Below are 115,759 nucleotides of genomic sequence, written 5' to 3'. Positions count from 1 at the left end.
CACACAACATCCAAATATGTAACTGCATGCCAGGTTTGGTTTACCTAAGTTTTACGGTGCAAAATTTATGAGCCAACGATAATTGAATAAGGAATTTCTATAATAGGGATCATGGAACTTGTATGAAATATTTGAAACTCTGAAAAAATGCTTACTTTTGATTGTATCAAATACTGTAATTGGTGGAATACAATGATTCAATTCAAAATGCATTTTTTTTCTGAATAGCCATATTACTGTCTTTTGATATAATGCTTTCTACAAAATTCCATTTCATTCTTGCATTTATTTCAATATGCATATGATAGAAAATCCTTAGCACCTGTCACAATTGTTTATTTCATAGCCGGTAATGGTTAAATCAAAAGTCAATAAAAAATTACTTATATTTATTTATTATGCTCTAGTCACTTCAATGTTTGTTGAAATACCAGGAAAATCTCATTCATAGGATCGCATCTTTAGTATTTTTTCAAATGAATGGTCCTTTCCAGAAAATCTGTATCTAGCTGAAATTTGGTCACTCTGACCTGTTTTTCATTCAATATCAAATTACATCAACCTTTATAATGCAATTAAATAATTCCAAGAGTTTAGATGGTAAACTATTTACTGCTTTAATTCCATGATTGATTTAATGTTCAAAGTCCCAATGGTAAAGATTTTACTGCAAGTGTCATAAACTTAATAACATTATCCAAGACTGATGACAAAAAAAAAAAGGTCAGATAAACCCTGCAAGGCAAACATTTACACCTAACATTCATTCCATACACCACATATGGTTGACCTATTGCTTATAGTATCCAAGTAACAACCCATATCATTAAAATTCAACATTGACCAATGCACCATGAAAGTTATGTCAAGTTTCTTGATAGAGGGTTGCTGCTCACAAGGAAGCTATTAAAGGGGCACTAGCTACGATATAAAAAACTCAAGTAAGATGTGTTTTGTTCAATCAATAATGAAAGTGAAATAGTGAAATAATAATTCGCTTTTAGCAGCCAAAGTGGTTCAATTTTGTCAAATTAAGCGAAGAAACATTGATAATTACTCATTCACTTGCAAGTGAACAAGTCGACCTCATTAAATCCATATTCATGTGAACTTCAATTTAACCCCTTGCTAGAGATTGACAACGCATGCATTGTACGTGTACTGGTTATTTAAAGTAAAAGAATGTCAACAATGAAAGTGAAACTACGGTAAATCATTTGATTACTGATTCGATCCATATAAAATCATTCTTATACGGTTAAAATCAATGAGAAACATATATTTTTAATCTATAAAATGAACTCAAACAGACCTAAAAAAAATCCAATTGCACTTGTTGGTTTAATCTATTCATATCTTTATTCATGTTAACAACGCTTATATGGTCATCTGAGGTTAAATCGATGGTTAATTAGATGGCGTCTGGACTAAAATACACACCAAACGAACCTACATATTATCCACCCCATGCTCTGTAAACTTTTATTTTAGACTTTTGGTAGTTTGGAGAAATGTTTTACATCATTATAAATCAAATACAAGAATTTGAGTCAAATCCGTGACCATGAATTTGACAGCTAGTGCCCCTTTAAAGCAAAAGTTCCAAATGGTGAAGTTGAAATCATCCCTTTGTAAATTTTACGGACGCCATCATGAGTTGGTTGACCGTTATGGAATAACTGTTTCACAAATGATATCAGATATGTTCTTTATGTAGTAACTACAATCCACTTCCCTTTCATGAATGTGACCTACGGAAAAAAGTAAAATCACAAAAATTTTGAACTTAAGAGGATAATCAATTCGGAAAGTCCATAATCACATGGCGAAATCAAATAACAAAACGCATCAAAAACGAATGGACAAGAACTGTCATATTCCTGACTTGGTACAGGCATTTTCAAATGTAGTATATGGTGGACTAAACCTGGTTTTATAGCGCTAACCCTCTCACTTTAATGACAGTCTCATCAAATTCAGTTATATTTACATTGTTGGTTAAATCAACAGACACAATAAATAAAATGGTCAAAATATGGGTACATCAGTCATCATCGTATAACAATTTTAAAAGGAACAATTTAACCGAACACAAAAGCATCTACTATCTACAAACAAATTCATTGATTTGGGTGTCTGACGTCAGAAAATTTTATACATCACATATATTTGTTGTTCAATGTGCATACAAACAATTTTAAAATTTACATAGGCAATGTTAGCATACAGGGTTAAAAAATCAAAAGTATGCAAGAATAAATTTCAGTAATAGACTGAGATTTAAACTAGTCCAAAAGTTATATATAGAATTTATTAGAATAACAAATTAACAAATAGTTTATTCCACTACAGAATTGAATGATTTTGATGTTTGTGGTTCAACAGAATTAGGATATTTACCAGATTTGTTATCACATAAGCAACACAACAGGAGCCACATGGGAGCAGGATCTGCTTACCTTTCCAGAGCACCTGAGATAACCCCTAGTTTTTGGTGGGGTTCGTTTGCTTATTCTTTAGTTTTCTATATTGTGTCATGTGTACTATTGTTTGTCTGTTTGTCTTTTTCATTTTTAGCCATGGCGTTGTCAGTTTATTTTTGATTTAAGAGTTTGATTGTCCCTTGAGTATCTTTCGTCCCTCTTTTACAGTAATTCCATGCACCATATAACATATTGCTTACAGTATCTGAGAATCAGACCTAGCCATAAGACTTTTATTTTTGTGGATTGAGAAAAAATGTCTGCATGTATGGCTATACAAAATTTGTACTTAAGTTTTATTACATTTAAATTCATGGCTCACTTAATACCCTCTGAATAAACATAAACTGGTATCCAACAAATAATGAATCCACAGCAATTTTAGTTTATATATAGCCTGGCATGTAAAAATTCTTTATTGAGTTGGTTATTATCCTGGTAGACCTATGTCAGCTCAGCTCACTTTACCATGCTCACTTGCTCAGGAGCCTGTTGTTCAGTGGCTGGCATCTTTTGGTTTGATTCATAGGTGTTTCTCGTTTCTTGTTTTTTATAAAGATTAGACAGTTTGTTTCCTGATTGATTTTTTTACACTAGTTATGTTGGTGCTCTTTATAGCTTACTGTTTGGTGTGAGCCAAAGCTCTGTGTCGAAGGCCATACTTTGACACTTTATAATAATTTTTTACTTATAATACGACCGCAAAAAAAATTTGGGATCGTATAATGGTATGATGTTGTCATTGTCTGTGATGCCATCGGAAGACACATTGGTTTCCAGGCAAAAGCCTAAGTGCATGAATCTCTATGATTTTTTTTTAAGAAGGTTCAATACCACAAAAGGAAGGTTGGGATTGATTTTGGGGATGATGGTCCCAACTGTTTAGGCAATAAGGTGTCCAATAGGGGCCAAACACAAGCATTTTTCCAGTTTCAGGGTAGTAACTTGTGTATACCGGTAAGTATTTTGATTGGTCTGAAATTGTACCACAATGTTTCATATCACAAAGGAAAGTAGAAGGTTGGAATTGAGTTTTGGGATGGAATTAACAGGACACAAAAGGGCAAAAAACAAGCAATTTTTAGTTTTCAGACAATACAACTTGTGTTTAAGGTCAAGGAACAGTAAATGGGCTATGTCGCAGATTTTGCTAAAAAATTGCATACAACCTTAGCTTGTTGATCTACAACTGAAAATTGAAAAAATAATACATTTATCTCTTTTATTATCTGAAAAATTGCAGATTGATTTCTTTTAATATGGGTGAATATTTGCATAGAAAGCACAAAAATCGGCGAAAAACCTTCTAAAATTTGTCTTAAAATCGCCAAATCTCTTATTCTACTCCATAGATATTTCTTAAAAAACTATATATTGTTGACGCATAAATTTCTGTTTTTATGATATAAAATATTCATAGGGTCACCGACTTCGTTTTTGGTCTAATAATCAATTTGTTACCTTGTTGGTAGTGAAAAACGTCAAAAACTAACGTTTTACGGCCTGCAACGCGATAATGTTACGATTATTTCGACGTTTTGTTGGATTTTTTCCCAAAGAACGCAACTTTGAATGATGTATACCGTTAAAACGAAGTCGGTGACCCTATCTTTATTTTGCATCATTATAACGGAAATTTATGTATCAACAACATATAGTTTTTTAAGAAAAATCTATGGAGTAGAATTAGAGATTTGACGATTTTAAGACAAATTTTAGAAGGGTTTTCGCTGATTTTATGTGCTTTCTATACAAATGTTCACCCATTTTGTAAGAATTCAATCAGTAATATTTCAAAGGATAATTGAGATAAATGCATTATTATTTCGATTTTCAGTTGAAGTTCATCGAGCCAGAGTTGTATGCCAAATTTTACTGAAATCTAAGACATAGCCCATTTACTGTAACTTGACCTTAAGTATATGGATCTCTCTGAAATTGTGCTACAAGGGAAGCATGGGAATGCGTCTTGGGCTAATTTTTCCAAGAGGGGGAGGGATTTTTCTTCCAATTTTATTGAGAAATTCATATTTTTGTTCAAAATTTTTCAAATTTGAAAAGGTTAAAGAAATCTTTAATTGTGCAGTATTGCCAAATAGATTTGTAAGATCTTTGACCATTTTTATTTTGTGTCAGAAACCTTTACTATGTCAAAAATTTGACCACAATCAAAATTCAGACAGTATCAAGTTTTGTATCCAAATTTGCCCCAACTGTTCAGGGTACAACCACTGCAATCATAACAGGCTGCGCTTAGCGAAGCATTTTATTATACATTGTGACTAATGGATGGAGAGTATTCTTATTGGCACTCATACCACATCTTCTTATTTATATTAATCGTTATTTACATCTGTAATTCTTAAACTTAATTGAAGCATCATCTTAAAACTAGCAAAGACTGAGTTAATAATAGATTGTATAGTTAGATCAAAAACCTTGCAAAAGTACCAAAAGTTTAGTCTTTTCCCATTTAAATACTGTTATATAAATCAAACCTAACTGAGGAAGTTACATATATATGTTAGCGGCAATAAGTGAAATTAGGCATTAAGCTTAAATCCTAGGCAATAAGCTAACGCCTAGACATTAAGTTATTGCCTGAAATTTTCAGGCATTAAGCTTATTACCTGAAATCTGATGATGATTATTCAGCCTATTGCCGAACAAAGTTTTAGGCAATAAGTGAACTCTGGAATTTATGTTTTATATCTAATGACTTATTCTTCATATAAAGCGGTTTCTTAATTTTACTCGTAATATTATAAGTATAACTATACATACGTTTGACAGTTTTTCAATTTTATTTATTAATTTAAGAAATTAAAAAACAGACTTAAGGTTGTATTTTTCTGACGTTTCACTCTCGTTAAAATCTCGTTCTGGAATTATTTCCAAAACATGTAATACTTGTGGTAAATATCAATAATTTAAAAAAAATGTTATAATCAAACTTCATTCAGTAAAAAAAAATGTATATATAATAAGACGTTTTTAAATTTTATTATCAAAATTCTTAAGTTAAATTTTTTCAAATTCACAAAATTCACTTCATCTTCATTAAAACGACGAAAAAAATATTGTTGGATAGTGATTTTTTTACGATAATAGCCCAAAAATATGTAAAACTTGATAAAAATTTGAAAATAATCTGAATTTGGTACTTTCAAAGGGCCGTAGCAAAAAAAAAGAAGTGCACCACCATAAGAGATCATATTAAAGATTTTTCTTCACCAATTATTGTCTACAGGCATATAAACCAAAATCCGGTTAAGAAAAAAAAATTAATTCTAGAAATGTTTGGCTCCTCAGTGGTGCATATTCTTACCTCATACTTTTTTTGTGATCAAAAGTAGACACAATTTAGATATGATCTTTTGCTTACACCATTTTTCTTTTCTTCTAATTGAATAAGTAAACTTTCTTTGTTAACAGTTCTACAACTTGTGATAACAAATTATTTTCACACAAATTTCTATCTAGTTTTCATATTTTCTCAAGTATAAATTGATAAGGTTTTTTTTGTATATCTAAATAATATATTTTAAAAGTGATTTTATTTCCGGTAGACGAGATTTTAAAATTCAGTTCTTATAATGTTGTTATGAAACAAATGTATTTTTATTTAAATGAATAAATGTCTTGCATTTTTATTTTAGGCATTAAGCTTAATGCCTGCACACAATTTTCCGGATTTAAGCTTAAATCCTAGGATTTAAGACTAATGCCTAACATTATTTAGGCAATAGACTTACTGCCTAGTCGTTAGCTTATTGCCTAGGATTTAAGCTTAATGCCTTATTTCACTTATTGCCGCTAACATATACATATGTGATTAAATCTTGCATATAAAGGTGATCAGTGCCAAAATGCAAAATATTCCACACCATAAACTCTTTTAAGTATAGAAATCCTCAAATGGATACATAAAGACAAGAAAATATCTTAGATTTTTATTTGTTTCAGTTTCATAAAAATGCCAGTTCAATACAAAACAACCATATATATCAGCCATAAAACTCTCATACTCACAAATAAGCAATCTTTAACATGGTTGGTCTACATAAATATATAATCACAGCTTCTATATCAACACGGTTAAAAATATAACAATGAATAAGTTACTGAATTCTGAAAGAAATGCCCCCAAAAATATAAAGGGACATTTAAAAAAATATTAATACATTATTTTTCCTTTAGACTCGGTTTTAAATCAATACTTTTGATAGAACCAAAAAACATACCGGTATTTTTTTTGATTTTAAATTACTTTTATAAATTATGGAATTTTATCAGAAACTACCAGTGCAAATAACGATTTTTTCCCAACAACTTCATAGACTTTTTCTTTTAATTCTTAATATTATTTTATGTACAGACTGAAGGGTATTAGGAGAAAGAAAAAAAATCTTCCTTTTAAATCCTCTGCCCTGAAAGAAATCAAACAAAAATTATACCCATATAAAGCTGTATCTAAATTCCAATCAATTCTACTTTAAAACTATCTACTTTCTTCTATCTTTGGGTTGGTCACATTTCCTAATCAGAAATCCATCAATCTCTCAAACCTGAATGTTGTTCACTATATATATAGCTATCAAAAAGCACATTTATGTTTCCATCAGAAACTCACCATTAATATTTAAGTCATATTTACATGTATGTACACATAATAAATACTAAAACAAATTGAAAACTGTAAATAAAAGCAACAACAACAATGATAGATTAACTTCACAACACATGTGTATGTGATATACTATACTTAGGAATGTTATATATATGTGACAAGTCATCAATATTCATGAAGACTTATTTCAAATAAATTAATGCTGATTAAAAAATTAAAATCAATAAATTCTGATTATAAGAGTTCAAATTCAACTTTGATTTACAAAAAAAGTATATCTAATATGTACAATGATGAGTGAGCTTGAACATTTGCCATCCAATATTCAAAGTAAAATCAACACTGTTATAATACACAAAATAGAAAACACTACAAATGACCAAAAGGTATCAGATTAATTATCAAGACAGTATAGATTACCAAAATAAGGTCATTTTCAAAATTCTCAACAGATACAGAACTGTCATCAAGTACATGACCCTGATCTATAGGACTAACTGAGAAATTAGAGATCACTTCTGTCCTGACCTTTGGCACAACCCTTATCTTATTATATATTCATTAATAATGTAAGGTTGTTTGCAATAATATATTTATACAGTTAGTAAAAAACTTTAAGAACAAAAAGGAGGCATTACTTACACCCATTCAAAACACATCAAACCAAAATAACAAATATCTCAATAGCACTTTATAATAGATCACACCATATTGTTGCAATAAAGATACCTTTAAATACAAAAGAATTGATTTTCAAGATGAAATGGAAAATACTACAAAAGAAGCATGTATGTGGTTTGTGTGCTAATGAATCTATAATTTTGGCATCCTAGCAGGAAGTGCTTGATGTTCTCTACTTGTCAATAACCAGTTATAAAACAAAAAAGAAAACATTAAACACTTTGTAAGTTACATTGTACAACATATTGTTTTCTAAATTTTTCCATATGGTAAGATCCATGAGGGTATTAGTAAATGCATAGTATTGACAACAACTGCTACTACCTAATAATAGTATTAGCCTAAAATTAAATATTGCACTTGATCTTTGGAAAAATGGAAGATGATCAACTTTAATTTACAGCAGCATCTTTCATGAATTGAAACAAAATTTAAAATTGTATACAAAACAAGAATGTGTCCAAAGTACATGGATGCCCCACTTGCACTATCATTTTCCATGTTCAATTTACCATGAAATTGGATAAAAAATATAAATAGGCATTAAAATTAGAAAGATGATATCATAAGGAACATGTGTACTAAGTTTCAAGTTGATTGGACTTCAACTTCATCAAAAACTACCTTGACCAAAAACTTTAACCTGAAACATGCACTTTCATTTTCTATGTTCAGTGGACCGTGAAATTTGGGTCAAAAGTTTAATTTGGTTTAAAAATTAGAAAGATCATATAATAAGGAACATGTGTATTAAGTTTCAAGTTGATTGGACTTCAACTTCATCAAAAACTATCTTGACCAAAAACTTTAACCTGAAGCGGGACAGACAGACGGACGAACGGACGCACAAACCAGAAAACATAATGCCCCTCTACTATCTTAGGTGGGGCATAAAAATAGAATTATGGTAAATCTTTATTCCAAACTGTTCAAGACTAAATGCATTTAATAAATAAGTCAAATTATTTTTTTTTGTCACTGAAACCACTATCAAATTATCAATATCTACTATAAGATTCACAAATTATCATACTCAATGTGTTTCTATATACGATATCACAGATGAAAAACATAATCATTTTTGTTTAGACTGGTTGGTGGGACAAGAAAATAATAAAGTAGTGTGTGAGTATGTTAAACAAATGATTAGAATTGAGCATATTTTGGAAAAACTGATAAAAAAAAAATCTTTTCACAGATGATTACATAAGCAAACATAATTCATATATCTTCTCACAGATTATTTACATTGAATAAATAAATTCAACATTACTTTTTTAATTAAATATTCAATTAACATGATTATAAAGTTTAACCAGTTTTAGATGAGAAAAAAAGAAACATAAGAGATTGACAGGAATCAACAAACTGATCATATTATTTTTGAGAACAAGAGAGTAAACAAACAACTCTAACTTTTTCTGAATCTTCTCATTGATCCCCAAGAAACAAGAAGTTGACTAAATCAAAGTAGTTCAATCTAATGCTAAAACCAGATGCTCCACAGAGCATCTTTATAAGACTGAAGAGTTTGAACCCTGAACAACTGGGGCAAGTATGGACACAACATTCAAGCTGGATTCAGCTCTAAATTTGGATTGTGATTAAACAGTTGACACAGTATAAGTTTCTGAAACAGAATGAATTGTGGTCTAATGAACTTAAAATTTCACATCACCCTTTCCCTTATTCCAAAACTGATCTCAATTCAAATTTCTTATGGAGGTTGCAACAATAACTACTCATTTAAATACATCATAAAATATTAAAATGTAAAAAAAATGAATGTCAAAGATTGTTTTAATTTATCAGTTGGTAGTAAAAGTGAATATACATTGTATAAAACAATGATTTAAGTTGATTCAACTACTATCCTGGACAAAGAAAGATAACTCCAATTGAAATTTTTTTGCTATTGCGCAATATTGTGTGATTAGATATTTCTTGCTTTTGCGCAATACTGTGCAATTGAAAATTTCTTGCTATTGCACAATACTGTGCAATTGAAGATTTCTTGCTATTGCTGAATACTGTGCAATTGAAAATTTCTTACTTATTGCACAATACTAAATATAATAATTTTGGATCCTGATTTGGACCATCTTGAAAACTGGGCCAATAATAAAAAATCTAAGTACATATTTAGATTCAGCATATCAAAGAACCCCATGAATTCAATTTTTGTTAAAATCAAACTAAGTTTAATTTTGGACCCTTTGGACCTTAATGTAGACCAATTTGAAAACGGGACCAAAAATTAAGAATCTACATACACAGTTAGATTTGGCATATCAAAGAACCCCAATTATTCAATTTTTGATGAAATCAAACAAAGTTTAATTTTAGACCCTTTGGGTCCCTTATTCCTAAACTTTTGGGACCAAAACTCCCAATATCAATCCCAACCTTCCTTTTATGGTCATAAACCTTGTGTTTAAATTTCATAGATTTCTATTTACTTATACTAAAATTATGGTGCGAAAACCAAGAAAAATGCTTATTTGGGCCCCTTTTTTCCTAACTGTTGGTACCTCAACTCCCAAAATCAATCCCAACTTTCCTTTTGTGGTCAAAAACCTTGTGTTAAAATTTCATAGATTTCTATTCACTTGTACTAAAGTTATAGTGCGAAAACCAAATGTCTTAGGACAACGATGTCAACGTGATACCAATATATGACCAAAAAAAAAATCAATTTTTGCAGTCGTATAAAAACAATGACTTATACTTTTACTACGCCGACAAAAGATTCATCAGAGAAGCCAAGATACCGTAAGTACAAAGCTGAAGAGCATTGAGAACTGCAATTTGTGAAAGGTTTTGAGCAAATATACCTACATTTGAATCAAGTGTTAAAAATTTATTGTCCGGGTTTGACTTTATTTTTTGTCCTTTTTTGGTATTATCAGATAATCAACATTTGTATAAGGCTTTGGATTTCCAATATTTATAGTCTTGAGCATCACTGGAGAGACATTTCTCGAAATGTGTGTATAGTACAATTAAGTCAATATTGTTAGTATTATCATAATTATTGCGAATCCAATGAAAGTTTACCATAGATTCACCTGATTGTTACCTGTTCATTTAAACTTTTGGCAGTTCTATTGTCTTATCTAACAAATACAACAGGTATTGTTCTCTGTGTAGTTTATTCACTGGGACTTTTAAATTTCTTCTAAGAAAAATCTATCACTCATTGATTAATCTAGTTAAGTAAAAAATAATTCTGCTAAATTGATAGAAATAACATGTTTACCATTAAAAGTGCATGTGATTTCGTGTTTATTCAATATTAGTAAAAAAAAATCAATCTGTTCAAAATAAACACTAATTTTATCATAAAAAGTTGATTTTTTAAAAACTTAAGCATTGTTTCTATTGAAATTTTCATTTTTCATTTTTTGTTAAGTTAAATAATACTTTTAAGAAGGCCTTAATATAAATATCATCATTTTTAGGGTTTTTATGTCAAATGTTTGTTTGAAATCTAGGAATCATGTTGATTTCCCTCAGTCCTCCTTTATTCAGAACCCAGAACTGGCAGTTTACACAGTAAAGTTTGCCTTTTCTGAAACAGATCTTCTTCTTACTGCTGCTGCATGGGTACTTCCCAATTTAATGTATGTAGTAGCTTGCAACTTCACATTATTGTCCAAAAACACAAACATTGAAGTTTAAAATGCATAAAATAGTTTTAAATTATAATTCCTGTGGAATGATTCTGCTCCATTACTGGTACGTCTTGTGGTAGACAATTTCAGCCCAAACGGATGGTTTGAACAAAGCACTGTGTCATCAACATATGTGGATAAACATAATCACTAAAAGTTCTATTTTCCTCTCTTTTGGCATATCTTGTATTATTGTGAACCCTATGATAGTTTTCCATAGATTCACCTGCAAGTTACCTTTGGATTTTAACTTTTGGCAGTTCTATTGTCCCATCTAACAAATACAACAGGTATTGTTCACTGTGTAGTTTATTCACCAGGACCTTTAAATTTCTTCTAGGAGAAATCTTTCACTCATTGATTAATTTACCTGGAAAGGACTCACAAAACTGCATGTGGTGTTGTATTTAGGGAGCTACCATTTGATTATTATGGGGGGGGGCTAGGATGAAATTTGAAAAAAATAGGCAGGACAGGAGTTTTGAGTTAAAAAAAAAGGCAGGATGAGACACTTGCAAAAAAAAAAGTCAGGATGACAATTATTGTAAAAAAAGTCAGGATAAACTAAAAAAAACAAAACAGGACCGGATAAAAAGGCAGGACAGAGATTACAACTAAAAAAAAATGCAGGACAAATTTTTCATCCTAGCCCCCCCATAAAAATCAAATGGTAGCTCCCTTATTCAATACCAATAACTCGTTTTTAATGTGTTCAATATTAATACTGATTCAAAAATTAAAAGTTGATTTCTGATTAAATATTTAATATTTTTGTGTGTTAATTTAAAAATAATAATATTCAAATTTTTATTTATTAAAATAAAAATTTGAATATTATTATTTTTAAATTAAGGTCTTCATAAACATAAGTCTATAAATGAACAACAACAAAAACATGCAAATTCATTGGAAATACTAAAAAATGTGTCTGAAATAAACTTTTTATTATTAAACCAGATTTTATATTGAACAGATTGAAAATATATTAATGATATATTGAATAAATACAATATTGCATACAGTTTATGTGAGTTTATAGAAGTATTTCAATAAAAAAGAAGATAAGTTTTTGTTCAGGTAAATTAATCAATGAGTGATATATTTCTCTTGGAAGAAATTTAAAGATCCTGGTGAATAAACTACACAGTGAACAATACCTGTTGTATTTGTTAGATGGGACAATAGAACTTACAAAAGTTTAAATCGACAGGTAACTTGCAGGTGAAATTTTTGGAAATCTATCATAGGATTCGCAACAAATATTCAGCAAAGCAATAAACTTTATTCTCTCTATATACATTGACTGTCTTATGCATTTTAAGTCATTTCTCTGCAGATGCTCATCTTCATATCTCCAAACATATGATACTTTTTAAGCCAAAAATAAGAATAAATATATATTAATCATGAATATTTATGATAGATATGTGTACTGGTAAATTGGCACAAGTGAGTTCCGAATATTGGCGCAATTGATACATTTGGAAAACAAAATTTGGCAAAATGATACCCCTGAAAAACAGTAATTGGGCAAAAGGACTGCTGCCAAACTTTCATAGGGTTCGCAATAACAGTTCCCATGCAATGTTTTTTGCATATAAATATTTGCTGACTGCCAAGGTTGGCAAATTATAAAATCAAATATAAAGGTAACTTTTAAAATAGTCAAAGCGTACAATGCTTTACAAAAGTTGATCAAAATACAAAGAATATAAAAAAATGTTTTCCCATAGAGTTACTAAAGAATGTTTGAAACTTGTTTTTCCAGCTGTGTATAGTTACAATAAAAATAGTACTATATGCCAGAGATAGTTACTGTAATCTCACTTCATTCTGAATTTCTTTTTATCACAGTTCGTTATATTTTAAGTTACAGTATAATTATTTATTAAACAAAACAGACTAGACACAAAAATCAATTACAAAGAGGTATGTAGTTTGCTGAAAAGATAAAATATTTGATATTTGAAAAAAAAAATGACACCATTACATAATAGTGCACTCTTTTCATCCTTCTAGATTGCAGTTAGTCTATACAAGTAAAGCTTTAAAGTTACATGTGATGTTAATCTTAATTCATAAGTCAAAACCTATCAACAGATTTGTTACCAACTTGATGAAATTCCTTTAAAACTTTTTCTGAATCCATCTGCCAATATTAATCCTAAAGACACTGACTGTAGCAGTGATTTTCTAATGGGATATTCATATACTTAATCAACTAGTCTGAAAGTAGGTAGGTCTAATTTTAAAAACAAGACTAGAACAACCATAAACTTTCAATTGAAAGCCCATCTGAAAAGCAAGTTAATTTCAAAACAATCAGTTATAAAAGTTATTGACAGCGGTGTCACAAGTGTCTGACAATATCTCAATACTACTGTCATTGTTTGGTGTACTGACAGCTGTCCCACTCCCTGAACTTGGATTACTGTGGCCATTTGTCTGAATACTTGAAAGACGTGCAGATAATTCTAGTTTTGGCACTATTGGGGGGAACACTGGGGTACTTGCTGGAGTTGTTTTGACTGGACTTGCACTCTGAACTACTTCAGGGAACACAGGGGTACTTGATGGTGTTGTTTTGTTAGAACTTGATGCAGAATTATCAGGTGACACTTCAAATCCGAGGATTTCTTTCAGATGGTTAGGTAACTTTTTACTCTCCTTTAATTGTAGAAAGATAGACTCTGCCTTCTTCAGTGTTTCTTCTAAATGTATTGCACCTGTCATATCATTTATATGCTGAAATACAGGAAAAGTATGTATTTGTTTTTAAAGTTAAAATCATCAGGAATCAAAATTCCACCATTCAGCATACTGTAGATTCATTATTATTTGTCAGTATAGATGGACCATAAATTAAAAGTGATAAATGCAAATTTTTAAAACACTTTGTGCTCAATTAGTTAAATTATAAAAAAATATAAATTAAATTTCTTCTCCATATAAACATGATTAATGAAAATAATAAATGAATCCACAGTTACATATATCATAGTAATTTTTTGTTAATGTTAACAGTTTTAGTTTCACCAATTAATAAAAGATTGACAAGAGTGCTCTAACTTTGTTTTTCTGCGGCATGAAACAATCATCTGGTGTTTTTTTACCAATAATATCTGGTGTAAAAGGATAGATTTTTGTCAAGAAAATGGACTTGTAGCCGGGTTGATATATATCAGAGTTTAAGATTTATGAATCAACCATGTTGACCTATACAGGTCTTTAATTATTTATTACTTTAAATTTTAGGGTTGATATACATCAGAGTTTAAGATTTATGAATCAACCATGTTGACCTATACAGGTCTTTAATTATTTATTACTTTAAATTTTAGGGTTGATATACATCAGAGTTTAAGATTTATGAATCAACCATGTTGACATATACAGGTCTTTAATTATTTATTACTTGTAGGGTTGATATACATCAGAGTTTATGATTTATAACCCCCATGTTGACCTATTCATGTCTTTAATTATTTGTATCTTTGGGTCATTGGCTCAATATTCTTTTTATCAATGTCATAAAAGTGTTTTATAAAAACAAATTTCAGTACGAGCTTTTATAAAAAACATTAATTTTTATGCTCCTACTACAATAGTAGAGGGGAATTATTTTTTCTGGTCTGATTGTCTATTTGTTTGGCCGTCTGTCCCGCCTCAGGTAAAAATTTTGGTCAAGGTATTTTTTTATGAAGTTGAAGTCCAAGCAACTTAAAACTTAGTACATATGTTCCCTATGATATGAACTTTCTGATATTAATGCCAAATTAGAGATTTGACCCCAATTTCACAGTCATACCTGCCAACTGTCACTTATTGCGGGGGATTTCCCCCATGGAGGCTCCAAAATTGAAATTTTGAATGAGCAATTTTGTCCACAATTTTCAACAAAACAATTAAGTTTAAAATGACATGAGGCTTATAAAAGTATGAAAAAGCCATAAAACAACAGTAAAATGTATTTTAAGGCCCCCTTGAAGGTTTTTAAGGACTATGACAGCCATCTTGCACACAAAACCCCGATGGGCATTTTGAAAAGTTGGCAGGTATGCACAGTCTACTGAACATAAAAAAAGAAAGTGCAAGTGGGGCATCCATGTCAATGGAGGCATTCTTCTTCTGAATCTTCAATGGTCTTACTTGGAAAAATGTTTTTTATTGATTCATAAGTAAACATACCTTTAAAATTTCAGTAAAACCAAATTTGTTTTCTATGAGTGTAGATTTTTCTGTATCAAGTATGGCTAAGCAAATAATAAGATGAAAATTCTGGCAAGGTCTGTCTGTCCAAAGAACCTGAAAAAAAATTATCCATTTTATTGAAAATTTCACCAATAACACCTCAAAACATTCTAAAAGAATAATATAAGAATACAACTTATTTTAACAATACAATTGTGTCATAGTCTTTCAATTCTTATTGTTTTTAAGGATGTCACTATTTAACCAACAACATGTTGTTACAAACAATACTGTAGGAATATGAGGCCTCCTTAATATTAAAAGATTTTACAATTATATCTATAACAAGAGGCTGTCACAATGACAGCAAACCGGATTTATTAGCATTTATTTGTGTCCTGGCAATATCACAAGAACCATTACTGATGATTGGTGAAAGTGAAAATCGTCAATATCAAAGGAGTAGGTCCAGTAAGACCCCTTTTTGGCCCCAAAATATAGCAGTTTTACAAAATTGTTAAAATGTAAACTTTTAGTTATTCATTGGACAGTAGAATGCTTCTGCTACATAAATGTTGGGCTGATTTTGACAAAACAATGCACATATATAGGGTACTAGCACCATTAAGTCATGCTAAATTACTGAAATCTTCAAAATTCTAGCATTTCAGTTAAATTTTAGCCGGATATATATCAGAGTTTAAGATTTATGAATCAACCATGTTGACCTATACAGGTCTTTAATTATTTATTACTTTAAATTTAAGGGTTGATATACATCAGAGTTTAAGATTTATGAATCAACCATGTTGACATATACAGGTCTTTAATTATTTATTACTTTAAATTTTAGGGTTGATATACATCAGAGTTTAAGATTTATGAATCAACCATGTTGACATATACAGGTCTTTAATTATTTATTACTTTAAATTTAAGGGTTGATATACATCAGAGTTTATGATTTATGAATCAACCATGTTGACATATACAGGTCTTTAATTATTTATTACTTTAAATTTAAGGGTTGATATACATCAGAGTTTAAGATTTATGAATCAACCATGTTGACATATACAGGTCTTTAATTATTTATTACTTTAAATTTAAGGGTTGATATACATCAGAGTTTAAGATTTATGAATCAACCATGTTGACATATACAGGTCTTTAATTATTTATTACTTTAAATTTAAGGGTTGATATACATCAGAGTTTAAGATTTATGAATCAACCATGTTGACATATACAGGTCTTTAATTATTTATTACTTTAAATTTAAGGGTTGATATACATCAGAGTTTATGATTTATGAATCAACCATGTTGACATATACAGGTCTTTAATTATTTATTACTTTAAATTTTAGGGTTGATATACATCAGAGTTTAAGATTTATGAATCAACCATGTTGACATATACAGGTCTTTAATTATTTATTACTTTAAATTTAAGGGTTGATATACATCAGAGTTTAAGATTTATGAATCAACCATGTTGACATATACAGGTCTTTAATTATTTATTACTTTAAATTTTAGGGTTGATATACATCAGAGTTTAAGATTTATGAATCAACCATGTTGACATATACAGGTCTTTAATTATTTATTACTTTAAATTTAAGGGTTGATATACATCAGAGTTTAAGATTTATGAATCAACCATGTTGACATATACAGGTCTTTAATTATTTATTACTTTAAATTTAAGGGTTGATATACATCAGAGTTTATGATTTATGAATCAACCATGTTGACATATACAGGTCTTTAATTATTTATTACTTGTAGGGTTGATATACATCAGAGTTTATGATTTATAACCCCCATGTTGACCTATTCATGTCTTTAATTATTTGTATCTTTGGGTCATTGGCTCAATATTCTTTTTATCAATGTCATAAAAGTGTTTTATAAAAACAAATTTCAGTACGAAAACTTTTATAAAAAACATTAATTTTTATGCTCCTACTACAATAGTAGAGGGGAATTATTTTTTCTGGTCTGTGTTTCTATTTGTTTGGCCGTCTGTCCTGCCTCAGGTAAAAGTTTTTGGTCAAGGTATTTTTTTTGTTGTTACATACAATACTGTAGGAATATGAGGCCTCCTTAATATTAAAAGATTTTACAATTATATCTATAACAAGAGGCTGTCACAATGACAGCAAACCGGATTTATTAGCATTTATTTGTGTCCTGGCAATATCACAAGAACCATTACTGATGATTGGTGAAAGTGAAAATCGTCAATATCAAAGGAGTAGGTCCAGTAAGACCCCTTTTTGGCCCCAAAATATAGCAGTTTTACAAAATTGTTAAAATGTAAACTTTTAGTTATTCATTGGACAGTAGAATGCTTCTGCTACATAAATGTTGGGCTGATTTTGACAAAACAATGCACATATATAGGGTACTAGCACCATTAAGTCATGCTAAATTACTGAAATCTTCAAAATTCTAGCATTTCAGTTAAATTTTAGCCGGATATATATCAGAGTTTAAGATTTATGAATCAACCATGTTGACCTATACAGGTCTTTAATTATTTATTACTTTAAATTTAAGGGTTGATATACATCAGAGTTTAAGATTTATGAATCAACCATGTTGACATATACAGGTCTTTAATTATTTATTACTTTAAATTTTAGGGTTGATATACATCAGAGTTTAAGATTTATGAATCAACCATGTTGACATATACAGGTCTTTAATTATTTATTACTTTAAATTTTAGGGTTGATATACATCAGAGTTTAAGATTTATGAATCAACCATGTTGACATATACAGGTCTTTAATTATTTATTACTTTAAATTTAAGGGTTGATATACATCAGAGTTTAAGATTTATGAATCAACCATGTTGACATATACAGGTCTTTAATTATTTATTACTTTAAATTTAAGGGTTGATATACATCAGAGTTTAAGATTTATGAATCAACCATGTTGACATATACAGGTCTTTAATTATTTATTACTTTAAATTTAAGGGTTGATATACATCAGAGTTTAAGATTTATGAATCAACCATGTTGACATATACAGGTCTTTAATTATTTATTACTTTAAATTTTAGGGTTGATATACATCAGAGTTTAAGATTTATGAATCAACCATGTTGACATATACAGGTCTTTAATTATTTATTACTTTAAATTTTAGGGTTGATATACATCAGAGTTTAAGATTTATGAATCAACCATGTTGACATATACAGGTCTTTAATTATTTATTACTTGTAGGGTTGATATACATCAGAGTTTATGATTTATAACCCCCATGTTGACCTATTCATGTCTTTAATTATTTGTATCTTTGGGTCATTGGCTCAATATTCTTTTTATCAATGTCATAAAAGTGTTTTATAAAAACAAATTTCAGTACGAAAACTTTTATAAAAAACATTAATTTTTATGCTCCTACTACAATAGTAGAGGGGAATTATTTTTTCTGGTCTGTGTTTCTATTTGTTTGGCCGTCTGTCCTGCCTCAGGTAAAAGTTTTTGGTCAAGGTATTTTTTTTGTTGTTACATACAATACTGTAGGAATATGAGGCCTCCTTAATATTAAAAGATTTTACAATTATATCTATAACAAGAGGCTGTCACAATGACAGCAAACCGGATTTATTAGCATTTATTTGTGTCCTGGCAATATCACAAGAACCATTACTGATGATTGGTGAAAGTGAAAATCGTCAATATCAAAGGAGTAGGTCCAGTAAGACCCCTTTTTGGCCCCAAAATATAGCAGCTTTACAAAATTGTTAAAATGTAAACTTTTAGTTATTCATTGGACAGTAGAATGCTTCTGCTACATAAATGTTGGGCTGATTTTGACAAAACAATGCACATATATAGGGTACTAGCACCATTAAGTCATGCTAAATTACTGAAATCTTCAAAATTCTAGCATTTCAGTTAAATTTTAGACGGTTTTCGTGTAAAACGAAAGTGGCCGCATTCGTGTTCATCCTTAATATTGAAATGTAAGTTGTATTTTATGATAATACATAACATATAAAATGGTTGAGGATGAACACAGATGTGGCCACTTTCATTTTTGACAAAAACCATCTGAAAAATGACATTTTTTCGGCATATTTGGTAGATTTTTCATATTTCAGCTTGAAACAATGCGTTTTTTATAACTAAATACGTTAAATTCTTTTACATAAAGTAATTGGTTCAAATAAAATAGACACTTTAGTGTTTAAAAAGTGGTCTAAATCTTTTGCCAGATGAACATGAAATTTGAGGCCAAAACCGGTCCTTACCGGACCTACTCCTTTGACCTCTATTTTGTCATCAGTATCAAAATATTAAAATTTGAAAAGCTTAGATTGAATGGTTCGTGAGGTAATGCAACAACGTGAATGGAAACACCATTTTACGATCTTTCAAGAACCATAACTCCTGAACAGTACCAGTCAAAATCGTCCTTATTGAAGTTGACCTCTATTTTGTCATCAGTAACAACATATTAAAATTTGAAAAGCTTTGGTTGAATTGTTCATGAGAAAATGCACGGACACGACTGGAAACGCCATTTTACGATCTTTCAAGAACAATAACTACTGAACTGTAAAAGTCAAAATCATCATTATTGAACCTAACCTCTATTTTGTCATCAGTAACAACATATTAGAATTTGAAAAGCTTTGGTTGAATGGTTCATGAGAAAATGCACGGACACGACTTGAAACACCATTTTTCAATCTTTCAAGAACCATAACTCCTGAACGGTAAAAGTCAAAATCGTCATTATTGAACTTGACCTCCATTTTGTCACCAGTAACAACATATTAAAATTTGGGAAGCTTTGGTAGAACAGTTCATGGGTAAATGCAAGGACACAACTGGAAACGCCATTTTTCAATCTTTCAAGAACCATAACTCCTGAATGGTAAAAGTCAAAATCGCCATTATTGAACTTGACCTTCATTTAGTTGTCAGTAACAACATATAACAATTTTAAAAGCTTTGGTTGAACGGTTCATGAGTTGATGCACAGACCTCATTTGATTGCTGCCCGCCCGAACGCCCGTCCGCCTGCCCGCCGAGCATCCCTAAATCAATTACCGACATTCTCACAAAAATCTGGTTAAAAATTATTGAAACAAGAGTGCATGGGATTTTTCTGAGTAATGTCCCTTAGTCTACCTGATATTTTGTAATTACTCTTAATTATTGCGAACCTTATGATAGTTTTCCATAGATTCACCTGCAAGTTACCTGTCGATTTAAACTTTTGGCAGTTCTATTGTCCCATCTAACAATTACAACAGGTATTGTTCTCTGTGTAGTTTATTCACTGGGACCTTTAAATTTCTTCCAAGAGAAATATATCACTCATTCTAACATGACATCCTTCAAACACTTTGAGTACACACCCGTGGTAAAATATGAATATATTGCATTGGCTGTTCCGATTGTACTCCCAAGTCATATGTTTTTTTTATGAATGAAGTATCCGACGTCATAGAATGATGACGTTATAATTAAAGCATTTTACAGGAAAATACACGCTTCTGATACCGAAAATCATCACAACAAGGAAACGTTAACAAACGATGCTTAAATGTGGTATAAGTCCATTTTTTGTATACATAGAAGACATATAAGTAAATTATCATTAAAATTCATCTAAATACGTTATTGTAAATAGTTTGAGCATGTCGTATGCACTTATTCTGTTTGCTCATTTGTTTAAGTCAATCTAAAAGTGCGTTAATTTATGGGAATGGCAAATATTTGCCTCCACATAGAGCGCTTCGATCCAAACAAATTGCTGTATTTGTCCTATTAGAATCGAAATAATTCATGGGGGCTTGAATATATCTAGATTTTACCACAGATTGTCCCTTTATGCCGATACTTTACCCCTCGCTATCGCTCAGGGTAAAATATTTGTCATAAAGGGCCAACCCTAGTAAAATCGCGATATATTCAAGCCCCCATGAATTATTTCTTAATTGATTAATTTACCTGAACAAAAAATTGAACTGTCAATGATGAAAAAATACTTATACCAATCCTAAGTAAGGTGTTGTATTTTTTCAATACCAATAACTCGTTTTTAATGTGTTCAATATTAATACTGATTCAAAAATTAAAAGTTGATTTCTGATCAAATATTCAATATTTTTGTGTGTTTGATAAATAAAAATTTGAGTGTTATTATTTTTAAATTAAGGTCTTCATAAACATAAGTCTATAAATAAACAACAAAAAAAACATGCAAATTTTTGGGAAAATACTAAAAAATGTGTCTGAAATAAACTTTATATTATTAAACCAGATTGAATAAATAAAATATTGCATACAGTTTATGTGAGTTTATAGAAGTATTTCAATAAAAAAGAAGATAATTTTTTGGTCAGGTAAATTAATCAATGAGTGATATATTTCTCCTAGAAGAAATTTAAAGGTCCCATCAAATTAACTAAACAGAGAACAATAGCTGTTGTAATTGTTAGATGGGACAATAGAACTTACAAAAGTTTAAATCAACAGGTAACTTGCAGGTGAATCTATGGAAAACTATCATAGGTTCGCAATAACAGTGGTTGTATATGTAGCAAGGTCCAGCTGTGTGTTGTAAGTATTTTCTAATGATTTTTTTTGGTTTGTAGATATTTCCAGTCACAAAGTTTTGACAGGCGGATGAATTTGTCTAAAAATTAATTTTGTCTTACTGTGCCTATCCAATAAGCTTTGTGGTAGTGAATTACCTATTGCCTGACCAGTTTAAAAAATTGTCAATACAATTTGTCCATTTAAATTGTACAATAGGTATTGTGAGAGCTATTATCAACAGATGGTTATTTAACTACCTGTAGATTTATTTACCTGGATAGATATAGGAAGATGTGGTGTGAGTGCCAATGAGACAACTCTCCATCCAAATAACAATTTAAAAATTAAACCATTATAGGTTAAAGTACGGCCTTCAATACGGAGCCTTGGCTCACACCAAACAACAAGCTATAAAGGGCCCCAAAATTACTAGTGTAAAACCATTCAAACGGGAAAACCAACGGTCTAATCTATATAAAACTTGGTTTGTTTTTGACAGAGCTAATTTAAATGAATGATACATGTAGCTAGCTTGCTTTCCTCATGTTTAATGTCCTGAATGAACTATTCTATTTAGGTATTGGACATTTTACATTAAATACAATATTTGTTCTTTTTAATAAAGATATTTATTGTAAATTTATTCAATTTTGCTTACAATCACAAATAAATCATTGCTGGTATATCCCACTTTCATAATGAAGAATAAAGCATTGAAATTTCTATTCACTAAGCCATTTGTACTTTTTTTTATATATTGGAAATAAATGTCTAACAGTAATTCCAATTGAAGTAGATTCTGAATATTAAATGAAACTCAGCATCACTACTATTCCATTTCAGGAATCTTAATATAACATGAAAATATATCCCATTAGAAAACACTACGCCACACATAATTCATCTTGTAGAATTATTCACAAATAGATGGGCTTATTATATCCAAAAAATTCCATTTCACAAACACTTTAATTCCATTCAGGAATCAAAACTTAAAATACATCCCACATTAAAAACACCATGAAGCAAACATATATCTCCTTTTTTATAAACTAAATCCACTGATTGAAATTTCCATCTTGACTATTTAGAGACACAAAAAGAAATGGCTTAAAATGTCCCATTTCTAAATAGAATAGTCTATTCAGGACTTTGGTCATGATGCATGAGGAAAGCAAGCTAGCTATCGGTCATATAAATTTTACCTTTTAGAAATAGTGAAGATTTACTGGGTAGTTAAATGACCACCTGTTGATGAGCTCTCACAATACCTATTGTACAATTTAAATGGACAAATTGTGTTGACAATTTTTTATTCTGGTCAGGCAATAGGTATTTAAATACCTCAAAGGTGATGGGATAATGACAGTAAAACTGATATAGTTCTTACCTCCCATAATCTCTGAACATCAGGAAAAGAAAATTCTCGTTTAAATAATATCAATATCCACCGAAAACAGAAATAAAAGTTACCAGAATCATGGCTCTCTGAAAATAATAAAAGATTCATATATGAACAAAAAGAGATAGTTTGTTTAATAAGAAAGTAAAACACAATTGACCTTTTTCACATTACCGATTTTTTACTCTAATTTTTCTACAGGTTACCTAATCTGTGGTTAGACATCCTGACACTTGGTTAGAACAACTAAAAAGAAGTAAAATCAAACATAAAATCTGTGCATTTTGAAAGCAAAGTTTACTGTTTCCATTTATTTTGTCATATAATGGAAAGATAAAACAGTTTATTTCCTTAAAAAAATATTCCGATTAAACATTTGAGTTGACTTCTTTGTGGTGCTCTTGATTGACAGAGTACCAGTACCAGAGAGAAGGTTACCTGTTGAAAACATATAAAATCTTGGAGTCAAAAATCAGTAATATGAAAAAAGTCTATTTGATAACGAAGCACATCTTTATAAATACTAATACTGAAATCACATTTTTTTTGGAAACTGGTACTTCATCACTTCTTAAAAGAAAATTAATATTCATATAGAACTATAGGTAAAACCAAAAGACATTTATCTAATTAATGTATTAATAAATTCATGTTAATCATAATAAATACTTAAGATTTCAGTGAAAGATAATTTGTTTGCTTGCAACTAATCCCCATCAGTAGTGTTTATTACTTCATCTAAATGTAATTTATCTCTTATACCATCCTCTAAAAAATATTCAATAAATTTCTCAATTTAAACAATACTGTATATTCAAATAAAAGCAACCGTGTTCAATATTATTGTAAATATAGTACCTTACCTAGAGAACTACATAATTCTGGGTCTGTATGCTGCATCAGTTTGTGTATTTATTTTCAGGTGTCATTATTTATATACTATACCTTACCTAGATAACTACATAATTCTGGGTCTGTATTCTGCATCAGTTTGTGTATTTGTTTTGTGATGTCATTATTTGTATACTATACCTTACCTAGATAGCTACATAATTCTGGGTCTGTATGCTGCATCAGTTCGTGTATTTGTTTTGTGATGTCATTATTTGTATACTATACCTTACCTAGAGAACTACATAATTCTGGGTCTGTATTCTGCATCAGTGTGTGTATTTGTTTTGTGGTGTCATTATTTGTATACTATACCTTACCTAGAGAACTACATAATTCTGGGTCTGTATTCTGCATCAGTTTGTGTATTTGTTTTGTGATGTCATTATTTGTATACTATAACTTACCTGGATAACTACATAATTCTGGGTCTGTATTCTGCATCAGTTTGTGTATTTGTTTTGTGATGTCATTATTTGTATACTATACCTTACCTAGAGAACTACATAATTCTGGGTCTGTATTCTGCATCAGTTTGTGTATTTGTTTTGTGGTGTCATTATTTGTATACTATACCTTACCTAGAGAACTACATAATTCTGGGTCTGTATGCTGCATCAGTTTGTGTATTTGTTTTGTGATGTCATTATTTATATACTATACCTTACCTAGATAACTACATAATTCTGGGTCTGTATTCTGCATCAGTTTGTGTATTTGTTTTGTGATGTCATTATTTGTATACTATACCTTACCTAGAGAACTACATAATTCTGGGTCTGTATTCTGCATCAGTTTGTGTATTTGTTTTGTGATGTCATTATTTGTATACTATACCTTACCTAGAGAACTACATAATTCTGGGTCTGTATTCTGCATCAGTTTGTGTATTTGTTTTGTGATGTCATTATTTATATACTATACCTTACCTAGAGAACTACATAATTCTGGGTCTGTATTCTGCATCAGTTTGTGTATTTGTTTTGTGGTGTCATTATTTGTATACTATAACTTACCTGGATAACTACATAATTCTGGGTCTGTATTCTGCATCAGTTTGTGTATTAGTTTTGTGGTGTCATTATTTATATACTATAACTTACCTGGATAACTACATAATTCTGGGTCTGTATTCTGCATCAGTTTGTGTATTTGTTTTGTGATGTCATTATTTGTATACTATAACTTACCTGGATAACTACATAATTCTGGGTCTGTATTCTGCATCAGTTTGTGTATTTGTTTTGTGGTGTCATTATTTATATACTATAACTTACCTGGATAACTACATAATTCTGGGTCTGTATGCTGCATCAGTTTGTGTATTTGTTTTGTGATGTCATTATTTGTATACTATACCTTACCTAGAGAACTACATAATTCTGGGTCTGTATTCTGCATCAGTTTGTGTATTTGTTTTGTGGTGTCATTATTTATATACTATAACTTACCTGGATAACTACATAATTCTGGGTCTGTATTCTGCATCAGTTTGTGTATTTGTTTTGTGATGTCATTATTTGTATACTATACCTTACCTAGAGAACTACATAATTCTGGGTCTGTATGCTGCATCAGTTTGTGTATTTGTTTTGTGGTGTCATTATTTATATACTATAACTTACCTGGATAACTACATAATTCTGGGTCTGTATTCTGCATCAGTTTGTGTATTTGTTTTGTGATGTCATTATTTGTATACTATAACTTACCTGGATAACAACATAATTCTGGGTCTGTTTGCTGCATCAGATGGTGTATTTGTTTTGTGATGTCATTATTTGTATACTATACCTTACCTAGAGAACTACATAATTCTGGGTCTGTATTCTGCATCAGTTTGTGTATTTGTTTTGTGATGTCATTATTTGTATACTATACCTTACCTAGAGAACTACATAATTCTGGGTCTGTATGCTGCATCAGTTTGTGTATTTGTTTTGTGGTGTCATTATTTATATACTATAACTTACCTGGATAACTACATAATTCTGGGTCTGTATTCTGCATCAGTTTGTGTATTTGTTTTGTGATGTCATTATTTGTATACTATACCTTACCTAGAGAACTACATAATTCTGGGTCTGTATGCTGCATCAGTTTGTGTATTTGTTTTGTGGTGTCATTATTTATATACTATAACTTACCTGGATAACTACATAATTCTGGGTCTGTATTCTGCATCAGTTTGTGTATTTGTTTTGTGATGTCATTATTTGTATACTATACCTTACCTAGATAACTACATAATTCTGGGTCTGTATTCTGCATCAGTTTGTGTATTTGTTTTGTGATGTCATTATTTGTATACTATACCTTACCTAGATAACTACATAATTCTGGGTCTGTATTCTGCATCAGTTTGTGTATTTGTTTTGTGATGTCATTATTTGTATACTATACCTTACCTAGATAGCTACATAATTCTGGGTCTGTTTGCTGCATCAGTTTGTGTATTTGTTTTGTGATGTCATTATTTGTATACTATACCTTACCTAGATAACTACATAATTCTGGGTCTGTATTCTGCATCAGTTTGTGTATTTGTTTTGTGATGTCATTATTTGTATACTATGCCTTACCTAAATAACTACATAATTCTGGGTCTGTATGCTGCATCAGTTTGTGTTTTTGTTTTGTGGTGTCATTATTTGTATACTATGCCTTACCTAGATAACTACATAATTCTGGGTCTGTATGCTGCATCAGTTTGTGTATTTGAGCCAGCTGATGCTTCATTCCACCTTGGTCCATTTCAAAATTGTTACACTGTATTAATATAATAACCTTAATGTGAAAATATATTCTATTGATCATAATTGTCAGTTACCTTCTGTCTATTATGGTGGAATATTCTTTTTCTATAAGCTGTATTTATGTAATCTTGAAGGTTTGGTTTTAATAAAATCATTTTACATTGTACTGATTTCCCTGAAACATTTCTGAAATAACCTTTATGAGTGACAACAAGTTTTTATTTCACATTACATATGAAAAGACAAAACAATGTATCATACCCATTTCCATGCACATGACATGTATTTCATGAGGTAGGCTGAATGTAGCTGATAAATATATGTGTTCGCTATCAAAAATTAGATATCATAAGTTTTTGACAATGAAAACCAAAAAAGTTGCCCACAGAGATGTTCAAACTTTGATGAGATATTCATACATACCACTCGTTCCATTAATCCAGCAAAGCACCAAAAAGCATCTACTTCATTCTCCATGACAACCAGTACTGGTGACAGTAAATCACTCATTCCTTGTACATAACCTGAAATATAAATATAAAAAAACCAAATTCAATTAATCAAAGTACTGAAGAATGGACCTTCACATAACCACAAGTTCTGGTGGATGGTCTCAGGTAAAAAATCATATCTTTATAACTGAAGTCGATGCACTTAAAACTACGGCTGAGATTTATCACAAGTATACAGAATTGTTCATGGCTTACGATCAATCTTAATTGTAAGTTTTTTGTGAAACTGACTCCTGAAAAGTTAGGTTAAGGTACATAGATCTATCTCTTCTGAGACAAGATCCTGTGTGGTTAATGAATAAAAGACATGGAATTCAACCTCCCCTTAATAATTGTCATATTATAGTGATATTTTCATTGTTACCAGTATAATCCAGATGATCTATTGTTATATATTCTGCTATCAGTCAAAAGCTCTAGAAAATTTCTGCAGCAACACCAAGGTCACATCTGGTGTAAAAATTGAAATGTATGCATAATAATATTCTTTATAATGGAATCATTTTAATTCTAAGTTTTTTAATTTCAAACATAGTCTCCATTCTAAGATCTTTTTATCAATTCCTAAATCATAAAAAAGTTAAAGTATGAGAGATCAAATATAATAATGGATTTGCTATTAAAGAATAAAAGTTGAACTATCATCAATAAGGGAATCTACCAACTTACCTAAATCAAAGTTGTACATACAATATGTCATTCGAATATCATTTAATACTTGTAGATTAGGATTACATTCTCCCCTAAAACTTACCTAAACCAAAGTTGTACATACAGTATGTCATCAGAATATCATTTAATACTTGTAGATTAGGATTACATTCTCACCTAAAACTTACCTAAACCAAAGTTGTATATACAGTATGTCATCAGAATATCATTTAATACTTGTAGATTAGGATTACATTCTCCCCTAAAACTTACCTAAACCAAAGTTGTACATACAGTATGTCATCAGAATATCATTTAATACTTGTAGATTAGGATTACATTCTCACCTAAAACTTACCTAAACCAAAGTTGTACATACAGTATGTCATCAGAATATCATTTAATACTTGTAGATTAGGATTACATTCTCCCCTAAAACTTACCTAAATCAAAGTTGTACATACAGTATGTCATCAGAATATCATTTAATACTTGTAGATTAGGATTACATTCTCCCCCAAAAAACTTGTGTGTTCTGTCTGTCCTTGTTACATCTTTCTCTGAAATAGTATGTTTCAATTACAGAACACAATATTGATGTTTTTTTGTTGTTAAATGTGTTGTGTGGTTGCCATATCATTTGTTTGACTGATAATTTCCAGTGATAAACAGGCAAAACAGAATCCTACCATAATAAAGACTCTTCATATTAAGTGTGGGGGATATATAGGTAAAAAACTGGATGAATTCTAACACATTTCATGCTTGTCAGACTATCCATGTGTTGTTCATTGTTGTTTGTCATATTTGTGTGTTTCAGAGTTTACTAGTGTAGGTACACTATAGCTGGAATAGTCTGTTGTACTGTCACTCATTTCAGCTAATTCCATTTATTCCTTTTAAGGGCCAGTAAAATGTTATATGAAAATAGAGTCAGCACCTAACGACACAATTTAAGAATTTCCAATACATAATTTCTATATAAATACTTGACACTTTCCTAGGTCCAGTGTATATTTCTATGAAACAGACCTACAGGAAGGGTATTAGAGAAAAACTTTAATTTTAATTTCAAATCATGTATTATTAAAGACTTTTTTTTTATTATCTTAAAGTCATAGGAAAGGTTTGACTGGTGAAAAATAATGTTTATCCAATTATTGAACAATGCATGTATATATCATAAACTTAGTCTTCTGTTCACAATTTTATCATTTTTTACGCAAATATATTGTTGTATAATCATCAATTTTTCTTCTTCTCTCTGTCTGTTATGATAAAAATATGGCAGCTAATTAATTGTTGTGTTTTAAAGCCGTAGTTTAGCAATTGTCATCTTATAGTAAACAATCAACAAAGAAGCATGGTTACTGAGCACGTTTATAACATGTTCAATCAGATAATAGTTTATTTTAAACACAGATTTATGCTTATTGTGATCACCAAATTTTTACGAGGGTCACGCTAAGGTCACTTGCATACTGAATATATGTCGGCAAATTGCTTGCAGGAAGCAAGCAATTAAAAAAAAAAAACTTCTTCTAAATGTGAACTTCAAAAAAAATCTTCAGAAAAAAGTATATGTAGAGTGGGGTGCTCATTTTCGCCATATCTTTCCATGTTTTCTACAGTTCATGTTCAGGTCTATATGTTTTTGAAGTATACTGATATTTCTATATGAAGATAACTTCAAATGCAAACATTCCTAAGCTTGAAAACATGTTTGTTTGAAAATAATCATCTGTAAAGTTAGATTAAAGGGTGTTTGAAATTTCCTGATGTTTTGTCAATGGGGGACACATATTCGCCGTTTTTACACATCTATTTAAAACCAAATAAATGCAGCTAAAAGATAAACAGCAGACATTTCAAAGGTGTAAAAAAACAGAAATTTAGGCAAATCAGTCAAAAAATTACTAAAAAAAAATTCTGTTTTTCATTCAGGAAAATGACCGAAAATTGTTGGCCGTTTTTTGGCCCTTTGCAGTAAGTGCCGTCATTTTGTTTAAGTTTAAAAAATAATCATATTTGTTATAAAATTATAATTTATCGGCATATTTCTTCCATTTCAGGCATCCTTTGAAGTTTTCACACCTCAAAATCCTAAAACGGCGAAATTGTGTCCCCCGCGAATTTAAGCTCCCCACTCTACATGAGTTTTATAATGAACAATATCCATTTAGTTATAAAAAACATAGGCATCATTTTTTTTAATTTAAGTTTTCATATGACTTTATCTGATTGCATGGTTTTCTAATTACAAATAAAACAAACAAACAAAATTAAAAAGTTTGAAATTTGCAATTCACTTTTATCAATTTCTCCTATTATTTCAAACTAATTCTGATGACTAAAAATTTTTGTTTGTTATTTGTCTTTTCTTTTCTATATTTGTAGATGGAATTATTTACAAAAATTCTTCTTTTAATTCAGAACGGATTGTCTATTTCTTACCAATAAGACATTTCCTCTCTCTTAACATTGCAAATCTTTTTTCTTGTTCAGCAGTTATAGTTTTCCACTGTAACTTCATTCTAAAGTAATCATCTCTGAAAAATAAAATTAATTTATAACAGTTTCATTGAAAATTAGTTTTGCAAAGTTAGGCACAAGATGTGTTACACCAAAATTTAACCTTTTTGGGCCATTAAGGTGGTACCTAACACTACAGGGAGATAACTCTGTAAAATCAGCAGAACGTTTAAATGACGTTGTGTTCTTAAGGGAATATTAAGCTTCGCAATGATCAAAATGAGTGTTTGTCAAACTGCTATATAACCAGTGTAATATTTCTGATTAAACGGTTGGTTCAATTTTTTTGATTTTTTTATATTTTTGTCAAAGGGTCAAAGTAAATACTTTGTCAAAATTTTAAGAAAATTAAACGAGCCAAATTAATTTTAGTTCAGGTGTTAGGTACCACCTTAATATAAAATAATGCTTGCAAATGAGACAGTTATCCAACATATTCCAAATCAAGTTGATTTACCTATCCATAGTTCAGCCTTCAAAAATAAAGCAACACCAATAGTTATAAAAGGAACATACACAACAAAATGTGGAACAATGCAAACAAAAAATAACAATGACTAATTTCTTACAAAACAATAAGCAAACACAAATATGACAGATACATGTATCAAACTTCTCTCAAAATCACTCTTGATAAATTATTAATTTTATGATCAATATGCATGTTTTACAGAAATATATAAGTATAAATATATATCTATAAAGAAGTAGTGAAAAGTAAACTTACACCCTTCTTTTCCTTTCGTCTGTTCTAGTTTTATATGTTGACTGCCAATTATAATAACCTAACAAGAATTTCCATACATCTATTCTTAAAGCTGGATCAACTCCCTGAAATAAATAAACTTATCTTCTATAACTATATATGTATTACAACACTAATAAATATATTTTTTTTCCTTAATGTGGTCCACCTAGATAAACAGAGATACCCTTTACAGCCTTTACATTAATGCTAGCAAGACAAATCTTTGTTTAGCTAGCTTGCTTTGCTTGTATCAATGTTTGCTCAAGCATGGCAATTAAGATAGGCAGGGCTTCAGCTTGTATACATCATACTTAAATTTTATTGGACGTTATGTTTGAGGTTAAGGACACTAAATTTTGGGTATTTCATTTGACCATTATATTTCAGCTTCTAGTACTGTGATTTTTTTATGTTATAAAGGCAACCTGTAGCTTTGCTATATAAAATGATAGAATCTGAAGCGAGATGATGTATCAAATATTCTTGCTTTGTACGTTTTCAAGACAAAATATTCATCTCAAACACACCCTAATACAAGAAGGTGCACTCGATTTTCTAATAAAAGGGATAATTAAGTAGGGGGGGAAATGACTTAATTCATCCCTTTTATTTATTATGTCAATTGTAATTGAGTATTGCCGCTTTGGATTAATTTTTGCTTGTAAACCTTCAAACTGATTATTCTTTGTTTATAGAGAAGGCGATAAATGCTTTCTGTAATGCTTTTTACTATAGTAACAAATTTTTTAAAAGTTAATAGAAAAACAAATAAAATAACAATTTTCTTCTCAAATACGAAGTGTTTTGTTGTAAAAAAACAAAAAATTGCATAAGTTTTCAATTTATTTTTTACAAAGTTAAGCAGATCAATTAGATATCAAGTCGACGACATGGTTATCTATCAAGTTGGATGAAGAAAATGCATAACCTCCAATTTTTTTTAAAAATTACCACAGACGGAGAACATATCAATCTATAAGTTCAGTTATTTCCGTGTCTGCCCTTCCATTACGTGACTCAAGAAAAAAAAAATTGGTAACAATTGTATCAAAAAGAGAAATCGAGTGCACCTTCTTATGTAATGGTGTGTTTGAGATGAATATTTTGTCTTGAAAATGTACAAAGCAAGAACATTTGATACATCATCTCGCTTCAGATTCTATCATTTTATGTAGCAAAGCTACAGGTTGACTTTATAACATAAAAAAATCACAGTACTAAAAGATGAAATATATGGGTCAAATGAAATACCTATGTAATGAATCACAAAATCAGAGTAGGTGTGTTTGAATTGCGATTTTGTTTTACTAATCGTACTTGACGATAGTCTTTAAAGTTGGATGATGAAAATGCATATCTTCGAAAAAACAATACAATTTTTGGCTTCCATTTCTACGCGATTGCGCTTTATATTTGACATCCTGTGATGTTATAAAATTTAGTGTCCATAACCACAAACATAACGCCCAGTAAAATTAAGTATGATGAATAGAAGCTGAAGCCCCGCCTATCTTGATTGTCATGCTTGAGCAAACATTGATACAAACAAAGCAAGCAAGCCAAACAAAGATTTGTCTTGCTAGCATTAATGTAAAAGCTGTAATTGGTAATGCTTTTACAATGTTTTGTTTCATCCATGTGAAACAGAATTAAAATCATATGTACAATTGCTCAACTCAAGCACAATCGGAAAATCCTCTCACGGTTTTCATTGCAGAACCAAATGTTCTGTGTGTGTAGATTACCAGGCGTGCTGTGTAATTTATTCACTTGGACATTTAAATTTCTTCTAGGAGAAATCTATCACTCATTGATTAATTTGCCTGACCAAATAATTATCTTCTTTGTAGATTGAAATACATGTATAAACTCACATAAACTGCATGTGATACAGTATTTATTCAATATCAATAATATATATTCAATCTGTTCAATATAAGCACTGATTTAATTATAAAACCAGATGCTCCGCAGGGCGTAGCTTTATACGACCGCAGAGGTTGAACCCTGAACAGTTGGGGCAAGTATGGACACAACATTCAAGCTGGATTCAGCTCTAAATTTGGATTGTGATTAAATAGTTGACACAGCATAGGTTTCTGACACAGAATGAATGTGTTCTAATGAACTTAAAATTTTTGTTTTCTCTTAGAGCAATTCACTATGCTGTTGAATATTAATCCTTTCAAAAAAAAGTTTGAAGAAATTTTCTTTTTATTTATGAAATTTCAAATGAGAAAAATTGAACCCAATTTTTTTAATCACATCCCCCTTTCTCCCCAACCAAATAAAACTAGAGGCTCTTAAGAGCCTGTGTTGCTCACCTTGGTCTATGCGCATATTCAACAAAAGACACAGATGGATAAATGACAAAATTGTGTATTGGTGATGATGTGTTTGTAGATCTTACTCTACTGAACATTCTTGCTACTAACAATTCAAGATATTAACCAAAAACTGCAAAATTTCCTTAAAATTGCAATTCAGGGACAGCAACCCAACAACCGATTGTTCAACTTGTCTGAAAATTTCAGGGTAGCTAGATCTTGACGTGATTAACAATTAAACTTCTGTCAGATTTGCTCTAAATGGTTCAGTTTCAGAGTTATAGGCCAAAATCTACATTTTACCCCTATTATCTTGAGGGTTATTCACTTTTGTTGTGGAGGAATAATAACGTCTTGCTAGTTTAGATGCTTTATGATCGTAAGATGATAGATATACGTAACAATAACGTTACGCTACATTAACAATAGTGTGCGCGAAAGTACGGGAAACAATTACATAAGAAAATGATAAAAAGTCTCTTGTTCTATATTCACGACATTCTGGGGGCCTCAAAATGCATAAGAAATTAAATTATTTGAAATGATAAATAATCAAAACTTTAAAGTTCTATAAATGAATCACATTGAAAGTTTTTTGTAAGTTCACTTTGCGTTAACTGTCCTTTACAAAAATCCTTTAACAGTTACTATAGTTCTAATGGATATAACTTCACAATTGGTCGTGTGGTAATTAGTCCTCTAGAAGTCCGTACTTTTGCTGCTCAAATAGTTTGTTTGCTGTGATCGTATCAAGTTGTTGAATATTCGCGTTGTGTTTGTCGTTGTGCATCTCTGTTGTCGTAATAATCCTCCCATGTAAAGATGAGATGTATCCTTGATGTGTAGAGGTCCGGTAAAATCTATCCCAGATGTGCAAAATGGTAGGGTGTCTTTAACTCTATCCTTTGGTAGTGGTGGTGGTTCCCAAGGTAGTTTTGCGACATATTTATTTTCCTTAAAAATTATGCTAGAGTTTTGGTACTCAAGCATTAGGTTTTGTACATTTTTTGTGTTTTCATCAGAATCCGCCTCTAATCCGCTCGACTCAATTTCCCAAAATTTCTGTAAATCGCACTCCTCGGGTTTGTGCGCCACTAAAACATTCATCATCGTTGAGTTCCATTGTTGAGTATTCATATCTGTGTTCAGTGGTCCTGATAGCAAATAGCCTATTTTGGATTTAACTGCTGTTGGTCCGTCACCTCGAATAACTTCATCTTGTACTAAAGACCAGTAGTAGTCTGCTCCAACGAGAAGTGAAATGGAAAACTTTTCATCCTGCGTGACTGGGTGGGCAAGTTGTAATCCTCGTAAATAGGGCAAGCTGTTAATGTTTACTCGTTTCTTCATATGTATCGGTGCTGCAATTTTTGGGACAATAATTACTTCCATTGGAATTCTTTCTTTTCTTTCGGTCTCAATCGATAATGTCGCTTTCTCTAGGTTGCGTACCTCACCTTCTTTCCCGCCAAATGCACAAATTTGCATGCTTACTACACCAGTTGGTTTGATATTGAGTTTTTCTACTAGTTCCTGAGAAATAAATGAATTCTGGCCGCCTTCATCGAATAGAATGTTAGTCATAACACTTTCATCATGGTACCATACGGGCGCTACGGCGGTTTTCAATAAAATTTCGGTATGTGCTGTAACGGCAGAATGCATAGCGGTGCTCTTTGTTTCTGTGGTACTTTGTAACTCTTCGTTGACAGGTTTTGTTACGGCTTTATTTTCATTTGAAGTGAAGTTTTCATTTAATACATTATTACGGCAGATGCTACTGTGATGTTTCTTACTGCAATTTCAGCAACTGTATTTTGACTTGCATTCCGAAACCTTGTGATTACCGAAACAGTTAAAACAAACTCGTTTTTCCTTTACGATTTGGGTGCGGGCGTTTATATCGGTGATCTTTGTACATTCATTTGGGTGATGCGGGTTTTGACAAAACAAACACGGCCTTTTAGTCTTAACGGAACTATTGTTGTTACTATCTTTAGATCCTGTTGAACTCCATCTTTTATTTGTAGTTTCTGTCACAAACGATGCGGTGGGGATAATATCGGTTTCAACAGGATTGGTGTTAGCGGCCTCTTGGATACAAATTTCTTTCTTTATTGCTTTGCGTAAACTTGAAATATCCCAATCATCATTACCGTGGTCTCGAGTAATGTTTTGTCTGACAAAACATGGAAGTTTGTTGAGTATTAGGGGTATTAATAGGCTTCCGTACGATTCCTGATATCGACCCATTCCTTCAAGTTCACGTATATTACTTTCTAGTGTGTCACTGAACGATTTCAGTCCCCTAATTCCGGGCGTTGGTGCAGGCAAATTTAGTAAATTTTGCATGTATGCGTTTACTATTTTGTGTTGTTGGCCAAATCTCTCGTGTAGAATTTGTATAGCTTGATTATAGTTTGTATTAGTCATTTGCATTCCCGAAATACACTGGCTAGCTTCTCCATAAAGTTGCGATTTTAAATAATTAAATCGTTGCACGGCACTCAATGAAGGATTTTCATGTATGGAATTATTATAGGAATCCCAAAAGGCTGACCATTCCAGTAGATTTCCGCCGAAAGTTGGCAAGTTGAGTTTAGGCAATTTGTTATAATGACTTGACACTGTGGAGGTGGGCATGCTTGACTGGCTTAGGCTTGTTTGCTCTGAGTTGAAAATTATTTGGTTAGAATGTTCTTGCACGCTGGGGTTATTGCATATAAAATCTGATGCATGAGGGTTAAGAGCTGATTGATTTTTAGAATAACTTACTTCTTTTAGTATCTTCTCAATTTTCGTTATTCCAATTTGAATATCTAACTCATATTTGTCAACTTCTTCAATTTCTTCGTCGAGGTCTTCTACTTCTTCAATAGATTCTAGAATCTTCTCATTGAGGTCAGACAATGTCTTCTTCTTTGTTTTGATGAGCTCCATCATGGATCTGAGGTTAATAACATCTTGATGCGGTTCTTCTGTCGGGTCTGCTTTTTTCAGTAGTTTTATTACTGCTCGTCGATGTGCGGCTCGTACTGTTTTGAGTTTCGAACTCATCTCTAGTTGTGGTTTTCGTCACGGCACCAATATCTTGAGGGTTATTCACTTTTGTTGTGGAGGAATAATAACGTCTTGCTAGTTTAGATGCTTTATGATCGTAAGATGATAGATATACGTAACAATAACGTTACGCTACATTAACAATAGTGTGCGCGAAAGTACGGGAAACAATTACATAAGAAAATGATAAAAAGTCTCTTGTTCTATATTCACGAAACCTATGTTCAATTTTTTAGCAATAGTGGCCATCTTGGTTGGCTGGTCGGGTTACGCCACATATTTTTTAAACTAGATACCCCAATGATGATTGTGGCCAAGTTTGGGCTAGGTGAGCTAAAAAGTTAACAAAACAAAAAGCAGGTACTTTTTCTGTTGTTGCATTCAAATTTTAAATTAGTATTGTAATAAACAACTCAAGAAATCCTATCAAAATGTCTTTATATGAAATATGTAAACCTGTTTTAATGCAGCACCAATCTGATACACAGAAATAACTGTTTTGTTAACTTTTTTTATTTGGTTGCAAATGTACAGCCATTATTATCTGTCCATTTGTTAAGTGAACCTTAATGACTATTGTATAATACTTTCATTAACTTTGTATTAGAGCTAGGAAATTATCCTTTTTTTCATGACTTTTACCTACCCCTCTAAATATAACATCTTTCAATTTATCTATATCTTTTATTTTGCCATCACTATCCATATGTTTAGACCATTGCTCTCCTGTAAGTGGAGTACCTCTGGATACTGAAGGTCTGCTGGGTAATTTTGTCTACAATAAAGGATCAATACAAATTAAACATCAAATATATGCTGAACAATGGACAGTTTTTGAAAAAATAAATACTTTTTAGTAACTGTAGATTCTTTGACAAATCTCTGTATTTTCCAAGTAATAAAACATAAAATTAATTAAAAACCTTAGTGAGCACACTCACATACCCCACGTCCCCACATTGTCATTGGATAAATTAAATAAGTGTAAGAAAAAAACATTGTATAAGAAAAATTATTTTCCTGCCAATATGCACATCTAAATAGTATGTCCTTATTATCTACAAAATTTCATGAAATTCTGTTGTGTGGTTTGAGAGGAGTTGAGATGACAAACTGCTGCAGTAGTACATTGAAGCAAATAAGTTCAAATCGCAATTTCCTGTTGATATGCACAACTACATAGTATGTCCTAATTATCTGAAACGGTTTCATGAAATTCTGTTGTGTGGTTTAAGAGGAGTTGCAATGACCAGAAACAGGACTGACGGACAGACTGACAGACGGAAGGACTGACGGACGGGTCAAAAACATTATACCCTCCGCAACTCGTTGCGTGGGGTATAATAAAAGTCACCCCTAAAAAATTCAAAAATGAACTGTATTTCGTGGTTTTAATTGTGGTCACTGATGAGTCTTATGTAGACGAAACGCGCGTCTGGCGTACTAAATTATAATCCTGGTACCTTTGATAACTATTTAAGCATTGTGTATAAGTTTCATTTGGTTGAGGTAAACTAAGTAAGAGAACACAAGTGTGCACATTTTACGATCTTTCAAGAACCATAACTCCTGAACAGTAAAATTCAAAATTGTCATTATTGATCTTGATCTCTATTTTGTCATCAGTAACACCATATAAAAATTTCAAAAGCTTTGGTAGAATGGTTCATGAGAAAATGCTCGGACACAACTGGAAACACTACTTTTCAATCTTTCAAGAACCATAATTCCACAACTGTAACAGTCAAAATCGTCATAATTAAACTAGACCTCCATTTTGTCATCAGTAAGAACATATAAAAAATTTGGGATGTTTGGTAGAAGGGCAAAGTCAAAAAAAATGGTCCAAATTTATTTTTTTGGGTCAAATTTCAACATAGTTTTAGTCCATTTTCTTTTACAGTATCTTGATACATATACATTTAAGTTAATAAATCCAAAAGGATATTAAAAAGTATAAAGAAACAAAAAAGTTCTGTAACTTTATTGACATAAACCAATTGAAAAAAATTAAATCAAGTATACCTTTTGGGAATATGATTTCAAACAAATTCTATCAAATATTAATATTTTTTTCACCCCATTTGATTGCAGAAATCCAAACATTACTTTTAATGCAAAAATTAATAATCTCATCTTTGATTATAATTTTTTTTAATGTTTTTGGCTATTTTTTGTATCAATTCATTTAAAGTTGATTAAAAAAGTTTTAATTAAAAAATAATTCATCAATTAGTTGATAAACAACCTTCTCCTTATCAAAATTTACCCTTTTTTAAATTCAATGACAAAAAAAATGATATATAAATCTTTTAAGAAAAAAGATGTATCTAACAGAAAATACATCCAATTTTCCCTGTTTTTGTTGCACTCCTGACATATTATACACCAAACTAAAATACAGAAACTAGAAAAAAAATGCTCATGATTTTTGATTTTTTTTTTAATCATTGATGGTTTATAAGGACCTAAATCTGTCATTTGAATGTAATTTCTGTTTTACCTTATGCATCTTATGCACTTCAGACCATATTTAAATTGGATTTTCTGACACATTCTTATACAATTGAGGGTAAGTTACCAAACTATGAACTAAATTCCATTAAATATCCATCAGAATTGTTGTTTGACAGCTTAAAAAGAGATCTGCAATCTTCAAAATTTTTCTGAACCCTTATTGTTTTTTAAATTATTACCTATATAAGGTACTTTATTTTATCCTACCTTGTTGCACTCCTGACATTCAATATATATCATAACAAAATAGTTTATCCATTATCAAAACATACCATGGCCATGATTTCTAGATTAAGTGTTTATACACATTTGTGCCTTTCAGATTTGACATTTTATTTTCATTTAAACAATATTTTTATTAGCTATATCATACATATCACTTATTGTATAAATAAATTCACATCTCATCACATTTCGCTACTATTTTTTTAAATAACAGTGAGATTGCAATGTCAAAATGGGCTGAGTGTTGTGGCTTGATGTGTAGATTAATCCTGCTAAATATCTTTGTAAAATTTCGAGCATTAGACAAATTACATTAAAAAAAAAATGCCAAAATTGTCAGGAGTGCAACACTTTTTCTTGACATTTGAAAAAAAATGTTTTATTTGAAAGACACAGCAACTTGTAATATCATGACATGTGCCATAGATTCTTATGTATATTAGAACTAGTATGTCTTAGGGATGATTTCAGCTCAGAATGAAGCTTATCCATTGAACCTTTTTGATACAGATGTGTTTTGAAAAAGAGTCGTGCCATGTCAGGAGTGCAACACAAAAAATAATGTTACTGAGGAAAAGATGAATTTTGCTTAAATGGCTCACACCTAAATATAAACAAATAGCAATCCTGTATAACAAACATGCTCTTTTAGAATTTCAAAGCAGGACTTATAGATTTATTAGTTTTAAGTTTATTTGTCCTAATAAAAAATTCTTGAATTTTTATATAATTTAGGAAGCTGATTCTCATAAACTGTGCATTTTTAAGAGAAATAACCATATTTCAGTTTCAAAAGTTTTATAATGGTTTCATGAAATACTAATTAAATTATTATAACTGTAATGACAATCAGTTAATTTTTATGAACTCCTGACATGAATTTACCCCAACAAAAAGTGTTTGCATATATTCAATATTTCTATCTTAGAAAGTTTCTCAAATTTTGAGTTCATCTTGCTTATCCAACCTTAAAACAAATAAAAGATGGGAAAGATAGTTGATGAAACTAAACTTACTAAACTTACTTGAGAATAAAATCAGACAGACTAAGGGACCAAAACACACCATCAAAGTCAACATCGACTATAACTTTGATGAGCAGAAAATTGAGAAAAAAATCTGAAAGAAGATCCACCTCAAGGACACACTAGACATTATATAACCAAAGAAAGCACAAGAAATGTAAAACTTAATTTAAATACAAAAACTTTAACCTGAAATCAAAATACATAGTTATAATAAATGGAAGAAAAAATAGAGAGATTGGCAACAGGAGAGAAAAATAAATTTACACAATCCAAAAAAAATCCAAACCCACAGAAAAATATCCAGTTGATAAGTAAAAGTACAGGTTAAGATACACCATCTAGAGATACAGAAAGAGAAGACTTAGTTTAGGAAAAATTCGTCCTGACAAACACAAATCTTGCCCTATAAAACAATTGAATACATCATAGCCACAGCTAAACCAAGGTAGTTAGAAAGAACTAAAGTACTGATGGAAGTGTGCTAGAAGTTGATGGGTGCTGAAGTGGATACAAAGTTGAGAGATCCTTAATAGATTTGGAAACTTGAAAAGAAACTGGCATTTTCAAAAAGAATAGAGGCTACCTAAAAAACTTAGACTTAGAACTTAAAAGGAACTCTTTGAAAATGTCATTTTCTTTTCAACAGTTTTCAGATATTTAAGGGGTTCCTCATCTTTGATTATACTTCAACATTTTAAAACTCATCAATTTCTTGTACTCAGCTGCCATCAGTTCTCATTAACTCTGACAACCACCTTGGTGAAGCTGTGGATATGATGTGCTCAATTGTTTTAGCACAAGATTTGGAATGGTCAGGCAGAAAATGTCTTTTTCTTTGACTTCTCTTTCTGATTTTTTTAGGTATTGTTAGTCCATCTGTACTTTTGCTACATGACTGGACAATTTTCTGTTGGTTTGCAACTTTTTCAGCTTGTGTCAAGTTTCTTCTTCTCTTTTGTTACCACTTTCTCTGTTTTGTTCTCCTTTTCTCATATGTGTTTTTATTCTGGTCAAAGTCTTTTGAATTAAGTGTTACATTGTTTTGTTTTCTTTATTCTTTCTTTGTTTATATTTGTCTAGATTAACCCTCAGATTAGGATCTTAATTCATTGTTTTTCTCAATTTTCTACTCCTCAAAGTTGAAGTTGTTGTTGACTTTGTATGCACTTTGACTGTCTGATGTTACTCTAAAGCTTAGTTTCACAACCATCTTTCCAATCTTTCATTCATTGAAAGGTTGGGTCTTAAAATTGAACTCAAAATGTGATAAATGGTTTGTTATGGTAAATCCATGTCAGGAGTGCAACACAATTAATAGTTTGTTATATCAATTATAATAATTTAATAAGTGTTACATGAAACCATTCTAAATCTTGTAAAATGAAATATGGTTATTTCCTAATCAAATGACAAAGTTTAAGACAATTACCTTCCATAATTTGAAAATTATATGGATATTTAGCATAAAAATATGTTTGTCTGTGACAAAAAACAATTCTTGGATCTAAGTCCAGCTTTGAAACTTACCTTTAAGAATTTATTAAACCTCAAACATGTAACCTAAATAGTTAGAAAACATGTTTAGATGCATATAAGTCACTAGTAGGTGAAATTATCTTAAAATGTAAGTCCAAGAAAATGGTATTTTAAAAGTGTTGCACTCCTGACATCAAAGAAATGTTTCTAAAAGAAAAGTTCCTTGTCTATCAGACTTCTCTTTGGGTGCAATCTTGTATCTAGTATAGTATCTTTTGAAAAATAAAGCAGAACCATATATTTGCTTTTGCATTTTTTAAGTGTGAGTCTTTAAACTTCAAAGTTGCACTCCTGACACTCATAGGGAGGCCTTATTTACTTGACTCTGACACATTATTTATATCAATAATCAGGTAAATAAACTATTTATTCTAGAAAGGACATATTTGTTTCACAGTATTGATCTTTGTTTATGTTTAGGTGCGAGTCATTTGTTCAAAATTCATTCTATTCCTCAGTAATACTAATTTTTGTGTTGCACTCCTGACATGGCACAACTTTTTTTCAAAACACATCTGTATCAATATGGTTCAATGGAAAAGCTTCATTTTGAGCTTAATTCATTGCTAAGATATAACAGTTTCCAAAGAAATAAGAATTTATGGCATATCACTCCATAAAACAATTTGCTGTGTCTTGAAAAAAAAGTATTTTTTCAAAATGTCACAAAAAAGTGTTGCACTCCTGACAATTTTGGCATCTTTTTTTAACATAACTTTTTAAATACTTGAGATTTTCCAAAGAAATTTTGCAGGAATATTCTACACATCAGGCCACATCATTTGAAATCAAATAATACAATCAAATTATCAGCATGGCTGATAAATATTGCTATATATGCAAGGAACCATTTTTTTTTACTTTGCCCAGAACAGTTCATGCGTAAATGCACGGACACAACTGGAAACTCCATTTTTCAATCTTTCAAGAACCATAACTCCTGAACAGTAAAAGTCAAAATCGCCATTATTGAACTTGACCTTCATTTAGTTGTCAGTAACAACATTTTAAAATATTAAAAGCTTTGGTTGAAAGGTTCATGAGTTAATGCACGGACACGACTAGAAACACTATTTTTCAATCTTTCAAGAACCATAACTCCTGAACGGTAAAGGCAAAGTCGCCATTATTGAACTTGACCTTCATTTAATTGTCAGTAACAACATTTTAAAATTTTAAAAGCTTTGGTATAACAGTTCATGAATTAATGCACGGACAACATTTGATTGCCGCCCGCCCGGCCGCCGTACATCCCCAAATCAATAACGGACATTTTTGTCACAAAAATCCGGTTAAAAAATTTTTTGTGTTACAAACAGGGTTTCCGCTGGCGGTCGCCATTTTCGCAATTTGCGAAAAAATAATAATTTTGGCGATTAAAATTCGTCATTGGCGACAGAATTTGGCGAAAGAAATATACATAACGTTTTATTTTCACCCATCTTGTTTATTTACTTTTTTCGGGTTTCTCTGACTTTACCGATCAAACAATACTCGGAATTCACCTTGAACTCGTTAAGATTAATCAATAATCAGCTGATTGCATTCATAGCTATCGACATCAAAGGACTAATTAATAAAGGTGTTGAGATGGTATGATATGACAAAATGATAGGGTTAAATGGCTTCTGTCACATGTCACAATAGGGATTTTATTAACCACTTTGCGACGCACGTGTTTGAAGCAAAGAAAAGAAAATTATTGTTATGACGAAAAATGTTCAAAAGCAAGAAAGGTCTCTGATTTAAAACTTTATCATTTAACTTTCATTTAGATCTTTGATTTGAGTGGGTATTTCAAAGTCGTTTCAGTGACACACGTGTTTCAAGCATATAGTTTTATTATTTACGATGGTCTAGAAATTTTTAAAGAAAACTCGTTATGAAGAAATCTATTCAAAAGGTTGGCATGAGAGCAAGCCTTAAATGTAATGACTACACCTTACACGAGGGATCAATTCCAAGTGATAAGATGCTTCGTTTTGTTATAAAAAAACCACTTCTTATTTAGGGGTGGGGGGGTGGGGGCTGAAAACTAGAGGCTCTAAAGAGCCTGTGTCGCTCACCTTGGTCTATGTGAATATTAAACAAAGGAAGCAGATGGGTTCATGACAAAATTGTGTTTTGGTGATGGTGATGTGTTTGTAAATCTTACTTTACTAAACAGTCTTGCTGCTTAGAATTATCTCTATCTATAATGAACTTGGCCCAGTAGTTTCAGTGGAAAATGTTAATAAAAATTTACAAATTTTATGAAAATTGTTAAAAATTGACTATAAAGGACAATTACTCCTTAGTGGGTCAATTGACCATTTTCAGATTTGCTCTAATTGCTTTGTTTTTTGAGTTATAAGCCAAAAACTGCATTTTACCCCCATATTCTATTTTTAGCCGTGGCGGCCATCTTGGTTGGTTGACCGGGTCACGCCACACATTTTTTAAACTAGATACCCAAAAGATGATTGTGGCCAAGTTTGGATTTATTTGGCCTAGTAGTTTCAGGGGAGAAGATTTTTGTAAAAGATAACTAAGATTTACGAAAAATTGTTAAAAATTGACTATAAAGGGCAATAACTCCTAAAGGGGTCAACTGACCATTTCGGTCATATTGACTTATTTGTAAATCTTACTTTGCTGAACATAATTGCTGTTTACAGTTTATCTCTATCTATAATAATATTCAAGATAATAACCAAAAACATCAAAATTTCCTCAAAATTACTAATTCAGGGGCAGCAACCCAACAACGGGTTGTCCGATTCGTCTGAAAATTTCAGGGCAGATAGATCTTGACCTGATAAACATTTTTACCCCATGTCAGATTTCCACTAAATGCCTTGGTTTTTGAGTTATAAGCCAAAAATTGCATTTTACCCCTATGTTCTATTTTTAGCCGTGGCTGCCATCTTGGTTGGTTGACCGGGTCACGCCACACATTTTTTAAACTAGATACCCCAAAGATGATTGTGGCCAAGTTTGGATTAATTTGGCCCAGCAGTTTCAGAGGAGAAGATTTTTGTAAAAGATAACTAAGTTTTACGAAAAATGGTAAAAAATTGACTATAAAGGGCAATAACTCCTAAAGGGGTCAACTGACCATTTCGGTCATGTTGACTTATTTGTAAATCTTACTTTGCTGAACATAATTGCTGTTTACAGTTTATCTCTATCTATAATAATATTCAAGATAATAACCAAAAACAGCAAAATTTCCTCAAAATTACAAATTCAGGGGCAGCAACCCAACAACGGATTGTCTGATTCGTCTGAAAATTTCAGGGCAGATAGATCCTGACCTGATAAACATTTTTACCCCATGTCAGATTTCCTCTAAATGCTTTGGTTTTTGAGTTATAAGCCAAAAACTGCATTTTACCCCTATGTTCTATTTTTAGCCGTGGCGGCCATCTTGGTTGGTTGACCGGGTCACGCCACACATTTTTTAAACTAGATACCCCAATGATGATTGTGGCCAAGTTTAGTTCAATTTGGCCCAGTAGTTTCAGAGGAGAAGATTTTTGTAAAAGTTAACGACGACGGACGACGGACGACGGACGCAAAGTGATGGGAAAAGCTCACTTGGCCCTTCGGGCCAGGTGAGCTAAAAAAGGAAAATTATAAAAAAATATATATATTTGTGTTACTTGGCGAAAAAAATTATAAAGTGGCGAAAAATATATTGTTTTGGCGAAAGAGGTGGCGAAAAAAATAATTGACCCAGGGGAAACCCTGGTTACAAATCATGATGTATTGTTTTATGTGTACATGTTATGCTGCCCATCAAGGGCCCTTGATTGGAATAATAAATATTCTTATTCTTTTTCTATAAAGCTTTATTACAACTGTCACAGAAACTTAACATTAACCAAGAAAAGTCCAAGATAGCTAAACACAGACCAATGAACCATGAAAATGAGGTCAAGGTCAGATGAACCATCACAGGCAGACATGTACAGCTAACAATGCTGCCATATAACAAATATAGTTGACCTATTACTTATAGTTTAAGAAAAATAGAACAAAACATAAAAACTTAACACTGTGCAATGAACCGTGAAATTGAGGTCATGTTCAAATAAAACCTGCGGGATTGACATATAGATCATAAAATATTTCCATACACCAAATATAGTTGACCTTTGGCATCTAATATTAGATTTAAAGACCAAAACTCAAAAACTTAACTTTGACCACTGAACCATGAAAATGACGCCCACTAGACATGTACACCTTACAATCATTACATACAACAAATATATTAGACCTATTGCATAAAGTTTGAGAAAAACAGACCAAAACACAAAAACTTCACTCTAACCACTGAACCATGAAAATGAGGTCAAGGTCAGATGACACCTGCCAGTTGGACATGTACACCTTACAGTCCTTCCATACACCAAATATACTAGCCCTATTGCTTATAGTATTAGAGATATGGACTTGACCACCAAAACTTAACCTTGTTCACTGATCCATGAAATGAGGTCGAGGTCAAGTAAAAACTGTCTGACGGGCATGAGGATCTTGCAAGGTACCCACATACCAAATATAATTATCCTATTACTTATAATAAGAGAGAATTCAACATTACAAAATATCTGAACTTTTTTTTCAAGTGGTCACTGAACCATGAAAATGAGGTCAAGGACATTAGACATGTGACTGACGGAAACTTCCTAACATGAGGCATCTATATACAAAGTATGAAGCATCCAGGTCTTCCATCTTCTAAAATATAAAGCTTTTAAGAAGTTAGCTAACGCCGCCTCCGTAGCCCCCGCCGGATCACTATCCCTATGTCGAGCTTTCTGCAACAATAGTTGCAGGCTCGACAAAAAACTAAAAAAATTGCAATTTTCCATTCATAAAGGGGCATAAACCTAAAACAGTTAAAATGATGCCACCAAAATTCAAACTTGATCTGTGTTTTGAGGTAATTAGTATTGTGCATAAGTTTCATAACATTTGGTTAAGGTAAAACAAGTAAGAGAACAGAAACTAAAAAAAAATCAGACCAGAAAATGGGGCATAAAAATAAAATAAAGTTTTTGTAAAATAAAACTAGTATTATTTCTGTCAGAAAAAGCTAATAAATTGTCTTAATTCATCTAAATATTCAAGCTTAGTATCTGTAGCGTTGTATATTTCTTTTCATATACCAATAAATACCTTTGTTATTAACTCATATCCTGGTTCGTCCTGGTTACTTATTTCCATTCCAGGAATGTCCTCGCTGAGGATATCTGCTACCTCCTCCCGCTGTCTAGGGATCTGGGCATCAGGTTGTAACAACACATCTTTCAGGAAATTTGTAACCTTGGAAAATCCTGCTAAGGATGTTGTGTAGGGATCTTTAATAAATTTCTGAAAATAATAGTTTAAAACATATATATTTTATAGTGGATTGGGAAACAAGTTTTTCAACTTATATTAATCCCTTTCCACTTTGAGGGTGCATACCTGTCAACTGACCCGTATTCTGCGGGTGTGACCCGAGATTTTCACAATTCTGAGGGATCACCCGGGACACCCGCCGGGTCACTGAAATCACCCGGGAATTCCGAAAATGACCCGATTTCACCTGTATTTCATAGCCTTGAGATTGATTTCATAAGTTATATTCCTCTGAAATACCGGCAAATTCGTAATTATTTCGTGAATAGGAAGTTCATGTAGCTATGTAAACTGTCAAATTAAGTGACCCATTAAGTGCATGGCTTCACTTGACAGCTTTGGTGTCAAACACACTGTTAATTAACACCAATTACCTTAGCTTTAGGTCGTAAATAAATTGCACTTGGTTTACTAACATATTTCAAATAGAGTTAGAGTTACTTCCTCTTATTTGTCACCATTCAAAATTATTCCTTATGTTTACGTTTTATGGGTGAAAAAGGTTAAATCATATAAAATATAAAATTAAAATACATATTGGAAAATAACTTTCCATTATTTTAATACCTTTATACAATTTTGAAAAAAAAGTTGAAAATTATTTTTTACATTTATACTTCCTTTAACTGTATTACTATATTTTATCATACTCTATTTTCCTACATCATTGTCAGATGGTATGTTTAATAGGAAGGCTATACAGCCAGTAGTCTCAAACAAAATTAAAATTACATTTGTGAAAAATAAAATCTAGTATTTGTTGCAAAAGTAAAGAACATAAGACTGTGTTACACAAATTTTAAAAATCTTTAAAATTGCAATGAAAAAATAATTAATAAGATTTAAAATGACTTAACCAAGTGAACATGCATTGATGTTCTGGTATCTTCCATATACATTATAAGAAAATGTACCATAAATACTGTAATTCAGCTCGAAAAAGTTCGTACGCGTTATGACCTGAGATTTGATTCTTCAATGCAGGTCATGACCTGCATTTTCATCGTCACAGGTTGACAGGTATGAGGGTGTGATTGCTATAGATATGAACTATGACTCTTGGAAGATAAATTGTACACATGACAGTGAAACCTTGATCCTCTGTGTAAAAATACATATACATGTAATTTCATGACTAAGCAAAAAGAAGAAAGCAAAGCATGGTTAACTAATCTCATTTGAATCAAGTTTCTTTTCCTAGTATCTTATTCCCCTATTTATTTACTTCATGATTTGCACTGTATGGCTTTCCTCCTGCTTCCCCAAAATTCACAAACACTGATACAATGATGTCTTTAGAAATATATAAAATAAACTGCTACGCTGAGAGCAGCTTGATAGCATCCCAGAGGTCCAACCCTGAACAGTTGGGGCAAAAACGGACTAAATATTCAAGCTTGATACAGTTCTGCATTTGAATTGTAATAAAATATTTGACACAATATAGGTTTCTGAAATTCTGACACATATATAAATGTAGTTTTTTTATTGGTTTAAGCATTTACCCCCAAAATGAATTCAAGCCTTCTAATTGTGATATTGAAACTTGAAGTGCAATTTCAGAGCAATCAAAATACTTATACACACGTTATTGTCCTGAAACTAGAAAAATGCTTGCTTTGGGTCCCTTTCAGGCACATAATTCTTAAACAATTGGGACAATCACCCCCAAAATCAACACCAACATTCCTTTAGTTGTATTAAACCTTATGATTAACCTGCATAGAGCTCAATATACTTAAACTAAAGTTATTGTCTGAAATGTGTCTTCGGACAACGACACAGATGACATCATAGCATTATCATATAAACCCCCAAAAATGTCTGTGGTCGTATACAAACCAGATGTTCTTCAATTGTTTTAATTATTTCATAAAATTGAGAATGGAAATTGGTGATGTGTCAAAGAGAACAACCTGAAACTAGAGGCTCCAAAGAGCCTGTGTCGCTCACCTTGGTCTATGTGAATATTAAACAAAGGAAGCAGATGGATTCATGACAAAATTGTGTTTTGGTGATGGTGATGTGTTTGTAAATCTTACTTTACTAAACAGTCTTGCTGCTAACATTTATCTCTATCTATAATGAACTTGGCCCAGTAGTTTCAGTGGAAAATGTCAATAAAAATTTACAAATTTTATGAAAATTGTTAAAAATTGACTATATTAAGGACAATAACTCCTTAGGGGGTCAATTGACCATTTCGGTCATGTTGACTTAATTGTAAATCTTACTTTGCTGAACATAATTGCTGTTTACAGTTTATCTCTTTCTATAATAATATTCAAGATAATAACCAACCAGATGCTCCGCAGGGCGTAGCTTTATACGACCGCAGAGGTTGAACCCTGAACAGTTGGGGCAAGTATGGACACAAAATTCAAGCTGGATTCCGCTCTAAATTTGGATTGTGATTAAATAGTTGACACAGCATAGGTTTCTGACACAGAATGAATGTATTCAAATGAACTTAAAATTTTTGTTTTCTCTTAGAGCAATTCAATATGCTGTTGAATATTAATCCTCTCAAAAAAATGTTTGAAGAAATTTTCTTTTTATTTATGAAATTTCAAATGAGAAAAATTTAACCCAATTTTTTATTCACATCCCCCTTTCCCTTATTCCAAAACTAATTTCAATTAAAATATTCTAATGGAGTTTGCAACAATTACTACTCATTTAAATACATGATGTAAAAAAACTGCTTGTTATCACTGAATGGTAAAGATTATTTAAATTTATCAGTTGGTAGTAAAAAGTGAATATATAACAAAGATTTAAGTTGATTCTGGACAAAGAAAGATAACTCCAATTAAAAAAAATTCTTGCAGATATTTCTTGCTTACTATACTGGACAAAGAAAGATAACTCTTAATTAAAAAAAAATTTGCTATTTCACAATATTGTGAAATTAGATATTTCTTGCCATTGCACAATTCTGTGCAATTGAAAAGACTTGCTATTGCACAATACTTAATATAATAATTTTAGATCCTGATTTGGACCAACTTGAAAACTGGGCCCATAATCAAAAATCTAAGTACATGTTTAGATTCAGCATATCAAAGAGGCCCAAGAATTTAATTTTTGTTAAAATCAAACTTAGTTTAATTTTGGAAACTTTGCACTTAAATTTAGACCAATTTTAAAACTGGACCAAAAATTAAGAATCTACATACACAGTTAGATTTGGCATATCAAAGAACCCCAATTATTCAATTTTTGATGAAATCAAACAATGTTTAATTTTGGACCCCGATTTGGGCCAACTTGAAAACTGGGCCAATAATCAAAAATCTAAGTACATTTTTAGATTCAGCATATCAAAGAACCCCAAGGTTTCAATTTTTGTTAAAATCAAACTAAGTTTAATTTTGGACCCTTTGGACCTTAATGTAGACCAATTTGAAAACGGGACCAAAAATTAAGAATCTACATACACAGTTAGATTCGGCATATTAAAGAACCCCAATTATTCAATTTTGATGAAATCAAACAAAGTTTAATTTTGGACCCTTTGGGCCCCTTTTTCCTAAACTGTTGGGACCAAAACTTCAAAAATCAATACCAACCTTCCTTTTATAGTCATAAACCTTGTGTTTAAATTTCATAGATTTCTATTTACTTTAACTAAAGTTATTGTGCGAAAACCAAGAATAATGCTTATTTGGGCCCTTTTTTGGCCCCTAATTCCTAAACTGTTGAAAATAAAACTCCCAAAATCAATCCCAACCTTTATTTTGTGGTTATAAACCTTGTGTCAAAATTTCATAGATTTCTATTAACTTAAACTAAAGTTATAGTGCGAAAACCAAGAAAATGCTTATTTGGGCCCTTTTTGGCCCCTAATTCCTAAAATGTTGGGACCAAAACTCCCAAAATCAATACCAGCCTTCCTTTTATGGTCATAAACCTTGTATTAAAATTTCATAGATTTCTATTCACTTTTACTAAAGTTAGAGTGCGAAAACTAAAAGTATTCGGACGACGACGACGACGACGACGACGACGACGACGCCAACGTGATAGCAATATACGACGAAATTTTTTTCAAAATTTGCGGTCGTATAAAAACAGCAAAATTTCCTTAAAATTACCTTAAAAGGGGCAGCAACCCAACAATGGGTTGTCAGATTTATCTGAAAATTATAGAGCAGATAGATCTTCATCTGATAAACAATTTTACCCCATGTCAGATTTTCTCTAAATGCTTTGGTTTTTGAGTTATAAGCCAAAAACTGCATTTTACCCCTATGTTCTATTTTTAGCTGTGGCGGCCATCTTGATTTGATAGTCGGGTCACCGGACACATTTTTAAAACTAGATACCCCAAAGATAATTGTTGCCAAGTCTGGATTAATTTGGCCTAGTAGTTTCATAGGAGAAGATTTTTGTAAAAGATAACTAAGATTTACGAAAAATGGTTAAAAATTGACTATAAAGGGCAATAACTCCTAAAGGGGTCAACTGACCATTTGGGTCATGTTGACTTATTTGTAAATCCTACTTTGCTAAACATTATTGCTGTTTACAGTTTATCTCTATCTATAATAATATTCAAGATAATAACCAAAAACAGCAAGATTTCCTTTAAATTACCAATTCAGGGGCAGCAACCCAACAAAGGGTTGTCTAATTCGTATGGAAATTTCAGGGCAGATAGATCTTGATCTGATAAACAATTGTACCCCATGTCAAATTAGCTCTAAATGCTTTGATTTTTGAGTTATAAGCCAAAAACAATATTTTACCCCTATGTTCTATTTTTGGCCATGGCGGCCATTTTGTTTGGTGGACCGGGTCACCGGACACATTTTTTGAACTAGATACCCCAATAACAATTGTGGCCAAGTTTGATTGAATTTGGCCCAGTAGTTTCAGAGGAGAAGATTTTTGTAAAAGATTACTTTAATTTAAGAAAAATGGTTAAAAATTGACTATAAAGGACAATAACTCCTTAACGGGTCAACTGACCATTTCGGTCATGATGACTTATTTGTAAATCTAACTTTGCTGAACATTATTGCTGTTTGCAGTTTATCTCTATCTATAATAATATTCAAGATAATAACCAAAAACTGCAAAATTTCCACAAAATTACCAATTCAGGGGCAGCAACCCAACAACAGGTTGACCGATTCATCTGAAAATTTCAGGGCAGATAGATCTTGACCTGATAAACAATTTTACCCCATGTCAGATTTCCTCTAAATCCTTTGGTTTTTGAGTTATAAGCCAAAAACTGCATTTTACCCCTATGTTCTATTTTTAGCCGTGGCGGCCATCTTGGTTGGTTGACCGGGTCACGCCACACATTTTTTAAACTAGATACCCCAATGATGATTGTGGCCAAGTTTGGTTCAATTTGGCGCAGTAGTTTCAGAGGAGAAGATTTTTGTAAAAGTTAACAACGACAACGGACGACGGACGACGACGGACGCAAATTGATGGGAAAAAGCTCACTTGGCCCTTCGGGCCAGGTGAGCTAAAAAGAGCAGAACAGCTGAGGCCACCCATGGGTCTTCAGTGAGAAAATCCTATACCTGGAGAAGGGCTTCAGCTTGACCATAAACTAAACAAAAATTAAAAAGACTTATCCCAGATATTTACTGAAATAAAAGATAACAAGATGGAATTGCTTTAGTTCTAGCAGACTACTATCCCTTTGATGCATGTATATAGAAATCATTTTAACATAACAAGTTGTTACAACCAGATGCTCCGCAGAGCACAGATTTAATAAATTATACAACCACAGAGGTTGAACCCTGAATGGTTGGGGCAAGTATGGACACAACATTCAAGCTGGATTCATGCTTGTTATCACTGATTGGTAAAGATTGTTTTAATCTATCAGTTGGTAGTAAAAGTGAATATTCATTGTATGTTGTATAAAACAATGATTTATGTTGATTCAACTACTATTCTGGACAAAGAAAGATAACTCCTATTGAAAATTTCTTGCTATTGCGCAATACTGTGCAATTGAAAATACTTGCTATTGCACAATATTGTGCAATTGAAGATTTCTTGCTATTGTGCAATACTGTGCAATTGAAAATTTCTTGCTATTGCACAATACTGTGCAATTGAAGATTTCTTGCTATTGCTGAATACTGTGCAATTGAAAATTTCTTGCTATTGCACAATACTTAATATAATAATTTTGGATCCTGTTTCGGACCAACTTGAAAACTGGGACCATAATCAAAAATTTAAGTACATATTTAAATTCAGCATATCAAAGAAGCCCAAGGATTCAATTTTTGTTAAAATCAAACTTAGTTTAATTTTGGACCCTTTGGACTTTAATGTAGACCAATTTGAAAACGGGACAAAAAATTAAGAATCTACATACACAGTTAGATTTGGCATATGAAAGAACCCCAATTATTCAATTTTTGATGGAATCAAACAAAGTTAAATTATGGACCCCGATTTGGACCAACTTGAAAACTGAGCTAATACATGTAATAATAAAAAATCTAAGTACATTTTTGGATTCAGCATATCAAAGAACCCCAATGATTCAATTTTTGTTAAAATCAAACTAAGTTTAATTTTGGACCCTTTGGACCTTAATGAAGACAAATTTGAAAGAAAGGGGGAAAAAATAGGATTAAAGAACCTTAGTGAGCACTCTCACATACCCCACGTCCCCACATTGTCATTGGAGAAATAAAATATGTGTAAGAAAAAAAATTTCCATCATAATTTCCTGTCTATATGCACATCTGCATAGTATGTCCTTATTATCTACAAAGTTTCATAAAAATAGTGTTGTGTGGTTTCAGAGGAGTTGAGATGACAAACTGTTGCAGTAGTACATTAAAGAAAATAAGTTCATGAAGTTCAAAGGGACGTAACTCCTAGAAAAAAAATTGCATCATAATTTCCTGTCAATATGCACATCTACATAGTATGTCCTTATTATCTGAAAAGGTTTCGTGAAATTCTGTTGTGTGGTTTGAGAGGAGTTGCGATGACAAACTGTTGCAGTAGTACATAAAAGTAAAAAAGTTCAAAGGGGCTTAACTCCTAGAAAAAAAATTGAATCGCAATTTCCCATTGGTATGCACAACTACATAGTATGTCCTTATTATCTGAAAAGGTTTCCTGAAATTCTGTTGTGTGGTTTGAGAGGAGTTCAATGACAAACTGTTGCAGTAGTACATTAAAGTAAATAAGTTCAAAGGGGCGTAACTCCTAGAAAAAAAAATTGAATCGCAAATTCCCGTTGATATGCACAACTACATAGTATGTCCTTAGTATCTGAAAAGGTTTCGTGAAATTCTGTTGTGTGGTTTGAGAGGAGTTTCAATGACAAACTGTTGCAGCAGTACATGAAAGTAAATAAGTTCAAAGGGGCGTAACTCCTAGAAAAAAATTGAATCGCAATTTACCGTCTATATGCACAACTACATAGTATGTCCTTATTATCTGAAAAGGTTTCCTGAAATTCTGTTGTGTGGTTTGAGAGGAGTTGCGATGACAAACTGTTGCAGTAGTTCATTAAAGTAAATAAGTTCAAAGGGGCGTAACTCCTAGAAGAAATATTGAATGCAATTTCCCGTTGGTATGCACAACTACATAGTATGTCCTTATTATCTGAAAAGGTTTCGTGAAATTCTGTTGAGTGGTTTGAGAGGAGTTGCGATGACAAACTGTTGCAGTAGTACATTAAAGTAAATAAGTTCAAAGGGGCTAAACTCCTAGAAAAAAAATTGAATCACAATGACCCGTCTATATGCACAACTACATAGTATGTCCTTATTATCTGAAAAGGTTTCCTGAAATTCTGTTGTGTGGTTTGAGAGGAGTTGCGATGACAAACTGTTGCAGTAGTTCATTAAAGTAAATAAGTTCAAAGGGGCGTAACTCCTAGAAGAAATATTGAATGCAATTTCCCGTTGGTATGCACAACTACATAGTATGTCCTTATTATCTGAAAAGGTTTCGTGAAATTCTGTTGAGTGGTTTGAGAGGAGTTGCGATGACAAACTGTTGCAGTAGTACATTAAAGTAAATAAGTTCAAAGGGGCTAAACTCCTAGAAAAAAAATTGAATCACAATGACCCGTCTATATGCACAACTACATAGTATGTCCTTATTATCTGAAAAGGTTTCCTGAAATTCTGTTGTGTGGTTTGAGAGGAGTTGCGATGACTAACTGTTGCAGTAGTACATTAAAGTAAATAAGTTCAAAGGGGAGCAACTCCTAGATAAAAATTGAATCGCAATTTCCCGTCGATATGCACAACTACATAGTATGTCCTTATTATCTGAAAAGGTTTCCTGAAATTCTGTTGTGTGGTTTGAGAGGAGTTGCGATGACAAGAAACAGGACTGACATACGGACTGACGGACGGGTCAAAAACATTAAACCCTCCGCAACCCGTTGCGTGGGGTATAAATATACATACACAGTTAGATTCGGCATATCAAAGAACCCCAATTATTCAATTTTTGATGAAATCAAACAAAGTTTAAATTTGGACCCTTTGGGCCCCTTATTCCTAAACTGTTGGGACCAAAACTCCCAAAATTAATCCCAACCTTTCTTTTATGGTCATAAACCTTGTGTTTAAATTTCATAGATTTCTATATATTCACTTAAAATAAAGTCATGGTGCAAAAACCAAGAAAAATGCTTATTTAGGCCCCTTTTTGGCCCCTGGTTCCTAAACTGTTGGGACTTTAACTCCCAAAATCAATCCCAACATTCCTTTTGTGGTCTTAACCTTGTGTTTAAATTTCTTTGATTTACTTATGCTAAATTTATTGTGCAAAAACCAAGAATAATGCTTATTTGGGCCCTTTTTTTAACCCTAATTCCTAAACTGTTGGAACCAAAACTCCCAAAATCAATCCCAACCTTCCTTTTGTGGTCATAAACCTTGTGTCAAAATTTCATAGATTTCTATTTCAATTGAACACTATAGCAATATCTTTTTATCTAAAAGAGGAAATTCAAAACCCAATGCTTGGTTAATTTTCTGGTAACTTTTTTAAGTCTTAATTTTCATAATATTTGTGCATTGTATTGACAACTTATTTTAAGGTACTTTATATATGTTTACATAATTTGAGTAAATAAAATAGGAAAATAAAAATTTCCTTTTATTAGGAGTATCTGTAAAGTTGCATAACATAATTAAACCTTATATCTTTTAATACCTGTACATATATGTTTATATATGCTAAACATTCATGTCCAGTTAATAATGAAATTAGCCATCTCAATCTCCCTAATAAACTAACAATGACCTCACTTTACCTTAGATACAGGTGTAAGACTCACACTTTATATCCCTAGTCATAATGATCTGTACATTTTATCAACAAACCACTTAATACAGAACAATAAGGATATCAATACTTAATTGTAAACTCAAGGTCAATACACACAAAATTATCTTTTAAAACACACATCACACCTCATTAATTCTTCCTTGTCTTGTTATGTAAGAACATGATTAACTGTGTCAGCATTAGGGATTTGTTTACGTTGTCTTGGTTTGCTTTTTTTTATTAAGTGAACTTAGTTCAAATAATTTTCTCTCACTTATTTTGTATTAAGGAAATTTAAAACCAGACAGGAAACTTTATTTTCATAATATTAATACAATCAAGACAATAATCAATTTGGTAATAAGAGTTGAACAAGGAAAATGTACCAGGACATTATTATTCCCATACAAACTTAATTGTAAAAGTAATTTTCAACCAAAAAATGATCTTAAAATTTGATGATTTTATTTTAAAGGGGCACTAGCTGTCATACTATTCATATGTTATCTATCTCTAGCTAAGGGGTTAAATTGAAGTTCACATGAATACAGACTCAATGAGGTTGAATTATTTATATATAATTGCAAGTGAATAATTCATCATCAATGTTTCTTAGCTTATTTTGACCAAACTGGACCATACTGGCTGCTAAAAGCGAATTATCATTTCACTTTTTCACTTTCAATAATGACTGAACAAAATAAATGGGGAATGTGTCCATAGGGACACAGATGATGCCCCAGCTAGCATTTAACATTATGAATGGACATAACTCAAGAACTGTAAAAGTGACAGTTCCAAATGTTGAAGTTTAATTGAGTTTATTGGTACATTTAGTAATAAGCTTTATATTTATATTTCTTTAAATTTAGTTGAGACAAAATTATGTTAGAGAACTGAAACAAAATAATGTATCATATAAGGTTATCAAGGGACAAAACTGAAAAACATTAATCAAAGTGCTTGTAAGCATTGATGGGTAAAGACTGTTTTAATTTTCTCAGTGAACATTGCATTGTATAAAGCATTGGTTGTACATATGTAGTTGATGTAATTGTTTTAACAATTTTTTTAAATTGGAGTTATCTTCCTTTGTCCATCATTGTAGTTAATTACATCATTGATATTTTAAGAACAGATATTAGATTCATATTTTCCATTTGTAACGGAGCATAACTCTAAAAGGGTTGAAGTGACATCATCAAAATTCAAACTTGATATATGTATTTTTTGTGGTTATAAGCAGTGTGTATAAGTTTAATAACATTTGGTTGAGATAAACTAAAGTTAGAGAAAGGAAATAAATTAGCAGTGACTTGACTGTTAGTTTTGCTCTCCACTAATTGAAACTCATTCAAAATTCTGACCAAATTGCAATTTGTTTGATTTAAAATAGCTGGATTGGAATAATAAATATTCTTATTATTATTCTTTATAAAATCAAATTGTTCAACTGGTCAGAAATTTGAACAAACTAATACTGCTGTAGAAAACCACAGTCAAGTCATGAAAGTGCAAGATAATAAAATAAAACATACTTACAATCCTTTAAGTCTTTAACTCCACTTTAATAATGTTGTGACAAAATTAGTCTATCAGTTTGTATAGGTATATTAACATTACCATGCTGAAGGAGACTGTTTTTATTTTGAATTGCTATAAAACTATAAAATTGTCCAAACCAAGCCTTCATATAGTTTTTCTTTCGGAAAGTACTCTAAATTCATAAGAATCAGACATTTTGTGAATTAAAATATTTCATATTCAGTAAAATATGTGTAAAATTGCAATGTGTTTGTAGGAAGTTTCCATTGGGAGATAATATTTTTTTCTTTCAAAAAGTCTCTACTCAAAAGGATAATATTTCAGGCTATCTCCCCATGGAAACTTATCAATAGCATATTGTTATTTCACACATATTTTACTGAATATATGATGTTTTATTCAAAATGATATCTGGTTCTTATAAATATAGAATACTTTTAGAAAGAAATACTATATGAAAGCTTAGTTTGGACATTTTTATAGCAATTCAAAATTACAAGTTCACCTTAAGCATTGTAATGATTATAATACACCTATACAAACTGATAGACTAATTTTGCAAAGTGGAATAAAAGTCTTATAGGGTTGTAAGTATGTTTAACTTGATCACCTTGCACTATCACATTTTGACTGTACAATTTGTTCAATATTCTGACCAGTTGGACAATTTGGTTAAATAAAACAAATTGCAATTAGGTCAAAATTTTGAATGAGTTGCAATTGGTGCAAACAGTCAAGTCACTGTAATGAGATGAAAAAATGAAAGGATAAAGATTTAATCTCTACAACTATTAAAACAGTCTTGAGTAAATTATACATCTAATTAATATGCCTTAAACTAAACCTATCTTAACAGTCATAAAGGCTGAAACCAAATACTGTAAATTTAGAAATTATTATGTGCATTTATTATGATTTTGAAAAATGAACAAAAATGAGAGATTAGTTATCACTGGTTTTGCTCTTTTGGAAAAAAACTGCATGTACAGAAATATGAATGGGATATCAGAATGTGACTTCTGATCATTGCGATACTCATACGGTCACATTATTTGCATTAATTAAACCTTTTATCTAACAAAAATCTTTATAATTAATAGGTTGGAATAAACCTACAATATTCTTGGTCCTTGAAATCGTAAATTATTGTTTGATTGAGATTATAACTTACAGTTACAAGGTCTCCTTGAGAGTCAGCAAACAGATTGAGTTCATCGAAGGACTTGGACAGCATATCAGGATCGTGTTCCTGCACAATGAATAATCTGTTATCCTTTGGTGACCTGAAATAACAGATGGTCTTTTATACATGTATGTAAGAAGGCTTGATCTGCACATCATAATCTTGTATAAGACCTCTAAATATAGGAGAGTTTCCTGTCTCCCTATAGCTACCTACTCTAAATGTTCATGTGCAAGTTTATGTGGATTCAGATATTTGTTGGATACCAATTTTCATGGATTTTGTGTGTACAAGGGAACAACAAATTTATAAAATGTTAAAAATAAATACAATTTTTCTGAAGGAATGTAATGCCGACTTTGCAAAGCAAAGAAATTTAATATCTACAAAAATCCACAGAAATAAAATTCAAGTTCAGCTCTTTTAAAATCCAAAAAAATTCCTCTATATGTGCATGTAAAATATTTGAAAGAATAAAATAATGTTACCATCATACCTGCTCTGTGGATTTTGATCCTAAATAATCTATTGGTAATGGTAAAAACATTTGGTGGCAAAATGTCTTGGACATAGTTAATATTCTTTTATGTATGATAAATAATCTGAATTCAAACCAGTATATAGAGACCACTTATGGAAGAAGACGATTGTTGTCCTACATGTTCAAACATTAGACAACGAAGAATTATAATTTCACAAAATAAATAGTACTATGGTAAAGTAATTAGTTTATAAAACTCTATACTGAAATATGCTGATATTCTAGTTATGATTGTTGATCAAAGATAAATCTGTACATCATGTACATGTACATGTCTTGTATGTTGAAACATATATATATGTTTCAAAAATCCATAATAGGTTTCAAAACAAATTTTCTTATTTCACTGCATGTTCCTTTTATCATTTATCAAACACTTCCCTCCAATTCAAGTTCATCTGCATTTTTGAGAGGCAAAATTCCTTTCTTCCACATTTCATCTTCTATATTTGTTCAATCAAAAGTAAAAATTCTGTTTCTAAAATATGTTTAAAATATTACATTCAACTGAAAAATAAATAGCTATTAGTGACCATTGGCTTGGGTATAGACATCAGGATTGCTGACATATATTCAATTCAAGTAATTAAAGAGGCCAAATCTAAATATAAAGGTCACATAAAAATTACAATGTTCTAATATATAATAAAGTATGTACCAAGAATAAACATGAATATTTATAATAATCTCATTTGTGTTTATTTCAACATAAAATATTAAATAAATACTCAAAAGTCATGCTCACCTCTGAATGTGAAGAGTTTTCCCTAAGAATTGTAGCATGGCTTTACTACCTCCACTATGGAAATGTAACGCTGGATATGTGGTCCCATCCTTCAGTATAAATATCACATAGGCCCAGCCATGGTTTGGTGCATTCCTCTTGAAACTTTTTAAATCCAAGATATCAAAACTTATATTATACTTTCTTCTTGCCTCTTCTTTTGCTACAAGGTGAAAAATAATATTATGTAAACCATTATTATCAATTCAAAAGACTTTTAATACTTTTTTCCAAATTTTTGAAATCTGTTGAGCCCATTATTTTTCAATACTAAGAGTAAACTGAATGTTTCTGTTTATATGGATATAGGATTCCTACTCAGAAAGGTGTGGGTTTTTTTTTAACAATTATAGCTTTTCGAAAAACAAATCAGCCATTTCCAATTTTACAATTAGTTTCAATTAGTTCAATATGCTAATATTCATCATGAAGAATGATTTGTTTGTTTTTTGATCGGTACATCTGAAAAATGTACTAACTAGGAACATCTGATCCTGACCCTGTATCTGGTTTATAGCCGACAGATAAAGAGGAACCTATAACAGCCCATTCTTGTTCATGCTGACCATCTACCTGTAGTATCTCTTCTGCTTTCCATTCTATAAATGTTCCTTCAGGCTGAAATTTAGAACCATCATGTTAGAAAACTACATATGCTACTGACAAACAATTCAAAATCATATTTTTGTGAATCTTTTTCAATTACTTTCAATATGTAGTTAGTATATATTACTTTCAACATATATTTTATATGTTAGTATATATTATGATTTGGTTTTTGTATATATTTCAAACAGTTAGACAAAGTATGATAAATTTATGATGAACACCATAAAAAAAGGGTGATGTCAGGTGCATGAAAAAATCTATTGTTAGTTTCATTAGATAATGTCACAATAAAGGAAAAGAGGAGGAGGATAAAATACAGATAAAATGCTATCATAATTTCTTATAAACTTATCAACTGTTTAAAAATGACTTCTGTCTTTTTGTTTCATAATTACATTACATGTATGTTTCATTTCAATACATTATTTAATTAGCCAAAAGCAATCTCTTGTCATTCTGAATTTGACCTTCATTTCAAAATAAAATGCAACATTCATTTTGACACCAGCTTCCACAAAAAAGTGCATAAGTAATTCAAAGACAAACTTGATGGAAATCTTGTTTTCATGATCCTAGCAAAACAATGTAATTAGAAGTATTGACTGCCTTTTTAGTAATCATAAAGGGTTTTAAAAGCGTTGACATTTTTTTGTACATTAGTTATTTTTCTCCTTTTAATTGTTTTACAATTGTCATTTCAGGATGTTTAATAATTGACTATGCAGTATGTGGTTTGGTAATTGTTGAACGCTGAATGGTGACCTAGTTGTTAATTTCTGTGTCATTTGGTCTCTTGTGAAGAGTTGTCTCATTGGCAATAGTACCACATATTCTTTTTTATATATAATATTCGAATTCTTTAATAACCAGCTTCATTGGTACAATAATATTACCTTTTGTATTATAAACACCTTTCCTGGAATGTGTGCATCTTTGTCTGAATGATGTGAATTTACATTAACATGGATGAAAACACTATCTTTTTCAAACAACACCTACAAAAAAAAAATAAAAAAAATAAAGCTTCCTAAATGAATTGTATACATGTACATGTATATGTTTATGTATATGTATTACAGTACACTAACATCAACTCTTATCATATTGATATAATTTAATTTTGGATGTAACACGTTTTCTGATTGGCTGACGTTATTTTGTGATCAGCCAATAGACATAATTTAGTCATGTGACTGTGACGTCATTAACGTTTTAAATGGTTTAAAATGGAATTTAGAATTAAATTTCCTTAAGAAACATGAAAAATAGGTAAAATCTTAAATATACAAAGTACAGTATGATAAATGTACTCGGTTAACATGGTTAAAACAAAAATATCTTGTGCAGTAAGTAAATAACACAGGGTTGGTCATGTTGATGTCAATTATAGACAAAGATTGTTTAAAAAGATTTCTAACTAATCTAATATAACAACAATTTTCATAGACAACTTTCATGACAAACTAATTCATTTTGCCCTTTATATTTCCCATAAAATTCCTATGTCACAAATCTTTAATGTTTTTAAGACAAAGTAAAAACTGATAGATCATTTACTCTTAACGCAACTCATTCATTAAAAAACAAACTTGAGATTGGTGTGTTACAAAATTTTAAATTAAAATTAGATAAAACTGAAGCAGAAGCAGAAGCAGCAATGGTGTAAATTCAAACCAGATGCTCCGCAGGGCGCAGCTTAATACGACCGCAGAGGTCAAACCCTGAACAGTTGGGCAAGTATGAACACAACATTTAAGTTTGATACAGCTCTGAATTTGGATTGTGATTAAAAAGTTGACACAACATCAGTTTCTGACACAGTCTCACAGAATGATCGTAGTCTAAGAACTTAAACTTAAAAACTTAAAAATTTTCAAATTGGACATTTACCTATTATGGTCCAATATCCAAAATCTAATTCAGCTTATCATAGAACCCCAAGAATTCAATTTTTGTTTTCTTCCTGTTTTTGGCCCCTTATTCCTAAACTGTTTGGACTAAAACTCCCAAAATCAATCCCAACCTTTCTTTTGTGGTCATAGACCTTATCTTAAAATTTCATAGATTTATGTTTACTTATACTAAAGGTATTGTGCCAAAACCAAGAAAAATGCTTATTTTGGCCCTTTTTTGGCCCCTTATTCCTTAACTGTTGGGACCAAATCATCCAAAATCAATCCCAACCTTCCTTGTGTTTAAATTTCATAGATTTCTATTTACTTTTACTCAACTTAGAGTGCGAAAACCAAATGTATTCGGACGATGATGAAGACGCTAAAGTGATACCAATACATGCAATATACGAGCAAAAAGTTTTTGCGGTTAAATAAAAAGTAAGAAATCATCACAATCATGACATTAAATGAGTTCAGAAGATTTGAGTGATAAACTGATATGAGGGGGGATATGACCTTTATCGGGACTCCTGGATCGGCTGTTTTAAAGCATCGGGATATCAGGATTTTCCCTTTCGGGATCCGGGAATTCTTTTTATGGATTTCGGGATGCCGGGATTGACTTTATTTAATTTGGGACCTCAGGATTAAGTGTTTTTAAGCCAGGGATTTCGGGATCAGGACCCCTTCTACCCCCCCCCCCCCCCTTTATATTGTAGGACAAGAATTATTCAGAGTATTCCTAATTTAGTTTTACAGTCTGAGTAGGCCTGGAACGAGTTTCTGAAGAATTCAACTAGAGTTGTTTAACATTGCAGTTCATCATGTTCATGGAAGTGATAACAAATATTTTCAAATTTCTAACTTCTTGATTATAAAAAATAAAAATGCTTAGATTTTTATTATTCTTATTGTCATCATAAATACCCCTTAGAGACATATGGACCATAATTTGCTATTGGGCTTGTTTCCTATAACTATAGAAAAGTGATAAAATTGTTAATTACTGTAAGAAAAGATTTAACTACATCTAAAGATGCCATTATTTTTATCAACATACAAGTGTATGCTACTCTTCCCTAGAAAAAAAATTGAAATTAACAAATTTCAAAGATTATACAACCGTATTTTTGTGTCGTTTCTCACGTTACTTTTTGCTTCCGAAGTGCATAACGGCGACTGATTTATAGATAATCGTCACCAGCAAATTCGTAACTTATGCTTTCAAATAACAAAGAATATTGACCAATTAGAATAGTCAGAAGAAAATGCAGAGAACTATAAGTATTTCTGTAGCAGGTGTAAGAACACTGGCGTGACTTTGGTGTCTGATTTCGTAACGCAAATTTTAGATGATGTAATCTGCTCTGTTGTAATAGAATTCTTAAAAAAAATATGCAAATATGAACTCTTGCGAGATGTTCAAACAGGTAAATCAGAGATGATTTACATTCTTGTTTTGATCTTTGTAATAATTAAGTTAGAAAATGACGTTATCGTTATGCGTTATATTTCACGCGAAACAGAATACTAGGTCTAAACATTGATTTTGTTTCCAACGTGATGTTAGCAAACATAATCTGGACTTGTTTCGTCTTGTTTAAAAAAGGAAAATACAATTTTCAAAGAGATTGCGCCGGGGGTCTATTATTTTTCCTATGTGCATAATGTTACATACGATCTTGTGTGAAAATAAATGCCCAATGACTTGACAAAATCGATTTCAGATTTGACTGACGTTTTAACACAATAACGATGTAAAGGGTTCTTGGAAAATTCAATCGAAATTACATCTCTTATCATGGTGCCGATGTTCGTTGGATTGATTTTGCATTGCAGTAAATATTACTGGATATTTTAGGTGAATAAAGATAATTTAATAAAAAATACATGTTGTTATACTGTTACACTTGGAATGTACAAAGTTGGTATCTTTGTCACAATTTTTAATTAATTTTTTTTATTCATGTTCTGCAAATTTTTAAACACTTTTCAGAAACACAATAAACTTGTCAAAGGAAAAGTAAACTTTTACCAGGCATGACTTGAAAGGAGATACTTTATTGATTTTAGCCCACTAAAGTAGGTTGAAATGTGGAAACCCTGTAGATGGTGTACAGGTCACAAATATCACATGGTGCCTATTTTGAAGATTTTAATTCCAAGTTAAAAGTTTTTTTCTTTACTGGATTTTAAAGAATTTAACATTGCCAATGATTTGGAATAAATTGTATATAACTGGAATTTCAAAACCAAATATAAATATATTTTTTTGGCTAAAACATCAAGATACAATGATTTTGGTATCCTGTATCAATGAAGAAAATATGGAAATTTCACAATAAATTGTACAATTGTTTTCAAAACAAGCACATATTTAGGAGTTTTTAATACTGTTACATTTAAGATGATCTAAGATGGATTTTAAGAAAAAGTATACTGTTCAGATTTTTTTAAGCAGATTTTGCATTAAATAAAACTAAAAAAATGCTTACGGTTTCTAAGGTTTCCTGTCACGTTTAAAAAAAACTTTAATAACATTGAAAATAGATTTTAAATATTAACATGAAGCAAGTAACACTAGTAACGGTGTTCATTTATGTCTTCTGAAATTAATTGTGCAAAATAAAGAAAATAAAGATTGGTTTCCTGTCACGTAAATGGTGAATCAAAATGTATTATTTTTTTCTTTAAAAACTCAATTGTTCCATTCATACTATTCTAACACCAACACAACCCACAGAATAAAAGTTATAGTTTTAGAACTTATAAAAAAGGATACAAAAAGAAACCCAAATTAACAATGATGAATTATGTTGAAAACAAAAGGGTCTGGAATGGTGTGATTTTATATCAACACCATTATCCTATATAGTCATATATAAAAAAAAATCTTTGATTTGTTGTTTTGAAGTCATGCCCTCTAACAAATCAAACCTCTGCATTTACATGTACATGTACATGTAGGTATAACAATGTAGCAGTGATTTAGCTAGCGCTCGTCACTTTCGTATTTTACGAAAAGATTTTAGAAATGACGAAAATATTTCATATCAATTTCGTCACTTAAATTTGGAAAGTGTAAAAATATTTACACATCAAATTACTTGAATTCTACCTGTCTTTATGTTTCTGACAAGTTTATGACCCTCAGGTAATTAACGTTTACCAAAGGCAAAGGTGTTAAAAGTTGTGATGACAAGTAATCCGCCTATCGCCAATCAGATGGGTCACTAATCCCTTAATTATCATTATAAAACCTCATAAATGATCATCATAATAATCTATTTAAGTTAAATCAGTCAGTCAGCTTTTCATTTTAATCATTTCTCACAGTTCAGTTGTATTTTCGTCATTTGAACAAAATTGATAAACTTCCCGGACATTTCAACTTTATTTTATTTTCAATATTTCCCTTCCGATCATAATTTGCAGTTTGCTTGTCGTAGTTTCGTCAGTTCAACGTATTTTCGTCATACTTTATATAAATATTCATTAAAAACTTTCGACAACTTCGATTAAAAAGAATGAACTTTATTAAAAACGTAAATATTTTCACTTGCAAACAGGTGCTTCCTGTTCTATGCATTGCGCATGCGTTAAAGTTCGAAAATGAATCCGGTTTTGTTCTGAAATTATTATCCAATTGTCACTTCCCGTTTTCATTTCATTTTGTTTAAAAATCGAAAGTAAACGTGATCTAGTCTACAGTCATAAGAATCGTCACATTAAGTATAGATGCAGATTCTTCTATCCAATATTATTTAAAGAAATTGATTCCAAATAGATATTAAAACGTATTTTCAAGGATATAAATGATTGTGAAGTGAAAAAGTTGTTACAAGTTCATTTGTACAGTGGTTAAAAAATAGAGGCACCCAACTTTTGTTGATAATTAAGGGGTGTGCCCTGAAAATAACTGAAGTGAAGTTTTGATCTTATTACCAGATCCCTATTCTTATCTTCATATCTTAGCATCACATCAGTCAATTCATTCAATATTGCCAATAACTGCCTACATAAGCAATCCTAAAGTCTTCAAAGATCCTAGACTAGTCCTTAAAGGACTTGGACATATATGTATAGCTAGTTTGATAAACATCCTAGATCCCTTGCTTTATAAAAAAAATAAGGCTGATTTTTATCGCGCAAAAGTGACTAAAGCCCTCAAAATCCTAGCTAAAACCCTGATGTAGTATATATAGATACTTGATATCTTCAAAGTGAAATATTATGGGGACAAAGTCCCCTATTACAGTAGAAAATTCAAGAAAGAAAAAAAAAAAAAAAAAAAAATCGGGAAAATTTCCCAAATTTTTCATTGTACTATCTTTCAATTTTTTTTTTTGTCATGTTTTTAAATTTCCGGATGGGTGCAGAAATCTACTTCTGTTTCCCTGTCTTGTTTACTTGAGACTTGGAATAAAATGTATATTTATCAGTGATAAAGTTGTGAATTACTGTAAGAAAAGGAACTAATTACGGTATATACTGATTCATTTTAAAGAAAATGTTTGTTATTAAAAAAACGTTACATGATGACAGCGTTTCTTTGTTTACATTGAATATGACGTCATAACTTAAATAACGTCACAACTAAAATCCCTAACAACAGAACCACAATTGGAAACGTTACGGTATTTCCGTTTCTCTTTTTAACATTGTTGATTTTTTTTAAAAATCATACTTCGTCCCCATTCACAGGTATTTCCTGCCTCATATAAAAAACAATAAACAACTCACATCTGGCTTTCTCTGTTTATTTCTCATCATTCTATGATGCTTGTGTTTATGATTGTACTTGTTATATCTTGATCGTAGACCGAGTTTCACTTTAATTATTGGGTGCATTTTAAAGATTTATTTTAGAAGACTAGCTTTGCTTTACAAGTTAAGTCATTCAATTTCCTACTCTTATAATCATGTGTTATTTACCAAAAAATTACTCATTCTTATTCCAGAAGAGTTCTTAAAATAACCGTTTACGGATGTGCATGTGACATATGACCAGATAATTTTGAAATAAATTCATGACTGATGACACTGAACTGCTGAATAGTGAATGTTTTGTAGTTTGTCATAACACTTTACCCTACACTGCTGATAATCAAGTGCTAAAGGGGGGTTATTCTAGATCTATAAGCTAGAACACAATATGTAATTATTTCACCTGTGATTGTGTTGCCATTTCTATATTTATCTAAACAGTCGATTTCTGACAGAATGTTTTGATTTTGTACATGACCGTGACGTCAAGTCACCTGTTGCCGCTTAAATCAATGATTATGACAGGACAGGTTTATTTGGATTATCATTATAATGTGAGGATAATGTCGTACTGTTCTTTTTGCTATTTATTTGAATAAAAATAATTTTGCTTTTCATTGATTATCTTGAAAGTTATCAAAGTGCGAAAAAATGGATATGTTTACATTTGTCTATGATGCAAGGGTCTTAGCGGAACTTCCTCGTGACCTCCCACCATGACGTAAAATTTAGAAACGCCATCATGCATGTTGCTGTATTAACAACGTCGGAAAGAAGTTAAAACATTGAAGACAATTTTATGTTTCACCCTTTAACCTCTTCATGACATAAACATACATAAACAGAAAACAATCTGTTAATAGGAACACTATGGCTGGCGTTAACGCCGGTGGACGTAATTCATTCAAAGTTGTTCTTCTTGGAGAAGGATGTGTTGGAAAAACGTCTCTAGTTTTACGTTACGTCGAAAACAAATTTAACGATAAACATTTAACCACACTTCAGGTACATAAAATTTTGAAGAATGTGTAATTTATTTGTTGTATGGTCACTTCATGCTTTGCAATTTGATTTCCAGTAGTAATTATCTATCAATATCATTAATAATATAGAATCCAGGTCCGTCTGCCCTGATTTTTTTTAGTATAGCGTTGTGTCACTGTGTATATAACTGAATGTCTTGAAGTCAGTCTACAATTTCGCAGAATATTTACGATGTTTCATGTTAACTTGTCTAAAGCTAGCTGCTATATAAGATATTGTGACTTCAAGGTATTTAGGACTAAGTTTGTATCTAAGTAATTACATTACTAGGAAATATAAGTTTCTGTAAATTTCAGCACTACATTGTATTTTTAAATGTAAAACAACTGAAGACTAAATTATTTGTATGTTATTGAATATGTTGAAGTTTACATTCACCGAATATTTATTAGGGCCTCGCCTTATAGTGATCAGTCTGTCCGTCCATAACACTTTAACTTTGTGTCCACTCCATATCTAGAGAACCATTATGATTTCATACTTTATACTTGACGTCACATGTTTATTAACCACCACCAGAGGGCGTGTCATGATGTATGTACAACTTCCTAGATCAAAGGTCAGGGTTAAAAAAAACTTTGGTTTCAGTTGACAACCCTGTGACCTGTGGTGAAGATCGTGTCAACTTTACATCTTGAGAACCGTTTTCAAATTTTATTCTTGACATCTATTTTAACCAACACCAGAGGGTGTGTCATCATGAATGTACAACTTCTTAGGTCAAAGGTCAAGGTCAAAAACTTTGGTTTCAGTTGACAACCCGTGTCCTGTGGTGAAGATCGTGTCCGCTCCATATCTAGATAACTTTTATGATTTTATACTTAATACTTAACAGGTTTATTAACCAACACCAGAGGGTGTGTCATGATGTATGTACAACTTCCTAGATCAAAGGTCAAGGTCAAAAACTTTGGTTTCAGTTGACAACCCCGTGTCCTGTGGTGAAGATTGTGTCCGCTCCATATCTAGATAACCATTATGATTTCAAAGTTTATACTTGACATCCATTTTAACCACCACCAGAGGGCGTGTCATGATGTACATTTGTATGTACAACTTCCTAGGTCAAAGGTCAAGGTAAAAAAAACTTTGGTTTCAATTGACAACCATGTGTCCTGTGGTGAAGATCGTGTCCGCTCTATATCTTGAGCATTGTATGATTTCAAATATTATACTTGACATCCATTTTAACCAACACCAGAGGGTGTGTCAAGATGTACATGTATGTACAACTTCCTAGGTCAAAGGTCTGTCAGTCTGTTGGTCTGTCCATCGCTAACAAATTTGATCCACACTTTATTTTGAGAGGACAGCTGTTATTATTTCATACTTTATTCCTGACAAACACAGGGGTCGAATTTAAGCTTTTTTGTGTACTGGCCAGCCGGACCAGTGGACTGAAAACTCTACTGGTCCGGCTCCAAATCTACTGGTCCTGCCAAAATGACATTAATTTGACAAACACTATAATAAATGACAGATGTTTAATTTTATTTTGATGCTTTCTTTAAGCTAGACAGTAACAAAGAAAAAGTCTTTTTTTCTGATTTTGATAAAGGCTTTGGTAATCTCAATGTTTTTCTTTATCAAAATCAGGATCAAGGACAGAAAAAATATCAACATTGTTTAACTCCTTCCAAAAATTTCCACATTTTATATTGTTGTGAAGGACGCTCATCCGAGATATTAATTAACTTGATCAATTGACTTGATCAATTGTAATACCCCCAGTACCGTGTAATTGATTTCACAGATAAATTGTTTTGTAAACAAACGGAGATTGCGATGCAATCAGTGATTTATATCGACAAATTTCTACTGGTCCGACACAAATTTTACTAGTCCAGGACTACTGGACTAGCGCTAATTTCGACCACTGCAAACATTTTCAACTTAACATATATATTAATTAACCAACATGAGAGAATGTGTCATAATGTATGCATCCTAGGTCAAAGGTCAGTCCGTCGGTCTGTCCATCCATTCGTTGTTCTTAACAAATTGTGTCCGCTCTACCTCTCGAGAACAGTTAATACAATGTATTTCATACTTTATACTTGGTGGGTCATAATATATTGAAGGCATAATTCTAAAAATATGTGACAAATATCAATTGGGCAGCACCTTCAAACATATTGTTTAAACATCAATCCATATATCCAGAAGTCACCTAAGAGTAGTCAACAATGAGTTCACATCATGCAGTCATATCACTATTATACTATGAAAGTAAGTTGAGAATATTTATCAGTTTTAACTTAAAATCTTAGAATAAAATCACACATGAGACAACATGTATGTAATAACTTCAAATAATGCTTCATATCAGATTATCCATACAACTTATTTACCCCATGACATGTTATTCAATGACAGCTGGGCCCACATAGATGGCTCCCATCTCAATGGTATCTAGTTTATGATGTATTCTGTTATGTGGTACTGCTAAAAAGTCTGCTATTAGGAAAGTAAATTTCTCGTAATTTCAGCACTACATTGTATTTTTAAATGTAAAACAACTGAAGATTTTGTTGTTGTCTTGCTGTTACGAGGATAAGTTTCTGTGAATTCAAAGACTTCAAAATGTTTGACATAAAACAGCTGAAGACTATTAAACATGACTAAGTTATTTATATATTTAACTTTATTGATACATTTTAATAATTTAAAAATATTCAGCAACAGTTATAAGAAGATCAATTTCAAACTGTACTTCCCACACATTTATTTACTAAACGAATATTTAAAAGCACTAAATAGAATTACTATTCTGCTATTAGTGAAACAAACACCAAAAACACAGTCACACTGCTGTACATTGATCACTTGTCATCAGTGTTTTTACCCATCCTTTTTTTAATTTTTATACGACCGCAAATTTTGAAAAAATTTTCGTCGTATATTGCTATCACGTTGGCGTCGTCGTCGTCGTCCGAATACTTTTAGTTTTCGCACTCTAACTTTAGTAAAAGTGAATAGAAATCTATGAAATTTTAACACAAGGTTTGTGACCATAAAAGGAAGGTTGGTATTGATTTTGGGAGTTTTGGTCCCAACATTTTAGGAAATAGGGGCCAAAAAGGGCCCAAATAAGCATTTTCTTGGTTTTCGCACTATAACTTTAGTTTAAGTTAATAGAAATCTATGAAATTTTGACACAAGGTTTACGACCACAAAAGAAAGGTTGGGATTGATTTTGGGAGTTTTGGTTTCAACAGTTTAGGAATTAGGGGCCAAAAAAGGGCCCAAATAAGCATTATTCTTGGTTTTTGCACAATTACTTTAGTTTAAGTAAATAGAAATCAATGAAATTTAAACACAATGTTTATGACCTCAAAAGGAAGATTGGTACTGATTTTGGGAGTTTAGGTCCCAACAGTTTAGGAATTAGGGGCCAAAAAGGGACTCAAATAAGCATTTTTCTTGGTTTTCGCACCATAACGTTAGTATAAGTAAATAGAAATCAATGAAATTTAAACACAAGGTTTATGACCATAAAAGGAAGGTTGGTATTGATTTTGGGAGTTTTGGTCCCAACAGTTTAGGAAAAAGGGGCCCAAAGGGTCCAAAATTAAACTTTGTTTGATTTTATCAAAATTGAATAATTGGGGTTCTTTGATATGCCGAATCTAACTGTGTATGTAGATTCTTAACTTTTGGTCCCGTTTTCAAATTGGTCTACATTAAGGTCCAAAGGTCCAAAATTAAACTTAGTTTGATTTTTACAAAAAATGAATCGGTGGGTTCTTTGATATGTTGAATCTAAAAATGTACTTAGATTCTTGATTATTGGCCCAGTTTTCAAGTTGGTCCAAATCTGGGTCCAAAATTAAACTTTATTTGATTTCATCAAAAATTGAATAAATGGGGTTCTTTGATATGCCAATTCTAACTGTGTATGTAGATTCTTCATTTTTGGTCCTGTTTTCAAATTGGCCTACATTAAGGTCCAAAGGGTCCAAATTGAAACTAAGTTTGATTTTAACAAAAATTAAATTCTTGGGCCTCTTTGATATGCTGAATCTAAACATGTACTTAGATTTTTGATTATGGGCCCAGTTTTCAAGTTGGTCCAAATCAGGATCTAAAATTATTATATAAGTATTGTGCAATAGCAAGTCTTTTCAATTGCACAGTATTGTGCAATGGCAAGAAATATCTAATTTCACAATATTGTGAAATAGCAATTTTTTTTTAATTAGAGTTATCTTTCTTTGTCCAGAATAGTAAGCAAGAAATATCTTATTGCAAGATTTTTTTTAATTGGAGTTATCTTTCTTTGTCCATAATCAACTTAAATCTTTGTTATATACAATATACAATGTATATTCACTTTTTACTACCAACTGATAAATTTAAATAATCTTTACCATTCAGTGATAACAAGCAGTTTTTTTACACCTTAATATTTTATGATGTATTTAAATGAGTAGTTATTGTTGCAAACTCCATTAGAATATTTTAATTGAGATTAGTTTTGGAATAAGGGAAAGGGGGATGTGATTAAAAAATTGGGTTTAATTTTTCTCATTTGAAATTTCATAAATTAAAAGAAAATTTCTTCAAACATTTTTTTGAGAGGATTAATATTCAACAGCATAGTGAATTGCTCTAAGAGAAAACAAAAATTTTAAGTTCATAAGAACACATTCATTCTGATTTCTGTGTCAGAAACCTATGCTGTGTCATCTATTTAATCACAATCCAAATTTAGAGCTGAATCCAGCTTGAATGTTGTGTCCATACTTGCCCCAACCGTTCAGGGTTCAACCTCTGCGGTCGTATAAAGCTACGCCCTGCGGAGCATCTGGTTTATATTTCATACTGAATTTTACCCATCCAAGCTGACTATTTTAACTGAGAAAAATGTTATTCTCATTATTAATCCATCAAAGACAATTTATATAACAATCAGTGATATCAAAGGTTTCAAATGACACCTAATCAGCAATCAAAATTTAATCAACAGTAATTAAAAGTAATTATAAAATAAAGTGTAACAATGCAGCCAAGAATTTTATTTAATTGATATGAATTTGGCAAATATTCTGTGTTTAACCTCTAATAGATATACATAAATTTTAATATATATAATTATATTTTGTTCATTGATTTAACATATATACATATCATAAATGAATATAGGGCGAACGAACCCAGGGCGAACAAACTCAGTGCGAACGAACCTAGGGCGAACATGTAATCAGGGCGAAAGACCCCGATGCCAATAATATATACCAATCATTAGAAATTTGAATCCTAGTCTTTTTGTCAAAGGCAAAGATTATGACACTTGGCCAAAGCATTTGTCTCCCTGCATACCTATTCTTTTCAGATCTTAAGGCTCCCTCCTTGGTATCTTTCAAGAGGGAGCTTTCAACACTTTTTATATAATCTGTGCTGTCCCCCATTTGCCAAGTAAGAAGTATATCAAATGATGGACTGGAGCTGTGCTGGGGGGGCTGGGATTATTTTTCCCTGGTTCCACTAGGGAAACCGGATTGGTTCAGGCCAGATGAAAGAATAGCAAATGGGACCCCCTTTTCATACATTGCTTTATTATTATTTATTTTTTTCTGTCAAACTTTAAACTTGCTTGTATATTCTTTGGTTGGTTATCCTACAAAATTACTCTTTTTCTTGTGCCCACTGGAAGCTGCGTTGAGTTTTGGTCAAGTTTGACAGATCAATGTAGAATGTAGATAGAATTGTTTCATGACATAATAATTATAATAAAAGGGTGAGAGACAATATGGCCCAGGCAGAGACAACATAGATAACTCAATGTCTACTAAAAGGATTCTATATGAACACAATTCGGACCTTCTGTTAAATTCAACTCAAATAGTCAATATAACTAAAATTGGACCATCTATGAAATTAGATGCCAACTACATTTGTAAGATCAAGTATGAAATAAGAGTTTTGACAAAACAAATGATTTAATGTGTCTGAGGAGAATTCTCTATTAAAGTTTCAATGTCTGCATTGATTATTGAAATGACATTGGTACGATGTAAACGTAAAAAGAATCACACGGAAATCAAAAATTACTACCGAGAAATGTGTATGAAAGAGGAAATTGGAATTGAAAAAAATCATCGCTAAGATGACCGTAAATCATCAGTAAAATATTTTCAAGATGACCGTACCGTATAACAAGGATGACCGTGATTGGCAAAAAGATGACTGTAATTTGTAAAGGATGACCGTAATTTATAAAGGATGACCGTAATATTTAAAGGATGACCATCGATTCTACAAAAATATCCGTATTTGTATTACCTTTTTTGTATCAAATATTTAATCGTGTTGGTAAAAAACGTATTTATAAGACTGCATTATCCTAAAGGTAGAAGAAAATAACACTTGCTTTAAATACATAGTTCACCAACTGTATAAAATCGTATCCGAATGAAAGAAGAATCTTGCATGTCTTGCTAGCTTTGAATATGAGCTATTTTGTAGACAATGTGCTTACTATGTAAACATTTTAACCTGCTTGTAGTATAACCCAAGGAAACGGGTGTTAATATGTTGCTTCTGCTTTGCATGATAGTGTTGTATATATATATTATTGGAGGGCACTCAGTTTTATATTGTACAAGGGGGTTAGACTGTTCAACCATTTTTACAATTTTAAATCTATCCAATGAATATAGTACTGTAAAAAAATCATGCAAGTGAAAACCAAATATTAATTTTAAAGAACAAAATATAGCATTCAAAAGATGTTGCTCAAATTTTAAAGTCAGTTACAACTATGTCAAAGAAGGGTGTCCAACGAAATTAAAAATAAACTTTATTAGGTCGTTAGTTTTCTCGTTTGAATTGTTTGACATTGTTATTTAGGGGCTTTTTATAGCTGACTACGCGGTATGTTCTTTGCTCATTGTTGAAGACCGTCCGGTGACCTATAGTTGTTAATTTCTGTGTCATTTTGGTCTCCTGTGATGAGTTGTTTATTGGAAAGTTGTCTCATAACACACCTTTTTTTTATATTTATGAACTATTGCCAAATATTGAAGCAAAACTAAAATAGATAGGGCGATACGAAGACTTCATTGCCGTATTGAAATCCTTTTCTAGTGGAATATTTACTGAACATATTGCTTTTCATTTGTTACTAAATGTGGGAAGGGTTTTATTTCAGTCAAACCAACCGAATGCAGAATAAATTTTGCAGTTCCATCGAATCCAGTGTTGTCAACGCACTGTTTATATTTTTTTGTCAGATGTTAAGATTTTAATCCGAGTCCGCTGGATAATCATATGTTTAATTAATGGGTTTTTTCTTCAACTTTACATCGTACATGTATCGCTGTCAATTTGTATTATATTCTTCCCTATACAGCTTGGAGCTAAACAAGGAGATAACCTAAGTCCTAACCTGTTTAAGATTTTCATCAATGACCTTTCCAACTATTTGGAAAAATCTCTAGACCATGTAAATATTAATAGGCGACCTAACTTAAATTATTGGAAAATAGTATTGTCAAAATAAGGGTCTTGCTCTCAACCCAAATAAAGCAAAAATTGCGATTTTCAACACGGTAGGCAGACATATCCGCCTCTTTAAATACAAAGAATATGATATAGAATGTGTACAAATTTAACTTGTAAAAAACTTCTGAGTAAATTTTGTAAATTCATTCTAGGTGTGCAAAAAAAAACACAAATTTTGCAGCCTTATCTGAACACGGTCGGTTTCCACTGTTCCTTAAATAAGTCTATTTTGAATTATTGGCCTAGACTAGAAAATCTTAAACTCATCTCTTTTAGTGCAAGATGCATGCCAGCATTCAAAAGCTTTAAATTCTTAGTATAAATCGTCCTCCAAACCTTAGACTATGCCAGCAATGTATTATTCTGGTAATATTGAAAAATGAAGTTCATTTTCTCTTTTATTGCACAAAATATAACTAAGACAGACACTATGTATATCACATTATTTCTGAATCATGTTCCAATTTCATTAACTAAAATTCGTAAGAGGAATTGCTATGGCTGTAGTCTTGTAATAATTCAACTGTATTAAAAGAGTTGTGTATATTCCTGGTAAAACACTGCAAATAGCAGATTTATATTCCATGTTCACAAAAAATCAGCTATAACTCATTTACTGCTATTATGACACACATTTTGTGATTTAATTTTGTATTGTCTATTTTTAAATATATGTCATGTTTGTCACAGATCATGTTTTTGATTGATGTGGCAATACAATTATTTGATTTGATTTCATTAAAAAAAATATTTGTTAATTGACCTGATTCAGTTTCTCTAATAAATTTTATTTTGTTCACTTGATTCTGACACGGGGAGGATTGTTGTTATTGCCTATCGCAATCAACAGTATATCCTTGAGCACCGTCCCTTGGTGTCTTCTGCAGATTTCCATCTTTATAGATAATAATCTAAGTATATTCAAACTTTACTTTTAAAAAGTTTTTTTTTAGTTGTGCATTGCTGAACATAGAAATAATAATGGTAATAAGGAAGGAAGGGGGAAAGGTACTTTTAATGTATTTTTGTTATCAATGCTATTTTCCTTTGTCTTTTATAATATCTGTCGCGTTATATAATATTATCTCTCATGTTTGTTGCTTATAATACTATGAATTTGGTAATTGTAAATGCCCCCTGTGAGACCCTGATTGAAGAAATAAAATATTTGATTTGATTTATTTGATTTATATCCAAATTTTAACGTCGTTATCAATAAAATAATGACCTGGAAATATGCAATTTACTATCATTGTCATAAACTCTAAATACGTCAAATAGTTGAAAAGAAATTGATAAAACATAATTATAACCGCTAACCGAGCCTCTATTGAGACAAACTCAACTTACAGTTATGAATACAAATATGGATATTTGTATGACTGGTCATCCTTTTTAAGTTACGGTCAGCCTTGTTATGAATCGCTGATCCTGTTACGGTCATCTCGATTATAATTTACGGTTATCTTAGCGATTTTTTCAAATCCAATTTCCTCTTTCATACACATTTCCTCGGTAGTAATTTGTTGATTCCGTTTGAATCTTTTATATATTTACATCGTACCAATGTATGCTTTGTAAAGAAAATGATATAGAAACACTTAAACAGACAATACAAATACTGACCTAATTTTTCATCCGACATCTTGGGATGACCGTGAATGCAGTTACGGTCATCAGCTTAACCCATGTGATTCATGCGTTAACAATCATTGCCAATTCGGTCCCTGTGTTCAGCAAGTGGTTGAAAACTATAATGCTTTATTGCACTGATCATTTGGCAAATTGAAGTCTCATAATTGACAATCATTCAGATAAGGATTCAAATAAAGATTTTTCACAACAATCTTAAATCAATGAAGTGTCATCAGCAAACTGTGACAACTTATATACTCAACTTGAGTAACTTCAATACCACTAATTTACTTATTTCCTCTTATCTTTAGTGCAAGAATCTCAGCACAAAGGAGGAAAAGATAAGAACAAAATTGTTATATTAAACTAATGATTGTAATTAAAGGAGTATGAGCAGTCAAATTCATGTTGACAAACTAATTACATGTACATATAAAACTCCAATATTTGATTTATGAGGGTAGAAAAGACCTTAGATACAGGAGTCAAATAGTCACTTTGGGCTACCTTTAAGGCTCAAGCGTCAAATTGGTATTTTTTTTTATGTCACTCAATATAATCATATTGTGTGTCAAAAATCTCAAATACTTACAGCACCTTTATTAAGAAAAAAATTAACGTTACATGTATAAGTCAAAATTATTATCTACTGTTTATTCGTCATAAAGAAAGTTCGTTTTTAAGTCATGCACCAAAAAATACTGTTAACGTCCTTTGGCAACATATTTTACTATCATTCAACATCAAGGTACAAATTACCCGGAAAACAACCCTCATATATCAGTCAAGGGACTTACTGAAATAAATGATTTTAAATAATTTTTTCAGTAGCAAATTCCAAGTTTTTTCAAAAATTTTGATTTTGTAGCTTTACCAAAATTTTAAACACAGGTATATTTACATGTAATATCTTTCCATTAGTAAAATTGAAAAAAAAAACTTTTTTGCTTCTTTACAAAATATATAAATCCAAAATTATTAATATTATTAATGTAAAGAAATGATTTCCATTTAAAAATGAAGATGCCAATGAGACAATTCTTCACAAGAGACCAAATGGCACAGAAAGCAACAGCCATATGGTCACTGAACGGCCTTATACAATTTGCAAAGCCCATACTGCATAGTCAGCTATATTACAAATGTAGGCTCCAAAATCACAAATCAAAAGAGAAAACTAATGACCTAATTAGTAAAAACAAATTTAACAAAAAACAAATATGTTTTCTCGCTGCATAAAAGACCGATTGGTGGCCTTCAGCTGTTGTCTGCTCTTTGGTTGGGTTGTTGTCTCTTTGACATATGTTGTCGGTTGACACATTCCCCTTTCCATTGTCAATTTAATGTAACACAGCAACGAATGACAACCACTAAATTACAGGATCGTGACTTGGGACAGGCTCAAACAGACAAAATGTGACTAGGTTAAACATATAAGCAGGAACCCAACTTTCCTAACATTAGACAGTGGTGTTACAGCACAACATACATAACATAAGAACACACTATATATAACACAGAGTGCATGGTCACTTTGGTGTGTGTGTGGGGGGGGGGGGGGGTACTTGTTCATCCAAACAACAAAACTAGTTCCAAAGATATTGTATATGCATGTAAATATGCATCAAAATTAAAGGATACATAACAATACCTGTATAAATTAAAGGATACATAACAATACCTGTATCATTATCAAACACTTTCATGTAAAACTGGTGGTTTGCAGTAAATAAAAAAAGAATGGATGATTGATTGATTATTGGTTGGTTAATTAAGATGACAGATGGATCAGAGATAGATCTGTGTTGTTTTTTCCCTATTTAGGCTGAAAAAGTTAGAATGAAGATTATATTATTTAACTATAAATTGAATTTTATTATATTTTAGGCATCTTTCTTGAACAAAAAGTTAAACATTGGTGGAAAAAGAGTTAATTTAGCTATATGGGTAAGTTCAGATAATATATCATGTTTGTACATATTATAAATGAATGAATTTTATTATTCACAGAGGTGTAAATCAGCATGAACCAGAAAGTAATGAACAAAAAGGTTCTGTACTTGTACCTTGTAATTTTAGTACATTAAATTATCACTGCCAATTGAGAGTACATGTACATGTTTTACGTTTTTTTTACAAGATTCCTGAAATGGCTGCTATTCATTGGGGTGAAAAGGCGTTGACCGAAGTACAATTTGTATGAAGCGTAGAAGCACTTCATTCTAAAAATGTGGGCAGGGTCAATGCTTTTTCAACTCTATGAAGTTTACAAAAAGAAGCATTCAATATATACTTATAATTACACTTTTTAGCTAGGATCATGAAAACAAGATTTTTATCAAATTTTTTATTTATTTTACCTGTGCACTTTATTATGGGACCTTGTGTCATCATGAACGATAAATTTCATTGTGTAATGAAGTTGAAATAACGCAAAATTGCAGCTAGCCAATCAGAATAATGTATTATAATGAAACATACATGTACATCTAATGTAATTATTACTAAGAGTAAGATAAGAAATAAATAAAAAATGACTGACATTGAGAATTATTTGAACATTGGTTATTGTATTTATCAATTATATCTATCAGGTTATAAACTTGACATTTACTAAGTATCCTGAAACATACTTAAAATTAAATTGTCTTTATTTCTATATTTTAATTAAGCTTTTTTTCAGACTTGCTGTCTTTTCTAAGTTTCTAAGGGAGATAATCAAACTTAATTACCTTATATTGCAATAAATTGTAATAGTCTAACTTTTTCAGAACTCCTCCTCATAAGGGGTCTACATTTGAATTTAATGTCTCATTCAAGACTGCAGGCATCAACTTATTATATAAAATTTTACCAGCAATCATTTGAATAACAGCACAGCTGCCCCAGTTCAAATGTTATGATTAAAATTGCTGATCAGAATATTTGTTACAGATTAATTTTGAACCAAGTTCCATATGTGACTATTTTTCAGGATACAGCAGGACAGGAGAGATTTCATGCCTTAGGTCCTATATATTACAGAGATAGCAATGGTGCCATATTAGTTTATGATATAACAGATGAAGACTCATTTCAAAAAGTTTGTTAACATTTCAGTCATTCTGTAACCACTTGCTTGATTATAGGATTATATGTATCTTGCTGCCTTCTTAATATAAAACTATATTTTGGTGATTGATAATTTTCCTTTTAGGCTTTATCATGTTTGAGGCATATGAAATATGTTTCTAAAAGTGTCATCTTGGGTTGGAACTTTAATTAAAATCCATTCATGTTCAAATTTTGAAATAAAATAGAAACAGGGAATGTATCAAAAACACAAGAACCAAACAAAACAGCCCAAGGCCACCCCACCAATGGGTCTTTAATGCAGTGAGAAATTCCGCACCAGGAGGCAGTCATCATCTGGTACTAAACAATTATGTATAGTAGTCCAGCAAAATGATCACTTAACTAAATTCTGAAACACACAAATCAATAAAAATAAATAAAAACAAAAACACATAAATTCTGAAACACACAAATCAATAAAAATAGATAAAAACAAAAAACACATCACTCCAAAATATGGCTTGGTTTTTATATATATATATATTTATAGTCAATATTAAATAACTTTTTTTTTTGTACACATTTTAACAAAAAATTGTATATTTATTATTCATGTTATTCAATTTCTGATTTTTTTTTTTTAATGAAATCTAGGTTAAGAACTGGGTTAAAGAATTAAGGAAGATGTTAGGGAATGATATCAGTCTATGTATAGCTGGTAATAAAATAGATTTAGAAAAAGATCGCCATGTGGCAGTATCTGATGCAGAAGCGTAAGTATTTTTCATTCAGCAGTGGTTCGAATTAGCAGTGGTCAGTGATCTTCCACTATTGCAATCAGACTCTCCTTTTGGTTACAAGCTACACCCGAAAAGACCTTTGATTTGAAAGAAAATAAAAATTTACTTTGCCAACCAAAATTTTAAAACAATCTCAAAATTAATTTTCATCTTTATTCATGACAGCAATGTTAATTTTGTTCATCCGCTAGCTTAATACCAAAAATCGCCCAAAAGTAATGTGTCAATCAGAACGAAATCCTATCTGACTGACAAAAAAGACATTGAAAAACAATGGATGCCATAAACTGGAAGTGAAGACATTACAATACCGGATCAGGTGGTTTATCTGGGTTTGCCGATCAAATACAATTATTTTTTTTTAAGGTTCCAGATAGATGTCAAAATAAATCTATGATGATGAAATATACACTAGAATTGAAATCCAAAGATATATTGAAAAGGAAAAGAAAAAAAGCGGGAAATATTCTATATAGAAACTCAAACTCAAAATTACTTTTAGTTCACAAAATTTTCATGTCAAATTCCAATAAAAAGTGACTGTAATTTTTGTCGAGCCTGCAACTTTTGTTGCAGAAAGCTCGACATAGGGATAGTGATTCGGCGTCTACGGCGGCGGCGGTGTTAGCTCACTTCTTAAAAGCTTTATATTTTAGAAGGTAGAAGACCTGGATGCTTCATACTTTGTATATAGATGCCTCATGTTACGAACTTTCCGTCAGTCACATGTCCAATGTCCTTGACCTCATTTTCATGGTTCAGTGACTACTTGAAAAAAAAAATCAGATTTTTTGTAATGTTAAATTCTCTCTTATTATAAGTAATTGGATAACTATATTTGGTATGTGCGTACCTTGCAAGGTTCTCATGCCTGTCAGACCGTTTTCACTTGACCTCGACCTCATTTCATGGATCAGTGAACAAGGTTAAGTTTTCGTGGTCAAGTCCATATCTCAGATACTATAAGCAATAGGTCTAGTATATTCGGTGTATGGAAGGACTGTAAGGTGTACATGTCCAACTGGCAGGTGACATCTGACCTTGACCTCATTTTCATGGTTCAGTGGTTATAGTTAAGTTTTTTGGTTTTGGTCTGTTTTTCTTATACTATATGCAATAGGGTACTATAATTGGTGTATGGAATGATTGTATGGTGTACATGTCGAGATGACATGTGTCATCTGACCTTGACCTCATTTTCATGGTTCAGTGGTCAAAGTTAAGTTTTTTATTTTTGGTCTATTTTTCTAATACTTTATGCATTATGTCAACTATATTTGGTGTATGGAAATATTTTATGATCTATATGTTTGTTACGCAGGTTTTATTTGACCTTGGCCTCATTTTCACGGTCCATTGCTAAGTTTTAAGTGTTTGTGTTTTGGTCTGTTTTTATACGACCGCAAATTTTGAAAAAATTTTCGTCGTATATTGCTATCATACTGGCGTCGTCGTCGTCGTCGTCGTCGTCGTCGTCGTCCGAATACTTTTAGTTTTCGCACTCTAACTTAAGTAAAAGTGAATAGAAATCTATGAAATTTTAACACAAGGTTTATGACCACAAAAGGAAGGTTGGTATTGATTTTGGGAGTTTTGGTCCCAACATTTTAGGAATTAGGGGCCAAAAAGGGCCCAAATTAGCATTTTCTTGGTTTTCGCACTATAACTTTAGTTTAAGCTAATAGAAATCTATGAAATTTTGACACAAGGTTTATGACCACAAAAGAAAGGTTGGGATTGATTTTGGTAGTTTTGGTTTCAACAGTTTAGGAATTAGGGGCCAAAAAAGGGCCCAAATAAGCATTTTTCTTTGTTTTTGCACCATAACGTTAGTATAAGTAAATAGAAATCTATGAAATTTTAATACAAGGTTTATGACCATAAAAGGAAGGTTGGTATTGATTTTGGGAGATTTGGTCCCAACAGTTTAGAAATAAGGGGCCCAAAGGGTCCAAAATTAAACTTTGTTTGATTTCATCAAAATTGAATAATTGGGGTTCTTTAATATGCCGAATCTAACTGTGTATGTAGATTCTTAATTTTTGGTCCCGTTTTCCAATTGGTCTACATTAAGGTCCAAAGGGTCCAAAATTAAACTTAGTTTGATTTTAACAAAAATTGAAACCTTGGGGTTCTTTGATATGCTGAATCTAAAAATGTACTTAGATTTTTGATTATTGGCCCAGTTATTAAGTTGGCCCAAATCGAGGTCCAAAATTAAACATTGTTTGATTTCATCAAAATTGAATAATTGGGGTTCTTTAATATGCCGAATCTAACTGTGTATGTAGATTCTTAATTTTTGGCCCAGTTTTAAAATTGATCTAAATTAAAGTGCAAAGGGTCCAAAATTAAACTAAGTTTGATTTTAACAAAAATTAAATTCTTGGGCCTCTTTGATATGCTGAATCTAAACATGTACTTAGATTTTTGATTATGGGCCCAGTTTTCAAGTTGGTCCAAATCAGGATCTAAAATTATTATATTAAGTATTGTGCAATAGCAAGTCTTTTCAATTGCACAGTATTGTGCAATGGCAAGAAATATCTAATTTCACAATATTGTGAAATAGCAAATTTTTTTTAATTAAGAGTTATCTTTCTTTGTCCAGTATAGTAAGCAAGAAATATCTGCAAGAATTTTTTTTAATTGGAGTTATCTTTCTTTGTCCAGAATCAACAAAAAATATCTAATTTCACAATATTGTGCAATAGCAAGATTTTTTTTAATTAGAGTTATCTTTCTTTGTCCAGAATCAACAAGAAATATCTAATTTCACAATATTGTGCAATAGCAAGAATATTTTTTAATTGGAGTTATCTTTCTTTGTCCAGAATCAACTTAAATCTTTGTTATATACAATATACAATGTATATTCACTTTTTACTACCAACTGATAAATTAAAATAATCTTTACCATTCAGTGATAACAAGCAGTTTTTTTTACATCTTAATATATTATGATGTATTTAAATGAGTAGTTATTGTTGCAAACTCCATTAGAAATTTTAATTGAGATTAGTTTTGGAATAAGGGAAAGGGGGATGTGATTAAAAAAATTGGGTTCAATTTTTCTCATTTGAAATTTCATAAATAAAAAGAAAATTTCTTCAAACATTTTTTTGAGAGGATTAATAATCAACAGCATAGTGAATTGCTCTAAGAGAAAACTAAAATTTTAAGTTCATTAGAATACATTCATTCTGTGTCAAAAACCTATGCTGTGTCAACTATTTAATCACAATCCAAATTTAGAGCTGAATCCAGCTTGAATGTTGTGTCCATACTTGCCCCAACCGTTCAGAGTTCAACCTCTGCGGTCGTATAAAGCTACGCCCTGCGGAGCATCTGGTTCTTTATTTACAAGCAATAAGTCAACTATATTTGTCGTATTGAAGAATTGTTAGCTGTACATGTCTGCCTGGCATGGTTCATTGATCAATGTTTTATTTTCTTGGTTAATGTTGAGTTAATGTGACAGTTGTAATAAAGCTTTATATTAAGGTCTATTAAGATAGTATCAAGGATTCGAAAAGAAGGCGAGACATTTCAGTGTGTGCACTCTTGTCTTTATCAGTATTAAATATTGATATAACATGACTTTTACATGAAGATATATTTTTATAGTGTAAAAATACAATTCCAATAGGTAATTACTTCTAAATTCTGAAGGGCCAGTAAAAATCTGGAAGTTTCTTACTTTATTTTCCCAGAGGAACTAAAATAATACATTTGTACTAGATTTGATACACTTAAACAACTTTGAATTTGAACCTTTAATATCATGGTATAATAAGCAAATAATTACCATTCACAGTCCCCCCTTCCAATACAAAAAAAAGATTTTTTGAATTCATAATATACGAGACAATTACATTTATCATTAGACATGTACCTTTATTATGCCCCATTTATAGGCATTATGTTTTCTGGTCTGCATCCGTTCGTCCATCCGTTCATCTGTCCTGCTTCAGGTTAGAGTTTTTGGTCAAGGTAGTTTTTGATGAAGTTGAAGTCCAATCAACTTGAAACTTTGTACACATGTTCCCTGATGATATGATCTTTCTAATTCGAATGTCAAATTAGAGATTTTCCCTCATTATCACGGTCCACTGAGCATAGAAAATGATAGTGGGGATGGAGCATCCGTGTACTGGGGACACATTCTTGTTATTCATGTAAATATGATTTTAGATATATTGAAATGGCAGTTTTTGTGCTTTCTTTTACTTGAGTCCTTAAATTTAGGAAAGAAGGGTCATACTGTCTGTCAACTTGTTCCTTAGTCCAAGAAATTTCTACTACATTTTTCTTCAAACTTTATATTTGTCGTGTGAACATATATGCTATATTGTGAAATACAGTCTTCATTCATCACATATCAATTTCAGGTTAACCATGCATACACTTATATTTTCTTGGACATATTTAATAGCTATGTTTTACACATCTTTGTGGCTTTTTTTCATCTGATTCTTCAATAGTAGATACTGGTTTAAAGTTCATCACCTTGATGCATTAGCTTTTATATGTAATTTATTCTTTTAAACCATTGAGAACCCTCATAACGAAAATACTTTTATTTTCAGATACGCTAAATCAGTTGGTGCAAAGCACTTTCATACTTCAGCAAAACTTAGTAAAGGAATTGATGAGATGTTTTTAGATCTTAGTAAAAGTAAGTATACAATTCATCTGTCAATGTCTGTTAATGTATTCTATCAATTCTCTTGTGGATAGTTTATCATGAAATTTTGAGAATACACAGGCAAAATTTGCTCACATGAATTTCACATGAATCTCACATGAAAAATTTCATGTGAGATTCACCTCAATCGAGCTTATATATGAAACTCACGTGAAAATTTTCATGTGAATTTCACATGAATCTGATGAGAAATTTTTCACATTAATTTCACAGGAAATTAACAACAAAAATTGATATTTTTCATGATTTTTATTAAATTTGAAAATTTTGATGTTATTTGAAATTCCCTATTTTAAAAATTCATGTGAATTTCACATGAATTTTTTTTACATGATTTTCATGTGAAATTCTCATGAATTTCACATTAGATTCACATGAAACTCACAATAACTGATTTCATGTGAGTTTCATGTATAAGCTCGTTTGAGGTGAAATTAATGTGAGTGAAATTTGCCTGTGTAGTGAGCAATGAAAAGATTGTAAGAGAAGTAATATTAGCAATCTACAGAAATTCAGGGAACTAGATTATGTAACTGTTTAATTCAGGAATATTAACTGGATCAATATAAAGCATATTATTTTTTGGAATCACCAAAAATTGGTAGAATGTTGAATTGATTTTAATAACTTTTTCATTGACATTTGAGAACTATAAGTGAATGACTACTCACTCAGTTTTGATAGAAACTAACATGAGAATGGATGAACAATATAATTTCTTTATTGCATAATAAGTGATTGCACAATTGATCTGAAAAACAAATTTGGAATAAACAAAATACACTGCATGTGAAATTAATTTTGGTGTCAACTGTCAGTAAAATCAGTGTGACCACTTATGACCAGGAAAACAGGAAATACTGTCACACTTTTAAAGGTAATTGACATGTAGAATCAAGGTAATATATCTTTAGAATTCTTTCAGAAAAAATATAGATATTAAAGAATTAATATGAAGTAATAAAATGATATTGGAATCTTGACAGATTAAAGTGTGCCAATTAAGCAAGTTTCTGATCTTCTGTTTTAGGTATGATAGAAAAATCTGCAGAAAATGGCGGTAAAAATAATAGGACAATGACGAAAAGTAAAAGTGTGATAGTTGTGGACGATGAACAGCCACAACAACAAAGTGGTGGTGGTTGTTGTTAATATGTGATAGTGTCGTCTGCAATATCAAAATGGTGACCTCTATTGTTAATGTCATAACCAGAAGTAACCAGATGTGTTATGGTCGTTCTCATATGTGGAATCATAATAGTACTTATATTTTTTGAAATTTAAATAAACATTTCTACTGTTGCAAACACCTTTATATATGTAACTGTGATCTATATTGCAGCTCTTGAAATATTTTTAGATATGATTTTATTAAATATTCTGTGTACAAACTCTGTTTTATCCTTAGAAAGATCGTATTGAAATGTATTACGTGAAATAATAATTGTTTTAAAGCTCATTATAATCTTATGATTGAAATGGATTGTTAGTTCTGAATCATTTTTGAAATACTATTGACTTTATTTTCTAACAAAGGATTACAATTAAATTGAAAACATTTGCAAAAACTTTGGAGACAATATGAGGAAATCCAGTAGAAATTTATAAAAGATACTCATTTGAGTTTGAATTTACCAGTAGCATCATTGCTTTAATAATAATAGCATTTATATGTAACTTAATAAGAATAAAGATGAAGAAAATATAATTATACATGTATCATGCACATAAAATTTATATTACAATATATTGCTATTGATGATTTGACTTCCAAAAAGCCAATCTAAAGATCTAGTATCTTCTTTACAAAATATGTTTAAACATTTTTTTGATTTTTTACTCCCAACATATTTTTTAAGTAGCCTTATCTTTAAAACATAGAATTTCTGTGAAATTGTGATAGTTATATTGAAGTGTAATTTTTTTTTATTCCAGTTTATTTATGACCACCTTTAATGTATAGTGTTTCAAATATAGTAAACATTTGAATGTACACAGTGTTGTGCATGTATGTGTTCTTGTTTTGCGCTTCAATGCATTAAGTTCTAGAATAGCTCTAAATTTGAGAAAGAATGAACTTTAGTGTATGAGGGATATTGTTACAGTGTGTAAATTACAACTTGCATGAAATGAGAATTAACTGCCAGGAAACTGTCATTAACAAAGTATTTTTAAAATTTCTGTTGAACATTAAAATAATTCATCATTTGAATAAATTAAATATTCAGTTTTCCTGAATTAAAACGGCATGTTTTTATTTAATTTCTTGTGTAAAATACATGCTTAAAATTGCAGGAAAATAAGATTTTTGTATTAATAGAAAACACTTTTTCTGTGAACATTTTTGTTTGATGTTCTGTGCTTTTTTAGCTCACCTGGCCTAAAAGGCCATGTGAGCTTTTCTCATCACTTGGCGTCCGTCGTCGTCGTTAACAATTTTTCAAACATCTTCTCCTCTGAAACTACTGAATGAATTTGAATGAAACTTAGCATGATTGTTCCTTAGATTATCCTGCACAAAGTGTGCGCTTCGATTTTTGATCCGTCAAAAAACATGGCCACCGTTACTTAAAATAGAACACAGGGGTCAAATGCAGTTTTTGGCTTATATCTCAAAAACGAAAGCATTTAGAGCAAATCTGGGAAGGGGTAAAAATGTTCATTAGGTCTAGATCTATCAGGAAATTTTGCAGTTTTTGGTCATTATCTTGAATATTATTATAGATAAAGATAAACTGTAAACAGCAAAAATGATCAGCAAAGTAAATCTACAAAAAAGTTAATATGACCAAAATTGTCAATTGACCCCTTAATGGGTTATTGTCCTTTAATGACAATTTTTCACAATTTGTTTGTCATTTTTGCTAACTTTAAAAAATCTTCTCCTCTAAAACTACTCAACCAAATTCAACCAAACTTCAACTGAATGATCAGTAGGGTGTATAAAATAAAATTTGTGCTTTTTTTTTTTTATTTCTTCAAAAAACATGGCTGTCATGGCTAAAAATAGAACACAGGGTAAAATGCAGTTTTTCGCTTATATCTCAAAAACTCCATCATTTAGAGCAAATTAGACAAGAAGTTAAAGTATTTATTAGGTCAAGGTCTACCTGTCCTGAAATTTTCAGCCGAAGTGGGTAACTGGTTTTTCAGGTATAATGCCCCTGAATTGATGATTTTAAAGAAATTTTGCAGTTTTTGATTATTATCTTGAATATTATTATAGAAACAAATAAACTATTTATAGCAAAAATGTTAAGCAAAGTAAGATCTACAAATAAGTCAAATTGACCAAAATTGTCAATTGACCCTTTAAGGAGTTATTGCCCTTTAAAGACTTTTTTCACAATTTGTTCATCATGTTGACTTACTTTTAAAAATCTTCTCCTTTGAAACTGCTGTATCAATTTCAGCCAAACTTAGGCTAAATGAGTTTCAGAGTATCTAGTATAAATTTTATATTTTATTTCCTTGTATGTCAAGAAACATAGCTCCTATGGCTTAAATAGATCATAGGAGAAAACGATTTTTTTTTTGCTTTTGAAGAAAATAGGATGATTCAAAGAACATTTAAATAAATTGAAAAGCCAAAATAATCATTGATGAGAGATTTAACCAAAAAAATTAAGGTGAGCGATTCAGGCTCTTGAGAGCCTCTAAATACCTTTTCTCTATCATAGTACCAATTAGCAGCTTTTTTCCAAATCATAATTTCATATAGAGCTTCTAAAATATATAACCAGTTACTCAATGAGTAACTGGTTATATATTTTAGGAGTTCAGGCACTTGTAAAGTTTCTATAATTTAAACTTTTTGAGAAGATTTTTTTCTGCCTTTGAATTTATTGTCTACATATATACATATTTAGGATTATGTTTAATTTATGATTTAACAGATAGAAGAATAGAAATGTTAAATGCATTTTAAATGCATTGTTTTGTGTTATATTATGTTTGAGCTATTTATAAATGTAGTTTTTGTCTATACTACAATTTGTTTTATATCCATCTTCATTACAAAAACAAATGCAGCATTGTTAAATCATTAAATTGTTCTGGAATTTTGTTGACAATTGTTGCCACTCATTTTATACAGTCCAAACTTGTTGCAAGACAATGTCAACCTTTTTAAAAATTGCATAACATAAAATGCTCTTCATTCAAGTCTGACCATGTTTGTATGGACCAAAGAGGTACTATACTTTGATCTTAAAGTCTGACCATGTTTGTATGGACCAAAGAGGTATTATACTTTGATCTTGAAGTCTGACCATGTTTATATGGACCAAAGAGGTACTATACTTTGATCTTGAAGTCTGACCATGTTTGTATGGACCAAAGAGGTACTATACTTTGATCTTGAAGTCTGACCATGTTTGTATGGACCAAAGAGGTACTAAACTTTTATCTTGAAGTCTGACCATGTTTGTATGGACCAAAGAGGTACTAAATTCTTTACGCCTGTTTAAATATAATATGGTAGATGAAGCATAAGGAAAAGTTAAAATCATTGGTTTACTACGATTCTTTATTATTCCTGTATCAGTTTCTGTTCACACATGTACGTACAGTGCACAAGACAGCAGGAAGATTAGAGAGTACATGTAATACTCTGTCTGCTATATACAGACGTTACAAAAGTTTTGAGTACTTTTATTGAATTAAATCTTCACTATACAGTACAAGCAGTATATTTGTTGAATTTGGTTTTAAATGTCATGTATTAAACAGTAATAATTTAATTTTGGATGTAACACGTCTTCTGATTGGCTGATGTTATTTTGTTATGAGCCCATAGACATAATTTAGTCATGTGACCATGACGTCATCAACGTTTTTTCATGGTTTTCTACGTTTTGAAATGGAATTTAGAATTTAAATTATAAGAAATGACTAATATTTTTTCTGTCTATTTGAAATAACAGCGTGTTATTCAGTGTGCACCAAATTTTTTATGTTATTTCTTCATAGATAGAAAAATATGAGTCATTCCTTAAATAGTAAACATTCTTTTTGGTCTTAAAACTCCCTAATTTTTTCAGTTCAGATATCAATAACTTAAGATATCAGGATATTTGTAAAACCAGATCAACCATTCAGGTTATATATTTGCATACCAGTATGTGTACCAAGTATAATTAGCTCACCTTTAATATGTAGTTCAGGTTGAAAATAATGAAATTTTTAACTTGTGAACCTATATCACATACAAAAATGAATTACCTCTAAAATAATTTCCAAGAAAATTTTAACATTTGATAAAAATCAATAACACATTTACAGCTTTTACATTAATGCTAGCAAGACAAATCTTTGTTTGGCTTGCTTGCTTTGCTTGTATCAATGTTTGCCCGAGCATGGCAATTAAGATAGGCGGGGCTTTGATCAGCTTGTATACATTATACTTAAATTTTATTGGACGTTATGTTTGAGGTAAAGGACACTCAAAGTTTTAAAACATCACAAGATGACAAATATAAAGCGCAATTGTAGAAATGGATACGAAAAAATGTATTTGTTTTTTCTCGAACATGTGCATTTTTTATCATCCAACTTAAAAGACTGTCGTCAAGTACTTTAGATAAAAAAAAAAGCTATTCGAATACACCTACTCTGATTTTGTGAACCTTCTTATGTTGGGGTGTGTTTGAGATGAATATTTTGTCTTAAAAATGTACAAAGAAAGATCATTTGATACACCATCTTGCTTCAGATTCTATCATTTTTATATAGCAAAGCTACAGGTTGACTTTTTTACATAAAAAAATCACAGTACTAAAAGATGAAATATATGGGTCAAATGAAATACCTATGTAATGAATCACAAAATCAGAGTAGGTGTTTTCGAATAGCTATTTTGTTTTACTAAAAGTACTTGACGACAGTCTCTTAAGTTGGATGATGACAATGCATATCTTCGAGAGAAAAAAAACAAATACAATTTTTTGGCTTTTATTTCTACGATTGCGCTTTATATTTATCATCCAGTGATGTTTTAAAAAGTGTCCTTAACTTCAAACATTACGTCCAAAAAAATTTAAGTATAATGTATACAAGCTGAAGCCCCGCCCAATCTTAATTGCCATGCTTGAGCAAACATTGATACAAGCAAAGCAAGCAAGCCAAACAAAGATTTGTCTTGCTAGCATTAATGTAAAAGCTGTAAGATCTTTTAAGCATACCACCTAGATAAAAAGGGCGGAGTTTATGCATACGGGCCAGGATTCGTAATTCCGAAAGTGTATACAATTATAATGTAACAATTTTTGATTACTTTCTTAGCGCCAATTAGCGTAAAGATTCAAATATGAAGTAAAAAATAGTACTTTTAATCTTAAATAAAAAACTAAATGTAATATTTCCCAATTTGATAAGTATATACCATGGAAGTAATATTTAAATTTACTTCCATGGATATACCATTGTACATCTGTTTGATATACACTTTACCGAAATTTCTCAACTTGTATTTGAATCTGGCTGGGTTTCAATCGGCTAACAATCGTTAAACTATCACAATTTTAAAGTTTTTTATTGAAAAAAAATACAACATACAACATGCATGATTTTTTTAAGTTTCTTTTTAACATTTCATACTTACATAATTGAACTCACAGGACAATCATTTTTTTAACATTTCATTCTTACATAATTGAACTCACAGGACAATCATTTTTTTAACATTTCATTCTTACATAATTGAACTCACAGGACAATCATTTTTTTAACATTTCATTCTTACATAATTGAACTCACAGGACAATCATTTTTTTAACATTTCATTCTTACATAATTGAACTCACAGGACAATCATTTTTTTAACATTTCATTCTTACATAATTGAACTCACAGGACAATCATTTACACAATTATTTGTGAAAAGAAAATCGTATATTTCATTAATGGGTATACATACAATATAATAAATCTAAGTTAATACGTTTTTTTGTTTGAGGATATTTTAACACTTTTTTTTAAAATTCTATGATAATATTAGTGCAATGTTGAACACGATAGCTAGCCGTCATTAATCCAAATCAGTAATACAGAATTTGTAATAAAACTGATTTTTTAGTCATGCATAACTGATATTGACGAATTTAGAATAGTTCGTCCCTACATCGTTGTTCGATCCTGAAACAATCTTTTTTTTTTCCAAATCTATAACAGCATTTAACAATTGACTTAACAATATCATAATGTATGGGGAAACGCCTCAGTTCTGATGATACAGCAAAATTTACATTTCGTTTGTGTACATCAGTATAAATTTTGAGAACACGCATGAGATGGAGTTTCTCACTGCACTAATATATATATATATACTTCGGATTGAGGAGAAGCCAGAACACTCTATACGGCACACCAGTGTGTTAGAGAAGGACGGATGACCGAGTTCTAGAGAGCATCCCCAAAAGATATGAGATTAAAAGATCCGTGTTCATTAAGTAGCTTAGTCATATAATTCAGTTTGTGCTCGAAAGTATATTTTAAGAAATGATTGATATGGTAAGCAAAAGTCAAAGAGCGGGTAAAATAAACTCCCAAATATTTATATTCTTTAGTTTCGTCCAAATGCTCATTTCCTAGGTACCATTACTTAGTTTTATCTAGGCGTTTACCTACTACTAATATCGAAATTTTAGATTTGTTTGGGTTAAACTTTGAATTCCACTTAGATGCAAAGGCATTTATATCCAGCAGACACTGTAGTTCCTTCTCGGACTTCCCGATAAGGACTACATCATCAGCTAACATTAAACAGTTCAAAATTTGCGAGGAGAGCTCGATGCCAATATTACTGGTTTCTAGCATTTCTGCGAGGTCAATCATTAAAACCAAAAAAAAAAAATTGTGGAATAAGTTACCAGACCAAACGAGAAATTCTACGTCTTTAAGCATTTTTAAAAGTCGTATAAGAAACTCAAATAATAAATGCCCTAATTTTTACTACACTGGTACAAGAATGGGTCAAGTATTGCATGCCAGGTTAAGGATGATTAGTAGTTCTCTAAATGAACATTTGTTCAAACGAAATCTAGTAGATTCTTCAAACTGCTCGTGTGGTTTGATCGAGTCTACATCTCAATTCTTATTGCATTGTAAAAAATATGACAAATTGCGTAATGACATAATTTTCTCAATTAATTATCCTCTAAATTTAGACCAAAATAAAGATATTTTTGGAAAGTACAAAAATTCTTACTTTAGTGCACGAGATTTACAGGATAATTGTTATTCACTATTTTCACAGTTGCATTTCATCTAAACATGTGTATAGTATTTCAGTGTAGTTTTTATGGCACCCTCAACGGAGTTGGGGTGGCATATTGTTATTCTACGTTTCTTTTTTTATGTCACCCGATCGACAATGTCGGGTGACATATTGCTTTTCCTCTGTTTCTTTTTCTGTATTATTATTATTATACTTCCACCTATTTTGTCCGGCAGTTTTCTCGGAGCCAATGGAACCAATCTTAATGATAGTTAACTATATTGAGGAACACCAAATTTCGGGTTGCAGTAGGGTCTAAGACCATGAAAAATGGCTGCCGTTACCATGGAAACGGAACAATTGTGAAAAATTCCAGATTTTGGTTTTAAGGAATTACTTGGAGTTGCTTTAACTTAGAATCATAATATTTTGATACAATGTAGGTGGCGGGCATATACTGGTTTTGGATGATTTTGGCAATCATTGGAACTATCATGTTGCCATGGAAACTACACCAAAAATTTCTAAAATATCAAAATGCTCCAAATTTAATAAAACTCCACAGTAACGATGAGCAACATTGGTAGATGTGGAATTTGGCGTTGGAATTTCGAAAATGTCTGCCGTTACCATGGAAACAAGTCAAAAATGGTCAAAATGCTTCAAAAACCTTAAAGTGGCATTTAGTTTCATAAAATGGTAGGTTAAATCCATTGAAACGTTGATGGTATGTTCCTTCCCATATACCAATGTGGTATCTGCCATTAGATATTTGGAATGGTATCTGTTACCATAGTAACCGGCCAAAATGTCAAAAATTTCAAAATGCTCCAAAATTGATGAAACTTAATATATTTGTTAACTGTCAAGTCTGCATCAGACTTTTGAAGTTGGAATTTTCAAAATGGCTGCCGTTGCCATGGAAACAGCAAAAATGTGAAATCTTCTAAAATGCTCTGAATGTCCTGAAAATTTACAGAAAGATATATCGCATTGCTATGATCTGCATTCACTGTTAAATTGTTGTCAAATGGCTGCCGTTTAGTGGCAATAGGGGAAGGGTGACATCCGCTATTGCTTGCAATGGCAATTCTAGTTTTCTTATTATTATTTTTCTTGCAACAAATTTTGTCCAGGCGATTTCTCGAAATCCAATGAACGAATGTTGATGGAACTCTTCTATAGTAAGGACCCCCATGTGCAGAGTTTCAGTAAGCATGGAATGGTTCAAGATGGCTACCGTTTCCATGGAAACAGAACAAATGTGAAAAATCCTGTCTTTGGTTTTGGTGAACTGTTTGGATATGCTTGAACTTGGAAACATTATATTTTAATACAATGTATACAGGTGTTGGATGATTTTGGCACTCATTGGAACTACTATGTTGCCATGGGAACTACACCAAAAATTCAAAATTCTCAAAATGCTCCAAACTTCAGGAAACTTCACAGTAATGATGAGCAACATTGGAAGATGTGGAATTTGGCGTTGGAATTTCCAAAATATCTCTTGTTACCATGGAAACAATGCTAAAAGGTCCAAACTTTGAATTTTCACAGAACATTCAAGAACATCAATAATTTCAAAATTCTCAAAATGCTCCAAACTTCAGGAAACTTCACAGTAATGATGAGCAACATTGGAAGATGTGGAATTTGGCGTTGGAATTTCCAAAATATCTCTTGTTACCATGGAAACAATGCTAAAAGGTCCAAACTTTGAATTTTCACAGAACATTCAAGAACATCAATAATTTCAAAATTCTCAAAATGCTCCAAACTTCAGGAAACTTCACAGTAATGATGAGCAACATTGGAAGATGTGGAATTTGGCATTGGAATTTCCAAAATATCTCTTGTTACCATGGAAACAATGCTAAAAGGTCCAAACTTTGAATTTTCACAGAACATTCCAGAACATCAATGTTAAATTTATTCTAGAGACATTAAATGGTATATGATTATGGAGGGAAAAAATTGCAGCAGGGGTTTGACTTTGGAATATTCAAAATGGCCGCCGTTACCATGAAAACAGCAAAAATATGAAAAACTTCAAAATGCTTTAAATTTAATGAAACTTATAACAAATGTTGCCTAGCTTATGTAGACTTGACTTTTGAGTTTGGAATTTTCAAAATGGCAGCCGTTACCATGGAAGCAGCAAAATTATCCAAATTTCAAAATGCTTCAAACTTAATGAAACTTTGCAAAAATGTTACTAGACATCTGTAGATGCACCATTTGACTTTGGAATTTTCAAAATGGCTGCCGCTCGCCTGGCAATGGGGGAAGGGTGCCATCCGTTATTGCTAGCAATTACAAATCTAGTCTTTTTTTTCTTTTTTTTACTTTTTTTTTCTTTTTTTGTTGTATTTATTTTTTTCTCCTTTCTTATTCAGTTATATAGTTACTTATTTATTCTTGTTCCATATCATTGTATTATTGCATGCTATATTTATGTTATAGTTAACTGGAGTGGGTATTTCAAGGAAACGGATTAATATAAGCTATATATAGCTTGTTTCCGAATCCTGTTATTATTGTGTATTTTGTATGATTATATATTTGTATAGATGATAAATAAATATGTTGAAACTAAAACCAAAAAAAGAATAGGAGCCAAATTATAGCTGGCCAAATTCTTGGTCAAAGAAACCTGTTTCACTTGCACCAAACAATACTTTATTAGACACGTTGCTATAAAGAGATTTAAGCAATTTCCAGCACTTGCCTTGAATGACGTTTTTCCACAAAAGATAGAAAAGGCCATCTCGCCAGACTCTATCGAAGGCCTTTGAAAGGTTTAGAAAAGCGAGAAACGTTTAAAGTTTTTAACTTTACGAATAGAGCAAATACCTTGTAGTGTAAAAGATGGTTATTGATTCTTCTTTTTTTACGAACTGCTCTCTGAACTTAACCCAAAATATTATTTTCTTCCAAATGGGACATTATCGATTCTTCCAAAATTTTTGCATATACTTTATAAACATTAGAAGTAGGCGTGATGACTCTATAATTATCAATATAGAAAAACGGAACCTGATTTATGTAATGGTTTGATGATGCCTTTCTGCCAATCGACAGGGACAGTTTCGAGGTCAGAAATTATTGTGAAAAGATCAACAAGTGAATCTTCTAGCGAATCCCCGCCATAAAAATTTCATTAACATTTTTAAGAATAAATACGGAGGACTGTAATTAATTACATGAAACATGATTACTTCCCCATACCTCGGAATTATATAACAGAATGGGTTTCAGGGTATATGATAAAATATATGTTAAAAGGGTTTTATTCCCGGAGACAAATTTATAAAATCCTTTCTTAGTTTTTAATATGCCTAAATAGCCTTATTATTTAGGACTACATTAGCGGATCCAGAAATTTTCATAAGTGGGGACCCACTGACTGCCTTAGAAGGGGTCCGATCCAGTCAAGCTTCAGCATGTTCAGTGATTTCCTATATAGGCAACCATTTTTTTCCAAAAAGGGGGCCGGGGGGAGGGGGGGCTGCCCCCTTAAGCCGCCTCTTGACTATTTAGTTCAGTTTTAGCTAGATGAAAACTTCCAGATGCAGTAAAGTGAACAAATAAGTATTTGCAATGTGACATACGATCAATCAAGTTATCCAGAAGCAGGAAATCAGCCTGAATTTTTCTTCCAGCATTATTTAAAATAATAACTTTATTTTTTTCTAATATTAACTTTACGGCACGAATCAGTACAATATTTTTCTAGCTGAATAAGTCTACTTTGAAGCCCAGTTGCTGATATTGACATTATAACAAATCAACTGTATACATCAAACAGTTTGATTTCTCTGAGTGGAGTGAATTTGCAATCAGACAGGAGTCAAGATAAGATGGAAAGTCATTTATAAAAAAAAAAGTAATTAATAAGGACTCAGGCTATCTATGCCCTTGCCTTACACCTAATTTAATGCTAAATGGATCAATGAGAGAAGCTCCAATTCCTACACATATCTTATATAATATTATAGAATAAGGAACCAACTTTCATATTTATAAGCTTTAGTTTTAGACCTTTTTGAATTACACTGAGTCTTTCGAATGCTTTATGAAAGTCTACAAAACAAGTATACAATCTACCCTCTTTACTGTGACAATATTTACATGTCTCTCAGTGTAAATATATGATCAGAAGTTCTGGCATTTTTTGTAAAGCCAATCTGAGAATTATGAACTTAATTATTTTAGAACAAACATTTGTCAAGTCTTTAATTCAAAATATTGTTAAAAAGTTCACCAATGGTACTAGTAATTGTTATACCTCTATAGTTAGATGGATCACCAGGATCATCAGATTTAAAAATTGGCGAAATATAACCATCAGCCCGAATCTTTATGTACACAGTTCTTGAGGCACAAATTAAACATTTTATATACTAGTTATTCATCAGATAAAAGTTTTCTTTGTCACTCAGTATGGTTTAACTGTTTAAGCCGGGAATAAAATGTAAATGATTGGCCCATGTATCTGAGTCAATTTGTGAGGAGCAGTTTTCTTGTTTACTGCCCTGGTATTATTTGGTATTATTTGGTACGGTTTTGAAATCTGTTCACATTGATATCCAAATGGTCAAACATAGACTTCGAACTGTTTGATTGCACAAAAAAATGTATAACTGGGGTTGCGTGATATGCTGAATCTCACCATTTATTTGGATTTATAGTTTGTTTACTCCGTTTTCAAACTGGTCTCCATCAGGGTCCAAAATTAAACTTTGTATATCCAGTCCTTGACACTAAACAGAGTTTTTTATTAGCTGAATCTAACGATTTATGTAGATTTAGAATTTTAGGCCCGCTGTCATTTGGTTCACATTTAAGTCCAAGTGGTCCAAATTCATAAAAAAAAATATATAATTCACGGGCATGGTCCCTCGATATGCTGAACCTTACCATTAGCCCGTTAGTTTTACTCGTTTAAATTGTTGGCAGTGACTATTTGACCGGCACCGGCAAAATAGCAAATTTGCTATTTGACCGGCTCCGGCAAAATAGAAAATTTGCTATTTAGCCGGCTCTGATTAAATTATATCTAACTGGAATTAAAATTTAAGAATAATGATTAAATATGAAAATTTTCCTTTTAAAAAATTTTGTTACTGTTGCTCATATAAACACTAACTTACCTCACAGTGTAGATACTATTCTGTACGCTATCCGGAAGTCGCGATTTTCGAAGCGAGAACTTTTAAATTTTACATTTTAAATTTGATGGATACACTAAATAAACGGTAAGTTGATCTTAATGACTAAATCAGCTGACATCAATATTCTCAAATGGTTAAGAAATAAATTCAGCACATTCATTATTCTTTTTTTTTGCCTTATTCAAGAGATTTTCAAGTGCATCACTATGGAAAATCAGTCTGTGAACATAAAAACAATCTATTTACCCTCTTAGTGTACAAATTAATGTATGAACCAGACTTAGTTAACTAAATGAAGTAGATTTCAAGTGGGGGTAAAAGTTTCAACCAGATCTTTGAAGCCAGAAATAAGAAATTTACACTTGTTTGAATTTCTCACTGTACGATCAGTCTCGCTTGTATATGTTTAAACTGTACGATCAGTCTTTATTTCACTAGTGGTGATTTCAAAAATTATATACGACACATTAAAAGGTGGTATTTTTCTAAATAACACAAATATATTTCAATAAATTCACATCCTAAAAATGTATGAAACATGTTTTAGCTTGATAGGGTGAACTCGACTTACTACATTAAGTATAAGGATGTTTAAATGTTGCTAAAATAAGAAGAAGTTTTGTTTATAGCTGACTATACGGTATGGGATTTGCACATTGTTGAAGGCCGTACGGTGACCTATAGCTGTTAATCTTTGTATCATTTTGGTCTTTTGTGGATAGTTGTCTCATTGGCAATCATACCACATCTTCTTTTTTATATTGTTGTATATATAAGTTTTAGAAATGTCTTCCGTTATACTTAAAGTTGTACCAACACACAGATTTAATTGTTATATAAAAATGCATGTATTTACAAACATTCGAGGCCGTACTGATCCGTACAGTAGCCTATAATTGATCACAGTTCCTTCACTTTGTTTTGGATGTAGATCTGTCTCTTTCACACTCAATTGTACACCACTCTGTAAAGCGGTGGTTTATAGTGATATTGAAGTCCGTCTTTCCGTTCGTCCGTTGGACCGGTACAACATGTTTCGCCGGTTTTGTAAGCGCATCTCCTCATAATACACTTAATATACATTGTGATTTCCAGACATTTTTAAATGGATAGGGGGTCCAATCCAGGAGAAAAGAGGATTCCAACTATATGTTCCCATACAAATGCATTGAAAGTTAAAAAAGAGTTTCAAACCGCCGGATCCCAATTTTCTTGAATCCGTCACTGGTATAACTATTAATTATTTTTTTTCTCGGATTCCGTATCATAAATGATAATATAAAAAAGAAGTTGCGATATGATTGCCAATGAGACAACCGTCCACAAGAGACCAAAATGACACAGACATAAACAAATATAGGTCACCGTATGGCCTTTTATAATGAGCAAAGCCAATACCACAAAGTCAGCTATAAAAGGCCCCAAAATGACAATGTAAAACAACTCAAACGGGAAAATTAACGGCCTTATTTATATAAAACTAGAGGCTCTTAAGAGCCTGTGTCGCTCACCTTGGTATATGTGAATTAAACAAAGGAAGCAGACAGTTCATGACAAAATTGTGTTTAGGTGATTGTGATGTGTTTGTACATCTTACTTTACTGAACATTCTTGCTGCTTACAATTATCTTTATCTATAATGAACTTGTCCGTGTAGTTTAAGTGCAAAATGTTAGTAAAAATTTACAAATTTTATGAAAATTGTTAAACATTGATTATAAAGGACAATAACTTCTTAGGGGGTCAATTGACCATTTTGGTAATTTTGACTTATTTTTGAGTCTTAAATTGCTGTACATTATTGCTGTTTACTGTTAATCTCTATCTATGATAATATTCAAGATAATAACCCAAAACAGCAAAATTTCCTTAAAATCACCAATTTAGGGGGAAGCAACCTTAACAACGAATTGTCCGATTCATCTAAAAATTTCAGGGCAGATAGATCTTGACCAGATAAACAATTTTACCCCTTGTCAGATTTTCTCTAAATGCTTTGGTTTTTTAGTAATAACCAAAAACTGCATTTAACCTCCATGTTCAATTTTTAGCCGTGGCGGCCATCTTGGTTGGTTGGCCAGGTCAAAAAACACAATTTTAAACTAGATACATCAATGATGATTGTGGCCAAGTTTGGATTAATTTGGCCCGGTAGTTCCAGAGAAGAAGATTTTTGTAAAAGATCATGGATATTTACGAAAAATGGTTAAAAATTGACTATAAAGGGCAATAACTCCTAAAGGGGTCAACTGACAATTTTGATCCTGTTGACTTATTTGTGAATCTTACTTTGCTGAACATTTTTGCTGTTTACAGTTTATCTCTATCCATAATAATATTCAAGATAATATCCAAAAACAGCAAAATTTCCTTACAATTATCAATTCAGGGGCAGCAACACAACAACAGGTTGTCCCATTCATCTTAGAATTACAGGGCAGATAGATCTTGACCAGATAATTTTTTTTATCCATTGTCAGATTTGCTCTAAATGCTTTGGTTTTTGAGTAATAACCTAAAACTGCATTTAACCTCCATGTTCTATTTTTAGCCGTGGCGGCCATCTTAGTTGGTTGGCCAGGTCAAAAAACACAATTTTTAAACTAGATACATCAATGATGATTGTGGCCAAGTTTGGATGAATTTGGCATGGTAGTTTCAGAGGAGAAGATTTTTGTAAAAGATCATGGAGATTTACGAAAAAAGGTTAAAAATTGACTATAAAGGGCAATAATTCCTAAAGGGGTCAACTGACCGTTTTTGTCAAGTTGACTTATTTGTAAATCTTAATTTGCTGAACAGTATTGCTGTTCATCTATAATAATATTCAAGATATTAACAAAAACAGTAAAATTTCCTTAAAATTACCAATTAAGGTGCAGCAACCCTACAATGGGTTGTCTGATTCAGATAGATCATGACCAGATAAACAATTTTGTCCCGTGCCAGATTTGCTCTAAATGCTTTGGTTTTTGAGTAATAAGCCAAAAACTGCATTTTACCCCTATGTTCTATTTTTAGCCATGGCGGCCATCTTGGTTGATTGGCCGGATAAAAAAACACAAATTTTAAACTAGATACATCATTGATGATTGTGGCCAAGTTTGGTTCAATTTGGCCCAGTAGTTTCAGAGGTGAAGATTTTTGTAAAAGTTAACGACGACGGACGCAGGACGACGACGGACGCCAAGTGATAAGAAAAGCTCACTTGGCCTTTTGGCCAGGTGAGCTAAAAAGGAGTGTATTTCGAATTTTATTAAAAATCTCCAAAACCAATTGTTAAACTTTTCTAAAATTGCTCCATTTTTTATCAAATAATTTATTATGGTCCTTCTATTTCGAATTTTTGGTAAACATATTTTTGATGTTTCTATATATAAAATACGGACTTTGTCATAACCTTATATTGGGCGTACCTATTTTATATCAACAACTTCCTTCAGACACTTGTCATAACTTAATGAATCTTTTTCAGATTCCTTATCATTTAATTCAATTGTGCACCTCTTATTTTGATTTTTTGAAAATTCAGCAGTTTTCTATTTCCATGATAAGGACTTTTCCACTACCTTATTGGGTGGTACCCATTTACTATACGCAACTTTCAAAAACATATATTAATAAAACTTCCTCATATTCGTTATTAAATGATGTCCTTGTGCACCTATAATTTAGTTTTTTGGTGGTTTATTTTTTTCCAAAACATGGACTATAGAAGTGGCGGGGTATAATTTCGTTAATTCTTTCCTCTATTCCTAAAGTTTTTAAATAAAACTTTCTCTATCTATTTTTTTGTCATTTTAAAAGAGACAAGCTTGATGTATGTTATCACCAATTGGTCATTGGCAGACGGTGTAAATAGTCTTAAATGTAATAGTTAAACAGATGACTGCAACGACACACTAATACAAAGTCCACAAGCGAATCATGTATTGCTTTTTAGGCATTTGATTTTAAATAAGACTGACGGAACAAAAACATAATTATTTTGCCGTCTACAAAAATCATCAAAAATATATTTGTATTGTCTGATGAAAGAAATTACACGTTCCATGGACACAATCATAATATCACAAAGACACGTATATACCTTCAATTTGCCGTTGTTTTTTTTCTTCAAAATCACGACTGGTTATACAGACAAAAAATCTGAAATCGCTTCTAGAATACAGTCAGTTTTAGACTGATCGTACAATAATTTATTTTGGGATCCTCAAGGAAAGCATATTTTTTATTTGAAATACGAACATTCTACTTAAATACGGTAAGAATACTGAAACAGTATATATTTAACTTTAAACTGATGCAAATATTTGCAATAAAAGATTGTTTGCTTTGTACTACGAGAGCAAAATTGTCCATCGATTTCACTTTTTTCTATGAATTTGGTGTGATGCACACGTATATTTTATATTCTACTGCGTGTTTTTGTTACAGTTACTCATATTTATGATGCTATACATACATTTAAGATGTGGAAAGCACTTTATAGATATAGGAGTAAACAAATGATGAGAAAAAGCACCAAAACAAAACCGTTCTGTTAGCCAGTTTGAAATCCTCGCTTCTACAATCGCGACTTCCGGATAGCGTACAGAATAGATCTACACTGTGTACCTAAAAAACTAAAAAAACTGTGTACACATCGAAAATTTTACAAAAATAAAAATATGGTGAATCTATTATGATGAAGTTATAAGATAAATTAAAAAGTAAAATACAAATATGATAATAGTCACTTTGTAGCTGTACTACATTCTGGGAACTATATAGTATACTCTTTTCATTTAGGCAGCAACCATTTGATTTTCGGGGGCGGGGGGCTATGTTTGTTTTTGGTGAATAAAAACAAATGGTTGTTGCCTTAAGGAACCAGTATTGTGATTGTGTTGGCGATGCAATCGCAGAATTGTCTTTCAGTACCATGAGAAGACTTGAAAAAAAACAATTATAATCAAGCGATTACCTGGCTCGGTCTTTTAAACAAAAACCGTGAAAAAATAAAAAATATCATCAGACACATTTTTTTTCAGTATAAAAAGGAAATGTTCCTTGATTTTTAGAATTATATTTGAGAATTAAAAGGTGAAAAAAAGACGGAAGCAAAGAGAAATGTAATTGTATTTATTTATGTATTTTCTCATTTTGAAAAATAGCATGGAAGTTGCACAGACGCTGCTCCTTATTATCCAATCTAGCTCAACCCAATACACATTAGAAGTGGGTTTTTTTTCATCAAATTAACATATGATTTTTATGAGGTCATGTTAAGTTCCAGGAAATTGCGAGAATGCAGAATTTTTCACTATTAACACCAGAGCTTCCATATGACTTACCACCGGCTTTGAGGAAACATCATTTTGGCCTAGCTACACACCTGGCTGTTTAGAGTGTATATGTCGTGTACAAGTTGCGATTTTGTACAGGTTATAACATGTACAAAAATATTGTACATGTTATATCTTGTATAATGCAAAAATACAAGTTATAACATGTACAAAAGTACCTCGTTCATGTTATAACCTGTACAAAAGTACCTCGTTCATGTTATAACCTGTACAAAATATTGCTTAAAAATGGTTTTAACTTGTACAAAATAAACTAGAGGCTCTCAAGAGCCTGTATCGCTCACCTGATTCTACTTGGGTTTTTGAAATCATATAAAAAAATAAAAAAATTGGCTAAAAGTGACAACACAACCTCATAAGTAAAGGAACATTCAGGCTATGTTTAATTTCATTCAAAGGTCCCCCACTGGCGGCCATCTTGGATGACGGATCCGCTACAAAGTAACAACACTTGGTCAGCACCTCATAAGGAACATTCATGCCATGTTTGGTTTTATTCCATTCAGTGGTTCTCTTAAAGAAGTCATTTGTATGCATTTCCCATAGGGTCCTATGTTAAACTAAGTCCCCTGCTAATGGCCATCTTGGATGATGGATCGGCTACAAAGTAACAACACTTGGTCAGCACCTCATAAGGAACAGTCATGCAATGTTTGGTTTTATTCCATTCAGTGGTTCTCTAAAAGAAGTCATTTGTATGCATTTCCCATAGGGTCCTATGTTAAACTAAGTCCCCCGCTGGCGGTCATCTAAGATAATGGATCGGCTACAAAGTAAGAACACTTGGTCAGCACCACATTAGGAACATTCATGCCATGTTTGATTTCATTCCATTCTGTGGTTCTCTGAAAGAAGTCATTTGTATGCATTTCCCATAGGGTCCTATGTTAAACTAAGTCCCCCACTTGCGGCCATCATTGATGATTGATCGGCTACAAAGTAACAACACTTGGTCAGCACCTCATAAGGAACATTCATGCCATGTTTGGTTATATTCCATTCAGTGGTTCTCTACAATAAGTCATTTGTATGCATTTCCCATAGGGTCCTATGTTAAACTAAGTCCCCCACTTGCGGCCATCTTTGATGATGGATCGGCTACAAAGTAACAACACTTAGTCAGCACCTCATAAGGAACATTCTTGCCATGTTTGGTTATATTCCATTCAGTGGTTCTCTAGAAGAAGTTCAAAATGTAAAACGTTAACGACGATGACGACGGACGCCGGACGCCAAGTGGTGAGAAAAGCTCACTTGGTCCTTCGGGACAGGTGAGCTAAAAAAAGGATATGTTTCTATTATCGCAACAGATGTTATTAACCTCCATTATATTTTCATAATTTTTTTATTTTTCCTTCATGTGTGTTTTGTCCTTTTTTGATACAGTAAATCATTCCAGGGGTCGGTATTACGAAACATTCCTAAGACCTGTCATACGGAGATATTTCGTAAGGACATGTCTTATGATCCTCTTACTTGTGACTTTCTATGGACATATCTTTATTTGATGAATTATAATTGTGAGTGTCCACTTTGAAGGCAATAGTAAAATACTTTCATTCTAGTTGACACTTAGACATAATAAGATGGCCAGGATAGACGCGTCTACAAATGAAATTGGGAATGGAAATGGGGTATGTGTGACACATAATGTGTCTAAAAGACAACTGACAACACGCCCATGGAGAAAACATCATCCAAAGGCCACAAATACATGCTTTCAAAGTAGAGGATTTAAAACATCAAAATTCCGTTCACCTCATGCAATTATCTTATAAAAAAGTTTATAAAAAAATAAGTTATCAATTTACATGTCATGCTGAAGGCCAAAAATGTTGAAGAGTAGATCCAAGGATATTGATAAAGAAGCGTGGTCCATTGACAACTATTTCAGCTCTCTCTTGCTTTTACAGAGTAAGCATATAAGACATTATTTTAGTCTTGCATGGTATAAAACGAGAGGGAGGAGTATTACTCAAAATTATTAGGCATTGTTCTTAATTTTTTGGTAGAATTTAGTTACTAATATATAATGAATTGTCATTAAAGGAACTGTTTGCTTTTAGTAAATAACTCATGTAAGCCATGATGGACTGCATAAAACATATAATTACATTACATTTTGCTAACATAAGTCATGAAACATATATTTCTTAACTTTGTGATCATTGTCCTCTACAAAAAAAGACATGTTCTGGCCTATTTATTGTTGTTCTTTATGCATTGGTGAATTTAAATGTAAATTTTACTTCAATAAGATTTATCTTAAATTTTGTATAAGTTAAAACCATTTTTAAGCAATATTTTGTACAGGTTATAACATGTATGAGGTACTTTTGTACATGTTATAACTTGTATTTTTGCATTATACAAGTTATTTTTGTACATGTTATAACCTGTACAAAATCGCAACTTGTACACGACATATATATATAAAGAGAAGAAAAAGAACCCCATCTACATATGTAACATATGCACACAAGATGTAGATTCAAAGGTAGCCAGTGCAACGTGTAGTTCCTGTTTTGACGGTGGCAACATTTATTTTGTGCTAGACTAAACAAACTTCCGAAAGGCAAATAATTGGTTTTGTAACAATTGCAAATATTAAAGCATATGTCCATTTGAAATTCATAGCAGGCAACTATTCATATTGTCTGTCATATCTGTTTTATGATGCAGTTTTGCATAACACTATTTTTATCACTGGCAGAATATTTAAGCCATAGATTTTACACAGATTTAAATTTAATATTTTGTTATAAATATTTTAGAAAAAATATATTTAATAATGTATTTACACATGTGTTTTCATGCTTTTAATTAATATTATAAAGTTATAAATTATTTATTGATGAAAATCTTTTATTTTTTTATTGTACTGTATTTTTAAGGCTTTAAATTGTGGTAAAATGATTTTAAATAATTATGAAGCTTTTTTATTCTCTACTAATCATATCAATGAACAGTTTTATTTAGTGACGGCTAAACAGCAAATTTGCTATTAAGCTGGTGCCGGTCAAATAGCAAATTTGCTATTTTGCCGGTGACGGTCAAATAGCCACTGCCTAAATTGTTTTACATTTGTCATTTTGGGGCCTTTTATAGCTGAAGAGCAGTATATGGGCTTGGCTCAATGTGAAGGCTGTACAGCGACCTATGGCTGTTAATTTCTGTCATTTGGTCTCTTGTGGAGAGTTGTCTCATTAGCACCACACCACATCTTTTTATAATCAGTAAGTAAATCACAAATTCTAAATTTATAAGTTCATAGACCACATTCATTGCTCTGTGCCTTATATTTAATCACAATCCAAATTCGACCTGTATCAATCTTAAATGCTGTGTCCATATTTGCTCCAACTGGTCATTATGTACCAAGTGGCATGCTGTGGAACATTTTATTTTAAAATAAATCATATCAAACGTAGTAACCTTCAACGGACACATCCTGTTTCATTGTGCCAACATGCAAAACTTATAATGACGTCTGTAAACTGATGAAAGTCTTGAGGATGCTTTGTGAAATAGGTACTTCTCAAATAAAAAATATTTTACAATTTTGTTTATTATAAAGCAAAATAAAATGTACAATAGTATCATGGATATATAAATAATGAAAACATATTTTTACTGTAAATTCAAACCAAATTTCGAAGTATTTATATTGCTTGTAAATGTTAAACATTGGACAAAAAGAACAAATAACTGTTGCCATTTAAGGACATGTTTAAAATAAATCATGCTATCGAAATTTACAATATAATTTTATTTTTGTGAAATCTATACTGGTGTAGTAATTTTTATTAAAAGAAAATTCGTAAGGGTTCCGTGGAACCCAGTGTCTCGCCTACTTTTGCTGTAACTTCCAGGCTCAACAAAAATGAGGAAAACAATCAATAAAAATATTCCTCTTGATACTATCTTTTGAATGTAAGAAGCTTCTGTCCAAGTTTGGTAAAAAAATCAGGATAGTTTATGAATCGAATAAATGTTTAAAAAACTTTAACTGCAGACTGTATGTAATGTTAAGTGGAAGAAAAACTAAGTCCATTTATACATATAAGTAAAATACAGATACACATGTACCAAATATTTACAAAATTTCCATTCTAGATACTAGCTTTTGATCATTAACAAGCTTCTGTCCAAGTTTGGTTCAAATTTAAAACAGTATAAGAAAGTTGTTAAATTAAAAAAAAAAAAAATTAACGTCTAATCCCGCTGCAAATGTTTGCACCTGTCCTAAGTCAGGAATCTGATGTACAGTAGTTGTCGTTTGTTTATGTAATATTTACGTGTTTCTCGTTTCTCGTTTTGTTTATATAGATTAGACCGTTGGTTTTCCCGTTTGAATGGTTTTACACTAGTAATTTTGGGGCCATTTATAGCTTGTTGTTCGGTGTGAGCCAAGGCTCCGTGTTGAAGGCCGTACTTTAACCTATAATGGTTTACTTTTTAAATTGTTACTTGGACGGAGAGTTGTCTCATTGGCACTCACACTACATCTTCCTATTTCTATTAACCACAGAATGAATGTGTTGTTACCTGGCAGAAAACCCAAGTCCATTTAAAAGTATAATACAGAAAAAATGTATTTATTTTTTACAAATTTACTTCTGGATACTATCTAAAACGATCATAAACAAGCTTCTTTCCAAGTTTGGTACAAACCCAGGATAGTTGAAAGTTATTAAAATTTTAAAAACTTTAACCACAGAGTGAATGTAATGTTTCCCCGCAGAAAAACTAAGGCCGTGTTCACACCAAATGCCGTGTAGAGTGAACATATTTACAATTAGTTTAGTGTACACTGGTTTCACATTACATTTGTTCACATCTATACACCTTGTTTAGCTACCTGTACATAAGATTTGTTCCCACTTGTAAAACTATGTCATTTAAGAATGGAAATATTCCGATCCCCAATTTGATAAAAAAAAAAATATGGTCATACAGATGATAAAAAAATATTATAGTGTGTTAAATATTGAAACAAATGTATTTGATCACCAGCATCGAAAAAAAGGAATAAAAACGTACGCTCGAAAAAAAAATCTGACTCAGATAAAAAAAAATACCTAACCCTTCCCCCTTTTTTAGTCAAGTGGTTGCTACTTTAAGAAAGCCATTTTTATAATTTGCAGTAGTTTGAATATACTAGAAATGTCTCGATTCGCATCAGAAACGTTAGCTGCAGCAGCGTGCTTACAGCCGAAAAAAAGGATTGAGATATTAGGGATCACTACATTTTTATCTTTTCTGTTTGTTTCAAATGGTATTTTTTCTCCAAGGAGTATTTGGTAAAAGAATAGGGTAACGTTTTTTTTTAATTTATTTTAAGTGTTATTTAACGGATCTGAGATACTAGACAAACGTATCATTTACCCCACACTAGTCATGCATTTATGCGTGAATCGTTGTTTGAGTGAAGACCAGTGGCGAATATTTCTGTGTACGTCAAGTAGATTCTGGAAGACCTTTTCATTTACTCCATTTTTTGGAGAGGGGAGGGGAGCGGGGTAGAGGGGCGTGGGTTATTGATTTTTTTTCAGGACAAATTTTGGTGACAAGTCGAAATCAATTTTAGCATTTTTTAAGTGGCATCTGAGAGTGAAACAAACAAACAAAATTTCAGGGCCAAAAACAGAAAACATTTTTTGTTTCCAAAACAAAATCCCTAGCTCACCACCCCCACCCCCTTGCCTTTATGTTAAATACTCAACTATAATAGCCCCCCCCCCCCCCCCCCCCGAAAAATCAATTGGTTGCTGCCTTATGGGTTCGGCAATGATGCTGCTTTGAGTCTTGATCAGGGGTTAATAAAGTACGTGTAAAATTTATACAACAATTTCTATAAAGAACTATACTAATAATTATCAAAAATATCAATCATTTACTCAAAAATAGTGTCCTCCTTAAATATATACACGGTAAAACTAATGTCCTAAATGCCTAGTTTTGTGTACACTTAAACTACACAAGGCCTACATTGACTATCGACTGTGTGTAGATAAAACATGATTTAAACTACATGTAAACATTGAGTTTTATCAATGGGAACGCAATTGTGTTTAGTTTACGTGTGAGTTACACTTACACAACACCGAATTTAGGTCAATGTGAACACGGCCTAAGTCCATTTATAAGTAAAAAACAGAAAAAAATGGAATTTTATTTTTGCAAACTTTACTTCTGGATACTTATCTAAAGATCATAAACAAGCTTCTGTCCAAGTTTGGTAGAAATCCAGTATAGTTTAAGAAAGATATTAAAATTTAAAAAAACTTTAACCACAGAGTGAATGTAATGTTTCCCTGCAGAAAAAACTAAGTCCATTTATAAATAAAATACAGAAAAAATAGAATTTTATTTTTACAAAATTTACTTCTGGATACTATCTTATGATCATAAACAAGCTTCTGTCCAAGTTTGGTAGAAAGCCAGTATAGTTTAAGAAAGTTATTAAATTTTCAAAAACTTTAACCACAGAGTGGATATTTGTTGACGCCTCCGCCGACAACGGAAGGTAGGATCGCTTAGTCTCGCTTTTTCGACTAAAGTCGAAGGCTCGACAAAAATGTATGAAAAATCTGTGAATTTATAGTCATTGGAAAATAAATGGATAAACTGGAGTATACAGATATGTAGTTCCTTGCTGACTATCTTCTTTTGTTAAATATGTGATACACTGTCGTCAAGTTGACAATCTTGAAAAAATGTTTAAATTCACAAGAAAACAACAAGTTTACTTTTAAAAAATTGTCTTCATTCAAAGCTCAACAACATTGTTGGTTGACAGGTCGACAAATTAACTTTTACAAATAATTGTCTACCTACATAGGCCGACAAGTTTCAAGGACTAGTGGTAAGGTTAGGCATGGAGTTAATACCCATGCATCTTTATGCATGGGTATTACATCTATGGGTTAGGACAGCTAGTGTAAGGTTTATGATTAAGGATGTTTGCTCGTCATGTTTTGGAATTTTTGTCAGATTTTTAAAATCCTCTGGTTTTATCCATTAAAAAAAAATTTGCCCATGTTACTCCTTTTTTCTTTTTATAAATCTATTACATGTATAATTATAAGCCACTTGTAAAAGTCTAATATATTTTTAAAAAGTTTTTGAGAACTTTAACTGGTCAATGATAAAGCTATGAAAAATCAAGAGAACATTCCAATGGCTAATATCTTGAAAACAAGCACATTGATCCCTATATTTTTTTTTTGCTTTTTTGATTCCTCAATTAATCTCTTATCAATATATACTAGTTTTATGGAAAGTTATTTATTTTGAAACTGAGCAGCAAACTTCCTTTAGAGTTAGATTAAGGGTGAGGGTTAGGGTTAAAGTAAAGGATGATAGTGAGTTTAAGGGTTGAGGAAATGCTCTATTAATGTGTAATTAATTAAGTGCCCTATATTGTTACTTAAAAAGAAAGGTATTATTTTAAGGGAACTTGCTTCTCTGTTTCAAAAGACTAGTTTATATTGATAGGGGATTAATAAAGGAATCCAAAAAGCAAAAAAAAAATACATAGGTCACCATGCTCGGTTTGATATAATAGCCATTGAAATTTTGGCGGGAAAATGTTCTTTAATGACTTTTCATAGCTGTATCATTGACAAGTTTAAGTCCTCAAAAATGAATTAAAAATTATATAAGACTTTAACAGACAGCTTATCATTATACATGTAAAAAAATTATAAAAAGAAAAATGGGGGTCACCGGGCAAAATTTACTATGGCATTCAAATGGATAAAACCAGAGGATTCAGAAAATCTTAGGCAGCAACCATTTGATTTTCTTGGGGGGGGGGGGGGGGGGGGGCTATGTTTTTTTTCTTTCTGGACAAATTTTTTTTTTTGCCTGCGGCGAAAAACATTCTTTTTTTTCCATGACAAGTCGAAAACAATTTTTTTATTTTAAGTTTAGCATTACATATAGTGGCAGCTTAGGGTGAAACAAACAATCTATTTTTTTTAGAATCAAAAACAAATTATTTTTTTCTCTCCAAAAACTGGAAACAAACTTTTTTTTCCAAAAAAACCCATAGCCCCCCCAAAACAAAATCAAATGGTTGCTTTCTTACCAAAGTTCCAAAACATGACAAGTGAGTTTCCTTAATATAGGCATACTGTTGACTTGTCAACCTGTTGATCTGTCTACCAGTCAATCATAAAAGACTATTTTATTCTTTCAAATTGTCAACCATTACAATTATAATTTTCCATTTCATCAAATAATAATTATAAAATGATAAGTATTAATCAACTATTTTTATAACTATAATACAAGTTTTTATTTGCATAGGAATACATATATCAAAATCTGGAACTAAATATCTGTATACTTCATTTGAGCCAAACGAATAACAGCATTAAAAACAAAAAATTGTTAACTTACAGTAAATGGAAAAAGTAACAGCATAAAAAAATGAATCATTTGGCTTTCAGAATTATCATTTAAAGATTTTATTATACAAAAAGCAATATATATCCAGTCTGCATGATTGTTATTGTCCATTGGATTGACCACACAAGGGCACCTGTAAAAGAAATAAAATCATATTTCATTTCTTGACAATCCATAGTAATTTCAAGTAATGTTAAAGTATATGAATTAGGTAATGTTTAAATATTTGAGTGGTAATTTTTCTTTTAAAAATGGTATGAGAGAAAGAAGTTAAAAAGAACTATAAACCTTCTTAACATTAAAAGATCTCATTTGCATCTATAAAGGCTGCAGTAGAAAATATAAAAATGAAATATAATTGCAAATAATAAAGATTTATAGAAATTTAAACTGTCCATAAGATTACATCAATTAACAAAATTTGTATGAGGGTAGTAATGCCCTTTACCATCAGGCGTCAAGCAGTCATTATTGGCTACTGCTAGCATCAAACAATGATCGTTATCATTATTTTTTTTGAAAAAAACTAACTTGATTCGTCAAAATTTGTTTAATTTTTTCATCATCTAAAACTTTACATTTTATTGCATGCTCCGAAGTTTCAGTATCCCCATTACCACCCTCTTGTATGTGGAGAAATATATATATTTTCACCTCAAAAAGATCCAAATTCTACTCCGGATAGTATGCAAAAGGACAATCTGTGATGCTAACCTGTAATACAAAGTTGAATCAGTTATCTAAACTCTTCCAAAAAATCTACAGATTAAATGATTTTCATTGTGATTGAGGAAAACTTTGATTTCTGTGGATATTGATAGAAAGTTGGTTGATAAAAAATTATACTTTGAACATTTAAGTTTGTGGTTCATAATTACTAAAGAAATTCATTGGATATTTAGTTTGAATCTTGATAAATAGAAAAAAAGTCAAAAACAATTTCTGTTCCAAAGCTTGACAGTATCTTTACTATCTTGGACAATTATGAACCCCTTTCCTCTGGAGCTGAATATCTCCATGTAATTCAATCTTCATGATATCTGAACTGTTATTAAAATTGACATCAAACACTTTTAGATTAAAATAAAAGACGTGTCCCACTTGTTGCACTTATTTTATATTTCCATAGGGCATTACTCTTCTAAAAAAAGTTGATTGTCCACCATTATAGAAATTGTCTGAGATATGTGTTACGTGGAGGATAAAAATTTGGGTATATCTACCAATACGTTAGCAGTATAAGATCGCCAGTTCTTAATTCCAACACCATGAAATCAGTCCTCACATCAGCCTATAAACAAATAATAAAAGCAATATACTTGTGTGAAATATTCCTTTTACAGGTCAATTTAAGCACTATAGATATCTTTCACAAAACAGTCTACTAATAACACATACTTGTTAAAGAAATCTATT

The 115,759-nt window shown here is 31.4% G+C and overlaps 2 protein-coding genes and 1 long non-coding RNA gene across 3 annotated transcripts; 1 reads left to right on the top strand and 2 right to left on the bottom strand.

Moving 5' to 3' along the window:
* Nucleotides 1-6,423: 6,423 nt before the first annotated feature.
* On the bottom strand, nucleotides 6,424-68,993 carry LOC134686980 (TBC1 domain family member 15-like). Its single transcript, XM_063546875.1, has 15 exons — nucleotides 68,842-68,993; nucleotides 62,670-62,771; nucleotides 61,647-61,785; nucleotides 61,129-61,330; nucleotides 59,831-59,942; nucleotides 47,599-47,793; nucleotides 37,770-37,898; nucleotides 31,716-31,819; nucleotides 30,911-31,005; nucleotides 28,900-29,016; nucleotides 27,717-27,817; nucleotides 27,207-27,306; nucleotides 23,635-23,732; nucleotides 15,657-15,773; nucleotides 6,424-14,213 (listed from the first exon to the last, which is right to left on the bottom strand). Exons 1-15 carry the CDS (start codon nucleotides 68,857-68,859, stop codon nucleotides 13,791-13,793), a joined length of 2,052 nt encoding a protein of 683 aa, XP_063402945.1. The 5' UTR covers nucleotides 68,860-68,993; the 3' UTR covers nucleotides 6,424-13,790.
* Nucleotides 68,994-69,125: 132 nt separating this feature from the next.
* LOC134686981 (ras-related protein Rab-21-like) lies at nucleotides 69,126-91,756 on the top strand. The gene is made up of 6 exons (XM_063546876.1): nucleotides 69,126-69,443; nucleotides 80,511-80,570; nucleotides 81,598-81,705; nucleotides 82,332-82,450; nucleotides 87,067-87,155; nucleotides 88,216-91,756. Exons 1-6 carry the CDS (start codon nucleotides 69,309-69,311, stop codon nucleotides 88,335-88,337), a joined length of 633 nt encoding a protein of 210 aa, XP_063402946.1. The 5' UTR covers nucleotides 69,126-69,308; the 3' UTR covers nucleotides 88,338-91,756.
* Nucleotides 91,757-113,756: 22,000 nt separating this feature from the next.
* On the bottom strand, nucleotides 113,757-115,636 carry LOC134686977 (uncharacterized). Its single transcript, XR_010101713.1, has 3 exons — nucleotides 115,567-115,636; nucleotides 114,998-115,057; nucleotides 113,757-114,476 (listed from the first exon to the last, which is right to left on the bottom strand). It is a non-coding gene; the product is annotated as an uncharacterized LOC134686977 (long non-coding RNA).
* Nucleotides 115,637-115,759: the final 123 nt, after the last annotated feature.

This window comes from Mytilus trossulus, chromosome 10 (assembly GCF_036588685.1).
Source record: "Mytilus trossulus isolate FHL-02 chromosome 10, PNRI_Mtr1.1.1.hap1, whole genome shotgun sequence".
In the NCBI taxonomy this organism is placed as follows: Eukaryota; Metazoa; Mollusca; class Bivalvia; order Mytilida; family Mytilidae; genus Mytilus; species Mytilus trossulus.
Note: the sequence above shows the minus strand (reverse complement) of the source record. Positions and strands in the feature narration are given on the sequence as shown.

Coding starts and splice junctions, on each gene's coding strand:
- LOC134686981 (XM_063546876.1), top strand. CDS start 69,309: ATGGCTGGCGTTAACGCCGGTGGACGTAATTCATTCAAAGTTGTTCTT. Junction 69,444..80,510: donor AACATTTAACCACACTTCAG/GTACATAAAATT, acceptor ATTATATTTTAG/GCATCTTTCTTGAACAAAAA. Junction 82,451..87,066: donor GCAGTATCTGATGCAGAAGC/GTAAGTATTTTT, acceptor TTTTATTTTCAG/ATACGCTAAATCAGTTGGTG.
- LOC134686980 (XM_063546875.1), bottom strand. Junction 61,331..61,646: donor GTCAGGATCAGATGTTCCTA/GTTAGTACATTT, acceptor TTCACCTTGTAG/CAAAAGAAGAGGCAAGAAGA. Junction 14,214..15,656: donor GTTTTACTGAAATTTTAAAG/GTATGTTTACTT, acceptor CCTGTATTTCAG/CATATAAATGATATGACAGG.